A 117,652-nucleotide genomic window follows, 5' to 3' on the forward strand; every position below is an offset into this window, starting at 1 on the left:
TCAAGCGAGAGTCTCTCTCCAGCATTTCGCTGTGTCTTGTCTTTAATCAGATTCCCACCAGCTGCGGAATGTTTCTTTCGCCCGGCCAGAGGTGAGGGAGTTCTGGGGATCTCACATCAAACAGCAGAAGCAGAGATAAAAATGAGATGAGAAAACTGTTGATGCTGGAATCCAACGTAGCCAGACAGGGGACTGGAAGAACACAGCGAGCCAGGCAACATCAGGAGGTGGAGAAAGGACGATTATACCCGAAACATTGACTTTCCACCCCCTGATGCTGCCTGACTTGCTCTGTTCTTTCACACCAGTTGACAATAATGAGGCTAAAAATGCGCAATTTAGTCAAGTGTCCGGCAGGTGGCGAAAGAGTACTATTTACTGATAGCAGCTACAGCAATTTTAGATGTTTGTATTTTTAACGCGACAAAAAAAGTTCCAGAATGTGTTAACAAAACACGGACACTACCCCTCCTTTGGAGATTGCACCAGGTATATGTCAGCTTGGTGTTTAGGATGAGGTAGAGATGTGGAGAAGCAAATTACTGCAGATGCTGGAATCTGTGCTGAAGACAGCAAATTGCCGGAGAATCACAATGGGGCAGGCAGATTGGGGAGAGGTTTTACAGAGCTTTTATATTGAGAACAACAGCCTGTTCAATTCGGCCTGTCGGTGTATAGGTTTAACTGAACGGAAAAAAGGTGTCAATACTTTCAATATCAGCGCATTGCAAACGGACTCGTCTTGCAGCTTAGTGGGAAATGGCATGCAAAGTGAGACTGATTTTAATTGAGGTACCAAAATACGACCTGAAGGTGGGAAAGACACACTGACAAGCAACACGGACTGTGGGCGAGCTACATTCTGAGTTGATTTAGCTCCCCAGAACTCTTGTCTTATGTCAATTTGCTTAACTTATTCGAGCGACCGGCAGGTGGCGAAAGGTTACCATCGACTTTTTTTTAAACATTTACACAGCGTAATAAAAAGCAGAGATCTGGTCAACCTTTGCAATGTCTTGTGCACCATAAGGTGAAGTCACATGGTATGGGGGTGAGCTAGCAAGCCGGATACAGAACTGGCTTAGTCACAAGAGACAGGGTAGCAGTGGAAGGATGCTTTGTGGAATGGAGGGCTGTGACTAGTGGTATCCCACAGGAAATAGTATTTGGGACCTCTGCTGTTCCTGATCTACATAAATGATTTACAAGAAACCGTAGCTGATCTAATTAGTAAGTTTGCAAAGATTGAGTAAGAGTGGCAGATATTGAGGAGGGTTCAGAGGCTACAGCAGGATATATATCAGTTAGGCATGGTCAGAAAAATGGCAGATGGGGTTTAATCCAGACAAATGTGAGGTGGTACATTTTGGATGATCAAGTACAGTTGGAAACCAAACAGTGAATAGCAATACTCCTAAGGTTTCTGCTATGTAGAAGGTTTGGGTGTGCAGGTCCACAGCTCACTGAAGGTAGTAAAAAGGCTCAAGGCTTGCCATCATTGGAAGGGGTATGGAGTACAGTCAGTTCTGCTATAACGCCATAGTTCAGTTCATGTGCAATCCAGCGTTAAGAAAACTGGATAGTAGCAGCAACATCATTTAAACTAATGGGGCCAGAACTGCATTATAATCAACATACACTTCAAAATTTCATGCTTTAGAAGGTGTCTCCAAATTGTCAATCCAGTTAGTGAATTTGTGTTAACAGCACACATTATAGCAGAACAACTTATATAATGATAGGCATTATGCTGCAGCTTTACAGAACGGTGGCACGGTGGTTAGCACTGCTGCCTCACAGCGCCAGAGACCTGGGTTCAATTCCTGACTCAGGTGATTGACTGTATGAAGTTTGCGCATTGTTCCAGTGTCTGCGTGGGTTTCCTCTGGGTGCTCCGGTTTCCTCCCACAGTCCAAAAGATGTGCAGGTCAGGTGAATTGGCCATGCTAAATTGCCTGTAGTGTTGGGTAAATGTAGGGGAATGGGTGGGTCGGTGTTGACTTGTTGGGCCGAAGGGCCTGTTTCCACACTAAGTAATCTAATCGAACTTTAGTTAGGCCCACACTTAGAATCTTGTGTAGAGTTATGGTCATCACACTACCTCGAGGGTGTAGATACTTTGGAGAGAGTACAGAAAAGGTTTACCAGGATGTGGCCTGGTATGGGGGATTTTAGCTATGAAAAAAGATTGGCTAGACTGGATTTGTTTTCACTGGAACTCAGGAGGTTGAGAGGGGTGACCAAGAAGTTTAAGAGATTGTGAACAGCATGAATAGAGTGGAAAGTATGAGGCCTTTCCCCAGGATGGAGGGGTCAATTACTAGGGGACACAGGTACAAGGTGTGAGGTGGGGAGCGGGCTTGGAGTTTAAGAGGTGTGAGAGGCAATATTTTCCACAAAGAGTAGTGAGTGCCTGGAACATGCTGCCAGAGGTGATGGTGGAAGCAGACAAATTAGCAGCATTCAAGCAGCACCTGGACAAATGCATGAATAAGACAAGAATAGAGGAATACAGATCCTGTAAGTGAAGACAATTTTAATATGAAAGGGCAAACCGTGGAAGCACAGACTTGGAGGGCTGAAGGGCCTGTTCCTGTGCTGTATTGTTCTTTGTTTTGTATAGCAGACTCCTATCACTCACCTATAAATTATCACCTGTAAAAAGTTATTAGTTATTAGAAGGCCAAACAAAAACATAAAAATCCAGGTCAAATCAGGGGCAATTTTAAATTTCTGATTTCTTTAGGTGACTGAAACTTTCCAGCTCATTGAGACCCTGATTTGTACTGATTCATATCATACCAGTGCTACACTTTGTACAATACAAAGTGTTCCAACTTGTGATTCATTATTCCTAAGTGACTAATGATAAATTCCAGGAATTTCATTTTTGTTTGTGGTAACCTCTGCAGAAAGCCCTGGTTAAACGTTGGGACAACTTTGCCATGCCAAATTACAAACTTAGGGCAAGGAATTGGCCATTCCACTGTGGTTTGTCAGATATATACCTCAACTCTATTCACACACCTTTGATCCATATCCCTTGATACATCAACTCAAAAATCTGGTGATCTAACTTGGAAGCTTCAACTGAACCAAGACCCATAACTTTGAGAATTACATACTTCCATCATTTAGCTCAATGGTTCAACTGTAAATTAGATCCCCTTGTTTTCGATTACCCCACAATAGGGAAGGGCTTCTCCGCACACACTCACCTTACAATTAGATGAAATGCACTCCTCAAATCAGGAGGACAATGCTCATGCTGAATTAGGTGATTTAGGAAAGTCATCTCTAATGTACAGTGAAAAATGCAGAGCCTGAATGGACTTGTTTCTTCATCTTGCCCTAGCAGGTTGTGGAATGCTAGAATGGGTAGGAGATCCAGTTACATTCCAAAAGGCTGACACCATCTTGGGCAAGTATGGAGTTTGGATGAAAGATCCTGAGCCTGTCCCACTTCACACCAGGGACACTATCTGGAGAATGAACGCAGTTGGCACAGAAGTTCGGTTGCTATACGAATACCGTGACCTGGATCAATTCATGAAGGGCCACCCCAGCAAAGTTTACATGTTACCAGAACCAGTGGAAAGCACAGGAAGTGTGATTTACAGGGGCTGCCTGTACTACCAGCAACGCAAATCAAGGACCTTACTGAGATATGAAATGAAAACTGAGACCGTTTTAGTTCAAAGGGACTTACCAAATGCAGGTTTTCAAGGAATGTACCCATACTCCTGGGGTGGCTACACAGACATCGATTTTGCTGTAGATGAGATGGGGCTTTGGGTAACCTATAGTACCAACCAGGCTCAAGGAGCCATTGTAATTTCCAAATTGAATCCAAAAACCCTGCAAACCGAACAAACGTGGACAACAACTATACGCAGAAGATCAGTTGCTAATTCTTTCATGATCTGTGGAATTCTCTACACTCTAAACAGTTATTCCAATCGCCAGGCCATAATCAATTTTGCCTACAACACTAACACAAACAGCAGCAAGGTGATGAATATCCCATTTGAGAACCGCTATCGATACAACTGCATGACTGATTACAACCCAGCAGAAAAGAAAATCCTAGCATGGGACAATTTCAATATGGTCATGTATGACATTAGGCTTTCCAAATTATGAAGACCCTCAAGAATATCTTTGCAGAGGGAACTAATAACTTTTTAACAAGTGTATGTATAGATAATGGCTAGTTACAACACAAGCAATTTGAGCATTAACCTCGAGCACAGAAGACAAACTTGTGAACCATATATTAAACGATAAAAGTTTGAACAGCTGTGATCAGATTATGCTAGATTTGATTAATTCTTGGAAATCTATAAAGTGATTGTTCGATTATGCATAAATAAAACACTCATTCTTGACTAGAGTCTCACTGCAAACCAACCTGAGCATATAACAACTGAGAGCAGGATATTTGTTTAAAATGCAGCTCAATTGCATGACTGTTAAAACTTGAGTAGGGAAAGATCTGAAAGAATCAATATTTGCTGAGAAAACTCAGTCCAATCAAGTTGCTTAATTTCTTTGTGAGCGCATGTATGAAATTGAAGACTTGAATTCCCAAAATAAAAAAAATTATTTTTTTTTAAGTTAACATCTTTTATAATCTTGTTTTAGCCATCTCCAGAGCAAAAAAAATTAAACTTAATAAACCGTATTCCCAAAGCATTATAATAAACAATATTTTTCAAAAAATTAAAGTGTAGCATTTTGATAAGATACAAGGAAAACCAAGGTGGATTGAGACAGAAAATTAAGATGCATTTACATTACGGTGTTTCAAGCTGGACTGGGTATTCTTGGATTGAGCTAGGAATTAATTTAATTGCCAGAGGAAAGATACGTATAAAATTTAAAAAAGGCCGTATTTGTGTACCAAATGCATCATCATTTTCCAAGTACCAGCACTGGATTTTCTATTTACCTTTATAAAATTTAACAAATAAAGTTGGTATAAACTTTTACACATGTTCCTTTCCTTTTACATGTGACATTAATCAGCATTGTTTATGAATGCCACAAACTTTGAGCATTATGGATCAAAATGAATTGAGTTTCAATATGAACTGTCAGAATTAGAAAACCTATCTACATTAATCTCAAATGAATCTTGATTAGACTGCACTTAAGAATCTGAGCACCATATTATAGAAACGCTGAGGCAGAGAGATGATTACAAGGAAATCAAAAATGCATGGGCATACATAAATGGAAAAGAATGGACAGGTTCGGTTTCTCCTGAAAATGCTGGTGAGTAATAAAGGTTTTCAAATAAAAGGTTTTAATGGAGTGGATAGAGCGAGAGAATCTCTCTTGTAGAAAAGGACATAGTTAGAAGCCATCAATATTTATATATGGCCAAGTAGTACAAAAGGCAGTTCAGAGGTAACAGTGGGTGGGTGCGTGGAACTGATTGCTCTAGAGGGTCGAGGTGACTAGTTGATGTATTTTAAGGGGAAGCCAGATGAGTATCTGAGCCTCCAGTGAAGCATAAACACCAACATGGGCAGTAGGGCCAAATGACCTGTTATCATTGCTATGTATCCTTCGCTGGACAGCTGACTGGCAATGCAAAACACCACCAACAGCAGAGGTTTAATTCCCTTACTGGCTTAGGTTGTCAGGAAAGTCATGCCTATGCACCCTTGCCCCTCAATAAAGGAGTGGGGACTCGAGTCAAATTCAGCACCAGCTGTCTTTAATGAGAAAGTGAATGGTGACTTTACATTCCCCAAGTAATCTCACAATACAAGCAATGTGTCACTTTCACCCTCAGATTCCACATATCCATACTTCATTTGCTTCTAGGGAAAAGAAAATGCACTGAAAAAGGGTGTATGGAAAAGTGAACAAGGGAGAAATGAAGATGCAAGTCAGTGTTTTGCCATTCAAAGGAATGTTTTGATCATGTGAAATAAATTACACACAGCACATGGCAGCATTCTGAAAACACCACTAACTGAAAGCAGAGGAAAGGAAATACATTGCTATTAAAACATGATACACAAACAAAAAAATTTGAGCATTTTTTTTTATTAGTTATGTAACCAAACCAAATTAATCGTAAATAAGATCGTACATATTTAATAGTGCGTTAACCCTGTACAAATGAAAAAATTAAAGAATAATATTCCTATACCAATATGGCTGTTAACTTCTGTACAATGCCAAACGAATACACAGTACAGGTGGAATACAAATCTCAAAAAATCAGACATCACAGCTGAGTTTTCAAAGTAAGCAAATAAAACTGACTTGTCAAAACACATTACTGATGGTAAGCAGGTTTTGCAGCAGTGTAGCTTTCCCAGTGTCACCCCAGCCCTGTGACAAAAATATACATATCAATAAATCAATCTTTTAGCTCACGCTTTGTGCCAAGGTTTCAGAATACCAATAACAGCAATCGTCAATTGTTTTGTACCTTCATCAGAATCTTATTTGTATCAAACCTGGGCAAGATTTCTGTAATAAAAACAGCTGTGTTACTAGCACAGTCACTAAGTAATGATTGATCATAAGCAGATAGACAAGATATCTTACATTCACACAGTATAATACAGTACATCCTACAACTATAATACTAGCATAATCAAAAAAGGCAATATTAGACTTGTGATTAAAATGGTTTATGCATAAACACAATTGCAAATTAATAGGTTGAAAAAGGGAGCTTAACTCATTCACTGTAATCTTTACTGTAATTAAGCTCGTGAAAAAATTTAAATAACATTTTAATGAGAGGATTATTAAATTGCCTTAAAAAGTGTAAAACTGGTCAGCTTCCAGCTTGGCCATTTTTACATAATTTCAGTGATTATCTCAAGGAAAAGAAATGCCACACAAGTCAGACATTGCCTTTTCAAATTTTCAAGGTTCAAAAGTCAACATTAAATGTTCATCATAGGATTAGTTTACACATCTGGGCATTTCTGTTGCTCAAAATTATGATCCGTCTGATTCTGCATATTGCAAGATAGTTCAGCTTTCCCTTCACTACTTCACATCTCACTTCTTTGTTATAAAAGAAATTTCATGTTTTGAGCTATACCTTTCTGCTCTCATCTCACAGAGAAGAGCTCCCGTTGCACCTGAAGGATGCTTCGAACACCTACTCTGTTCTACCAGCTATTTAGGATTTTGTTTCTTCTGTTTTAACTGCCTGAGGTTTGATTGGTCCAGTTCGAACAGGTTTTGACAAGGCAGCCTGACTTGAATTGGGTTTTTCTTCCACCTTCTCGTCTCTTGTGCTTGAAATGCCTGACCCGCCGCTCTCAGTTGGTTTACCCCCAGTGCCGTCACTTTTGTGACCTTTGCTCACTGGCTGTTTGATTTGCTGCTGCTGCTGCTGCTGGTCAGAGAAGAACTTGTGTGTGGACTGAAGTACCTCAGCACGTTGCTTAGCCTTAGACATAGAAGGGGAAAACAAATGAGAGTTTTGATGCTTCTTTTGGACAGAAACTTGCAAGCACACGCTAACAAACAAGTCCAGACATGTGACAAAGAGCTGAAAAAAACACACAAAAATTGCCTCACTTTCGAGGTGCACTGTAAACCAAGGGTGTGGATAATGAATGGCCAGACAGGTACAATGGAGCAGGGTTTTGCTGCTACTCCTCCAGTGTACAGAAATAGTTGCATCAACTTCAGAATGATTAAACTTTTGTACTTGGGTAAAACTGGTCAGCATCCATTCACCAGCTAGGCCACTTTTACCTCAATTCAGCAATATTTCAAGGAAAAAGAAAAGCCACACAAATCGGACACTGGTGTGCTGGAATTCAAACTCCCTGCCCACCCCCACCACAAAACTCCGACGATAAGACTACCAGTAAAACAGTGCATTTCCAATGTGCCTACACTATAAAGCTACTAAGATACATGTGCTTATAAACTTATGTGCTTATGTTCTAATAACTGGTGGATTGATGGGTGTCAGATCTGTACTTAAAAGTGAACTCTGCAGCAAGGTGAATTTGTAATTAATTTATATTATATCCTGTTTACATTTTGAAGGTTGCACCACAATTATTGTTACATTAGAAAATTAACATAATGAAGACTTTCCAGATAAACAGTTCTCTTTCAACATCCCCAGTATGAAAGGCAATTCACATTCCCTGAACAGCTGGGAAGTCAGACCTTTAAGAATCTCTCGGTGGGTTACAAAACACCTGCTAGCATTGATGGTGAAATTTCTAAAATTAAAAAATACTGCTACTTTTAGTAAATGTTTCAGTTCAATTGGTTAACAAGAATTAACAGTAAAAAATATTGGAATATATTTCTATGCAGAATCTCAACTGTGCACAATTCAAGTTTTGGTTAAGACCACAGTTTCATTTGGTGTCAAGGTTTCTATTATAATTTATTTACTTTTTTTTCTACACAACTGCCAGTAAAGCTAACCTTCAAATCCTGTTCAGCCATCATTGCAGCTTGGACCTGGTTTCCACGGATCCCCTGTGCAGGTCCTGAAGGAACCCTTGGTGTATGCTGAGGACGAGTATGGCAGATAATACCTGTGGTCATTTGAGGTTGCATCTGATTTGCCAGGGGCATTGGAGGCCTCTGAACAGGAGCTGAAAAAGTATTTCCATGAGGTCTTACCAATGGAGGGACCAGGTTAGGTTGGGAAAGCATCTGGTGAAAACAATTAGAATGGAATTTAACTCCCCGCTTATATTTGCACTGTGTGGTGACTGCATTATAATCAGTAGTACCATTTTAACACTAAACTACATAAAATACAAAAGGTCATGGCAAAACAGGATTCTAATATCAGAATGGCTAGGATAGCACTGGGGATGCAGCAATTCTCAATGTTTCCTAGCTAATAAAAAGACAGGTGCACAGGCAGATCAATCTGAATCCTGTTCCTGATAATCACTCGGTGAGTCTTACTCTTAAGTTTTCTGTATATGGATATTTAATGATCATAGAACTGGGTTCAGAATTGGGATGGTTCCCCAAGTCATGCTTCGCCCGGCAACATTTACTGTTTGCACTCGCCATGTGAAGAATGTCCACGTGACTAAGATATCAGAGTTGCCTGCATAAGCACATACTTCAAGTCCAATAAGCTTATTCAAGAAAGGCGACACAAATACATGTTTCCAACTGGATAATCTAGAAACAAAACAGATGACTTGATTGCCTGAATATTAATTTAATTTACAAACCAGTTCCTTTCATGACAGGTATTAAAGGGATTTGATACCATTTTTGTTAATCTTAATGTGTCACAGTAAATAATTGATAATAAATACATATTCCTGGCAACAAAGATATAGCAGGTATATCAGTTGAATGATTACTGTAGTTTCTGTTAAAACTAATCAGTTTAAGCATTCTACTGGGGTGGCTGTAATGTTTCAAGACTGGAAGGAAGAGCGTTGGCTCTCAGCATGTTTCAAACAAGTTTATCCATTTGGCTATGCTCCTCTTTTGAGGGCTGCCTTCTGAAAAACTGATCATTCTTGTTTCAGATTTGTTTATGCAATTGTGCTTCCAGTGCTAGAATGACAATATCCAAAATTTCTATTCTTTGAAGTCAGTCATCAAAGCACAATTTGCTTGAAGAAAGAAAATTGCAGGTTTTAGTTTTTATGGGATAAAGCATTTTGGACATGGGGAGGAAATTCAAAAATTAAATGAAAGTCAGTCATGTTGGGGGTGGGAGGGTGGGGATGTGGAAGGGAGAGAGTAAGGAAGCAGAATGTTTCACCAATGGATGCGAGCTAAAACTGTTAAAACAACTATAGGCAAGCTGTCATCCTGTTGGCATACTGGGTGTTTTTAAAACTTTAAAAAAAAACTTCCCAATTTACAAATCTGACATTAGGATTCGCCTTTGTTGTAGGGGATAAAGGTTAAAAATGAGAAAAATACATTCTTCACAAAACATTTTGAGTCAGTCATAATGACATCCGAATCTTTGCATGTGCTTCACAGATGCTGAAGTGTTGCTATCATATGAAAACACATAACCCAAAAAGAAAAATATTACAAAGATATTAGTCAAAGGAGCTGTGGCTTGCGCTTGAAACACATACCTGTGGTGGGAATTGTGCTGGGAATGGCTGTGCAATCCGAACTCCTGCAGCAGAGGAAAACTGTTTCTGATAGACCATATTGTTTATCTTGCTGGATTGACTGTTTGGACTTGTGGAACTGGCTCTAAAAAAAAATGGCGGGGTGGTGGAATTATAAAATGCAGTGCACATTAACAAAAATACATTTGCATTTGTCTGTAGTGCTATGACAAAATGAGATATTATGTATGTCATATATGATAAAGAATATAGGTTTCCTTACACAGCATTGCTTCTTGCAAAAGTGAAGTAATAGATAAAATGCAACTTTCCAACCAGACCTTTAACAAGTTAAAATGAACTATCATAAACAGGTCTGCCACAGTGCATATTGCCAGCAATACAATTTGTCCTTGAGTGCACCTCAAATGCAAGAAAATGTCTCAAAGCACTTCACAGCAGTGGGATATGCCAAAAGGAATGTGCTCAGGTTAATTCAATAACAGCTTGGTTAAAAGATAGGAACATCAAAAAATGGAGGTGTACAGAGAGGCTGGGGCAGAGCAGCTCAGGCTGGGAACTCCAGATGTCAGCGATCAGCTGACTGAAGGCACAGGCCAACAAATGAGAAATGCAATATTTTTAAAGGACTGCAAGGATGAGGCTACAGAGGTAAGGAGGGGGGGCAAAGCCACAGTAGGTCTGAATAAGGATGATAATTATAAAAATAGAGTTGCTTGTGGGACCGGGAGTAATGCTAGATTGAACGTGGTGCAGGTTAGAGGACAGACTGAGTTCAAGTTTGTAGAGGCTAAAGGTCATCAAGGAGTACACTGGAATTTGGAGGAAATATAGCAGAGATGAGGGTTTCAGTAGCTGTTAGGCCAAAGCAGGAGCATTACGAGGTGGATGAAGGCAGTCATGGAAACAAAAGGGCTGTGGTGTCAAAAGCTTAACAGCATCAAGTAGGATGGCTACAATGAGCTGGCTAGCTGAATCTGAAACAGGCAACTCAAGATCAGGAATGGACTCCGGTGCAAGAAAATGGAGTTTGCCATGTGATCCAAATGGTGTTTGGGATGTGAATCAGTGGATTGACCAAAGAGGTCATGAAATGTGGTTGTGAAATAAAGTTGGGAGCTGTCCATGCACATGCAGAATTTTGTGGTTATTACAATTTTGTCAATGTTCCAAAATTTACCTGAATGGACTGGAGGTCGGTGTAATACTTCGTACGCTGATCGGTGGTGTACCTGGTTTTACATCTACACTACATCCATAAGGTTTTAGATCCATCTCAGCCATCTGAGAAAAACAAATATTTGACAGTTAATTAACACATCCTGTGACGGCTGCAAGCTTAATATTGACAAAAAAAAAAGCTTTATACAATTAACGTCAACTAAACTCTTGGACATTTATAAATTAAGCATACTAAGTTTGACAATTTGAATTAATTTGCTGATCAGCTCATTTCATATCTCTACCTTGCCTGCTGCAGGAATCATGCCAGCCTGTGCGCCTGTTGCAATCAAACCCCTAAAAGGTTGGTTGATCTGTGTTGGCCTACTCAAGTTGTGAGGCTGTGCCTGTGCCGGAGTGTGCTGTAGAGGTTGTAGGGATTGGGGTAAAGCAATCAAGGGTTGCCCTGCAGATCCAAAGTTCGGTAAGGAAAGCGGAGAGCCTGGAAGAGGTAAAGTCACCTTGGGGAGAAAATGAAAATGGTTAAGACTGGCAATAACAGGCTCTTTGTTGTAATGATATTTGGGGCTGTCAAAGAAATCAGTCTTCTGCTTAACTGGAATACTAACAATAAAAGTAGCAAACTCCCTTAACTCAGATACTTCTCAGCAGGAAAAATGGAAATTTAAAAAAAAGGACCAGCTCCATGGCTCCATTCAGACAGCCGACAATCGAGCATGGTGGATGGACAAAGACCTGGGACTGGCCTCCAACCAATCCTCATTACTGAGGGAAGTGCACAGGGCCCAAAATCAGAAGAAATAAATTACTAGAAAAATGACGGAAAAACCAGCCAAATCAGAGCATTTACCAAATGCGTAAGATATCAAAGAGCATGCACTTAATTTTAACATTACAAATATTGCCTCCTCTTAAGATATTCTGACATTTCAGACACAAAGACACCTGAAGCTTTTTACCTGTTGAAGAGCAGCATTGGGTGACTGTGCTGTGCTGTAGTAGTTACTTTGGCCAGGTTGTTGAACCTGTCCTGTGTAGAGGTTAGATGGCTGAGTAAGACCCGGCCTCGCCTACACAGAAACAGGTCGGTCAAGTTAACGTTAAGTACAATGGCACAAGGAATAACTACTTTAATTGGCACACGATTTTAAAATCGATTTGTTAAAAGGGAACTCTACTCTATTTAAAAACTGGAAAACTTCTGATAGGCTACTCACCACCACAATCCTGTGTCCCAGAGAAATTCAGCTTGTATTACTTTGCACATTAAAGCAACATTTGTGACTCAACAGTAGCCAGTTTACCAGTGAATGGAAGTATAAATACATTTTTGTCTGGAAATCTGACCATGTTGAGCTGTAAGAACCAAGGAAATATAGTAGTAAAAAGCACTGTTACAAGCTGAATAACTCCAATAAAGAAGCATGTACCAGGAGAAGCAGGATAAGTGCCTGGATTGGTGAATAACATATTGAAATGTGTAATTTTTGAGTAGAGTAGAGCCATAAGCGTGCACAGAAAAAAGGTGGCATTCATGCCCCCAAAAATTATATTCAGCCTAATTTACTTCATTATTCTGTACTTGTGTTAAAATAAAAAAAACATGAAAACAAAAATCACAAGTTTTTAAAAGTTCTGATTAAATTACCAGCAATGCAGAAAATGTACATGTTTTTTGCTTTTTAAAATATTTCTTGAGATGGGGTACTTACTTTCCTATGATAATGTTGAAAGGTATGGTAGCATATATTGTAGTTGCCTGCCTCGGCTTCTCCTGTTCTCAGACCCTGCACATGCCACTGATTAGAGTTCCCCTTTAAAAGCAGACCCATGCAACACTTTTGATCATAAATGCAGACTGAAAAGTTTCAATGCAAACAATATTGCCCTTATTAACCTAACTCATATGTAAATTGTACATACCTGTATCAAATGGGTATCGATAAGCTGAGAACCACCAAGGCCTGATGCCTGATTTAATGAATGCTCATAAAGGATGGGAATGGGTTGTGCGTTGGAAGTCTGTTGAAATGCTAGACCAGACTGAGCCTTAGCCAGGTCTTGGGCTTGAACAGCTGAAAAGTTATGCAAAGCTGTACCCGAGAGAACGACAGGGGAGGGCTGAGAAAGGTTGTTTTGCATGAAAGCCTGCTGAGTCCTGTAGAATGAAACAATGTAGAAAGAAATCAAAAAGATTGCTGCAGAAAGGTGAAGGAGGTTTTTAATAACACTTTCAAGTTACTTGCATATTCTCTGTTGATCAGAGGCTGCCATTAATGTTGTGAACACTTGCAACTGGACTAGTACTGGATCTCTGTCAAACCATACCCTCATCACTGAATCATTGTAGCATTGGAAGTCACTCTGCACTGGCTCTCCAAACATTTCAATGGTGCTAGCAGAAATAATTGCTTCTAGAAGTTTCCCACCACCATAATTGCTCAGCTGATATTTACATTCGCACTTTGTTGACAAAAAGGCAAATATTTGCAATTAGAGTCAGAGGCAGCACAGAAACAGACCCTTCCATCCAACTTGTCCATGCCGAACAGATATCCTAACGTAATCTAGTCCCATTTGCCAGCACTTCACCCATATCCCTCCAAACCTCTCCTATTCATATACCCATCCAGATGCCTTTTAAATGTTGTAATGTTATTAGCCTCCATCACTTCCTCTGGTAGCTCATTCCATATTTGCACCACTCTCTGCATGAAAATGTTACCCTTTAGGTCCCTTTTACATCTTTTTCCCCCCTCACTCTCAACCTATGTCCTCTGGTTCTGGACTCCAAGTGTAAATCCCTTTGATCTTCTAATCAGCCCTACTCCTCCTTTTACCACACTTTTACCACGGAGCTTAAAGACAATCCCAGGATTTCCTTTCATGTTAACTGCAAGTCCTTGCTTTTTCACCTCCTTTCTGAACCTTCACATTTCGCTTGATCTACTGCTCTTAATGACAAAACACCAGATGGTTCAAAGTCCTAATACAGCAACAGCTTTGGAAAAAAAAAAGCAAGGGAGTAGCTTTACCTAAAAGGTTGCAAGGATGTGTTGAACATTTCCTGGGCCTGAGAGACAGTTGGACCCCCTCCTAAGCTCAGCTGAGCCTGTGGTTGACCCGGAATCGGTGCATATATAGGTATTGAGATCTGTTGAACTGCAGTTGGCTGGTGCAAAAAAAAATGTAGAAAAGCACTAAGTTCAAGAAACATCACATCTTCAATAAAAATCTGCCACAGTAAAATCAAGGTTACGAAACAGTACACAATTCTAATAAATCCACAGCTTGCGTTATCCAGTCATGACAGTCTTTGGCATCTTTAGTAGTATGTGTTCTAAATAATAACCATCCTTTTGGAAAGAGGAATGGAAAGCAGCATCCCTGGCTCCAATATATGCAACAATGGAAGATTAATGCAACAGTCATCACTCTAGACTGTACCAAAATGCTGTAGTGACTTTCTTGCAGTCAAATAGACAGCTATAGGCTCTAATCTAAATATTAATAATAGATTTATGAACATATTCTTTTGCAATACTTCATTGTTTTCTTCCCTGGAAAGTCATACGAAGATGATGCAATTACTGTCCAAATTAACTGGAAGCAATCATAAACACTACTTCAGTAACTGGCCCAGGAAGATGGTGACCCACTTGTAATTTGAGAATAATAAAACAATATCTCCCAATCTTTACAACTGATTAACTTCAAACATTAAATACTTCAAACAAGGCACAAAGCTATCAAAGGGTTTAAAAAGGGGGGAAAAAAACTGGAAATTCCCTGTTTATTAAATATCAGTTTTCCTTTGATAGAAAAATCTAATCTTATGCAAGAGCATGACACCCAGCCCTCCAAAAAATTTAAAATTTTCAAGATTCTATAAATAAAATGATGTCTTACTTGTGAAGGCCCTGCCTGGAAGCCTTGCTGCTGTGCCAGAGATGGGGGAGCCAAGCGAGGATGCTGTGTACCAAACAGATGGCTGGTATCCATATAGAAGGTTGGGATCTGTGCCCCAGGTCCTATTAATCCAAACAAAAATGCTTTTCACACCTTTCATTTTTTCATAAAAAGGATTGCTGTGCACTTTCAAAATAAAACAAATTGAACTCACCCTAAAAAGGGCAGGTATGACCAAGATACACTAACTGAAGCAGTCAAGGCAAGATACCAATACTTAAATGGAAATGCTCTCAATTTTAAAAGGAGCTAAAAATGAACCTCTGCCTGCTGGCTGAAGAATGGCCACTATGTGGATGCACTAAGCTGCAACTGTCCTAGTAGAATCATTAGACTAATATTAACTGTACTAAACGATGTTTTCACTAAAGAGTCTTCACAAAATAAGCAAACATCGTAGTTTCATTTATATGTACAGCAAAAGGTTTTATTGCCTGTTAAATAGTTCTTCTTAAAGGAATACATTTTAGGTAGCAACAAAAGACAAGTTTTTGCTTGCATCAATACTGCCCATACTTGTGTACTCTTTAATAACTATCTAGGCTGTGACGATGCCAAGATAAATAATTGCTTTAAATGAGATAAGCCAAGGCTTGATGGATTCAGATTAGTTGATTAATTCCAAATTCAGATAGAACATGTACACACAACTAAAGGAACAAAACAGTGTGTAGTTAATAACCAAGAGACCATGCCAGTCATCCTTAACTGCTATTCCTATCAAAGCAAAGTAAATAATCATGGAGGAACATAGATTTTCAACAAACAAGGGCTGCTAATAGTTTGGGTAGAATTTTGAAATCAGGTTTACTCTATTAGGTCAACGCATGCTGCATTTTCTTGTGAAGTTCACAGATCATTAGTGCACTGGGTAGTATAAAGATGCGCTTTAACTGAAATTCAACAACTTGAATTGAAAAAAAAAACTTAATTGCACTAGCACCTTCAGAATAGGCTGACCAGAATTTTCATTGCATACCTGCTGCAGATTGGGAGACATACACCTGTGGACTTGGTTGTTGTGGAGGGATGAGTGATGTCACACAGCTAAGTTGTGAGAAATGGCTTGCTGGAGCCATGTTACCATTTTGCAGCTGCTGAGGTTTTACTTTACAGATGTTGGGAGGGTCAGAAGTGGTAGTTGCTTTTGTATTCAGCGAGGAGGTAGTATATGTCCCTGCTCCTAGTGACAGCAAAATAATCACATCACATATACATACAAATACATATAAATGTATATTTTAGCAGTTATCTAGATTTATTCAAGTTAAAGAAGATAGAATGCAGTTGTAAAGATAGTGTAAACTGCAAATATGATCACAACTTTGTTTCATTATAGATATCTATAACAATTGGATTCTAGGCATTTGAGACAAAAATGATTTGTGAAAATATTTCTAGGCTTAGTAAGCAAAAATTAATTATAAAAATGAATAATGCATAAAAATTCCCCATTTCAGGACAGGTAAATGACTTGACAATCTAATTACTGGGGAAACATCAACACAGTAAAACTGCTTTTTGTTTTTGGCGAATTGGATTGATAGCATGGTGAACGTCCAACAAATCAGTCTTGCAAAACCAGAGGAAACCTCAACTTTTGAATTTGCTAAGGCCGGATACGTCACATAACTTTGCACATAAACCATTTTTTAAATAAAACTAAATCAATATGAAAAGGAAAATGATCAGCATATCACAAAACGTAACATAAAGCAGTCATGAAGTACTATACAAAACAGAGCTGCTACTTATTTACCGGATAAGGATGTTGTGGGAGTGACTGAGGCCACTGGAATCAGAGGCATGGAAGCACTGGAGAAGGAACTGTAAGTGCTACTGCTACTTCCATTAGCACTGGTGATTGGTGATGCTGAAGATGTCACTGGAGAGTTTTTTTCTCCTATAGTTGGTGAATTCTCCCATGCCTTTCGCGCACATTCCATCTTTTAAAAAAAAAGAGATGTAGTGTTCATTTTTTTCTCATGTTCAAAATCATCTTTCCCCTTACTTAGGAAGCTTTAACATCACAATTTTGTATCCCAAACATTAACCCATAAATAATACAAATGAGGAGACAAAATGATTTCCATAGGCTAGAAATATAATGGTATATAGCTACTGAAATGCAAATCAACAAAATAGTGCATCTCATACCAGCTTGCAAAATAATCTGATGCTATATTCAAAAGTTCAAATGATAACCATCCTCAGTCAAAGGTCAGGAAAAAAAATTAACTACCATAGTGCTACACGGAACAGCGGCTAGTCGTCAGAAAACCCTGGGCACAAAGTTGATCTACATTGCCCTAGCCTACAAAGATAGATTCTCAAAGTATGTTAAAAATATCGTATACACTGGATTATTGCATTCCATTAAACAGTACTGTTAATGACATGCTCACAAAGTTCCAAACATAGTTTAGAATTACGAGCTTTTCAAACATTTTGCAGAGTAGAAGGATTAACGTGTCCAAATATTTTTTCCAAAATGCCCAAAATCAATCTGGGCAATTTCTAGAATGGAATATTTTAAGTCAGATTAGACAAAATGTTATTACTTATCTTTTGAATAAGATGTTTCCAATCCCTATCTCGATTTCCACAATTTAAAGGATCACCCCATTCACAATCCCTATGCTTAACCCACCTACATCATAGCTCACTGCTATTTATTTTTAGTGGAGTTGGTATTGTACAGAAGAAATGCAAAATTGTCTAAACGCAAGTTATTTGGCACATTTCCATTGTAGTTCCGACTTTACTTTGTATGTGGAGATAGAATTAGCAAGCAGGATTTACGAATCTTCTTCTAGGATTCTCTATTATTCCAGCTCTTTTAAGTTAGCACTCAAAGCCTAGCATTAGTTCCGCAAATAAGCTATGCTGTCCAAAACTGCAACCCAGTGACTGCTCATATGTACCACAGTTGGACAGGCATGGTGGCAGATTTTACAGCCATTAAATCTAGCTGGGTTTCACAATTTGATTAAAAGGATTTAAATACACAAATAAAAACAGGATAAAGCCTGAGTGCCAACACAACCAAAACCCAAACAATTCTGGCCAGCTCCTCTCTCCTGCCTGTGCAGTTACCTTTTACACAATTATAATACCATTACATCTGTGGATAAAAGAGTTCTCTTCAGGATAGCAGTCGGTGACTAGTGGAGTTCCGCAGGTGTCAGGGTCGGGACCCAACTATTCACATTACATAATAATGATATGGATGAAGGAACTGAGTACATTGTTGCTAAGTTTGCAGATAATATAAAGATAGGTGGACAAGTTGTGCTGAGGAGGTAGGGAGGCTGCAGAAGGCTACAATAGGAGAGTTAGCAAGTAGAACATAGAACATTACAGCGCAGTACAGGCCCTTCGGCCCTCTATGTTGCACCGACCTGTGAAACTAACCTGAAGCCCACCTAACCTACACTATTCCATTTTCATCTATATGTTTATCCAATTACCATTTAAATGCCCTTAATGATGGTGAGTCCACTACTGCTGCAGGCACGATGTTCCATGCCCTCACTACTCTGAGTAAAGAACCTACCTCTGACATCTGTTCTATATCTATCACCCTTCTTTTTAAAGCTATGTCCCCTTGTGCTAGCCATCACCATCCATGGAAAAAGGCTCTCACCGTCCACCCTATCTAACCCTCTGAACACCTTGTAAGTCTCTATTAAGTCACTTTTCAATTTTCTTCTCTAACAAAAACAGCCTCAAGTCCCACAGCCTTTCCTCATTAGACCTTCCCTCTATACCAGGCAACATCCTGGTAAATCTTATCTGCACCTTTTCCAATGCTTCCACATTCTTCGTATAATGCAGCGGCCAGAACTGTACACAATACTCCAAGTGTGGCCACACCAGTTTTGTACAGCTGCATCCTGACCTCATGGCTCCAAAACTCAATCCCTCGACCAATAAAAGCTAACACACTGTATGCCTCCTCTTCTTAAGAACGCTATTAACCTGGGTGGCAACTTTCGGGGATCTATGCACGTGGACAGAGATCTCTCTGCGCATCCACACTACCAAGAATCTTACCATCAGCCCAGTACTCTGTATTCATGTTACTCCTTCCAAAGTGAATCAACTCACACTTTTCTGCATTAATCTCCATTTGCCACCTCTTAGCCCAGCTCTGCAGCTTACCTATGTTCCTCTATAACCTGCAACATCCTTCCGCACTGTCCACAACTCTACCGACTTGTCATTCGCAAATTTGCTAACCCATCCTTCTACGTCCTCATCCAGGGTATTTATAAAAACAAATAGCAGTGGCTCCAAAACAGATCCTTGCAGTATACCACTAGTAAATGAACATTTCCCATCAACCACCATCCTGTCTTCTCACAACAAGCTAATTTCTGATTCAAACTGCTAATTCACCCTCTATCCCATGCCTCCATATTTTCTGCAATAGCCTACCATGGGGAACCTTATCAAACACTTTACTGAAATTCATATGCATCACATCTACCGCTTTACCCTCATCCACCTGTTTGGTCACCTTCTCAAAGAACTCAAGGTTTGTGAGGCATGACCTACCCTTCATAAAACAGCACGGACTACCCCTAATCAAATTATTCATTTCCAGATTACAAATTCTCTCTTATTATTCTTTCCAATCCTTAACTCACAACTGAAGTAAGGCTCACGAGTCTATAATTATGAGGGTTGTCTCTAATATCCTTCTTGAACAAAGGGACAACATTTGCTATCCTCCAGTCTTCAGGCACTATTCCGGTCGACAATGACAACAAAGATCAAAGCCTAAGGCTCTGCAATCTCCTCCCTAGCTTCCCGGAGAATCCTAGGATAAATCCCATTGGGCCCAGGGGACTTATCTATTTTCACACTTTCCAGCATTGCTAATCTTTTCCTTGAGAGCATCAATCCAGTCTAATCTAGTAGTCTGTACTCTTCTTGAAAACATTGTCTTTTTCTAGTGTGAATGCCGACAAAAAATTATTTAGCGCCTCTCCTCAGACTCCTCTCAACTTCACACTTAGTGGATGGTAGATGGAATACCTATAAAGGTCACCCCTCCCCTCCCCCCAAAGCCTCTGACACTCCAGGGAAAACAGCCCTAGGTAATTCAGCCTCTCCCTATAGCTCAAATCCTCCAACCCTGGCAACATACTTATAAATCTTTTCTGATCTCTTTCACGTTTCACAACATCCTTCTGAAAGGAAGGAGACCAGAATTGCACAAAATGTTCCAAAAGTGGCCTGACCAATGTCCTGTACAGCTGCAACATGACCTTCCAACTCCTATACTCAATGCTCTGACCAATAAAGGAAAGCATAACAAACGACTTCTTCATTACCCGATCTATTCTACTTTCACGTAACTATGAACCTGCACTCCAGGGTCTCTTTGTTCAGCAACACTCCCTAGGACCTTACCATTAAGTGCATAAGTCCTATTCTGATTTGCGTCTCCAAAATGCAGCACCTTGCATTTATCGAAATTAAACTCCACGTACCATTCCTTCAATTTTCAGCCCATTAGCCTATCTGATCTGTTACTCCCTCAAAAAAACTCAAGTTCATGAGATGCGATTTCCCACGCACAAAGCCTTGTTGACTATCCCTAATCAGTCCTTGCCTTTCCAAATACACGTACATCCTGTCCTTCAGGATTCCCTCAGACAATCTGCCCACCACAGACGTCAGGCCCACTCTTCTATAGTTCCCTGGCTTTTTCTTACCACTTTCTTAAATAGTGGCACCATGTTAGCCAACCTCCAGGTCTTCCGGCACCTCACCTGGGACTATCAATGATTCAAGTATCTCAGCAAGGGGCCCAGAATTCACTTATATAGCTTCCCACAGAGTTCTAGGGTACACCCAATTAGGTCCTGGGGAATATATCCACTTATATGCAATTCAAGACATCCAGCACCACCTCCTTTGTAATATGGACATTTTTCAAGATGTCACCATCTATTTCTGCATATTCTGTATCTTCCACGTTCTTCTACATAGTAAACACTGATGCAAAATACTCGTTTAGTATCTCCCCCATCTCCTGCAGCTCCACACATAGGCTGCCTTGCTGATCTTTGAGGGACACTATTTATTCTCTCCAGAGTTACCCTTTCGTCCTTAAATGTATTTATAAAATCCTTTTGGATTCTCCTTAATCTATTTGCCAAAGCTATCTTATGTCCCATTTTTGCCCTCCTGATTTCCCTCTTAAGTATTCCCCTAATTTATACTCTAAGGATTCCCTCGATCTCTCATCTGTACCTGACATATGCTTTCCTCTTTTTCTTAACCAAAACTTAATTTCTCTACTCATCCAGCTTTCCCTACACTTACCAACCATACCTTTGTCTTCATTCAGATGCAATTTCATCCAGCTAAACAAGATGATAGACATTTTCAGAAAAACTCCACACCCATCTATCTCAAGACAACTGACACTTGAAATGATGCCTGTTTCAAAGAAAGCTGAATTTCTGATGCCATATCCTCTACAAATTGCCAAAGCGAGTTTCTATAACACAATTCTACAATTCTCTTGGCTTGCCTCAGCCATAAATTTAAATCCAGGAATAGTGTAATCATTCCCTATCTCAGAACCCTCTGGAACCCCTAAACCCCATCATGAATTCTCTATTATCCTGTCACCTTGGTGTGGAATCAGTGAAAAACATATTGACAGATCCAGCAGAACCAATATTTCTGAAATATGATAGAATATTAGCATTAGGACCTTTGTTTTTCTTGTTTCATACAAATCAGATTGACTTGGGTTGAGGATGTACAATTTTTGCCCAAATTATGAGAATAGCAACTGGCTTCAGAAGGACATTCATTGAGATGGGCATACACAACAGATGCAAATTAGGGTAGGTTAAGTAAGAAGTGATGCATTCGGGAGGAAGGGTCAACATAATCTTAGTTTGAAAGATCCGAGGTACATACGTTCAAAGTAACAGTGCAAATTATTAAGGTCATTAAGAAAACATATGGGATGTTTTCTTTTGTAGGACAAAACATGGACACCAAATGAAGCAAGAAAGGAAGTCAAGATAAACCTTTACAGATTGATTAGGTGCCAGTTGGATAATTGTGTACTGTTCTGGACACCTTTAGAAGCATATAAAACCTCAGAACACACTGGAACAGTTGCCATTTCACAAATTTCGTTTGAGTCACATTTTAAAATTCATGCCTCTTGTTGTAATGACTGAAAAGGTTAGTACGTATGTATATCTTTTCTTTAAACACTTCATCTCCTTATACCTTGTTCTCATCAATCATTAAAACTTGGGACCGAAAATCATAATCCGATCTGAAATCAAGAGGATTAATTCTCACTATCTGCTGGGACACTGATAGAATGCTAATGTTATCTGGCTTTCAAAGAAAGTGATTCACAGAAGATAACAAATACAACTGCCTTCCAGAGGTGTTCCAACAAGTTGAACGCAGCTTATGAGACAAATTATTGACAACACAAATGCAACTTACAAGAGAACCTCAGTGTATAGTCATCTATCTGCATTTGCAGTTAATTTGAAAAAGAAAAACAGCTTGAGGTAATCCTAGCACTGTAGGTAAAGTACCTTTGTTTTGGATAAAGTACAATCGCCTCATATTTTTGCTCTTCAACCTTAAAGCATTTATCAGATTATTAGAAATATTAAGGATTAGCCACTATTACAAACTATGAAAGGTTTCATGGTCATGAGGTATTCAGGTAGATGGAAGGTAAAACACAGGGTAAAACAATGTATAAAATGCATTTCATCCAGCTCTCTCCCTGCACATCAAAATACCCCTGTAGGGATCAAGTACATAACTTGAGGGTGAAGTTGACAGTGCTGGGAGAGACTGGTGTCAGGCTGGAGCTCTGTTGCAGAGTCTCCCCCCTGGGGATGGGAAGGGTGTGGGACAGGGGCACCTGAAATGCAGGCAACACACACACACTCTCACTAGAACTACAAAAACTACAGTATCCGAAAATGTTTAGAAAAATCCCCAACTAATACTTACATTTAATACAATACTAAAAATATTATCCTTATTCTTGTTTACACAGGAGGATTGTGATGGTACAGAGAAATGTAGGTTTCTGATTAATTTATGACTCAAAAATTTTGGCCAATTTTATTTACACCATGTTTCAAAAATGTGCTTAGGGAGCAGGAACATTTAAGTTGTATTTAGGCTGTGTTTATTCAAATAAAAGTCTTTAATTTAAAATAAGTCTTATTCCAAAAGTAAAATAAGAGTAATTGTTACAAATGTGAATAAACATTTGGCATCATTTTGATTTAAATTTTATACACAGCCATCATATAATTAACCTGGTAAAGAGATTACTCAAATGATAGGTGCAGGTCTCAGCCTAAAATCCATTACTCCGCCAACACTCCTCAGATAGTAAGCATTTGAGAAGTGGAACTGTAATTCAAGATGCACAAGAAAATAAGAACATCCTCCGTATTGGCTCACTTACATTGCTGACCAGGGAATCCTCGATTTTGCCACTGTCATTTGAAGCAGAATCTGACAGTGAGGAAGAAGGTGCTGTGTAATCAGTCATGGATTCCTAAAATTTAAGTTTGCATGTTCAGAATTTACATTAAAATCATCATACAGTACATTTGATATCACATTAACATAAATATACAAAATACAAATGCATTTGCTCGAATCAATGTTTTACCTTATTTTATCAATTTTATGTAAATATCAAATATTCTCATTTTATTTCCCACTACATGGAAACGTGTGCCAACATATCCAAAACCAGCCACTTTAAAAACCATCTAGAATAGCAGTTCAAAATTTCCAGGGTGCAAGATGAATGGAAACTCCTCCACTATTCTGATTTGGAACTTTATTGATTTTCCTTCACGACTGCATGAATGGAAATATTGCAATTTGGGGGGATCCAGATTTCCCACATATGGTGGCCAGAGTGCAGGCATTCTTCCATCTATGTCTCTAATTCCTTTTTACTTTTGCTGCTTATTAGCGGTGAACTAGTTCCATGCACAATGGTTTGAAAAGAACTAAAATCTGTGCTTCCACAAGATGGTACAGTGCTAACAACTTAAAACGCATTTAAACTTGACATTTTTTTTCTTCTCCAGGAGTATTAGCCTCACTGGCTAACAGTGCTCTTGAAGTGGTGTTGGTGAGCTGCCTTCTCTGAGCTCTGCAGTCTATGCAGTTTGGGCACTTGAATCAAATACATCTGCAGTGCTTTCCAGAAGGCAGGGTTCATGTTATCAAAAGGAAGCTGAGCAAGTTACTGCAGTGCACCATACAAATTTATTTAAGGGTTTTCTTACTTGCTGTATTTGTAAGTCTGAACAGATCTCTTGGGACTTTAGACAAGTTTATTAAAATAAATAAGGCACAACACTAAAACCTGTATAGTGCAGTTTTGTTTGTAAAAGAATCTCATCTTAAACAAAAGGATGAATCTGTACATTTGCAGTAACTAGATCAAAGTCTGGACTACAGCTTGCCCTGGAATAACAGGTTCAAAATGACAAAGTTAGGGATTAGGATGTAGTTGTTCAATAATCGCTATCAAATGTCTTCTTGATATTTCTCTCCATTCACACATTGTTTTCCTTTCAGATATTTTCTGTGGGTTGCAGAAACTTTTGAATTAAAGTCTGCATGAAAATCAAATCTACTTTTTCATTTTAGTGGAACTAGCAAATGAAGATGCTTCAATATGAAGAGATAATGATTTATTCTGATTGGAGAAGACTCTTAAGATAAAGCAAGCCATCTAACAATGTTAACGCTCGTTATGTGCTTGAGAATTATTCCACTGTCTATCCAATTTGGGGCTGTTGTCTAGCATTTGACAATATGTGGGCTGCACGGTGGCACAGTGGTTAGCACTGCTGCCTCACAGCGCCCGAGACCCGGGTTCAATTCCCGACTCAGGCGACTGACTGTGTGAAGCTTGCACGTTCTCCCCGTGTCTGCGTGGGTTTCCTCCGGGTGCTCCGGTTTCCTCCCACAGTCCAAAGATGTGCAGGTCAGGTGAATTGGCCGTGCTAAATTGCCCGTAGTGTTAGGTAAGGGGTAAGTGTAGGGGTATGGGTGGGTTGCGCTTCGGCGGGTCGGTGTGGACTTGTTGGGTTGAAGGGCCTGTTTCCACACTGTAAGTAATCTAATCTAATCTAATGTTGGGTATCAACAACACATGTAACTGACAAGTTTTCAACAGCTCATGTGGCACAGAGGTAGTATCTCTGAACCAGGGATTCCAGGTTCAAGTCCCACCTGCTCCAGAGGTGTGTAATAACTCTGAACAGGTTGATTAGAAAAATAGGTTACATAAAGACTTAAAAATTTAAATGACAGGTTTTCAAAATACACCATTGCTTCTCACCAATTTTCTCTTCTTTACCCTTTAAGATGTTACATCTTCAGTGACGTGATATTATTTGTGAACTTTGACAGTGAATATTGCCACAAGGTAATATTACAGCACAACCTCATTGTGCCTTCAAGGAATCTACATAGTCATTTCTAATAGCTTAAAATCTGATTGAAGATTTGTAGCTCGGGTATCCGTTGTTGTGGTTCTGCTCGCCGAGCTGGAAGTTTTTGCTGCAAACGTTTCGTTCCCTGGCTAGGAACATTGATGATGTTCCCTAGCCAGGGAACGAAACGTTTGCAGCAAAAACTTCCAGCTCGGCGAGCAGAACCACAACAATTTCTAATAGCGCTCACTGTGTAGTGACAAGGTGCAGTAATCCTGTTAATAATTCCCCTTCTTAACTCAGAGTCTGGGAAGAGTCCTGTAGTCAGCATCACTGTTAAGCAGGGAATAGAGCACTGGTGGCTGGAGAGGATAAACCTAGTTGGGAACAGCTGAGCAGAGTGATCGAACAACTTTAAAAGGAGCAATATAATAAAGCTTTGTTGAAACCAGAGACTGAGCTCCTGAGGTAACATCTGGATTCAAACAACGACATGGGGCAAGAGGAAATAGGTGACTGCCTGATAAGGTCAGATGAATACTTATACTGTTTTTAATCGCTAATATAGTTTGTAAGGTCTTCATTTTGGGGCTTTTAATTTGTAAACGATAGTGCAGAAGTCTAGACAAGGCCTGACGTAATTAACATTATTCAATTTAAGAGCAAACTAAGCATTTTATTGAAAATTTTATGACATGGAAGGAGAGCTCCTCCCCCTCTATTGGGTGGTCAGAGATAGCTCCAGTACCCAGAATGTGTGCTGCACGTGTCTCCAGCCGCAGTTCCGACAAGGCTGAGTTTTTGAAATAGAGCTGCTGCTGAAGATTGTGAAGCATCCACGAGGTTGGAACTGTTCATGCTACCCATTATACAGAGGTAGTCACTCTGCAGGCTATAAATCCACCAGTAGGGAGGGAATGGATGATCAGAGTAAAAGGACTAGGCAGGCAGTGCATAAATTTCCTGAGGCCATTCCCTGCAGAACAGATGTGCTAATTTGAATACTGTTTAGGGTGGGTGGGGAGAATGGCTTCTCAGAGAAAGATAGCAACAACCAAACTTGTTGCACCAGAGAGAAAGAATAACTTTGGGAACATTGTAGTAATAGGATATCCAATCATAAAAGAATAGACAGACATTTGTGCGACTAAATGAAACTCCAGGATGCTGCCTCCCAGATACTAGGTTCAACGATGTCTTGGAGCAGCTGCAGGACATTCTGGAATGGGAGACTGAGCAATCAGTGGTTGTGGTACATTGGTACCAGTGACACATGTACAAAGAGGAATGAGGTTCTAAAAGCAGAATACAGGGAATATATAGAATGCATATTACAAAGTCAGACGTCAAAGGTAGTGATCTCGAATTGTTGCCAATGCCATGAGCTACTCAGAGGAGAAACACATATCAAATGAATACATGGCTACAGGGTTGGTGAGTGAGAGTCTTTCAGATTCCTGGTACATTGGGATCAGCACAACCGGAACACGCTTGATCAGGACCAGAAGTCATGACCTTGGAGAGCATTTGTTAGTGCAGTCAGGAAAAGGTATAAACTAAAATTGGGGGCGTGGGGGGTGGCGGGGGGAGAGGAACTTACACTGCGAGGCAGAAGACAGGGAAGCAAGGGAAAAAGAAAATGAAAGACAGCATGGAAAATAATAAAAAGGAGGGGCAGAGAATAAAGGTTAAATACCATACAGGTCCACATACAGGGCTAGATAATGTGCCAATCACCTGTTCAATCTATCTATCTATCTATCTATACAATGCTTCATGGGAGCAGTGACCAAAATATGATAAAACCCATTAAAATGGAGCGTGACTTAGTTAATTAGGAGACTAAGGTCCTGAATCTAAATAAATGAAGCTACAATGGTTTAACATGAGTTGGCTATGATAAACTGGTGAAAGCTATTTAAAGGATGATGGTGGTTACACACTGGCAAAAAGTTTCAAGTTTCCATGGATTAGGATCACCGCAACCACCTCATGGTCAACAAGGGACAGCCTACAAATGCTTGTCCAGCTACTGACAGCACATCTTATGGGAATTTAATTATTTGAATTGTTGTTCATTCCGGTCTAGCACAAAAAAAACAGGAAACATGATCTGACCATGGGAAACAGGGGTAATTAGAGATAGCATCAGATCCAAGCAGCAGGCATATAAAATGGCCAAAGATCAGAGGACTGCAAGCAGTTTAGGTTTCAAGGGAAAATGAAGGTGATTGAGAGGAGGGAAATATAGAATATAAATGCAAGCTTGCAGGAAGAGGCTTTTACACTCAGTTTGTACGTGAAAAGTAAAAGATTAGTGAAGACAAATATTGTTCCTTTACGGTCAGAAATGAGGCAGTTATAATGGGGAACAAAGATGGCAGACCAGCTAAATACATGCTTTGGTTCTGCCTTCACAAAACAGGACAGAGGGGAAAATAAAATCACAAATGTTGGGGAACTCAGGGTCTACTAAGAGGGAGGAACTGAAGGAAATCAGCGTGACAGGATTAAGTCTGAAAAATCCCCAAAGCCCAATAATCTACATCTTAAGAAACTGGCCCGAGAAATGCATTGTTGGTCATCTTTCAAGATTCTATAGACTCTGAAACAGCACCCACTAGATTGGAGAATAGCTATTGTAACCCCAATACTTAAAAGGAGGCAGAGAGAAAACTGAAAATTATGGATTGGTTAGCCTGACATTGGTAGCAAGGAACATGCTACAATCCATTACAAAAGATTTAACAGTAATACACTTGGGAAAAATTAACAGGATCAGGCAGAGTTAACCTAGATTTACAAAACAGATTTACAAATCCACTGGGATTTTGAGAAGATGTAACTAGCAGAGTTTATGAATACTATCAGCCATTATGAATACTATTTAATTGTACACTTGATAAGGTCCCACTTAAGAAACTAGCACAAACTTAATGTATGGGGGACGGGTGATAGTGTATTTAGATAGAAAACTGGTTGACAGACAGGGAACAGAGTGGGAATAAATGGAAATGAAATATCACCAAGTTTTCAGACAACACAGCTAGTTGGGAGGGTGAACTGTGAGGAAAATGAAGACATGCTTCGGTGTGATTTGGACAAATTGAATGAGTGGGAAAACGTATGCCAGATGAAGTATAATGTGGATAAATGAGGGAATACCCATATTGGTAAAACAGGAAGGCAGATAACCTGGAATGGTGATTGATTTGCAAAGGGAGAGATGCAACAAGACCTCAGTATCTTTTTACTCCAGATGCTGAAAGCGCGCAGGTGCAGGAGACAGCGAAAACAGCAAATGGATTGCTGGGCTTCATAGTGAGAGGCTTTGAGGACATGAGTGAGGATGGCTTGCTGCAATCATCCATAATCATGGAGATTATACTAAAGCACAACCACACATCATCAGAATGATTCCGGGGATGGCAGGACTGATGCTTTATAATGGATTGGTTCAGGTAAAACTGCGTTCATTAGAGTGTTTAGAAGAGCTGGAGGGGGATTTACATAGAAACCTATAAAAACTGCAATAGAATTAGACAAGGTAAATAGTAGAAAGATTATCCTGATGACCGAGGAACCCAGAATCAAGGATCATATCAAAGTATAAAGGAGTAGGCCATTTAGGACGGAGTTGAAGAGAAATTTCTTTACCAAGAGAGTGGAGAGCCTGTGGAATTCTCTGCCACAGAAAGCTGATGAGGTCACAACATTGAATGCTTTCAGGTGAGCTAGATATAGTTCTTGGGGCTAAAAACCTTCAAGTGTATGGAGTTGGATGATTAGACATGATCATATTGGATGTCAGAACAGGTTCGCAGGCCTCAGTTGCCTGCCTTAGCTCCCATTTTCTGCGATTCCTAAAGCAAATTACCTACGCCACTCCATAAGCATCTTGGGTCGAGATCGGTTAATTCAGCAGAGCCCAGACATCATACCTGTCATTTTACAGATGGCAACCATTAATCTGACACGTACCACGTCTATACATTTCTTTATATCTGAACTAGCTATGATTCTACATATTAGTGGATAATTATTAAAAGAAAATGGTCATTTAAAAATGTTAGCAACAGACAACCAGATGGCGTCTATAAAGCCAAATCCATTACTTAGGTTTGGCTGCCAAATGAAATGAAAAGGTATGCTTGGAGTTGGATAACATTAAGGCAGGTTATTAATGATCAAATTTAATTAGCCACTTTGCATAACTACCTTTGAATTTTCTTCAAATTCTGGTGGTGGAACAGAGATCATAGTCTTTGCCTCCGTGCTCAGATCAGTTACCACTTTTGGTTCCGGTGTTACTGCAGGCTCTGGGCTCCCAATATTACCAACCGGAGGCTCGTCTTTTCCTTCAACTTCTGTCTGCTGTACGTCCTTGACTTTCCTGTTTTTCATTGAGCGTTCCTTACCAATGGGGCCAGGTTTGTGTTCTTTGTTCTCCACTGGGTTCAAATCCGGAATCTAAAAATAAGTTTGAACCATAAGCGATGACATAAGAAGCTCCAAATATAATGTAACAAGTCACCCAGAAAATGACGTGCTGTAAATGCAGCTTCAGTGACCAACACGAATGACTTTCTGTCAAGTTTAACATCGGTTAACATTAAAGCCTGGATACTGTTTTTTGGCCATTGCCATCTACTGGATACGTTGATTTTTGTGCACAGTTTAATAAGTTGGGAAAAAGTAATTTTCAGCAGATTTATCTCAAGATTTGCATCACATTTTGGCTACAAACCAAACTGACTGTACAAACTTTAATTATTGGCCCAGAATTTGCTGAAATGGGTCACACTAATACACTTAATATTTTACGCCAATCTTCAACTCAAAAGTACCACTGCAAACAGTTGGTTGAAAGTGATCATAGGGCATTGGTCAACAATTGGATAAATCATGGACAAGAGTGAATTAATGTCAAATGAGGCACAGCAAAACAAATAAAAGTCTGATAAAGGACACAGTCGTAATATGAAAAACGTTTTTACGTATCTAAGAACCATTCACTATTTGTGAATGAAACACTAGTTTCAATTATTCCCTTTCTGTGCCAAAGCAGTTAGGTAACCTGGCAACAACAGGAGTGCCTGCATTAAAAAGGTGCTAGTGTTAAGTGGCAACCGTAACATTCTATGGTGTGTTAAGCAAACGATTAGTGCACAAACATATCCCTGAAACTTGTCAAAATGTTGATGGTGACCTCTTTTGAGAGGGATGGTGGAGTGATATAAATCATTCCACAAAATAGTGTACATCTTCCTGACAAATTGGACAATTTACACACCAATTACAGACAGACAGTCTGTAAATTACACACAGTCCGCCTCAAGTTCAGAAGGGAAAGGGGTAGAGGAGCAGAGCATTAGTCATTGGGGACTGCATAGATAGGAGGTTCTGTGAGAATGAGACATACTCACAGCTGACGTGTTGCCCCCAGGTGCCAGGGTTCATGATGTCTTGGATCGTGTTTTTGGGATCCTTGAGGGGAAGGGGAGCAGCCCCAAGTTGTGCTCCACGTGGGCACTAATGACATAGGTAGGAAAAGGGATGGGGATTTAAGGCAGAAATTCAGGGAACTAGGGTAGAAGCTTATAGCTAGAACAAACAGTTGTTATCTCTGGTTTGTTACCTGTGTCATGTGATAAAAAGACAAGGAATAGGGAAAAAGAGGACTTGAACACTTGGCTACAGGGATGGTGCAGGAAGGGAGGGTTTTGGATACCTGGATAATTGGGGCTTATTCTGGGATAGATGGGACCTCTACAAACAGGATGGTTTACACTTGAACCAGAGGGGTACCAAAATCCTGGATGGGGGGGAATTTGCTAATGCTCTTCGGGAGGGTTTAAACAAATTCAGCAGGGGGATGGGAACCTGATTGTAGTCTCAGTGTCCAGGAGGTTGAGAGTAGCGAGGTCAGAAATAAGGTTTCAAGGTTGCAAGAATGCACTGGCAAGCAGGAAAGTGGTTTGAAATAGGATTATGTCAACACCAAGAGCATCTGGAATGAGGTGGGTGAACTTGCATGATGGATTGGTACCTAGGACTTCGAGGTTGTGGCTATTTTGGAGACACGGGTAGAGTGGAGACAGGAATGGTTGTTGCAGGTTCTGACATTTAGATGTTTCAGTAAGAACAGAGAAGATGGTAAAAGAGGGGTGGGTGTGGCGTTATTAGTCAAAGACAGTATTACAGTGGCAAAAAGAAAGTTTGAAGTCTTGTCTCCTGAGGTAGTATGGGCTGAGGTTAGAAACAGGTACGGAGAGGTCACCCTGTTAGGAGTTTTCTATATAACTCCGAATAGTTCCAGAGATATAGAGGAAAGGATAGCAAAAATGATTCTGGGTAGGAGCGAGTGTAACAGGGTAGTTGTTATGGGGGACTTTAACATTCCAAATATTGACTGGAAATACTATAGTTCAAGTACTTTAGATAGGTCAGTTTTTGTCCAATATGTGCAGGAGGGCTTCCTGACAGTATGCAGACAGACCAATAAGGGGTTGGATTGGATTTAGTACTGGGTAATAAACCTGGCCAGATGTTAGATTTGGAGATAGGTGAGCACTTTGCTGATAGTGACCACAATTCGCTTATGTTTACTTTACCGATGGAAAGGGATAGGTATATACTGCACAGCAAGAATTATAGCTGGGAGAAAGGCAATTAATGCGAATAGGCAAGATTTATGATGTATAGGATGGGAAGGAAACTGTAGGGGATGGGCATAGTTGAAATGTGGAACTTATTCAAGGAATAGCTACTGCATGTCCTTGATAATTATATGCCTGTCAGACAGGGAGGAAGTGATTAAATGAGGGTGTAGCGGTTTACTAAACAAGTTGGATCTCTTGTCAAGAGGAAGAAAGCAGCTTACGTTAGGATGAGATGTGAAGGCTCAGTGTGCTTGAGAGTTAGAAGTTAGCCAGGAAAGACTAAAGAGAGCGCTAAGACGACCCAGGAGGGAACATGAGAAGTCTGTGGCACATAGGATCAAGGAAACCCTAAAGCTTTCTATAGTTATATCAGGAATAAAAGAATGACTAGAGCAAGATTAGGGCCAATCAAGGACAGTAGTGGGAAATGGTGTGTGGAGTCTGAGGAGATAGGAGAAGCGCTTAGTGAATATTTTCCGTCAGTATTCACACTGGGGAAAAAAAATGTTGTTGAGATCCAGGCGACAGGACGAGACAGAATTGAAGTTAATGAGGTGGTGGTGTTAGCAATTCTGGAAAGTGTGAAAATAGGTCCCCTGGGCCAGATGGGATTTCTCCCAAGATTCTCTGGGAAACCAGGGAGGAGATTGCTGAGCCTTTGGCTTTGATCTTTATGTTATCACTGTCTACAGGAATCGTGCCACAAAACTGGTGGATAGCAAATGCTGTCCCCCTTGTTCAGGAAAGGGAATAGAGACAATGCTGAGAATTACAGACCAGTGGGACGTACTTTGGTTGTGGGTAAAATGTTACAAAAGGTTCTGAGAGATAAAATTTATCATCTAGAAAGGAATAAGTTGGTTGGGGATAGTCAACAGAGTTTGGTGAAAGGTAGGTCGTGCCTCACAAATCTTATTGAGTTCTTTGAGAAGGTGACCAAACAGGTGGATGAGGGTAAAGTGGTTGATGATGTGTATATGGATTTCAGTAAGGCATTTGATAAGGATCCCCATGGTAGGCTATTCCACAAAACATGGAGACATGGGATTGAGAGTGAGTTAGGGTTTGGATCAGAAATTGGTTAGTTGAAAGAAGACAGAGAGGGTGGTCGTTGATGGGAAATGCTCATCCTGGATTTCAGTTTCTAGTGGTGTACTGCAAGAATCTGTTTTGGGGCCACTGCTGTTTGTCATTTTTTTTTAAGTGACCTGAATGAGGGAGTAGAAGAATGGGTTATTAAATTTGTGGATGACACTAAAGTTGGTGGGGTTGTAGATAGTGCCGATTGTTGCAAATTAGAAGGACAGAGATAAGCTGCAGAGCTGGGCTGAGATGTGGCAAACGGAGTTTAATGCAGAAAAGTGTAAGGTGATTCACTTTTGAAAGAGCAACAGGAATACAATGTACTGGGCTAATAGTAAGATTGTTGGTAGTGTAGATGATCAGAGAGATCTAGTTGTCCATGTACATAGATCCCTGAAAGTTGCCACCCAGATCGATAGGGTTGTTAAGAAGGCATATGGTGTGTTAGCTTTTATTGGTAGAGGGATTGGGTTTCGGAGCCATGAGGTCATGCTGCAGCTGTACAAAACTCTGGTGCGGCCACACTTGGGAGTATTGCGGATAGTTCTAGTCACCCATTATAGAAGGTGGTGGTTTGGAAAGGGTTCAGAGGAGATTTACCAGCATGTTGCCTGGTATGGACAGAAGGGCTTAAGAGAAAGGCTGAGGGACTTAAGGCGGTTTTCATTAGAGAGAAGGTTGAGAGGTGACTTAATTGAGGCACAAGAAAATCAGCGGGTTAGATATGATGGACAGTGAGAGCCTTTTTTCTCAGATGGTGATGGCTAACACGAGGGGACATAGCTTTAAATTGTGGGGGGATAGTTATAGGACAGATGTCAGAGGCAGTTTCTTTACTCAGTAGTAGGGTCATGAAGCGCTCTACCTGCAACAGTAGTAGACTTGCCAACTTTAAGGGCATTTAAATGGTCACTGGATAAACATTAGGATGAAAATGGAATTGTGTAGGTTAGACAGGTTTCAGATTGTTGCACCAACCTGTGAAACCATTGAGAGAAGGGTCTGTACCGCGCTGTATGTTCTACAGGATATATATATTAATTCACTACAATTTTCCCATCAAATTACAGCAAAGGTGGTTTACCTTTTGTGCTTTGATAGGACCTGCCCGAGGCTGTTTCTGTCTCTGTTCTTTTGGCTCTGGCAACTTATTTTCAGCAGCTTTTTCCTCTGAGGTCACTTCACACTCTGTTGCAGCTGTCGCAGTAGTGGTGATGGGAGTAGCTGTTATAGTGGTGCTGGTAGTAGTGCTACTTTTTGCTGCCAACTGATCAGAATCAATACCAAGCTCACTTCCACTCTCCTGACTGGAACCTGTTCCCTACAAGGAAGAGAATGGAGAATACAGTTGATGCAGTTATATTAAATGACTGTATTAATTAGTAATCCCAATTGACTTTCTAAGTCAGTGATGAATATGAACACTTGATTAAGCTGCAGTTATTCCAATGCTGCAAATTTAGATAAGGCAAGATCTTAAAAAGAATGAATATTAACTGAAATAAGAAATTAAAATAAGTCTAACAAAAGACAGGTAATTGGTTTATTTTCTCTCACCAAGAAAATCTGGGAAGAAATAATAGAGTAAAAATGAATCATGAAAACCCTTGGCTTTGCTAACTAACCACCTCTGGCTGACTGCAAACAAATACAACCGAGAAAACATATTTTGAAACATCTCTTTTGAAATACAAAATGTTTTGACAATGTTCCTAGGATGTTTGCACATGTTTAAGTAGAATCAAGAAAAGATAGTCATCTACGTAAGCAAGAATACTTACCTTTGAATTTGAAATTTTTCAAATCAGATGTAGAGAGTGGTATTCATGAAAATTAGTAATGATTTAATTTGGAAACTTTTCGCTCATCAAAGCAGCATTATGATTTCAATGCCAGAGAACAGAATATGCTTCAACTTTTTATGTAAAGTTCCAAGAGTAGAGTAGGGCTGCGTAATATGCCTTAAATAGTCTCAATGTGTTATTGCAGAGATAAGTGCATTTTGAAGTGAGGTATTCAGCATACAAATCAGCAAGATACCAGCACTGACCCTTGACTTCAACCAGGGTGGTATAATTGTTCTTTGGGCTTGTGGCTAAGGCAGATGAAATAGGAGAACATCCACTGGGTATCCCCCTTTCCTGCATTTTCCCTTCTGAAAAGAACACGCTCATATATGGGCACAAAGTCAGGCTTGTTAGCAATACACTGCTGACTCAAGCTCAAACAACCATAATTGGACGTTTGGTTCAAATTATTCTGCTCAGTGTACAGAATAAGTCACCATCAGAACATCTCAGTTCATTTGTTACAACTCATAGAAGCCCTGCAGTGTGGAAGCAGGCAACTTGGCCCAACAAGTCCACAGTGATCTTCTTAAGAGCAGCCCACCCAGACCTACACTCTCTACCCTATCCCTGTTATCCTAATTTTCCACATAACCTGCATATCCTTGGACACAAGGAGTAATGTAGCACTGCCAATCCACATTGCCTGCATATCTTTGGACTATGGGCAGAAATCGAAGCACTCAGAAAACAAACGCAAACTGGGGAAGAATGTGCAAACGCATGCACAGAGTCACCAGAGGGTGGAATCAAACCTGGGTCCCTAGTGCTGTGAGGCAGTGGTGCTGAGCACTGAGCCACCGGTGCTTATTACAAAGATAAAGAACATGCTATAACACTTCAGTGGAAGAATGTGCTTGACCTAAACAGACCAATCTACTGTATCCAACTTTCTTAACACATCTTTTCTGGGCCTTTCTGCCCCAGCACATTCTATGCTGCAAACATTCATATTGGATAGATGACATCCTGCTTAATTCTTGCCTATTCATTTGGAAATTAATCAAAAATCTGCCAATGAAATTGCTGAGGCGCAGCAATCACTGTAGCTGTAAGTTGCTGAATAGTTTATTCGTAGTTCATGAAAAGTATTGCACTTCAACTATGTTCATCCCATTATTTGCACATGCAAAAATATACAATGCGCTTAAAACCTATTTGAAGTAACTTTATTTATGTGGGAAGGCATTTGGAAATAAAATAGCAAAAGCTACCACAACAAAATCATCAGATTCTAGAGAATTCATTTCTTTGGCCTTCTGCACTGTGAAGCTCAAGGAATAGTATCTTTCAATTATGCATCTTACTACCCTCCACTCTCAATGGGTTTAACAATTAGTTATAACCAGATAATAACATTATACATCTGATTTACATCTCCTCTATCTCATCATTTAAACCCTATAACAGACCTTCTCTTTTGTCCTTTTTTCTACATAACTCTTAAAATCATTACATCGCTAACATTTTCCAGTTTTGACAAAATACCACTGACCAGAAACATTAATTAATATGCTCATTTCAGACATTGCCTGACCAGCATTGCCAGTATTATTGTGGCAAAAATGAGGTATACTCGTTCAGAAATAATGTACATCAACTTGTCAGAGTTAGGACTGCTGAAGCAGCACACGATAAATTTTTAAAATCCAACACATTACTATGCAAATAATTACACTTGCCTCAGGTGTTGGCGAAGATCCAAATGAGGCCAAGGGCTTATTCCATGCACTGACAGGTGGAGGCTGTGGAGGACTAATCGGTCCCACTAGAAGAAAAACAAAAAATGAGAAAAGGCATTTTCAGAACTTTTCTTCATTTGGAAATGCAAGACAGATTTGCAATTGGCTTTGCCTCAAGCTGCAGTACCCTTCCCAAGCAACCAGCTCCACCCAAGAATTTATTCCACTTGTAGCAGTCAAATAGTAGAAAATCCTTGGCACACAAACACTAACTCGAAGAAGTGCACCAGAGCCTTCGGAAATCAAGAAATTTTAGTATTTACAGAAACTAACTTTAACTTTTGAACTAATTTCCAGTATTAACCACAACTGAGAGAAACTTTTAACATTTTCATCCAAGTAATGGCTTTAAAAAAATTTGTACAAGATCTGATAACAGTTGAGCACAGAACAAAGTCTTGAAAGTGTATAGTGAACTTTTTTTTAAGCTAGCAATCATATGGGATAACAAAATGCAGCAAGTATACAGATGTTTAAAAAAACAATGATAAATTTGGCAATACAAAAACTGACACAGATAATGTGGCAGCAGCTGTGGCTCAGAGATCAGTTGACAACTTGGTGGGCAGATCCACACCTTAGAAACAGTGAGGATATAGAATGATATCAAGATAATCCCTTAGCAGAGTGGATATGAACTTACCCACTGTAAGCTCAAGTAAATTGGGATGAATTATATCCATTGCTTAGTAAGCCATTAATGAAAGGTATAACATTTAAGAGCAAACAAAGCAAAATGGGCAAGGTTAAGACAAATTATCTTAAAAATGCTTTGCCAGAGCACAGCATTTTCTAACAAAACCAAAGGTGGAAGCAAAACCCTCAAGTACATTTTAAAATGAAAAATGGACAAATATTACAAATTAAAAAGAATATGGAGAACAGGCAAGAGAATAAGATTATACCAACAGCTCTTTGAAATAACTAACACAAATGGTACATACAAAACATATACATAAAACAGGAAGGAAGCAAGATAACGAACAGTTTAAAGAAAACCTAATTCATACTAACATTTTGTGGTGACTTCCGCAATGACAGTGGATGAATTCATCTTGTTGTCCCACAGCTCTGCTTCCAATGTGTCATGCATTTGTGGAGGAGTCACTGCTTTATTCTCTGCATTATTTCCTGATGCACAGTTCCCACCCTGCACCTTGGACTGTTCTTGAACTGTAATGGCAGTCTCAGTTGGAGATGCTGTCGGAGCAGGAACTTCAATTACTGCTGGATCTGGAGCTGGAACTGCAGCTGAAGTCAGAGTACCAGCCTGTTGTTGAGATTGAACTTGTGATGGGACTGAAGTTGGTGTCTGCACTTGAGCCTGTTGGGCTGCCTGTTGCTGCTTCTTTGCAAATCGCGGAGGCAGTTTAGAATTCTGGCCTCTCCCCTTCTCATTCACATTCTTTTTGTTCCAATTCTGTATGAACAACCAAATGATTATAAAAATCTCTTCAACTGCACAGTGCACAAATTCTTAAAACATCAGAATGTAGCACAGAGAACTTCAATTCACAGATCTAAATCTCAAAACAAAATTTAAAAAAATAAATCATGGCAAAAGCCAATTCATCAGATCAATGTTTCAGAATTTATATTTGAGCATAGACAATTTTTGATTTAATATTCTATACATGACATGGTAGTACTTAAGTTCCTATTACATGCTAAATAATGCATTATGGAACACGTGGGGGGGGGGGAACTATGGCATTATATTACTTAATACTGAGCTTGGAACTGTAAATTAAGTGTATTACAACACTACAATGGTTATACCAATTTTAGTTTCCATTCGATTTCATTCTGATTCAGAAACATCACAACTATACCCTGCAAAATCCAGCAAACCAGTCTACAGAAATTTTAATATTATTGCATCAGGGCAAGGCATTAGTTACTTCTGAATACAATTTATAAAGACCTCTAAACATTGATACAAGGTTGAATATTTGTCAGTCACCTGTACAACTTGCTCTTCTTTCTTTCTACGTTCCTCATCTTGGAGACGTTTCTGTTGTTTCTTTGACACAACTTCAGTAAATCCGTCATCGGTTGTGCTGCACTGAGAATCTTCAACTGTTGTCACCTCTGGGTGATCATCGATGATCACCACACCTACAATGACACACTGAATTGTCAAACATAAACCACCTTGATTTCCAACATTATAGAACGTAAATGTGAAACAATGATAGCTCCACAAAACAAAAGGGCAAGAATTTGTCATGCAACAGGAGAACAAAATATTTTACATAGAAAAATCAGGGAGGTTCACTTGCACCGAAAACTGAAAGAAGAGAATCCAAATTGTGCTATAAAGCAGTTAAACTAAAGACAGGAAGAGTGAGTAACCTCACAGACATCTATACCATTCTAAACCAGTCATAGCATGGAATAGTTACTGTGGCAACTTACAGAACATAGAACAGCACAGCACACAACAGGCCCTTCAGCCCACGGTGTTGTGCCGACCATTGATCCTCCTGTAAGGTAAACCTAATGTACGAACCCTCAAATTTCTGTGACCATATGCATGTCCAGGAGTCTCTTAAATATCCCCAATCAGCTCGCTTCCACAACTGCTGCTGGCAATGCATTCCATGTTCTCAGATCTCTCTGCGTAAAAAGCCCGCCTCTGACATCCCCTCTATACTTTCCGCCAAACAGCTTAAAACTATGACCCCTCGTGTTAACAATTTCTGCCCTGGGAAAAAGTCTCTGGCTATCAACTCTATCTATGCCTCTCATTATCTTGTATACTTCAATTTGGTCCCCTCTCTTCCTTTTTTCTAATGAAAAAATCCGAGCTCAGTCAACTTCTCTTCGTAAGATAAGCCCTCCAGTCCAGGCAGCATCCTGGTAAAACACCTCTGAACCCTCTACAAAGCATCCACATCTTTCCTATAATAGGGCAACCGGAACTGGACACAGTATTCCAAGTGCGATCTAACCAAAGTTTTATAGAGCTGCAACAAGATTTCACGGTTCTTAAACTCAATCCCCCTGTTAATGAAAGCCAAAACACCACATGCTTTCTTAACAACCCTGTCCACTTGGGTGGCAATTTTAAGGAATCGATGTGCCTGCACACCAAGATCCCACTGTTCCTCCACACTGCCAAGAATCCTGTCTTTAATCCTGTACTGAAAATGTGTTGCTGGTTAAAGCACAGCAGGTTAGGCAGCATCCAAGGAACAGGAAATTCGACGTTTCGGGCCAGAGCCCTTCATCAGGAATTGTCCTGAGCTGGGGTAGGGCTGATTGCAGGGAATGTAGGTAGTGACGCATGGCTGCAAGGGTGGAGCGGAGGATCCGGAGGGAGGTCTGTTGCTGGAGGTTTCGGATTTGTTGTAGGTACAGGTTGTCCTGGTTGGGTCCAAATTTTGTTGGTTGGAATGTAGTCCGGAGTCCGTGTGGGATCAGTCGGTTCCGTAGGCAGGTGCTGAGGAAGGAGATGTGGCTGTGGTAACGAGTCTGTTTGAGAACGTGGCTGAAGAGCTTCTGTGCAGAGGAGATGACCTGGGGAGTGCAGTGAGAGAGAGACTCACTGAAATCCTTGTAGAGGGAGGAAGAGAGCTTCTTCAAGGAAGGCATCCTTTCAAGAGGATTCGCAGTAGGTTAATCCTGTACTCAACTTTCAAGTTCGACCTTCCAAAATGCATCACTTCGCATTTATCCAGGTTGAACTCCATCTGCCACCTCTCAGCCCATCTCTGCTTCCTGTCAATGTCACGCTGCAGCCCACAACAGTCCTCTATACTGTCAATGACATCTCCAACCTTTGTGTCGCCTGCAAACTTGCTAACCCATCCTTCAATCTCCTCATCCAAGTCATTAATAAAAATTGCAGAGTAGACGCCCAAGAACAGAGCCCTGTGGAACACCACTCACCACTGACTTCCAGGCAGAATGCTTTCCTTCCACTGCCACTCGCGGTCTTCTGTCAATCAGCCAATTCTGTATCCAGACAGCTCAATTTCCCTGTACCCCATTCCTCCTGACCTTCTGAATGAGCCTACCATGGGGAATCTTATCAAATGCATTTCTGAAGTCCATATACACCACATCCACTGCTCGACCCTCATCAACTTGTCTAGCAATATCCTCAAAGAACTCAATACGATTTGAGAGGCATGACCTGCCCCTCACAAAGCAGAGCTGACTGCATTTAATCAAGCCATGCTCTTCCAGATGGTCATAAATCCTATCCCTCAGAATCCTTTCCATCACCTTGCAGACGACAGACGTGAGACTGACTGGAATGTAATTGCCGGGGATTTCCCGATTTCCTTTCTTGAAGAGAGGAATTACGTTTGCTTCCCTCCAGTCCTCAGGTATGATTCCGGTAGAGAGCGAGGACGCAAAGATCTTTGCAAGCGGCGAAGCAATCACATTTCTTGCTTCCCAAAGCAGCCAAGGACAAATCTGGTCTGGCCCTGGCGACTTGTCAATCTTAATGTATGTCAAAATTTTCGGCACATCAGCTTCCTCAATCTCTGTCCGTTCCAGCATGCTTAGCTGCTCCCCAATGGTTTCGTTCACTACAAGGTCCTTTTCTTTAGTAAAGACAGAAGCAAAAAACTCATTTAGGGCTTCCCCTACCTCCTCAGACTCTATACACAAGTTCCCTATGCTATTCCCTACTCTTTCTTTGATCATTCTCTTATTCCTCACGTGTAAAATGCCTTTAGATTCTCCCTAATCCTCCCTGCCAAGCCTTTTTCGTGCCCCATCCTGGCTCTCCTCAGACTATTTTTGAGCTCCTTCCTCGCCTGCCTGTAATCCTTTAGAGCTGAGCAAGACCCTTGCTTCCTCCACCTTACGTAAGCTGCCTTCTTTCTTTTGATGAGATGCTCCTCCGCTCTCGTCATCCAAGGTTCCTTTATCTTACCCCTTCTTGCCTGTCTAAGAGGAACGCTTTATGCATCACTCGCAACAACTGTTCCTTAAACACAGTCTCCACATGTCTACAGTGTTTTTTCCATGGAGCAATTATGGATAGGTTACTCCCCAGTGGAAAAATCACTTGTCTTAAATTGATATTTTTCCCTCATGCTAAAAATTCAGCAATCTGATAAAGCATAAACCCACAGCCCGCTCACATGAACGGATCTCTAACATGCCTTCCCACTTTGGGTACTTCATAGCAATCATCTCGAAAGTAGGACACAAGATAACTCATTACATCTGGAAGCTGATAAGTTGATTAATAAGCCCACTGCGATGAAAATTAGATGAAATTTCAAAATTTAAGAGGTTAATCATAAATAAGTTTTTAATTCAAAACTGAATTACACTTCAATTGTTGAGGCATGATCTAGAGTAATGCCAATGTTAATACTCACTAGCATAGTTATTCAGATCAAACTGCGACAGAGCATCAGGCTTCTCTTTTGGTTTCTTTGTTGATTTGGATTCTTCTCGTTTCTTGCCAGTTGCGTCTTTTGTAGACCTTGGAGCTGAGCCAGTGTTACTACATTCCCCTGGATGATGAGCCATGTTACTGCTGGTGGGATCAATACCAATCATTGCTGTTCTCTCTTCAAAAGGCCTACATTGCACAAACCATAAACAAACAAGAAACTAACCACCATCCCCTAAAGACATACAGTGCATTACATGCCCAATCAGGTAATACAATGGGGAAATAGGTCATGCTGAAAAAAACACCAGGTATAAAAACAACTCTACATTGCAATTATCTGAAGGTGAAGATGCACCCATTAATTCTTAAGCTTTTGCAACTATCCCAGAAGTTCTAACTGTTCAAAGTTAAGCCCTTATGACATTGCTTTATAAATGTCCCATTTTTGATTTGACATAAACTACATTTGAACATAAATCCTTTTGCTCATCTTTTGTACGTCCTCCCTCTCCCTTCTTGACACCATCCATTATCTTGTTTTCAATTACCTAGACTTCATACCAAAATATCTACTAATACCCACTGCCTTCTCAAAATGCATCTCTTGTAGTTATCCTTTCCAACAGTTCTTTCTATGACTAACTTTCTAAAATAAAAAGTGTCTGTTGCGTTTCTTCAACCCAGCATACATAGAATAGTACAGCCCAGGATCAGGCCTTTTGGCCCAATATATCTATGCTGACCATAATACTAATCTAAACAAAATCCCATCTGCCTGCACTTGGTCCATAGCCCTCTATTCTTGGCCTGTTCATATATCAGTCTATATGCCTGTTAAACATTGCTATCATATCTGCTTTTACCACCTCCCCTTGCAGCATGTTCCAGGCATCAATAACCCTGTGTTTAAAAAAAAAACTGCTGCACACCTCCTTTACATTTTTCCCTCACCCTGGGAAAGAGACTAACTATCCACGCCCCTCATGATTTTGTATACTTCTATCACATTGCCCCTCAGCCTCTCACGCTCGAGTGAAAAAAATCCAAGCTTGTCCAACCTCTCAGTGTAAATAATACTCCAATCCAGGAAACACCTTGGTAAATTTTTTCTCCACCCTTTTCAAAGCCTCCAAATCATTCCTGTAGTGCAGCAACCAGAAACTGCACACAATACTTGAAATATCACCTGAAAGTCTTATACAGTTGAAGGATGACCTGTCAATCTTTAGATTCAATATCTTGAGATCAATTAGGGCAAACATGTCATATGCCTTCTTAACCACCTTATTCACGTGCATTGCCACGTCCAGTGAGCTATGGACTTACACACCCCAAGATCCCTCTGTATATCAATGGCCATAAGTGTCCTGCCATTTGCTTTTCTCCTGCATTTGACTTCCCAAAATGCATCACCTTACTTGTCCGGATTAAACTCCATTGGCCCATTTCTCCACCCAATTTACCCTGATCTATATCCTGCTGCATCCTTTGATATGCTTGCTCACTTCGACAACTCCACCAACATTTTGCATTGTATTATCTGCAAACTTACTAACTAGACCAATATTTACACCATATTACATAGACACAAGCATTTATATTACAAACAGGTCTCAGCACTGACCTTTGCAGGTTAGAGACCTCCAGTCAGAAAAACACTCCTCACAACTAGCCTCTGTCTTCCAAGCCAATTTCATATCCAACTTGCCAACTCACCATGGATTCCATCTGGTTTGATCTTCCAGACCAGCCATGGCAAATGTTTTAGTAAAATCCATGTAGACAGCATCCAATGCCTTACCTTCAAATTATCTTCGTTACTTCCCAAAAAATAAATCAAGTTTGAGACAAGACCTCCCCTGCATAAAGTGATGTGATTATTCCTAATAAGTGTATTCTCTTCAAAAATGTGAGTAAATCCGGTCTCTAAAAATCTTCTAATAATTTCCATACTGGTGATGTATGGCTCAGCGGCCTATAATTTCCTGTACTATCCTCAAAGGTAAACAGTGGCTATTCTCCAGTTTTCTGGGATCTTGCCTGTAGCAAAAAAGGCTACAAAGATCTGTGTCAAGGCCTCAGCAATCTCCTTACTTTTCTTCAGTCTTATTCTTTTTCATAGCTACCTTAAAAATTACAAAATTATGATCACCATTCCCAAAATGCTCCCCCACTGAAACCTCACTCTCCTGTACAAGGCCTAATGCAGCCATTCCCTAGGTGGACTATCTACATATTGTTTCAAGAATCCCTCCTGAATGCAACTAACAAATTCTGTCCCATCTCAGCCCCTCAACCTTTTTGTGAACTTGGGGTTAAGCAGAACACTCAGATGTCAGCACTAATCATCCCCACAAGTTAGATTCACAGCAATTTCAGTACTCTACCGAAACAGTGCACCCCAACATTTAATGCTCAGTTTTCATTTGGCACACGACCCAAGTTTTACAAGTGCAGTCGACTTCCATGTTGTTATCAGGGGAAAAACAAAGGCAAACATGGGCAAAGGCAAAAGATGGGCAAGAGTCACCTACAGGCAATAATCAAAACCCAATTAAGGTTCTTTCTAGGAAAATTGCTCCTAGTGGCCACCTCAATCGTGTATTTACAAACATGATATCCAAAATTGATTATCAAGTTTCCCACATCCAAAAAAGTGGGTAAAATTCTTCACAAAATGTAACAAATGCCACACAAAGAAAACATTAAAGTTGCAGTGGTCATAATATAAACTGGAAGTACAACTGTGACAATATTGCTCCTACATGAAGGGAAGCATTTACCGGATGAACATACTGAATGTTATTTAATGCGTACTTTTTATTAAAAGTGAAATTTTGAGCTCAAGGGTACATCTGTTGATGAAGAGGAACACTTTCTACATTTGGTCAAGATATCAGTAACAAAAGACTTTTATTTGATATACTAAGCAGAGAAAAGTTCTTTCTATCGCACTCTGACATGCCTTTAATACAAATTCACAAACATTCCACTTCAGCTCAACGAACACTACCTCAGGCAATCTCTCTATTGAAATACGCTTTGCAACCACACACTACTGGTTCCCCTGGCCATGCTCCCATTTTTGATGCCCATAAGCTTAAGCTCAATGAAATGTCTGTTTGCTTTATCCTGATACTGAGTCATGGACACCCATCAGATTTTTGCTTGGCCAGTTTTTTTTGATAATGCCTAAAACGTTACCGATGTTTCAGGGTCTGTGCAACACGGCAGCTTTCGATGCCAATACACTTTAACTGGGTAATAAATACATATATCTGCTTCACAGAGAGCTAACACAGTTTGCAATACTCTATTATTTGTGGAATTAAACCAGGGAAGAATAGCATTTGGACAGAGAATTTGGGTGATACACAAGTCAACTCATGTAGCATATGCAATTCTAGAAACCGAAAGAAATTAAAGGCACATGATAAAAATGAGCACCTCAGTAAGAATGGGGAGAAATGGTGGATAGTCTCTGTGTACCAATATTATGACAAAAAAAGTCGCACAATACTTACTGTTCTAACTTTGATAAGCTAAAAAGGAAGAAACAAAAATCAGCCTGTTACCAACTTTCACTAGTTGAAACATCAACAATATTTTTGTTAGACAGGAAGTTAATTTAGGCAGGTTACTGTTAATCAGTAAGTATCTTAAAATACACTGGTAGTTAGGTTTCAAGTGAAATGTTAATTGTGTCAAGTTTCAGAAGTCACTTAAAATCATGTTTTGATAAACAAATGGCTTGAATAAATTGTCCAAAAGTTAGAGTTTTTTTTACCTACCCCCTTCTACCAGGCTTTGACGACATTCCACTGCGCCTTTCATTTTTGCTCCCAGAGTAGTTTCTGTTCGGTTTGTTTGCTCCACTATTGCTTCTACGATTCTGCCGGTCGGTGCACGGACGTTGGCTGGAAAAACTTCTCTTTGCAGCATCCCGCTTGGGAAGGAGATTATTTTCTCCAGACTTGGTTGTAGCCTGCAAGTTGACATCCATCACTTTCTTTTCATCTCTTTCACGCCTCTCATTGAAGTCACTGCTTTCAGAAGCAGTCTCCCATTCTTCATTAGCCTGATCTGAAGAGTTCTGATTAGATAAATCTGGTGACTTGCTCCCAGCCACATCCAAGGAATGTGTGTGCTCCTGCACAGTACTGCTGGAGGTTGCATTTGTCACAACAGTTGTGGTGGTTTCATTTACTTTAGCTGCAGCTTCTCGCTCTTTCAAACGCCTGAATCTCGGTGGTTTGTCTTGTCTTGGTGGGCGTGTAGGTCTTTGCTTACGAAGACGTTCTCTGCTATGGTCAAATTTACGGTCCGGTTTAACATGTCTTCTCTCAAAAGGAGGAGTTTCAAAATGATCGACCTTTTTCACATCATCATCTCTTCTGGAATTCTCTAACTTTGGAGGCCATATTGAATTAGAAGGCCCTGGCTTCCTCAATGGTGCAGATCTTGAGCCACCACGGCCTCCAGCACCTCTATTGCCTCCTCTAAACATTCCTCCCCTTCCACGCCTTGAAGGTTCCCCTCTTGGAAGAAAACCAGGTTTTGGCTTTGAGTCATCCTCTCTTAAAGGGGGCTTTTCTGATGATCTATTGTCAACCTTAAAGTTACTTTCAGATTTAAAGGACTTTTGAATTGGTTTACTCTCTGGCCGACCTTCTTTCTTCAGACGTTTCCCTTTACTTGGATTTTCTTTGTCAGAAATTGTATCGCTTGCACTTTCATGAGCTTCAGTATCAGAATCTGTTTCAGAGCCATGTTGTCTGCGACGTTTAGGAACCTCTTCGAAGTCAGAGCTTTCACTGCGTGTTTCACTTTCTTCTCTTTGCCGAAATGAAGGAGCACTCGTCACGTGTTCTAACCTTGGCCTTGGCTCCCTGTAACGAGGATACTCTCTGCTGCGACCTCTTCCCCCACGACCACGGCCGTTATAAGATCCTCTAAAGCTGCGGCCTCGAGAATAAAATTCTCCACGGCCTCTTCCCCTGTAACCTTGGTCAGGAATCCAGTCACGTTGCTCCCTAACCTCTTTGCGATAATTACGTGGGGGCAAACCAGAATCTCGCCTGATAGGAAACCGGTTATCAATACGCTGCCTTTCGGAGAGATGATTCTTAACATGTGGCTTCTCGTGCTTCTCATCCTTTGGTACTGGAACCGAAGTAGCTTGATTGCTTACAGTTTTACTAACTGGCGGAACAGGAGGAAGTGTCTCACTTTTATCTATTAATGGTTTTATGTCCTGACATGCCTTTTTAACAACTGGCACAGAACTCTCTGGAAGAGACTTTTCAGGTTCCGCTTTGCTGCTGCTCTTATTAATTGCCTGAGAAGGTTCTCTCTTTTCAGTTTTTGGAGCTTTATTACCTTTGATTGGAATGGAATGACGATCTTCTTTTTCCTTTCTTTGTTCACGTTCTTCTTTCATGTCTCTTAGTACAGGCTTTTTAATTGGGCCACAACGTCGCACTGGTCTTATGTAACCTTCATCTCTCCTAGAAGCTGGTCTAGGACCCCAACGTGTGTCATGCCTGGATTCCCTTCTAAACTGCTTTTCATTCTTTACTCCATCAAATGCTTTACTTTCTTTTTTTGATTTTTCTTCTGGTTTGTCTTGCTGATCTTTTGATTCATTCGTTCGGTTTTGTATTTTGACTGCCACTGGGAGAGAATCACTCTTCTCGACTTCCAACTTCAATGAGTGATTTGACCCATGAGATAAACTTCTCTTTAAGACTGTTCGAGGTTCTGCTTGTGGTACAGGTTCTTCCTGTGCACCCCGGGCCACAGCCAAATCCACAGGTTCCAGCTTTACAGTATCAGCCACTTTGTCAGACTGAACAGGTTGAATATCTTCCAATGATTTGTTTGCAAACTTCCCCTTTTCTTCATCAGTCTTGTCCCTAAAGAGTTCTTGATTCAGTAAATTCAAGTGTGGAGACAGTTGTCTTTTCTCTGTGGAATAAGGTGTCTTTCTCTCTTGTTCCACCGTCATCTCAGGCCTAAAGATATAATAAAATGATTGAAGTTGCATGGGGTTTAGAAATGCCAAAATGTCTGAACTGCAGAACATATTCATGTAACCCACTGTTAAATCAACAATTATATTTGTGTCACTGAGAGGCATTACTGCTATTTCTTAATCAGCACCAGCTTGAGTTCCATACAAAGACTTCCTGCTACATCATACATGTTGGGCGTGTCATCCCCATCTCAGCACAAAAGCCTGAACAGCATTGGCAAGCTATCTCACTATGACAGGATGTAATGCCTGAATCCTTCTTACCTTCATCCAGAATCCAAAAATTATTTAACACATGATAGTGAATAATTACAAGCAGATAACCAGATGGATTTTTACCTCTCCCACCCCACATATCCTAGCCAAAGAGCACTAGATCAAATTATAACCAGATTGATGAAAAGGATGATAAGATTAGAAAATTCACTCAGACCAAAAATTAATTCATATTTGTAAAATCAGTGGTTTTTGAAACAAGTAAAACCTTTATGGCAAATCATAGCACGAAACTTACCTGGGATCTTTGGATTCTTCCATTACAATTGGAGGGGTAGTAGCTTGCTGTGGCTCTGTATGAGGATAAGATTCTGAGCTCCACACTAGTCGAGGTTCAGTGGACTGAATGGTATGATCTCTAGCTGGCCGTGACAGATGGTCAAATGATTCAGACCCTGAACCGGAACTGTCCATCTGGTCTCTTCTCATTAATTTTGGTGCCATCATACCTGCCAGACACAATATAGAAAGGAAGTGTTAAATGTGTATCGGCTGACTGTTAGAATCCTAAGAATTAGAATACAGATTTTATTCAACAAAAGATTCATATTAGAATCTGAAAAGCATCAAGATAATCATAGGAAAACTAACTAACGGAAAATGTGATGTTGAAGTGCTGATGCACAACTGTGCTGATGCTTAAAGCAATAGCGATCCTCAGCTCTGAAAAAAAACTATTCTCTTGAAAAAGTAAGTTTGTGAATGATTAATTCTCAGTTTTATGCAATTTTTTTCTGTTACTGGCCTTAATTAAAAAAGAAAAAAAAACCTGAAATGGCTAAAAGTTAGTTCCATTTCCCCTATCTAAGCTGCTTTTGCTGAGAGCTGGAACAATGGATAAACGACCTCTTTTTGTGCTGTAAACATCCCAATTCTCTTTGGTTAGTATTAAGCGATTAGAAGTGAACACCTAAAATAATAGCTGTGCATTTGTTAAGATTAACATTCAACTCCAAAGATACTCTTGCTGAGCTTCACCTCAGAGCACTTGGAGAAAACAAAAAAGTGACACAAAAAAAACTGCTACCTATAAATTACTAACCAGGGTGTATTTGTGTCATGTCCATTGATGGCCTTCCAGACATCATTCGTGGATCCATGTACGACTGCATCATAATCCAACGTGGATCAAATCCCATAGAAGCTAAATGTTGGTGATGAGGTGGGGCTAATGGAGTCTGGTACAAGGGCCTGTGCTGTGGAGGTGGCACAGGAGCTCCAGAAGGCTGAGGCTGAGCTTGAGATTGGAGTTGGGCTGGAGTTTGAGACTGTGTTTGTTGCTGATGAACACCTGATGGTTGCTGTTGCCATTGTTGTTGCTTCATCATCTGTTCCTAAAAAAGAAGCAAACTTAATTAAGACACTTTAATGCAACTACGGTTATAATATGTTAATAGTAATTTAGTTGCAACAGACACTTATAAAAATACATATTGACCTCATGTTGTGTAATACCAGCACTTCCACGTTATTTTCATTTTGGTGGTGCTATTAAAATTTAAGGGCAGGCGAGAATTTGCCATTTCATAAAATTAGGTATCCTTATTAGTCAACTTGAAATGCTTACTTCAAACTTGCCTATTTCAAGGTGTACAATTTTATGACTCAGACAGGCATAAAATAGTTACCGAAGCATAAACAAACATATAGAAAGGAGGGGCAAATTACTGCAGATGCTGGCATCTTTACTGAGAACGAAAAATGCTGGGGATTACAAAATGTCAGGCAGCATTCATAGAAAGGAAGCAAGCTAACGCTGAGTCCAGATGACTCTTTATCACAGCCAAAGTGAAGTGTGGAGGGGGCAGCATTTATGCTGGGTTGGGGTGGAGGTCAGGGCTATCTTCAGATTACAATCATCTGAATGTGAGAATTCTAAGAAGAATCTAAGATTGTTTGCTGTATCACAACTCCATAACACTGGACTCCTTTGGCTGTGGGCATGATCTTAACCTCCACAATGAGCTGATGAAGCAACGGCGCTATAAAAGCTAGTGCTTCCAAATAAACCTGTTGCATTATCACCTGGTGTTGATTTTTAACTTTATCCACCCCAGTCTAACACCAGCACCACCAAGTCATGAATGTGAGAATGGCAGAACAATGGTGTATCTAATTGTCAGGCTGGAGTAGGGGGAAAAGGAGACGACATGGTGACAGTGACAGAGAATGTAACAAACAAAGCTAAAAGGAATGAGTTACAACTGCAGGATTCAAAGTCAAACTGAGACTTACTTGTCAGACATCATTTCCACTTCTGGATCACAATGGCAACAGAGTAACTAATGCATGACACTAGTAAGCCCTTGATTTAACAACGTTAAAAAAAATTAAAACAATGTTGCCTGCTGTGTGATCCACCTTTTTACTACTTCAGCAATCTTTTAATCCATCAGACTTTATGATGATGATAAAGGCTCTTCATTCCATTACATCTGCGATACTATTCAATGAGATCACTGTTGATTTTGTGAACAACTCCACTTTCCTGCCTTTTCTCCAGAATCCTTACCTGATTAAAAAAGACCATCTCAGCCTTGCCTCTCCAGTAAAGAATTCCCCCGATTTAATACTCAGGTAGTTTTGCCTGCCTAGAGATTATGCCCTCTGGTCCTAAACTGTCCCACAAGCAGAAACAAATGTTCAGCATCTGCCCTGTCAAACCTCCAAAGACTATCACGTTTCATGTTCTTCTAAACACCAATAAGTACAGACTCAATCTACTCAATCTCTCCTCAAAGGAAAAATCCTTTAATACCAAAGGTCAATCAAGTGAAGCCACTCTGGACTGCCTCTAATGCCTTTCCCTAGGTAGAGGGACCAAAACTATTCACAGTGATCTAGGCATTGCCTCACTAGTTTTTGTATAGTTTCAAAAGACTTCTCGATTTCAAACTCCATTCCCTTAGAAATAAATTGTCAACATCCCATTTGCCTTCCCTATTACTTGCTGAACTTCTACTCTTATTTGTGATTCATGGATGAGTACCCCCAAATCCATCTGTCTCAGAGCATTCTTTCTTGATTGACTGAAATAATATTCCTTCCCTCTATTCTTTCTGCCAAAGTGCACATTGTCACCTTTCCCCAAATTATATTCCAGCTGCTAAGTTTCTATCCACTAACTTAACCTGTCTGTATCCCACTGTAAACTCTGTCATTCTCATCACTTGCTTCCATGAACTTTTGTATCATCCACAAACAGAGACAATACATTCACTTTCCTCTCCAGGTCGCTCATACATATTGGAACTAAATGTGGCCACAGCAATGACCTGATGGCATTGCACTCCACTGGTTATGGGTCATCTTGAAAGCGCCCCTCTTATTCTCATTTTGCCTTCTGTTAGCCAATCCTCTATACATGCTTACGCCATGGGCTCTAAGTAGCCTCATTTGGGGTACCTTAAACACCTGAAAATCCAAACATATTACACCTATGGGTTTCTTTTTCTCTCTCCAGGTTCTCACCTCCAGGAAAGGATTCCAACAAATTTGTCAGGCATGATTTCACTTTCATGCAGCCTGCTGACCTTACGTGTGCATTTCTAAATGCCCTGCCAATGCATCCTTTATATCATGGACACTAACATTTTCACAGACTTTAGCTAACTAGCATATTTCCTTGACTCCTTCAATTTTTGAATAAAGGTAATACTCTGTTATAGTTGCCTTATCCTACAGGACTTTTCTAGGACCTAAACTTTCTTGGAAGATTACAGTGCATCCCCTTTCATAGTGACTATATATTTTTACTGTTAGCTTGTCATTTGTTCCTTGACTTTTTCATAATTTTAGAATGGTATTAGTGTGCTCAGCTATGAAAAATGAAAATTTTATTCAACTTCATTGCCATTTCCTGGCTCCCCATTACTATTTCCTAAGCCTCAAGGTTCACTTTGCCCTCTCTTTTCATTTTTATATATTTAAGTAAGTTCTGTCTATTTATATCTTATTTGCTAGCTCATCCTGAAAGTTAACTTTTCACTAAAGTTTTGGTCATCTTTTATTGGTTTAAAACTCTCAAAACGGAATTGGTAAGCCAGAGAATTTTCTTTCAATTTGATACAATCCTCAATTTCACTATTATCCGTGGTTACTTCTTTCCATGCTTGTTCATCAACAGGCTGATCTGCTAAACTCTTTGTCAGTCCACTTCATCCGTTCTGCCTTTTAATCCTTTATAATTACCCTTAATTTAAGCTTAGCACAGATGCTAACAACTCTTGTTTCTCTCTCACTGAATTCTAAATTTTACCATGCCATAGTCACGGTTTCCCCTGGGATCTTCTACACTCAAATCATGAGTTAAATCAACATTTTACTAGATCTAGAAGAGCTTGACCCTAGTTGGATCAGAGTTGACCCACAACATATTTTTCTCCCAAAATGCCAATTCACTTCTTACCTGTTGACGTTGGAATCGAGGTGGTAATGACTTCTGAAACTGCTTTGAATAACCTGTGGGAACAGCAGGTCGTGTTTGGGACCCCAAATCACCATCAGTATCATTTGATGTTGGAATAATCTCCTTCTCATGTAAAGCACTGTCCAGTTGATCAATAGGTGGAGAAATATCATCTGCCAACATAGCAATGCAATGTTGATGTTTAGTTTGTGCAATGTAGGATCAATACTAGGCCTCAATATGAAAACTAACCATATTCACGTGGACAGACAAGTTCAGAATATTAACTTAGACTAGAAAAAAATAAAACTTGACCCAGTGGATGGCGATTAGAACACCACACTCTGTTCCGGGAGGCTGCAGAAAAGCAAGCAATTAGATGCCTTCCCAATTTCGAATACATAGTAATCTTATATAATAGAATGTCAAGAGAAGATAAAACCCTCCATAGAAAGTGAACAGAATTATTGTGGTGCTTAAATTAAATTCTGAAGTGCCTAATTACAAAAGGTGTTGGCACTACTAAATATTGTACCACGGAGTTAACTCAGCTCTGATCCAACAATCACTTGAACGTGTAATATTTTTAAGACTGAATCATGCAAAGCACCTCAGAAATATTATCAAACAAATAGTGACACCAAATCAGACAGATATTAGAACTTAAAAAAGGAGACCTCTACGTTTAAATTAGTTTTATCTCCCTCATTAGGGAAAACATCCATGCAGCATCCACCGCATCAAGTTTATACTTCAGTAAGATCATCTCTCATTCTTTCAAACTCTAACAGATAAAGGTTTAACCTACTCAAATCTTTGTTCATATGCTCAGGAAATGAGTCAAGCAAACCTTCTGTGAACTGCTCTAAAGCAATTATGCTTTGAAATAAGGAGGATAAAGCTGCAGTATTCAGTAGTGCCTTGTACAAGTATAAAAAAAACCTCTTCTGATTTATTTCCTTTGCAATAAATTCGCATCAATTTCTGCACCTGCATAAAGAGGCCTTTCTGTACTTCAGAGTTCTGTGATCTCTGAAAGAGTATAATGCTTTCTATTTTAAAAAAAGAATGAACCAAATGTCTAATTAAAAAGCTAGATTTTAACAAATGTCTTATAAAAAAAGATAGGTAAGGAGGCAGAGGTGTTTAGCAAGGGAATTAGGGATGAGGCAGCTGAAAGCATTGTGGAGCAACAATGCTGAGGATTTAAAATGAGGGTGAGCAAGAGGCCCAAAACTGGCAAGAAATGACAATGATTCATTATTATGCAAGTGAAGAATAGAAGTCCAGAAATTAACTCCAACAAACCTAGAAAATGAACAGAAGAGATAAAATAAAGCATCATGTAGCATGATTGCACAAAAACATACAATAAATAAGCTAAACTTTCCAGTTAGAGGATTTCTAGTCAGAAAGTATGTTAACAAGCATTGACTCATATATTGGGATAGAGTACAATCCAGACCTATACTCAATACGTTTTCAAGCAGGAGCGAAGCAAACCTGAAGCTTTTAATGCACCATGACCATCATTCTTGGATGGCCAATGCACATTTTCACACCATCCTACATATAAACAGATGACTAAATAAAGCCCAATGTAGATGGGTGCATGAGTAAGAAACAAAACATAGAGAAGATATGATGATTAAATTCCAGTTACATTTTTATGTAATAGTGATTTGATTAGATTAGATTAGATAACTTACAGTGTGGAAACAGGCCCTTCGGCCTAATAAGTCCACACCGACTCGCCGAAGCGTAACCCACCCAGACCGATTCTCCACATTTACCCCTTCACCTAATGCTACGGGCAATTTAGCATGGCCAATTCACCTAACCTGCACATTTTTGGATTGTGGGAGGAAACCGGTGCACCCGGAGGAAACCCATGCAGACACGGGGAGAATGTGTAAACTCCACACAGAGAGTCACCTGAGGCGGGAATTGAACCCGGGTCTCTGGCGATGCGAGGTAGCAGTGCTAACCACTGTGCCACCGTGATACTTAATGGCATCTCAAAAGAACCTAAAATATGCCAGATTATGAGATTTCTCTTCACAAATCCATAAACCGTCACAGTCTCTTCAATACACAATACAACAGGTATATCAACTATTGAGAATTAATTCCACATCAATAATATTTGACTGCACCAAATGCATAATCCAAACAAAAATGAAAACATTCAAGGCCAAAAAATGCATGAAACAAAACAAATCTTTGTACTCATCATTCTTGATCATATTTATACATGGATCCACAAACTGATGAGGTCCACCCCAGATTCATCCATTAACAGGTTCCAACAGATCGTGCAGTACTTCTGAGTCCATCAGGTTATATAGGGGATTCCCATCTGTTATCATCTGCAGTTTTATAGGTCTGGATTGCACTCGATCCCAATATTTGAGTCAATGCTTGTTAACATACTTTCTGACCAGAAATCCTCCAACTGGAAAGTTTAGCTTATTTATTGTATGTGCCCTGATTTCCCATGGGATGACAAGGATAAGATGCACATGCAGAAACAAATTAGTTCTCAGAATGCAAGACTATCTTATCTTTTGTCTTTTAAGTTTCAATTAATTTAAAACTTTTGAATTTGCATTACTGTTAAGCTTTAGGATGCACAGGAGTAGCAAGTTGATGATACATCAGCAGTGAACTAAAATTAAACACCGCATGAAGTTAGAATCTAAACACTGTGGATAATAATTTAGCTTTCCTTAAAATTACTTTCCATGAATTAAAGTATCTACATCAGGGGTTTAACATTGCTCTTACCTGTTTTTTTCAAATCCTCCTCCTGGTCTCTGAAGTCATCAGATTCACTCGGAGGTTCCTCCTGCCTCTGCTCAGTCTCCCTTTCCATTTGGTTCTCTTCTTCCTTTTCCCATTCCTCATCTTGCTCTTGTGCCTGCTCTAGTTCTTGTGCATTTTCCTTTTCTATTTTCTCCTCTTGTCCTTGTTGCTCCTCCTGCACTTTGTTTTCATGCTCTTTCTCACGGTCCTTCTCCTTTGGCTGTTCTGTCATTTTTTCCTGTTCTTGCTCTTTCTCCTGTTGTTTCTCAGTTTCTTTCCATTTCTGATTTTCATTTTCACTTTCTTTCTTTTTAACTTTATCATTCTCATTGTCCTTTGTATTTTCCTTCTCAATGTCCTTGGTACCTTCTCTTTCAATTCTTTTAATCTTATCCTTCTCCTTTGCATTTTCCTTTCGGTCTTTTGAAAGAGTTCCATATTTTTCATCAAGTTTCTTCAGTTTTGCTGCACAGGCTGCCAAACGTTGCTCCTCCATTCGTCGCTCCTCTTCCTCACGTCGCTTTCTAGCTCTTTCAACTGCTGCAGAAACTTCAGACATTGACGGTTTCCTCCTTTGTCTCCAAGCTTCATCACCATCGCTTGGTAATAAAGGTTTGGTCGGAGTATACTTTGCAGGTCCAATCTGACGAGCTGGAGGTGGCGGGTGCTGTGATTTAATTGAAGAGCATAATGAAGGGGTTTTTAGCCAAATTCCTAAAACTGACTTGATACTAAAAGATCTCATTATGCTAAATATAGATATGATACAACATTAACTTAATTTTAATACTAAACGCGTTACTTTTTTTGTTTTCAAAATACCTGGGGAGCTGGTTTCTGATTGACAGGCGTATTCCCTAGTCCACGCAATTCACGTACCACAGCTTGCACTGCTGTCCGTCCTGCTTCCTAAAGTGTAAACAAATATCAGCCTTTAATCTAAATTTTTACACCCAAAGATCATAACAATTTAACTTGTCAATGATCCAAATACGTAGACATAGGTGAACAGAACCATAAGTCAGGTGTTTTATCAGAACTGAGGTGACATTTAGGACCAAAATTAGAATACTTTTATTAGAAATTAAACAATTACAAACGAGACCATGCATGTCAGTTACATAGTTTTGCCCAAACTTTCCATTTATCTGAAAGGAAAAATTAGGAATATACACTCATTCACCAAAATCTTTTAGTCTTATCTTCAGTATTAGAGAGTAAATAATAGAATATTATTTACAATCTAAATTCAGGGCACCTTTGGGAGCCTGTATTCAAAACAGGCATATGAATTATTTTTGATTCAGAATAGCACACTTATTAAATTTTCATACTGAAAGATATATTTATGATAAAGAGTGATGTGAAATTTCAAACAGAAATGTACAGAATAACCCAAGTAACAAAGTCAAAACTTTGAGGTTAATTTTATAAGTACAGACACTATTAACTAACAGTACTGGAGTTTAACATTTAACATGATCTTCAAAAAAATGTTTTATGCCATTAAAAGAGTGGGAAGAGGAGGGAACACACCTAAAGAAAAAAGAATGCACAAGTCAAGGACACGTGGCTGCTACTTCAATAAATGTTATGAAGTGGAATGGTACAAAACTCTGAAAGGCACTGTGCAAATCCAAGTTTTTCTTTCCAATGTGGATATTATTATTTATATATCAAAGATGTCACATTGTCATGAGATCTAAATTGAAAATCTACCTGACGATCAGTCTGGAGGCTTCTGATGGAAGCGATCTTGGTTGGTGACAGTGAGGCTGCCTGCATCGTTGGACTCTCATTTGAAGAAATTTTATTTCCAGGACACTCATTGATTTCTTTCTGGTCATTAGAACTCTCTGGAGTTTTTGCTCCAAGCTGTTCAGCTCTGCTGACTTGTTCATCCCTGTCATCACTGAAAAGAAATTAAAACAGTGAACATCAGCACTCTCAAAAACATGAGATCACAACATACTAAATCACGGATTAGTTGTTATGCCCTTCCATTCCCCCCCAACTGTGCATCTGTTGTAATTTCAGAAATTGGTAACAGCATTTTGATTTTCAGCTAAGATAAATTTTGAACAAGTAACTCCAAAGCAGCTCAGCTACATCATTCTGCATGGAAAAATAGCAGGAGAAAACATTTCCAAATTAAAATGCTGAACTGAAAGTTAGCCAATTTCAGTGGATAAATGAAGTTGCCTTATATGCCACATCTACAGTATACCGTATCCCATTTGCAGGAGATATGACAGAGTAATGGAACGTCAAGAGCCCTCAGCATCAACTTCAGGCCCATGAAGACAGGTCAAACATGGGCAATAAAACCCAAATAGCACCCACCAATGTTCTAATTTTATTAATGATGTTTTGAGTGAGTGATACACCTTGTTAAGTACCAACTGCTCGAACTGAACTCTCAACTCTAACAATAAAAATGGTTTCATTTTATGAAACCTGCTCAGTCAGAGAGACAGGGAAGGAAGCAAACAAATAAGGAAACAAACAAGCAGATATGTATGTATACAAGTAGAATTGTCGCAAGAAATCTTGAACAATTAACTAACAGGCAGATCTACACCATATCCTGCAGTGGGACTGAATTCCTGCTCCTGTTGCCCAAGCTATTGCTTTTCAGATCAGAAGAACATCAGCAAACGTAGCCAAATTTGAACTTTAAACAAAGGTTAGAATTTTAGATTTTAATGGCTGCATTTTAGATATATTGGAAAGGTGGAATAACTTCTTTAAAATGTTGTAATTCTTATTACAAGGCAAGTCAATATCTAGCAAACAAATTTGCAGCTTTAGAAATTACACAACAATTAGAAATTAAACCATACCAGGTTTCATCATCTTTCTGCGTGGACGTTCCCTCATCCTCATCACTAAAATTTAGTTTCTCTGTATAGTCCACCTCAGACTGTGCTCCTGAAATGCAAGAAACATTGAACTGAATGATTTCATTCAAGCCTCAGCTGAAAATTGAATTGCAACATTTTTCCATGTTACCTGCCCAGCCATCATCATTTTCTGTGTCCAGATTATCAAGTTCCTTCAATTCACTTGCACTAATAATGGAGGGTCGCTCATGAAGGTCTTGACACCACTGAGATTGCTGTTGTCTTAAGGAACTACTTTGGTTCCTAATCAATTTTGGAAAAGATGGAGAAAAAAAATGTTAGAATATCCAGACTGAGGAACAACATCTGATGAGGAAGACTATGTTTAGGTATCCTACAATAACTTAAATCAATAAGATACAATGCAAATGAAAACTCATAATTGCAAAGGTTAGCTGGGTATGGAAGAGAGAAAAGCTGTAGAAATGTTTCAAATACTAAAAACAACAGTAAAATTAAAGATCTGTCAAGAATCCTACATAAAGGGTTGTATGGTTATTCAGCTGCATGCAACCTGGAAATTAAACAATTACCATTTCTAAGGGCTAGACCAACATAGGAGTCACACAAGGAGATCCTGTGAATCTCCCATCATAGTGCACTCTGAAGGAATTGCCCAGAAAATCAAACTTTCCATTGGGAGGTTATACTATGCTCAGATCCCTCTGAATGTTTCCATTTAAATCAGAAACTTTGGATAGTTCTGATGAAATTACGTAAAATAGGGAAAAGTAATCTATTAGATACATGGTGCACCTCCTTAGTAACTATTATATAGCTCCTTTACTTATATCTCCAAAGACACCTCCCCCAGAACACTTGTAGTACTCCAAACCCTGAACTGACACTTCACACCTGCAATCTTTAAAATTTTCAAAATATGGCAGGTGACTGATGGAAAAAAAAAGGACAGTCTAACTTTCTCTGAAAGCTCTTATGGTGCACAAAGCTGTCAGAATGAAAGGACAGCTCTGCATTTCTGAAGAAACCATGAGCAGAATCCTACCTCAAAATTGCAGAGCTCCCTTCTTTCAAATAAAGAGTCAGAATGGCACCTGCATGAGACCACCCTTGCTCATGAAAACCCAGACCAATGCTTCCTGCCCTCCGTTCTATTTGTTTTTAGCTCAGTTGTGCACAATAAGGCAATATAGATGGGTTTGCATTAAATTAACTGACTTCAAATTTTTTTTCCAAAAGCTGAAAACCTACATCAACCCATGAAAGTATCAAGTTATTTTGTAAACAATGTGAGAGACCTGAGCAAACAGCAGTATACATCACTTCAGCATAGCTAATCACATAGCTTACATACTTGATATTTGGTGCAGGATATGATAGACGATGTGGTATTTGCATTTTAGAGGAGTGAGACATCTAAAAGTAGAGAGAAAAAAAAATTAATCCACTATTTTAATTTATAAATTAGATTAGACAAATTATTTTCTTTACAAATTCCATTTCCCTTCCTTTCATAAATTCACTAGTTCAGATGCACTTCAGTAACACGCACAGGTTTAAGTGTAAACTTCAAAAATGAGTTGCATTTACCCAGTGCCTCGAAAATTTGGCAAAATATGCCACGGTATTTAACAGAAAGTTAATCAGACCTAACCCAACCTCAAAAAGTTCACATGAGGCTAAATGGGGAGTAGTGGTGGAGTTGTTTGCGTGCGCACACGGTATGCAGAATCCCAAGGCTGAGCTGACGTTTAAGGATATGGGGTACCGTTAGGTGTCATTCAAGGCAAATTATTAAGAGATTCCCCTTTTGTATTAGAGATTCAGCATCATCTCAAGGTAGATAATTGACTGAATAATACGCTAACTTGGTAGACATTTATTAACAGTAATTTGATCATAGCCACTCCGCAGAGGATGATTTCTTCAGATAACTGATCAAACCATTCTGCCTTATCAGCTGCCCATTAGTTATATTCATTTTCCAAATATCATTTTAAGAATAAGCCTACTTCAGCATCAATGCTCCCTTTGAGACAGAAATGCTAGCTTCTAGAGGAGCAATGCCACATATTCAGGTAGATGTCCAAAGTGATGTCATGTCCATTTTTGAAAAGGTTGTTAATCCTCATATCCTGAGTAAAATTCATCCTTGAAATATTAAAATAATGCTCATTTTTCTTACTGCTTTTTGTACACCACCAGAAAGGAGGCTGTGGGGATGGGGTACGCATGAAGAAGGTGGGGACAAGAGATGACAAGTTGATATAGGTCAACAGCTAACATATTGATAAAGAAGACTGCCACAGAGAAAGTGCTAGCTAGTTATGATGACTGACAGTTAATTGTAAAAGCAGGTAGGATCGATGCGACACAAGGTAGATAGGATGGACAGTTCAAATTACTGGCAGATTATGTCAAATAGCACATCCTTTTAGCCATTCACAACAAGGGACCAACTGTACCCAAATACAGAAAGTGCTGGAGAAATCGGTGGACAGAAAGACTCAATGTGGAGTCCAGTGACTGTTCTGGTTTTCAAGGGTCATCGGACTTGAAATCTCCACAAATGCTCCCAGACCTACTGAGTTTCTCCAGCAATTTGTTTTTGCTTTCTGGTTTCCAGCATCCTTTGTTTTACAGAACCTATACCCAACCAGCCCACACAAAATACAAAAGTATCTAATACTCGATGTTATTTCACAATTAAACAACATTTGTAACATAAACCCGATTGTGCAATAGCTTATAGTGACAGCCAAATTAGGATTATCAGTTGGGCTCATAGTATGGAGCACTTGATTGCACTAACAACTATATACATGGGTATTGTTCTCAACAGAAAGAACACCTTAGTTCTCCACCTATTTTAAAATAGGTTTCAGTCATCCTCAGGATCGTCTGTTAAGCTAATCAAACATTTACATGGTGTGAAATTTAACAATTTGGCAGTCATAACTTTTCAGCAATACTCAAGGTCTGTACTATCAAACAACTAAAAAAGACCAATACTTACATAAGGTGGCATTAGTCCTCTAAATTGTGGTGCAGGTGGAATAATCAGCTGCCCATTTATCTTAGTGAGTGGTAATGATGCCTTTTCCCGTCCATCCCGTTTGTCAAGAGCTTTGTCACCCAGTTCTGATGTACCAGTCCCTCCATCTTCTAAATTACAAGGCTTGCCATCCTGATCCAGACATCCAGGCATTATGGGAAGAGATTTCCCTCCATCTCGCCAACTATTAACATCTGTAGAGTGCAATAAAGATTAACACATTTATATATTAAAGAGTTTCCTGCTGGGTCACTCAGAAGCAGCATATGATCCCCACTGGATAGGCCATCCAAAACATAAACATTACCTGCCTACTGCTTTTCAGGTTCAAAATGTATATTGGCATATATCTGGATTCATTTGAAAAATCAATTTAGATTCTCTCTCTCCCTAATATTTAATTACCCTAACTGTTCTGATGGCTTCATCCAAATGATTAAATTCAAATATTTTTGTTACTCAGGTCTTTCCAAAGCCATCTCATTTAAGGTTATGCAGGCTGTTCAATGAGATGAAGATTAAATGTTACTGCCCCAGAGCAAAACCCCAATTCATGGCATGCCCGGGTTAGGGAGCATTAAGTTTTTGTTAAAGGTTGATAAGTCTGGAAATCCAAAATGGAATAAACCCACAACTCCACTGGTCTAAACATCTAAACAAAGCTTATTATACGCATTGACTCAGATGTTTACAGCACAGGTGGCAGTGATTTGGCACACCATGTCTGTCTGATCAAAGACCTGACAGTCATAATCCCATTTGGCAGCTTTTGGCCTACAACCCTGGAGTCTATGGTAATGTTTCAAGGTCAAAGGCCATTGCAGTATCTAATTTGAACTGGTCAACACTTTTTAACATCAATGTGTCACGGGAGCTAGATTAGCACCTCCCTTTTTAAAACAATGCTCTTGTATATTGGTTTTTAAATGTACATACTTTTAAATATCCTTCAGTTCTGCTCTTCAAGAGCAGATGAAACAGTCCTGCATGGTATACATTAGTGACCCCTGTTAAAATCCAAAAATCTGCACCTACATTATTGTTCAGTCATCTTACACGATGACACGTTTTGCTTTTATTGTCATCACAATTCTACATGTGCTGCCAAGGTGCTCTTTCACAAAACCAATCTCCTCTTCTTCAGTGAGAACATTCACAATTCAAGTGATAAGACCACTTCTTCCTCTTGCTATTCAATAGATTTCATAACTGGCGATAATGCTTTAGTGAAAGCCTGCATCACGAAAATTTTAACCAATTAAATTTTTCAATGTCGTTTGTCCTGAAGCACATCAATTCATGTATTCACACTAAATGGTCTGCTCCTTCCACCAGTCTGTCTCTGCCCAAAGAGAACATTATTTTACTCAATATAAATTATACGAGACATAAGAAATAGACGGAGATGATTATCATTTGGCCTCTCCAGTCTGGTCCACCACTCAATAAGATCATGACTGAATTTTACCTCCATTTTCTCACCTTAACCCATGTCTAGATTCTTTTCAAACCAAAAGACTAATTAGTCTTAATCATGACTACACTCATTGAAATTCACTACCATCAAGTACAAAGAGTTGCAATGATGTAAATATACCGTATCTCAGATCCAAATATCCAACCCATTAGGACAAGACCATGGCAGCTAGTTCAGGTGAAACAGTTTTGCAGCATCTAAACTGTGGAGTCCCATTTCTGAACTGTGTGTATTTCAATACAATGACACCTCTTTATCTCAAGCACCAGACAACATTCTACTCTAGTTGCCAGGCTTTGCGTCATTCATAAACTGCAAATTTATGCAGCTGCATTAAAGCTCATAAGGAAAGCATTTGGCCCAATATTGCTTCTTGTGAGACCTCACTCCAATCATCATTGAGTTTGAAAAATGCACTATTCGGGTGAGATAAAGTAATCTCGGAGGATCCCTGCATGGAGTACAAACATCAACATATACCAGTTTAGCAGAATGACTTGTTTTGTGGTATAATTTCCATGTAACTCTACACAAAATAATTGCTACTTCACATGTTAATGTGTGTTCAAGATTAGGCGACCTGGTGGCATTCTGACAAACTCCAATTCAAAAAAATCTTTATTGGGTACACGATATGGCCTTGCAAGTTACTATGAAAGTATGCTTACTCAGTCTCAAATCTCAACAAATTTTAATGCAAATGAACATTTCCTTGGTCTTTACCAGGTTAAGTCAAAGTTCTTGCAGGGTCTGGTGCAAAGCTCTTTTTCTTGACCCTTGGACAAATGCCCTGCTTCACTAACTTTTCTCATGCAACAATTCCTCTGCATTTAATTGCACATTAGTTACTCTCATGACATGTTACCCTACCCAGTTGTGACAAGCACTCATTTCCTAACTGATGCTCTTTCCCAACGATACAGCCCTCATCGTGTCTTAAGGTGTCTAAGCACCGGTCATAAAGATAAAACTTAAAATATGGTGCTGTTCGTATTAGTAAATGGAGCAAAGAGGTGAAGGGCAAATGGAGGTCAAAACCTTTCATTGAGCACCAGGCCTTAAATTTGCATTTTACCTCACATCTGATGTCACAAAGATGCCCTTATAAACAGAGGAAAAGGTCAGGAGCATAGCAACAGACTATTCATAAAGAAAATTACCTTTCAATGCACATAGCTTTAGGTACAAGCAGTTGTTTTGATTATTTTCTTCCATCACTATCAATAGTAGAAAGGTACTTTTCTCTCATTACCAAAATAATGGATTTCAGCCACATTATCAACGCTGAACAATGTCCACTGGCATCAAAACCCTTTCCCATGCTTTTCTTTTGAAACTTTAACCTAGGCCATTCAGGAGAAAATCTAGCAGGTGTTTTGCTACACAGAGCTGATGAAATTTAAAACTCTGCCATATTGCTGTGGACAACAAATTTTCCAGATACAAGTCAAAAACTTTCATTAGAATACAAGACAACGAAGAGTCTGTTTCCATGCTGTACATCTCTATGACTCTATGAATAGCCAATACAGTCTCTTCAGCCTACTCTACCATTCAGTATGATCATGATTGATGATCTAATTCACTCCAGTTTCTGAACAACTCCCTGTACCTTGACTCTCAAGATCAAAGATCAGTCACAACTTTGGTCATACTTAATGATGGAGCATCCACACCCATTTGGGTAAAGCATTCCAAAAATTCACAATCCTGAGTTAAGACATTTTTCACCTAAACGTAATTGATCAACGTGTTTTGAAAAGATTTGTAGCTCAGGTTGAGGTTCTGGATGTAGATTTTCTCACTGAACTGGAAGGTTCATTTTCAGATGTTTTGTCACCATACTAAGCAACCATCAGACCACAAGACATAGGAGTGGAAGGAAGGCAGGCCATTCAGCCCAGAGTCTGCTCCACCATTTAATCTTGGCTGATAGACATTTCAACTCCACTTACCCGCACTCTCCCCATAACCCTTAATTCCTTGCAAGATCAAGAATTCATCAATCTCTGCCTTGAAGACATTAAATATCCTAGCCTCTGCTGCCCACCACTCTGCAGTTGAAGGAATGTCTTTTCTGTTCTAATTTCACCCCCTCTAATTCTAAGGCTGTGCCCATGGGTCCTAGTCTCCCTGCCCAATAGAAACAACTTCCCAGTATCCACCCTTGCTAAGCCATGCATTATCTTCTAAGTTTCTATTAGATCTCTCCTCAAACTTCTAAACACAAATGAATACAATCCCAGAATCCTCAGCCTAACACTCCAGAAATCAGCCGTGTGAATCTGGACACACTCCAGCGCCAGTATGCCCTTCTTGAAATGTGGGGCCCAAAATTGGTCTTAGTATTCCGAGCTTTATAAAGTCTCAGAAGCGCATCACTGCTTTTATATTCCAACCCCCTTAAGATAAATGACAACATTACATTCTCTTTCTTAATCATGGACCCAACCTGCAAGTTAATCTTTACAGAATCCTGGGCTAGCACTCCCAGATCCCTTTGTGCTTTAGCTTTATGAATTTTCTCACCATTTTTGAAAAAATAATACAGGCACGGACTATTTTCTAAGTGCAAGACCTTGCATTTGCTCATGTTGAATTTCAGCCATTTCGTGGACCATTCTCCTACACTGTCTAAAACTTTCTGCCAACCTTTCTGCCATCAGTGAGCCTCTGGATGAGACACTGGTGGTATGGCCCCATTTCTATTTATGTGTTTGGATTCCTTGGGTTGATGATGTCATTTCCTGTGGTGATGCCATTTCCTGTTCTTCATCTCAGGGCATAGTTAGAATGCCTTGCTTCTAGAAATTCTCATGCGTGTCTGATTGGCTTCTGCTAGGATAGATGTGTCATCCCAGTCGAAGTGGTATCCCTCATTACCTGTATGTAAGGATACTAGTGAGAGTGGGTTTTTTTTTGTGGCTAGTTGATGTTTATGTATCTTGGTGGCTAGTTTTCTGCCTGTTTGTCCAATTTAATGTTTGTCACAGTTCTTGCAAAGTATTTTGGAAATAACATTAGTTTTGCTCGTTTTCTGTACAGGGTCTTTCAAGTTCATTAGCTGCTTTTCTTTGTGTTGGTGGGGTTGTACACTACCATGATGTCAAGGGGTCTGAGTAGCCTGGCAGTCATTTCTGAGATATCTTCGATTTTAGGGAGAGTGGCTAGGGTTTCTGATTGCATTTTGCCTGCTTGTTGGGGGTTTGTTGCTGAGAAATCAGCAGACTGTGTTCATTGGGTACCCATTCTCTTTGAATACACTGTATAGGTGATTTTCCTCTGCTCTTCGTTGCTCCTCCGTGCTGCAGTGTGTGGTGGCTCATTGAGATAATGTTATAATGCAGCTTCATTCGTGGGTGTTGGGAAAATTGCCTCTGTAGTTGAGTATTTGGTCAGTATGTATTGTTTCCTGTAGATGCTGGTTTGAAGTTTCCCATTGGCTGTTCGCTCTACTGCAACATCTGGAATGGCAGCTTGTTGTGGTTTTCCTCCCCTTTGGTGAATTTTATGCCAGTAAGGTCTTGAAGGTTTCCTCTAATTTGTTTTGTTTAGTAACGATAAAGGCGTCCTCCATGAAACGGACCCAAAGTTTGCGTTGGATGGTTGGCAGAGCTGTTTGTTCGAGGCTCTGCAACACTGTCTCTGCTAAGAACCCTGATATCGGAGATCCCATAGGTGTTCTGTTGGTTTGTCTGTAGGTCTTGTCGTTGACAATACATCCACCCAAGGACAAGCCAGAGACACGCACAAGAATTCCTAGAAGCACAGCATTCCAACCGGAACTCTATCAACAAACAGACTGACTTGGATCCCATGTATCACCCCCTGAGAAAAGAACAGAAAATGACTTCACCAGCCCAAGGAAACCTAAACGCAAATAGAAACCAGTGTTTCATCCAGAAGTTCACAGACGTTACCTAGTATGGCAATGAAACTCTGAAAATGAATCCCTAAACGATCAACCTCTTCTTCAGAGATTGTGGATGTGTTCTCCAGCCAGGAGAAATGACCTTTCAGTGCCTATCCTTTCAAACCTCTTACGAATCTCATATTAGAATAAGATTACATCGTTCTTCCAAGCTCAAAGGAATGAGCTCAATTTACACTTCCTCTCATCTTAGGAAACTGTCTTATCCTAGGAGCCAAATAATCCACTGTACTGCTTCTAAAGTTTCCTTTCTTAGTGTGGTCAGTGCTCCAAACATAATCTCATGAAATCCCTATATAGTTGTAGCCAGACCCCATGCAATAAATTATTTACATAAGAACTAGGAGCAGGAGTATGCCATCCAGCACTCGAGCCTGCTCTGCCATTCATAAGATCACGACTGATCTTTTCATGGACTCAGATCTACTCACCCTTGCTCTCACCGTATTCCTTAATTCCTCTATTGTTCAAAAACATGCCTACCTTAGCTTTAAAACGTTTACTGAAGTAGTGTCAACTACTTCACTATAGGCAAGGAATTCCATAGATTAACAACTCTCTGGGTGAAGTTCTTTCTCAATTCAGTCCTAAATCTGCTCCCTCTAATCTTGAGGCTATGCCCTGTTGTCCTAATTTCACCCACCACTGGAAACATCCTCTCTACTTCTACATTATCTATTCCCTTCATAATTTTATATGTTCCTACAAGATCCTGCTTCCCCCCCGACCAATTCTTCTGAATTCCAATGAATATAATCCCAATCTACTCAGTCTCTCCTCATAAGCCAATCCCCTCAACTCCAGAATCAACCTAGTGAACCTTGGGCAACATTACCTAGGAATATGGATCAAATACAAGTAAATATTGTTACACAAAGATTTGATGAGCTAGCTCAATGTGAAGGTAGATTGGTGAACCTCAATGGCATTTTTCTATTTGTTCTCACAATGACACTGTCCTTTAATTTTGGTCCAATACCAGTAATGAGAATTTAAGTTTCAACAGTTTAATATATTCAGCCACTAGCAATAGCTATCAAAAGTTATAACCGCTCCATATTAATATCTAGGACATGAGATAATGCTACTACAATTGTCTGAAAGGAACCAGGATGATGGAAAGTTGCAAATGAATGACTCAAGAAATGGTAATGTAGCCTAAAAAAATGTAAACGGAACACCTACTTGGTGGACGCAAGTTAGGTCCAGGTCCAAAAGCCTCTTCTGGCAATTCCTTTTGATCTCCGGCTGCCTGCAGGCTAGGGAACTCATGCTGGAAGTGACTGTTTAAACACTGGATTCCTGAATTGAAACAGATTAAAAGTAACTGAATAAATATCCCTGATCATATATTTCTACATTTATTTCCGCTGAATTTGAATCCAAATTCAGAAGGCAAGTACAATAGAAGTCATGCGCTGAGGTCAAAGGATTTGTAAATTAGTAAAATCTGTAAGATTTCCAGTCCAGAATGCTTGAGACCAAAGTATCCCTGCGTTATGGAATGAGAATGCCTAACTACGTGACAGAACCAGAACACACCACAGATACAGACATTGACAATGAAACAAACTGATTATGAACTGCTTGGATGAGTAAAAGTGGTCAAGGAGGGAAGTGGGTAAAACCAGGAGCAAAAAAAAATGTTCCACTAACATCAGGACCTGAAAAGATGTAATTTTAATTTCTTCCAATGACAAATATTGAAAGTCTGACATAAAAGAATCAACTATTAAATTGCTGACAATTCTGATCAGATTAAGTAAGCACTGTCAACACAGTATATGAAAAGTTCCATGCACCTGATAATACGTCATTGGCAGCATGCAAAATAATCAGACCTGCAAAGGATGGAAACTTAATTTCCAGAGAAGACAACATAATAGAAATGTAATTAGAGGTCTTTGCTGGAGATATTGCTTGCTGTGCAAGAGTATGAATGGAACTAAAAAAGAGCAGTCTCCTTTAGGTGTAATGGCAGTCACTGAGGATGTCATAAGGTGTTCTTCATGCTGTTAACAAGGCGGAATCTGGAGTCAAGATTTTAAAAAGAAACCTCGAGTTGGATAGCAACACACTTTTATTTGCACTAGTATACTGCTTATCATGATTGCTTTACAGTCAATGAAAGTACTTTTGAAATGTAGTCCCTGTTGTAAAGTAGTTAATCCTCCAGCCAATTTGCACGTAAGCTCCCATAAATAGCAACATGTTGACCGGCAATGTATTTTGCAATTGATCCAAGAGATAACTATTGGCGTAGATTCACCATGGAACTCCCTCAGTATTAGACCAGACCAAACTTCTGCACTCAAATCACAGTAGTGGTAGATTAGATTACTTACAGTGTGGAAACAGGCCCTTCGACCCAACAAGTCCACACCGACCCGCCGAAGCGCAACCCACCCATACGCCTACATTTACCCCTTACCTAACACTACAGGCAATTTAGCATGGCCAATTCACCTGACCCACACATCTTTGGACTGTGGGAGGAAACCGGAGCACCCCGAGGAAACCCACGCAGACACGGGGAGAACGTGCAAGCTCCACACAGTCAGTCGCCCGAGTCGGGAATTGAACCCGGGTCTCAGGCGCTGAGAGACAGCAGTGCTAACCACTGTGCCACCATGCCGCCCACCTTGAATTCAAAACCTTATCACTCAGAAGTGAGTGCACTGAGGCATGGTAAGTATCAGCTGAACTTAGAGTGAGACAAGCTGAAAAGGGCAGAGGGTCCAAAAGTAAGAGTAGAATTATAATAGTTATTAAAGAGTGAAACAAAGATTTATTGGTCAGTTTTGACTGCAAGACAGTTATAGCTTATATTACATGCATGTATATTTTATATGCATTCAATTACAGCTGAAAATGTGTTGCTGGTTAAAGCACAGCAGGTTATGCAGCATCCAAGGAACAGGAAATTCGACGTTTCGGGCATAAGCCCTTCATCAGGAATGAGGAGTGTGTGCCAGGCAGGCTAAGATAAAAGGTAGGGTGGAGGGACTTGGGGGAGGGGCGATGGAGATGTGATAGGTGGAAGGAGGTCAATTAGTTAAGACTGAATTTGAAGCAATCATCAGTTTAAAAACAAACCCAAAATTGCAGGTGGCATGAATTAGTTGACAAGATCTGTAGAAGAACAATGCCATCCTTTTCAGAAACAGGAGAATGATGTGGGACAGTAGATCACAAAGCCAAAACATTTGTGTCTTTGGCCTGTTGCAATGTTCCAATGAAGTATAGCACAAGCACAAGGAACAATATCTCATTTTCTACTTAGGCACTCGTACAGCCTTCAGGTATCAATACTGAATTGAACGATCTCAGAAACTATCCGAATATGCTTGTTCTCCATTTATTGTATATCCTTTTCTTCTCAGCCATGCCGAGCAACACATTTTCAGCTCTGATCTCCAGTCCTCACTTTCTCTTCCATGTTGTGTTTGTGTCTTATTTACTTTGTATTTAGTAGAAATGACCAATCTCTCCCTTTCACACCTTAATTTACACCATTTTTACATTTTTCCTTTCTCCATGATAAACAAAATCTTTACAGTGGGCCTCTACACTACCTGACCTCTTACTCATCTGCCTCTGTCAAAAACATAAAAGGGAATCTATTTTCCAACATCATTCAGTTGCAAAGTCATACCCAGACTTGAAACCTTCACTCTTTCTCTCTCCACAGATGTGCCAGACTTTAACTTCCTCAACATCCTGTGTTTGGGTAACAAAAAGGTATTAAGAGATTGGTACTTTACAAGGGTGGTTTCAAGGAAGTGAAAAGTTTGCATTTTTATTCTTGTGCAACAGGCCAATTAATGTTCTACTTCCGTCACCATTTCATACATTGAACCTGTTTCGCAACGACAAATAAAAGAAACTTAAGTAGCATAATCTGAAGGAGGGTTAATGTAGTGATCCAGGTAGGATGGCCTAATTGACAGTGAAGATCAGACACCCTCCACTGCAGTGTCAGGGATGCAAAAGGGAAAAAAAAATTAGAAAAGTTGATACCACTTGTTACTGTGCATGCCAGTGATTGTCTGAAGAATGATTCTGATAAAAAGTGGATCGATTAGTTGGATGGGACTGGAGAAAAAGATTGCCCCTCTGAAAGCTCAACACAAATACTCATTCATCAATCTCCTAATATTACTCAAAAAGCATATACATTACACCAACAAATATAACTTCCGAGAACCAAAGTCAGATCTTGGCTCGTTTGAGTTTGTAGATGCTTACCATCTCCTTGGCCAGTGTGTTTGTTATTAGTCTGGGCCCAGGATTTCACAACTGGAGTTGGTACCTCCTGGGTGCTTGGGGCCGGGGATTCTGAACTGGGTTGCTGGGATTCTTGTACTTGGGCTTCAGCAGTACTGTTACTGAAATCACAATTTCCATTATTAGTTCCTTTATAAGAACACACAGTTCCATTCTTTTCTACCAAAAGACATTTAGCAGCAAGTATACTAATTTGGGCCACTCCAATAATTATTTCTTTAACTGTCTTATTTAAAACCACCTTTTAGCGCAAGAAGTTTGAAAACTTCAATGCTATCCATCATAAATGAAAACCTGTCAATCACATAATTATCATAGAGTCATAGAGATATACAGCATGAAAACAGACCCTTCGGCCCAACCCGTCCATGCCGACCAGATATCCCAACCCAATCTAGTCTCACCTGTAGGCACCCGGCCCATATCCCCCCCAAACCTTTCTTATTCCTATACCCATCCAAATGCATCTTAAAAGTCGCAATTGTACCAGCCTCCACCACATCCTCTGGCAGTTCATTCCATACACGTACCACCTTCTGCGTGAAAAGGTTGCCCCTTAGGTCCCTTTTAGATCTTTCCCCTCTCACCCTAAACCTATGCCCTCTAGTTCTGAACTCCCCAACCTCAGGGAAAAGACCTTGTCTATTTATCCTATCCATGCCCTCAATTTTGTAAACCTTTATAATGTCACCTCTCAGCCTCCGATGCTCCAGGGAAAACAGCCCCAGTCTGTTGAGCCTCTCCCTGTAGCTCAGATCCTCCAACCCTGGCAACATCCTTGTAAATCTTTTCTGAACCCTTTCAAGTTTCACAACATTTTTCCACTAGGAAGGAGACCAGAAGTGCACCCAATATTCCAACAGTGGCCTAACCAATGTCCTATACAGCCACAACATGACCTCCCAACTCCTGTACTCAATACCCTGACCAATAAAGGAAAGCATACCAAATGCCTTCTTCACTATCCTATCTACGTGCGACTCCATTTTCAAGGAACTATTAACCTGCACTCCAAGGTCTCTTTGTTCAGCAACACTCCCTCGGACCTTACCATTAAGTGTATACGTCCTGCTAAGATTTGCTTTCCCAAAATGTAGAACCTCGCATTTATCTGAATCCATCTGCCACTTCTCAGCCCATTGGCCCATCTGATCCAGATCCTGTTGTAATCTAAGGTAACCCTCTTCGCTGTCCACTACACCTCCAATTTTGGTATTATCTGCAAACTTACTAACTGCACCTCTTGTGCTCACATCCAAATCATTTAGGTAAATGACAAAAAGTAGAGGGCCCAGCACCGATCCTTGTGGCACTCCACTGATCACAGGCCTCCTGTCTGAAAAACAACCCTCCACCATCACTCTTTATCTTCTACCTTTGAGCCAGTACTGTATCCAAGTGGCTAGTCCTCCCTGTATTCCATGAGATCTAACCTTGCTAATCAGTCTCCCATGGGGAACCCTGTCGAACGCCTTACTGAAGTCCATATAGATCACATCTACTGCTCTGCCCTCATCCATCTTCTTTGTTACTTCTTCAAAAAACTCAATCAAGTTTGTGAGACATGATTTCCCATGCACAAAGCCATGTTGACTATCCCTAATCAGTCCTTGCCTTTCCAAATACATGTACATCCTGTCCCTCAGGATTCCCTCCAACAACTTGCCCACCATCGAGGTCAGGCTCACCGGTCTATAGTTCCCTGGCGTGTCTTTACTGCCCTTCTTAAACAGTGGCACCACGTTTGCCAACCTCCAGTCTTCCGGCACCTCACCTGTGACTATCGATGATACAAATATCACAGCAAGAGGCCCAGCAATCACTTCTCTAGCTTCCCATAATGTTCTCAGAAATGAGATAACAAGATAACAATTCTTTAAATAAAATCGAGAGTTTCAAATTTCTCATATGACATGCTGTAATATCAGGAATTTGAAGAATACATAGCACTTTGTAAAATTCAACCTTTTTAAAAGAAAGACATTTTCCTCAGGGAAAGAAAATAATTGACCTCTGTAATATATCCTCTGGAGATGACAATGTCCTAGCCTCAAAAGGATGCTACACCAATTAGTGCTCTTGACAAAACTACCATATTCATAACATAAACAAAGTTAATGTTTTTATTAACTAAAAAGAGTGTACTTTGCAAGCTGCAATTAGATGTACACTCATTTTGACTAATTGCACTCAGTGTGCACAATGATTTATGAAGACATCTTTATTGCAGACCTACCTTTCCTCTTGTTGTTCAGACTTGGTGACCCATCCTGACCCATCCTTTGGTATAATATTCACATTAGGATCATTTCCCTTGTTCTCCGCTTTGAGGCTTGGAAGATTTGCAGGTGGTGGTATGCGCCGCGAGCTGGCCACTTTGCCCAGGCTCTGTAATCCATGTCGTGCTGCAACTGAGGACAATAACCAAATATTAAGAGCCAAAAGATGTAGGACTTGTATTTTGCAGGACAGATTTCCTTGACAATTGCGGCCATCTTTCTAATGTAACAGGACTTCCTTCTCAATTTCTCAGCATCACAAATAACTTAACATGGGTGCAGTCTTTTATCAAGAATTTGCCGTCACTGTCTGCATAAAAGGATAGACCAGATCTAAAAGTTAAAGTTCTAAATTAGAGGAAGGACAATTTTGATGGTATTAGGCAAGAACTTTCAAAAGTTGACTGTGGCTTATAAAATCGTGAGGGCATAGATCAAGTGAATAGCTACAGTCCTGTCCCCAGGGTTTGGGGGGGTGGGGGTCCAAAACTACTGGGCATGGATTTAAGGTGAGAGGGAGAGATATAAAAGGGATCTACGGGTAAACTTTTTCCACGCAGAGCATGGCACGTGTATGGAATGAAGTGCCAAAGGAAGTGGTGGTGCCTGGTACAAGTACAACATTTAAAAGGCATCTGGATGGGTATATGAAGAGAGTCATAGAGATGTACAGCATGGAAACAGACCCTTCGGTCCAACCTGTCCAGGAAGGCTTTAGAGAGATGTGGGCCAAATGCTGGCAAGAGGGACTAGATAGCTTAAAGAAATCTGGTCAGCATGAAGGAGTTGGACCAAGGGGTTTGTTTCCATGTCGTACAGTTCTAGGACTCAGTCTTAAAAATGTTGGTTGTTGCTTTTTTTTAAAATTGCTAATATGTGCACATTGTTCTTGCCTTGCAACAACTTAGTTATTTCTTATATTCATATCAGAATAGAAGTAACATATTAGTCCAGTGTTTTCAGGTACTTGGCCAATCCCCAAACGTATGTTACAACAACAAAATCATGCCACTGCTGCAATATACTAATTCCAGAAATGTGAAGAATTCCCATCACAATGCGTACACTCTCTAATTCTGGTGTGGCACCAAGAAAACAGCTATTCTGGAAGAGAAAAGTGACACGTGTACATGTGGTGTGCACGCAAGAGAGAAAAATAACAACGTAATCTAGATCTTCAGCACCAAGGAGGTAAGAAAGTAGTTCCGACTGTCCACTCAATATTCCAAGAAAATGCCAAGGTCAAGGGGTGCAACAATATTGATGGTCATAATGATGAAATAACTTACTCAAGCTAAAATACACTCACCTGAATTTTTCTGAGTCTCTATTGATTTCCCCTTGTACGTGTTAAACAGGTTAAGTGTTGCATACTTGGTTTTCCCATCCTTTACCTTTGTGCTCTGGCCTGACCTCTCTGACATTTCAATGGAAATTCATCTAGTCTGGCACAGCTCGGATCACCCTCAAAATCAGCCACCTCCTGCAAGGAAGCAATGCCAGAAATGATAAGCCAATTCCTTTCTCTCACTTAATAAGAAATTATACTTGGTAAAAACAAGGACTGCAGATGCTGGAAACCGTGGTCTAGATTACAGTTGTGCTGGAAAAGCACAGCAGGTCAGGCAGCAACCGAGGAGCAGGAAAATCGACGTTTCAGGCAAAAGCACTTCATCAGGAATAGAGGAGAAATTATACTTGCCAAGCCAACTACAAATTAGAAAGATTATTTCAGTCAACACGGGTTGCCTCAACTCTGGCATTGTGAAGTATACTAAATAAGGTAATCTAAGGAAAATGTTAATTATAGGACTGCGATTTGGAAATGACTGTATAAAATCAAATTGTAAATAAATTCTCTGCAAAATAAAAAGCAATTGATTTGTTGATGACAATGTTGAATTGAGTTAAAAAGTAATCTAGATGTAAAGGCATGGAGATACAAGAATCGTTTGGGGATGAAATGGGTGTGGGGGGGGGAAATCATTACCAAACTCAAAACTTTCACAAAATCTTGAATGTCAACAGAATAAATTAAGTAATATGGAACCAGCCAGATAATTCAAGGAACATTCCCTTCGCTCATCAAACAGTTTTGTATTTTTGAAAATCTTTTCTCTGCTTCATACTCATTTGTGGGCAGTGGTGGTTAAATGAGAAGGCTCTTCATCATTTGTTGGTACCCCATATACATTATGAACAAACTTAAAGTCTTCACTTCCATTGAAACTTTTTTCACTCTTATTTTAAACACCACAAAAATGCAGATATACTTACAAATACATGATACATGGAGAAAAACAGTCAATCCTGAAGTTTGACAGGTGATTCATACAGTTCAATAACAAGGCATTTCTAAGACTTAAAGTTGTACTTGTTTTGATACGTCAAGAACACGCAGCACATTTGACAATAATTGAGGGATACTGCAACAATGTTGGTTCGGTGGCATCAATTTAGTAGTTTAGTACTCATATCAGGTTGCTCAACACAGGATGAATCACAGCCACATCCAACTCTGTCCTCACTAAACAGTACCACTGTTTCACTGGGAGTAAATATGAGCTCAGCTGCAGCATCTCCAGTGCTGCAACTGTGATAACACAAGCATGTTCACACATGGCAGATTCTTGTTCCTAGACACTGCCAAATGCATGATTCATTGCCTAGAGGGAATGATTTCCTGGTGCTGATGGTGAGGTGGGGTTTGGGGTGGAAGGTGTTTCATTTGGAATGAAGGATGCCAGGAGAGCAATTAGGGGTGGAATGAGGGGAGTGAATAACTCATTACCAAAGCCAAAACAACTGTAAAAAACCTTGAATGTCAACAGAATAAATTAAGTCATATGGAACCAGCCAAGGAACACTCCCTTCTCCACTAATCAAGCAGTTTCATATTTCTGAAAATCTTTCCTGCTCTGCTTCATATTCATTTATGGGCATTGGTGGTTAAATGAGAAGGCTTTTCATTATCATTTGTTGGTACCCTTTCACATTATGAACAAAAATTAAGATCAGCTGTGGACAACAGGCATGCAACTCTCTCAATAAGTCAGAGTATTGAGTATGGGGTTGGGAATATTGTGCGCAATTCTGGTCTCCTTCTTATCGGAAGGATGTTGTGAAACTTGAAAGGGTGCAGAAAAGATTTACAAGGATGTTGCCAGGGTTGGAGGATTTGAGTTATAGGGAGAGGTTGAATAGGCTGGGACTGTTTTCCCTGGAGCGGAGGCTGAGGGGTGACCTTAGAGGTTTTAAAATCATGAGGGGCATGGATAGGGTCAATAGGTTTAGTGTGAGATGGGCGAGTTATAAAAGGGACCCAAGGACAACTTTTTCATGTGGAGTGTGGCACATGTATGGAATGAGCTGCCAAAGTGGAGGTGGCTAGCACAACTGCAGCATTTAAAAGGCATCTGGATGGGTATATGAATAGGAAGGGTTTAAGAGGGATATGGGCCAAATGCTAGCAAATGGGATTAGGTTAGGTTAGGATATCTGGGCGCCATGGACGAGTTGGACTGAAGGGTCTGTTTCCATACTGTATATCTCTATGACTCTAAATGATTTGTTAGAAGAAATACTTAATAATAGCTTCAAGCTACATACATGTGCTTAATCCAAAATAAGCATCGGGACCAGAAGAGACTGAAGCAAATTGGCCTATATTAAAATGTCATGTATATTAAATACATGCAGGCCAATTTGGTGTCATAAAAGACATCAGAAGTGGCTGTCCTTTGATTCCACCATAACATTTAGTCAGGATCTCATGCTCCTCTCTTCAAGTAAGTGACCAGGCAGTATGTCAAGCTGAAGAGTTTAGCTTCAAGTACACCACAATTCGGCTGCTGAATACTACAGTGGAAACTCGATTATCTGAACTTGATGGGTGGGCATTATTTTGTTCGGATAATCGACTATTCAGAAAGTCGATTAAATGCCTTTCCTCTGGGGCTCAGAGTTTTAAAAGTCTGCTCCTCGTTGAGGAGACTGCAGCAGCACAGTGCATGAGACCCCGACCCCAACCCCGGCCCCGACCCCCCCCACTCCGGTCCAACCCCACCCTCGCTCCCTAAACCCCTTCCCACCGCTGCTCCCGAGTGAGTGAGTGAGGTCAGTCATTTGGAGGATTGGCTGACTTACAGAAATCAGAGATAGGAATAAAAGACATTTTGTTTTAGGATGACATTACAAACTATAAATGGAATGCAATGCAATTCAAATCAGTAGTAAAAGTATACTACACAAAGTAACCAAGAGACGGAGTTGTGATTTCCCCAGCATCCACTGACAGGGTAGCAAGTTAACACAATTACGAAGAACCTGAAGAGAGTATGAGAATTTAACAGCTTCAAAAATTGTTGAAATTTGTTTAAATTGCAAATTTTTTAAGTGGTGAGAATGCAGAAAGCTGTAATAAAGAGAATCTAAGTGCTCTTGCACACGGGTCACTAAAGTTTAGCATGCTGACAGAATAATCAGGAAAGCAAATCAGAAATTGGCCTTTATTGCAAAACAGTTGGGAAAATTAAATATAATTGTAGAGAGCATTTTTAAAATTGTGTCTGGAGTACCTTGCACTTTTGATCTTAAGGAGGAATAAATTAACCAATAGAAGTTCAGAGAAGATTCACCAAGCTTGATTCTTGGAAGGAATGCACCATACAATGAGAAAAGGTTGAACAGGTGGGCTTACGCTCTTTTGAGTTTAGAAGAGTCAAAGATGAGCTTATTATGCATAAGATCCTGGGGGGGCTTGACTGTACTTTCTTTGGAAGAATCTAAAACTAACTGGAGGGGAGAACACTTTAAATTCAGAAGTATCCTATTCAAGATGGAGGTAAGATTATTAAGAATAGTAAGGCTGGGTAATTGAGCAAATTCGAGACTGAACAAGATTGTTTGTTGACCACCAAAGAGTTAAGGGTGAAATGGGGCAGGAAGGAAAGTGAAGCTCAGCCAGTCCACATAGCTATGATCTTACTGAATAGCAGAGCAAGTTTGGTGCAATGAATGGCCTCCCTTTGCTTCTCATTTCTAATGTAGCCTTTGAAGGCTGTAATCAATTTGAGGTCCTGAAAGAGGTACATCCTGTTAATGAGGTGTAACTGGGTTTTTATGATGTAAGTCATAAGTACAACTGAATAGCCTCTGTTGTCCGAGAACATTTTTGTAATGCCAATTTTAGGCTGAAAACAGAAAAGCTCAATATGTTATGAAAAACATGCACGGTAGCATCTTATAATCTTGTCTGAAAATCTTCTTGATCTGACAACGAATTCAATTTAACTTTAACTTTTAACTTCAGAAAAAATGAAATAGACAGCCCAGTATTTTTAGAGCATTTTGCAGACGATTTGGAAGTCAGTTACAAGCATCTTAGTTTTCCCAGTGTCCATAAAATCTGGCCAATTTTTTTTTACAGGATTTTGGCAATGGGTGTGATGCAGCTGCTTACGATCTAAATAAAAAAAAATCTAGGCTTATATGCAACTCTGCATAAAGGGGGAAAATCTATTTCTGCTCCTAATTTAGATGATCATAATCAATGGTAATATTTAACGTATCCAAACATTTTGGACATTTGCATGTTGAGAAAATATCTTGAGATATAGCTGAAATAAAATTTACGTGATATTTGATAATTACCTTTAACCTACGAGAAAAGTATTTCTTTTCTATCTCTCGCTGAAGGTCGCAAGTCTTAATCACAATCTGTAAATGACAATTAGAGTATTTTTTTTCCCATACCATATCTATATTCAGACCCACCAATACAAGCTATTCCAAAGCTTGGCTACTTGCATTCCTATGATCGTGTTATATTTGCTTTCTATGTGGCTAAAGTCCATAACCAGTCCAGTGAAGCGACATATGTACAGGTAACAATTTACCCAGTAAAAATAAGCCAGCCAGCAAGGAATTATCATTCAGAATATCGGAATCAAAACAGCTTGGTTTTGCTTGGAAAGGATTATATCTTTAGTAATGCACCCAGTTACTGCTGACAGTATTTTGCTTGTGACAAAATAATCTAACTCTGCTTCAGAATCTTTTAGTTACTAATGACAAAAGACATTAAAAGTCTGCTGAAAAAAAATTTCCAGTACCTGATGGAAAATATCACAGTCCACCACCTTACAAATTATTCATGTTCTCAAAACAAACTTGCATAGCAACATTCATGATTCAACAGTCCACTGAAAGACATGCATATTAATTTGGGTTCTATGGACAACTAACAACCTCTGTCATCTGTCAGTATTTCAAGGTTAATGTTGTGACAATTTAGTTTGTTTTTAAGTATGATTTATTTTCCTCCCTTGATGTACCTATTCATAACTGAAGAGAGCAGAACATTTAACCCCGCAGATTTGTTTTGCCCTCACATGAAGTTATGGCTGATGTATGACCTAACTTCATATACCCACTCTTGAACCATCTTCTTCACTCTTTGGGTAATACAAATTCATGAGCTTTTTAAAAAAAAATTAATAACTGATCAGCATCAATTGCCATTTACGGAACACTATTAAACTTTCAGCACCTGTTCATATAGAGGTGTTTGACCTCTTTCTGAAAAGGCTCTATTCTTAATTTTTTGGACTACGTGGAGTTAAGCACTGGGGGGCCACCACCGAAGTTACTTTCTACCCATCAGTTCCGCTGAAATATCAATCAAAACACTCGAGCTTCAGGGGTTTGGGAAGTACCACCCTAGTTCAAATATCACAAAAAGAGTTTAGCAAAAACAGTTGAAATATTTATCATGTTTCAATTTTAAATGTGGTAACGAAAATATATTGTAAAGTTTCTTGCAAAAAGGCTTTCCAGCATTGAAGTGCAACACCATATATTAAGCAAGGCTTATATTGAAAGAAATTTAATTCCATTTCAGAATGTCTTAGCATATCTACAATGAAGAGGGGTTAGAGCATCATTTAAATGATTAGGACATGGGTCTGTAACCTGGGACTCTTCAGCAAGTCATTTGCAGTTCAACTTTTTCTAGTTAAATCACTTAACACTTATTTAATTTGAAAATATGACACAAATAAGAATTGAGTTTTAATCATGCTGATAAAATGTGAATCCTGATGCTCTATGCTGTGGTCACAAATTATTTTAAAGAATTTTTTTTTTAAAAAATGAACTTGTTTCAGCACTTTTGCCAGAGCATGGTATTGATAATGCTTTTAGTTTGAGGACAGGTAACATAATGGTAACCATTGTATTTCAATGCTATGATCATAAATTATTCTGACTGAATGAGAGGCTTTTGTAAATACGAGAACTAATAATGAAAAAAATTATTCTTTTAAAAGATAACTTTACTGACAATTATATTAAAAGGACAAAACAGATTATTATTTTAACTTTTCTTGTGGTTCTGCTCGCCGAGCTGGAAGTTTTTGCTGCAAACGTTTCGTTCCCTGGCTAGGGAACATCATCAGTGCTGTTGGAGCCTCATGTGAAGCGCTGCTTTGATGTTTCTTCCGGTATTTATATTGGTTTGTTCTTGCCGCTTCCGGGTGTCAGTTTCAGCTGCAGTGATTTGTACGTGGGGTCCAGGTCAATGCGTCTGTTGATGGAGTTTGGGGATGAATGCCATGCTTCTAGGAATTCTCTGGCTGTTCTCTGTCTGGCTTGTCCTATGATAGTGGTGTTTTCCCAGTCAAATTCATGTTGCTGGTTGTCTGAGTGTATGGCTACTAGAGATAGCTGGTCGTGTCGTTTTGTGGCTAGCTGATGTTCATGGATGCGGATTGTTAGCTGTCTTCCTGTTTGTCCTATATAGTGTTTTGTGCAGTCCTTGCATGGTATTTTGTAAACTACGTTAGTTTGGCTCATGCTGGGTATTGGGTCCTTTGTTCTAGTGAGTTGTTGTCTGAGCGTGGATGTTGGCTTGTGTGCTGTTATGAGTCCTAAGGGTCGCAGTAGTCTGGCTTCAGTTCTGAGACGCTCCTGACGTATGGTAGAGTGGCTAGTCCTTTTGGTTGTGGCATGTCCTCGTTCCTCGGTCTATCTCTTAGGCATCTGGTGATAAAGTTGCGTGGGTATCCGTTTTTGGCGAATACCTTGTATAGATGTTCCTCTTCCTCTTTTTGCAGTTCTGGTGTACTGCAGTGTGTTGTGGCCCTTTTGAATAGTGTCCTGATGCAGCTTCGTTTGTGTGTGTTGGGGTGGTTACTTGTTAGTAGAGAGAACACCCAACGGAGAATTCACCACAAGGGTACACAGGAAACCAACACACACAGACCAAGTCAAAAAATATGAAAGTAACCACCCTAACACACACAAACGAAGCTGCATCAGGACACTATTCAAAAGGGCCACAACACACTGCAGTACACCAGAACTGCGAAAAGAGGAAGAGGAACATCTATACAAGGTATTCGCCAAAAACGGATACCCACGCAACTTTATCACCAGATGCCTAAGAGATAGACCGAGGAACGAGGACATGCCACAACCAAAAGGACTAGCCACTCTACCATACGTCAGGAGCGTCTCAGAACTGACAGCCAGACTACTGCGACCCTTAGGACTCATAACAGCACACAAGCCAACATCCACGCTCAGACAACAACTCACTAGAACAAAGGACCCAATACCCAGCATGAGCCAAACTAACGTAGTTTACAAAATACCATGCAAGGACTGCACAAAACACTACATAGGACAAACAGGAAGACAGCTAACAATCCGCATCCATGAACATCAGCTAGCCACAAAAACGACACGACCAGCTATCTCTAGTAGCCATACACTCAGACAACCAGCAACATGAATTTGACTGGGAAAACACCACTATCATAGGACAAGCCAGACAGAGAACAGCCAGAGAATTCCTAGAAGCATGGCATTCATCCCCAAACTCCATCAACAGACACATTGACCTGGACACCATATACAAACCACTACAGCTGAAACTGACACCCGGAAATGGCAAGAACATCCATCAACAGACACATCGATCTGGACCCCACATACAAATCACTGCAGCTGAAACTGACACCCGGAAGCGGCAAGAACAAACCAATATAAATACCGGAAGAAACATCAAAGCAGCGCTTCACACGAGGCTCCAACTGCACTGATGATGTTCCCTAGCCAGGGAACGAAACGTTTGCAGCAAAAACTTCCAGCTCGGCGAGCAGAACCACAACAACAGATACCCGAGCTACAAATCTTCAATCAGATTTTAACTTTTCTATTGATACATAAATTGAAGTGTGTAACTTGCCAATCATCCTGTACATGGTTTGGAAATGCCAAATTTTTGTATTAAAATGAAAACTTTGAGAGACATGCTGAGAAAAATTCTTCAGGCTACAAAAGGTCACTGATCCCCAGACTAGGATTTGAAACCAAAAGGTTAAGATTTCAATACACCTTTGAATCATTGCTAGCTGAATTAGATGGTAGTTAATTTTGCCCATTTCCACTTTAACAGAAAACCATCCTGAAAGTGGAATTCTGTTTAATTTTATGCCCGTGCGTTGATCTCAAGCACTTTGCAAGGTAGACTCTTGCAATTTTAATGTTTCATGTCATCAGCAACTGCAAAATGATGGACTGTTTTAGGTTGTTGAGCTTTCTGCTTATATAATTAAAGCTAAGGTAGTTGTTTAACAAAAAAATATTAAGGGATATGGTGGGAGCACGGGTAAGTGGATCTGAGCCCACTAGCCATGACCTTATTCAGTGGCAGAGCAGGCGCAAAGGACCAGATTGCCTACTCCTGCTCCTGGTTCTTATATTTCAAATAGTTCTAATTAATGGAAGTTCACAAAGTTGTTTAGATAAATGAAATGATTTTAACAACAATGTTTCATTGCGCACAACAAATACCTTTGAGACTTTTATTGCATTTAAAAACACAGCAGGAAAATATTTTATACTTAACTTATCTGAAGTGAACTTCAATAACTACATACGTGAACTTTCTAATTTGCCGAATAGAACTTTTTCTGGTCAAATCACTTAACATTGTCTAACCTTTTCAAATTAAGTAAGAGTTGTGTTTTTATCATGCTGATAAAATGAGAATTACTGTTGGGCTATGGGATTGGCAACAATCTAATTAGAAATACGCAGGCGATGTTTGTAAAAATATAATTTATGGAAAGAACTTCATACTGTATATAATTTTATAAAACCTGTTCTATAATTAATATAAGTCATTTTCTAGAATCACAGATCATCTAGTGACTTAGATGTCATGCTTGAATTAAGTAACAGCTGATGTGTAATATATAGCTGATGTGGAAATTCAAGTTTTGGGAATACAGCTAAAGGAAGGCATTTTTAATTGCTTTCAGTTTGTGAGAACTAACTACTTCTACAAAAAGGAAGAGACAAAATTATGATGATTGGAATGTTTATCCACAAATAAGTGATTTTAAAAAAAAGCACTAAGGATGGGTTTGAGTTCTATGCCTCATCACCTGGATTTTTACAAAGTAACTTAATTTTCATGTAGTTATTAACACATGCAGAGTCACAGCACGTACTGTGAGTTAGAAGGAAAAACACAGCTATTGGCTCAAGTTCTGGAGTCCCAATTGTTGAAAATTGTCACATGGTGCAGTGCATTGGGTACATGATGTGAAGAGATAGAGATAAATAATTTTGAGAGACATTCTTACCTCTCACCCTCATCACTTAGACTTATAGTACTTGGTACCTGGCCAGACATGGGTCAAATACACATATGAAACCAGATAGGGAGCATGGAGAAACAGCAAGGATTAAAAAAAGTAAGGGGCAAGAGGTGTCAGATTCCAAACTGATTCTTATTATTGAACAGTTGAGTTGAACAAAGTCAAATGTACAACAAAAAAGCAACAAACATATATAACTACTTTCAAATAGGTGCAAAAGATAATTAATGAGGCAGAACATTCAGGTGAGGGGGGGGGGAAAAGAGTGGGGCCAGAGGGGGAGTGGGCAGAGGAAGGTGGGCGGGGGGGTGGTGTGTGCAGAGGAAGGCGGGGTGGGGGGCAGGATCAGACAAGGGCAGAGGAAGGTGGGGAGTGCCAGACAATGGGTTGGGGTGCCAGAGGAGGAGGTGAGCGCTAGAGGAGGGCAGAGAATTGGAGGGGGGGGTGCCAGAGAAGGGCAGAGGATTGGGGTTGGGGGGGTGGGGCGGGGTTGTGTGTGGGTCCGCCAGAGGAAGGGCAGAGAAGTGGAGGTGGGGGGCACACAGCAAAAAAGACAGACACCTGGCATTTATATAGCACATTTGGGGCCATCCTGTGGCAGTTTAAATTCATCGTCCTCTCTCCTGAGTTCAATGCCCTTAATCTCAAGATCTCTCCCTCCATATAATTTCAGACATTTTTTTCATGCCACACTTTTCATGCTATAATTTCATGTCTGTTAATATCAAACTCAGACAGAATGATTTCTTTTTACCCTCTTCTCATTCTTCATCCCAACACCTCTCTGTTAAAATCCCTCAAATGGGTGACTTAAAATTCTTTTCTTTTCTTTTTCCAGCTGTATTGTTTTTACCTCCCTCACCACCTGCAGCACAGTATTCATTAGAACATTGCTGCAGCTACTGATCTACTCAATCAGGCTTCATACCCTCACCATAGTCATTTCCCACATATTCTCATTTCTAGTTCCCACAGGCCGAAGGAATATCAACTTCAAGTCCATAGTCACCAATGGCCGACTCTCACCGTCAGGTTTGGCTGGACAACACGGAACACCATTGGGCCCTGCTATTGTTTATTCTCATGAATAAGGTGGAATGCAAAGAGAACCTTTATTTGCATGATTTGGAGATGCCGGTGATGGACTGGGGTGCACAAAGTTAAAAATCACACAACACCAGATTATAGACCAACAGGTTTAATTGGAAGCACGCTAGCTTTCGGAGCACTGCTCCTTCATCAGGTGGTTGTGGCGCTCCAACAGCTAGTGTGCTTCCTATGAAACCTGTTGGACTATAACCTGGTCTGTGTGATTTTAAAACTTTATTTGCATGATCCCTAACTTCATGCATATCTCTAAATTCTGTTTTACCTGTCTGAGCTCTGAGCTCACATCATTATCTAGGTTCTTGCTGCTTTCAATCTATTCTCACTAAAGTGATCATGCAGCTTTCGCTCCTGCCCTTAATTAAATGTTTGTGTGTTCTCTCTTCTTAAATGCTGCCTCTCATCCCTGCAATTCCACTGAGACCTCTCCTAACAAAAAAAAAGCTTGATCCCTCTCTCACTGCAAACTAATCATCATTTCCACAACCTCCCTTTTAAGTTCTTTGAATGTTTTGTTACCCTGGGCCAATGGGCTGAGAAGTGGCAGATAGAGTTTTATTTAGATAAATGTGAGGTGCTGCATTTTAGGAAAGCAAATCTTAGCAGGACTTTTACACTTAATGGTAAGGTCCTCGAGAGTGTTGCTGAACAAAGAGACCTTGGAATGCAGGTCCAAAGCTCCTTGAAAGTGCAGTCGCAGGTAGATAGGATAGTGAAGAAGGTGTTTGGTATGCTTTCCTTTATTGGTCAGAGTATTGAGTACAGGAGTTGGGGGGGGGGGGGGGGGGGGGGGGGTCATATTGCAGCTGTACCGGACATTGGTTAGACCACTGTTGGAATATTGCATGCAATTCTGGTCTTCTTCCTATCGGAAAGATGTTGTGAAACTTGAAAGGGTTCAGATAAGATTTAAAGGATGTTGCCAGGGCTGTTTTCCCTGGAGCGTCAGAGGTTGAGGGATGACCTTATAGAGGTTTATAAAATCATGAGGGAAATGGATAGGATAATTAGATGAAGTCTTTTCCCTGGGGTGGGGGGAGTCCAGAACTAGAGGGCATAGGTTTAGGGTGAGAGGGGAAAGATATAAAAGAGACCTAAGAGGCATCTTTTTCACTCAGAGGGTGGAACATGTACAGAATGAGCTGCCAAAGGAAGTCGTGAAAGCTAATACAATTGCAACATTTAAAAAGGCTTCTGGATGGGTATATGAATAGGAAGGATTTGGACGGATATGTGCCAAGTGCTGGCAAGTAGGACTAGATTGGGTTAACTGGTTGGCATGGATGAGCTGGACCGAAGGGTCTGTTTCCGTGCTGTACATTTTTATGACTCTGAAAATGGGGTCCCCTTCCCCAAAAACGTTATTATATCATTCCACACATAGTTTTCTAAGGTCATAATCTGAAACCTACGACTTCTCAAATTTCTCACAATCTTGAACACAGATTGAACTGTATAGGCCTACTCACAATTTTACCTCTTCAATCCACAACTACAGAAACTCCTACAATTTTCACTGCTACTGAAGATCCCAAAAATCTATTTCTGGCTGTTGCAACTTCTGTGTTTATCACTTGCAATCCAAAACTAGCCCAAGTGTGGAATACGATGTCATCTCACCAGCACCTTACCTGACCACTAAACTGACTCTTACTTTTCATTTTGTTTGTCGGGGAGAATAGAGGTTCTGTCCAAAACCTTAGGAATTAACATCATTGTTTTAAATGCCATCACAAACCTCTCCCAGGCCAACTAATCATAACTGAGTTGCGCTTCTAGCTGCAGGAAGCATCTTTCACTTCAGTGAGACTACCAATTTCTGTTTCTGCTGCAGCTCTCCTGTTATGGAAACCTTCATTCGTAACTCGTTATCTATTCCAAAACTGTCTGAGATACCATTCACCTTCCAGCCTACATAAGCGAAACAGAGTATTGGATAAGCTGGGTTCATATTAACTTGTACCAAATTCTATTTCCCCAGTTCACAAATTAGTCATCAAAAAGTCTGATAAAATTCTCATTATTGCTTTTGAATCCGCTCATGGGCTCATTATCTCCATGTCTATGATCTACTCCAGTCCTACAAGACTTTAAAAATCTCTGTGCTCCACCAAATCTGGCATCTTGGGGATCCAAAATTTTAAACTGTGTTCACAAAGCACCTTTTGAAATCCTTTGAAGTGTTATAGGTGCTTTATGAACACAATTATTAAAGTTATTAAGCATAATATTCAAATATCTCAAAACTAGAACAGCACCATAAAAAGGGACATAGTGAACCAAATGCTTCCTTCTATGCTAGATCATTCTTTGGAAAAGATTGGTGGAATTCTGGAACATTCCCTTTAAAGTTATGGACCATGCATGAATTGCACTTTTAGACAATGAGAAATAAAATTTTGTAAGGCAAGAATATCATAGATGTGGAACAATGGAGTAACAGGTACAGATTATCAAGGTCAAATTAAATGGCTGAAAAGACTTAACGGACTGGATAGCTTACGCTTACTCCTACAGTCAAACTAAGTACAGTTGGTATGGTACATGATCATCCGAAAGGGCCACAGAAGAAAGTGACTGCTAAGAATCATGCCAGAGTATCAAAGGTGAAGCATTAGCATTGATGGAGAGTTAGCTTTCGGCCGAGGTTAAAGTAAATGGATATTTTTCTAATTCGGAAAATAAAGCCAGGACAACGTGAAGAGATATCTGGAAAATGCTAATTAATGGAAACAGTCTTGAAAATGAGTAAAAGAGATTATCAATAGGTATATGTAATCTTTAACAGAAATTTACGTATAGAAATTAAACAGATTTTGAATTTGTACATTCGACCTCAAATGTAAGAAAATGGCAATGAATACGTTGGCTCGGTTATGGTTTTTTGGGGATGTTGGGATTGACTGTAACCCAAGAACCTAAAGAAACTAAAAAACTGTTTACAGGAGGTATGGGCAAGAGATCTAACCTAAGTTACACTGCCTTTTCAAAGGGAATCAAATAAAGTCTCGAAAAGGAAAGTGTTTACAGAGCTGTAATTCTTGCAAAGAACCATCCAGGTACAATGGGCCAAAAGGTATCCTTCAGCATCATCTTATATTTGAAGTGTTTAAAATTATAATATTTCTTCAGCCAGCAAAAGGTGTTACTCAAAATTTGTTGAAGAAAGCAGCAGAGGTTATGAATTTCTTCAAGAGTAATTGTTAAGATACAGATACCAGAACAACGATATTAACATTAAAATTAAATTCTCAATAGTGAATATTAAACACTGCTTGACAAGGACCAGAAGAAATGGAATTACTGTTGATAAACGAGCCACTCAACCAGGAAAACATCATAATGGTGTGAGATTCTATACTCATCAGATGATTATTTACATAATTTTCAGCAATAGTGACCGAACAGCAATCAGAAGGAAATCCTGGGCTATTCCAGGATTTTTATTTAGACCAACCTTTTTTTTTAAAAGAATATATAGATACAGACGTTTGACTAGAGGTTGAACCTTTCTTTAAAAAGGGATAAGAAATCACATCCATTGTGGTGATAAAAATATATGAAGCAATGGAAACTAAAATTCTGAAGGTAAGATATTGTTTCAGTGCTGTCAAAGCACCGAAAGTTTAAAAATATTTTGTGTTGAAAACAAAAGCCCATAATCCAAAAGTATTTACACAAGCATGCTTTTGCACTTCGGATTCGGAGCATATTGCGAAGTACGGCACAATCATGCTACGGAATATTTTAAAACGGTGGTGACTGGAACAATTAATAGCAACCACTGGTGTAAAACTGGATGTAAATACTGGCTGTGCTTTGCCCCGGTTTTGTTGGGTTTTTTTTAAAAAAAAGGAAGTTGTATCCGCTTACTCATGCAGTTGGACAGCGCATCTTGCTCATCCAACGCTCACCGAACTTAACAACCATATTTGCACGCTGCACCCTTCTGAGAAGGCCCAAGATCACCGCGCTTCCTCTTCCGTAATTATACCTCCCCCCCCCCCCCCGGGGGAGGGGGAAACAAAGGCATCCTCAAAACGACGGGGAATGTTAGAAAAAAAAACTGAGCGGCTCGCGAAGTAGAAACCAAATTCCAGCTATGGATTATAAAAGTCACTGCTAAAAAAAAATCAATCCCAAACTCTGCTGCATTGCTGCAGTCTTGCGGATTTGGCGGGGGGGGGGGGGGGAATGAAGAGAGAAGGAACCAGATAGGAAAGAAAGGGAGGGAAGGAAGGAGGGGGGGAAGGGAGGAAGGAGGGAGGGAGGGGGAAGGAAGGAGGGAGGGAGGGGGAAGGAGGGAAGGAGGGAGGGGGGCGGAAGGAGGGAGGGAGGGGGGGGGAGGGAGGGAGGGAAGGGAGGGAGGGAAGGGAGGGGGGGGAGGGAGGGAGGGAGGGGGGGGGAGGGAGGGAGGGAGGGAGGGGGGGGAGGGAAGGGAGGGGGGGGAGGGAAGGGAAGGGAGGGGAAGGAAGGGAGGGGAGGGGAGGGGAGGGAAGGAAGGAGGAAATCCTTCTCCCTCCTTTCCTCGCTTCACCCCCCCCCCACCTCACATACAGATGATGTAACCTGAAATGCCCTTTCGGATTCACCAGCCAGATGGCTCCCTCCCCCCCCCCCCCTCCTTGTGGGAGGCTGAAAACGGACGCGCAACAGAGAGAAAAAAAACACACACACGGGCTGGGGAACAAAGGCACAAGGATCCCCGGCGGAAGGCGAAGCAAGGCCTCGGCGCGGAGTTGGGAGGGATCGGCTCGGATGGAGAGGCCGCACAGACAAGGCAGAGCTGCAGTGCGGCAGCCTCCGGGGCCTTCTGTTACACTCCCCGCCAGCCCCGGGCCCACAGAGTTACCCAGGGTAGACATTAGGGTAAAACAAGGAAGGGGGGGGGGAGGGGAGGCGGGGGGAAGAAGAATCGCCGTGAAAGAGCCGGCTCGTCAGGCCCGAGGCCCGGCCCGACTTGCCCCACTTACCACTCGGCGTGCCCCCTGGGTCGTCCCGCTTTGCTGGGTTTCTCTCCGTCGAACAAGCAGAGCGCTGCGTAAAGAAAATGTGTCGGCGAAGAAGCCGGATGTGGCTCGGGCCGGTGTTCAGGAGGGCCGGACTCCGCGATGAAGAAGCTGTCACTCAGTCGCCGGCTGCCTCCCCCTCTTCCTCCAGCCGCCCAATCAGACGCGACTGCGACTCGCCCCAGAGAGCCGTCCGCCAGGGGACAGCGCGTTTACGTCAGCTCGCTCTGCGTCCGTCCGCCCAGGCCTTGGGTGGGGGGTGGAGGGGAAATGCGTATGACGTCGATGCGCCGCGCCCCCATCCCAACCCACGCACGCCAGTCGGGACTAAACGTCAACGCGCTCTGACCTCATTGCGCAACCCTTTCCTCCCCACCCCCCCTCAAATCCAACCCACGCTAGCCGGAAGTACAAGTCAGCGCGCTCTGCAGTCCCAGCAAGGGAACGGTGTGTGACGTCAAAGCCCATCCCCCACCCCCACCGCTCCAACACTGGTCGGAAGTAGAACGTCAGCCCGCTGGGTCAACACCGCAGCATTCTAGTGACGTCAACGCGCACGGCTCTCGATGAGGTCATCGGGTTCCTGTTACTGCCCCTGCAGGTGAGAGGGAGGAAGTTTCAAAGTCAGCTCTGATGAGTGATACCATGCTCTCTCCCAATCAACGTTTGTTTCCGCAGAAAATTACAATAATTTGCTTCAATCACTTCCTTTCTTTAATAGTGCTTTGTTAACCACACTTTGTTAAAGCTTTTGGCCTTGTGCTCAACTGATCAATCACAAGAGTATGAAGGAGCAACAATTTTTTTTCTTTTTTTATAGATCTCCTTTTTTTTAATTAACCCCCACACTACCGCCTCACTGCGGTAGTGCTCATTTTTTCCCCAGCACCCATGGTGCGTGTGCAGGTGCGAGACGCAGTGAGAGACACAAAGTGCACAAATCTTTATTTAATTTCCACCACCAGGAAGAAAGGAAACACCCGAGTGAACTGTGACAAGCAGTGCCCTTCACATCAAAGGGCAATGCTGCGTGATCAAACAGTGAAGGGGAGGGCAGGGACTAAATCAAAATAGAGTTGGAGGGGGAAATAATGCACTCCACTCCCTGCGGCGCCCACCTCTCTCTGAACAACTCCAGGGTGTTAGGAGCAACAATATACACTGCTTGAAAGAGAGTGCTGATTGGTTTGCAAGTGGATTATCACTTGTTAATTGACCTTTATTGTTGGGACCCTTTTTTGAAGAGAGGACCTATTATCAAAAGAAAAAAAAACTACAGATGCCGAAAATCTGAAATAAAAAGAGAAAGTGGTAGACATGGTCAGCAGGTCGGTGCAGAATCTTTTCAAAGAGTTAAATTTTGGAAATATTTCATTAGAAAGTACTTTCTAAGAAGTGAACAAGGAACAACAGTAGACAACTCGGCCTTTTGAGACTGCTCTACCATTCAATAAGATCATGGCTGATCTGATTTTAATCTCAGCTCTACATTTCTGCATATCCTCAATAATCCTTCATCCCCTTGGTAATCAAGAATCTAACTACTCCTGCCTTAAAATATTTAAAGATTTTGCATCCATTGCCTTTTGAGGAAGGGAATTCCAAAGCCTCTCAATCTTCAGAGAAAAACTGTTTCCTCATCCCTGTTTGAAATGCTTGCCCCCTTATTTTTAACCTACTACCCCAATGCTAGATTCTCCCACAAGTGTAAACACTGTTTGAATATCCACCCTGTAAAGTCTATCTTATACGTTTCAGTTGTCACCTCTGACTCTTCCGAACACCAAAGAATACAAACCCAGCTTGTCCAGCCTTTCTTCACAAGGCAATCTGTTCATGCCAGATAATAGTTTAGATCAGAGTGGTGCTGGAAAAGCACAGCAGGTCAGCAGCATCCGATGAGCAGGAAAATCAACGGTTCGGGCAAAAGCCCTTCATCAGGAATAGAGATTTAAATTCAGATCTCCAGCATCTGCAGTCCTCAATTTAGCTAATTCCAGATAATAGTCTAGTAAACCTTCTTTGAATTTCTTTCAATGCGTTAATATCTTTCCATGAGTATAGTGACCAATACTGTACACAGTATTCCACATGTGGTCTCACCATTATCCTTTATAACTGAAGCATAACCTCTCTATTCTTGTATTCAATCACCTCACAATCAACCGTAACATGGCATTAGCTTTCCAAATCACTGTTTTTTCTTAAAAATGCTATCACTCCTTCCACTAACCAGAAAGGCAACACAACAGTTACACATTGTTTTCGGTCCCATACCGACTGCTGTTGCTGACATCTTTATGTTATACCACAGAGGTGGCTGCAGAACAACCATTCTCACTTGAGATGGAAATGAATAGTATCAGTGTGGACTCAGTGGGCTGAATGACTGACTGATTGCAGACTGTTGGGAGCCTATAATTCTATCAAGAATTTGCAGCCTTGAAATCTACATTGCTTTCTGTGCATGTGGCAATTAGTTCATGTACTCATTACATTTATACAGAATCAGGCAGGAATTGATCAACCAGTCTCAACAAACCTGTTCCATCTAAATACAAGTAAATTCTGGACATCACTACCACCAGCAATGTCAATTCAAGAAGGACAAAAAACTCTGGGAAATTCCCCTAGAACACCAAATATGAACTCCAGACGACTTTGGAAATTCAGTCCCCAGAACCACTCATAATTTAGATCCATTCTGATGACTTATACATGGCAGAGTGCTGTGAAATCACTAAAGTGACTGTTAGCAGGGGACGCCCTGACGCTGCCAAACTTAAATATCACTGAGAGCACTTTGGCCCTGCCAAACTTAGGTAGTGTCACCAAGGTATGCCCGAACTCTCCAAAACTAATTTAGTATTACCAGGCAGTACTGTGAGTTTACTAAACTGTAACCCTTAAAGATTAGCAACGCCACCTATGTATGGAACCAAAAATGATGAGGGAGATACAAAATGTGTATTTTGCATTAGTGTTTACTGTGGAGAAGGATATGGAAGATAGAGAACTTGGGGAAATAAATACCAAAGTCTTGAAAAATAGCCATATTACAGAGGAGGAGGTTCTGCTTAGTTCACTGTTGGAATACTGCATGCATCCCTGCTACAGGAAGGACGTTGTGAAACTTGAAAGGATTCAGAAAAATTTACAAGCATGTTGCCAGAGTTGGAGGGTTTGAGCTATAGGGGGAGTCTTAATGGACTGAGACTATTTTCCCTGGAGTGTTAAAGGCTGAGAGGTGACCTTATAGAGGTTTATAAAATCATGAGGGGCATGAATAGGGTAAATGGACAAGCTATTTTCCTCAGTATTGGGGAGTCCAAAACTGGAAGGTATAGGTTTAAGGTGAGAGGGGAAAGATTTAAAAGGGACCTAAGGGGCACCTTTTCATGCAAAGGGTGGTACATGTATGGAATGAGCTGCCAACATTTAAAAACATCTGGATGGGTATATGAATAGGAAGAGTTTAAAGTGATATGGGCCAAATGCTGACAAATGGGACTAGATTTATTTAGGATAACTGGTAGGCATGGAAAATTTGGACCAAAGGATCTGTTTCTGTGCTGTATATCTCTATGACTCTATAATCCAACAACTTCTTTTGAAGGTTTATTCTCCATGAAATACCATTTTCAGAGGCTAATCTAGTTCTATATATTTCTAGCTTATATGCCCACTACCCTTTGACCTATTTTGTTCAAATATCCTATGAACTGACTCTACTTTCATATTTTCTAGATTCCTCCAAGAGCCTTCTTTTCTAAAGTAAACACCACAGCTCTTTTCTTGTATTTCAAGGTGCATTTCAAAGGTGACATAGCAGGCTACATTTGAAATTTATCCAGAATCACTACATCATTAATTTGCCAAGTATTTGCTGACAATCTAAAAAGTACTTGACAACACCATTCCTTCTAATTTCCCTACACTGTGCATCATTTGTTGCACTTTGAACTTCCTTTATTCTGTTGTGCAGCCAGATGTACCGATTTTTGTGTGTGGTTGTTAGTCTCCTGCAGGTAAGTTTTGAATTGGTACCATCATGCACGCTAGAAGGAACATTACAGCCTTTCCCCACATAATTACTCCATCCACTTAGCCGTAGGTTCCAGCTTCAGTTCTTCTGTCTAGCTGGTCCAAACTGCAGTAGGACTGAGGTCTCTACATTGGGATTGGAAATGAGAGTTATTAAGAAAGCACATGAATGGGAGAATATGGTAGAAGATGGGTGGAGTATTTCAACAGTATAATCAAATACAAATGCTAAAACTCATTTGTTTAATTGTTTCTATTTGTAAGTTCATCCACTTTACTAACACCTTCCACACCGACATGAACAGTTCATCCACTTTACTCACACCTTCCACCCCGACCTCAAATTTACCTGGACCGTCTCAGACTCCTCCCTCCCCTTCCTAGACCTCTCCATTTCTATCTCGGGCAACCGACTCAACACGGACATTTACTATAAACCGACTGACTCCCACAGCTACCTAGATTACACCTCCTTCCACCCTGCCCCCTGTAAAAATGCCATCCCATATTCCCAATTCCTTCGCTTTCACCGCATCTGCTCCCAGGAGGACCAATTCCAATACCGAACAACCCAGATAGCCTCCTCCTTCAAAGACCGCAATTTCCCCTCAGATGTGGTTGACGATGCTCTCCACCGCATCTCCTCCACTTCCTGCTCCTCCATCCTTGAACCCCGCCCCTCCAATCACTACCAGGACAGAACCCCACTGGTCCTCACCTACCACCCCACCAACCTCCAGATACATCGTATCATCCTTCGTCATTTCTGCCACCTACAAACAGATCTCACCACCAGGGATATATTTCCCTCCCCTCCCCTATCAGCGTTCCGGAAAGACCATTCCCTCCGTGACTCCCTCGTCAGGTCCACACACCCCCATCAGCCCAACCTCCACTCCCGGGACCTTCCCCTGCAACCGCAAGAAATGCAAAACTTGCGCCCACACCTCCACCCATACTTCCCTCCAAGGCCCCAAGGGTCCTACCATGTCCATCACAAATTCACCTGCACCTCCACACACATCATTTACTGCATCCGCTGCACCTGATGTGACCTCCTCTACATTGGGGAGACAAGCCACCTACTTGCAGAACGTTTCAGAGAACACCTCTGGGACACCCGCACCAACCAATCCAACCGCCCCGTGGCTGAACACTTTAACTCCCCCTCCCACTCCGCCAAGGACATGCAGGTCCTTGGCCTCCTCCATCGCCAGACCATGGCAACATGACACCTGGAGGAAGAACACCTCATCTTCCGCCTAGGAACCCTCCAACCACAAGGGATGAATGCAGATTTCTCCAGCTTTCTCATTTCCCCTCCCCCACCTTATCTCAATCCCAACCCTCGGACTCAGCACCGCCTTCTTGACCTGCAATCTTCTTCCTGACCTCTCCGCCCCCACTCTCTCTCTGGCCTATCGCCCTCACCTTAACCTCCTTCCACCTATCGCATTCCCAACACCCCTCCTCCCTACCTTTTATCTTAGCCTGCTTGGCAAACCCTCCTCATTCCTGAAGAAGGGCTTATGCCCGAAACGTCGATTCTCTTGCTCCTTGGATGCTGCCTGACCTGCTGTGCTTTTCCAGCAATACACTTTTCAGCTCTGATCTCCAGCATCTGCAGTCCTCACTTTCTCCACATATAAAAATGTATCAATATGATTACACATAATTTATGGTATTGTCATTTATGATTCCACATTAATGTTAGTTGAGAAAACTTAAACGTTACTGGTATTCAAATACCAACAGTAAAATTAGCATTCGATCTATGTCAGCTTTCCAACTTGTCTTCCATATGTTGTGAGAGATTGTCACTCCTCAGGTACTGTCTGTCTCTCCTTCAAATCTGCTGTTGTGTCCTTCAAATCTTCCCTCAACAAAATGCTAACCCTTGTTCCTTGCAAACTTCTGCTTCATCTGCAGTCCTTTCTTTCCTCTTCAATGACTTTGAACATGCTGTCAGTTCTTAAATCAGTGCACATCTTTCTTGGAACTCTGCATTTGCGTCCTGCCAATCAGTTATGATCCTCTCACCTGGTTCTAATGAAAACTACAAATGCCAGCCCATGTTCTGTACCAGACAACTAATCCCTCCTCATCCTTCAATGTCTGTCTGACCACACCATTCTCTTCTGTCATTTCTCCAGTTTGTAGGAGTGTAGTCACCTGCTTTCACTCCATTCCTGATGAAGGGCTCTGGCCCAAAACGTCGAATTTCCTGTTCCTTGGATGCTGCCTGACCTGCTGTGCTTTAACCAGCAACACATTTTCAGCTCTGATCTCCAGCATCTGCAGACCTCACTTTTTACTTCACTCCATTGTAGACAGGATTTCTGTTCCCCACTTTCACACAGCTTTGATGCCCCCAAGACTCTATTGTTTTTCTATTCCTCAGGTATCCCCACTCCATTTAAAGTGTGTTTTAATACTGTGTTTTCATAGTGTTTGTCGATTAGGAACGTTGCTCATGTAGAGCAGTTTCAATTTTCATTCCATCACAGTGCCTGTGCACACTCTTTCCTTTTTATAAACAAACACTTGCTCTGCTCACCACCTCCCCACTCCCTCATTCTTCCTCCAACTCTCTCACTTTCCTTTGTTGGCTCCTCCACCTGTCACTTTTCTCCTTCTTGTTTACTGCAGGCCTCCCTGATGCTCCCACTTACTGCATCTCCTGACATACCGTCTCATCAAACCTGTCCCAAATACTCACTGCACCCCAGTCAGTGGTAAGAGGGAGGGAGTGTCCAAGGGTTCAAGTGGCACAGAGAGTGACAGGAAATGGGTACGAAAGAGAAGGATTATGGGAAATAGTGAGTAGGCTGGGAGGGAGAGGGAGGTAACAAGTGGAAGGGTCAGGGAAGGATATGGTGAACTGCAGGCAGTGAGCAAGAGGTAAGTAGAAAGAATTAGTAAGGAGATTTTTGGGTCAGTTCAGCTGATGGAAACAAATAGGTTTTAATGTAAAAATCAGGAATGTACAAGTCAGGAATGTAACCCACTTTATTATGGGTTTCCTTACAGGATTTCTAGTTTAGCACGACTCTTTTGAGAGCGCATTAGGAGAGCAAAGCAAGGAAGAGCTGTATGTGTTGCCGCTTGACAACATCATCCAAAAAAATACAGCATCAGGTTTAACATACTGTACACAATGAAGACAACCATCTCCAGTGCCACCTTTCTCAACTCCTCCACTCTCTTTGAAATTATCAGACTGTTTGTTCCACGTCCAGCTCTGTGTAAGCACAATGGCCTCTCAATTATTCAAAGGATTGAAGCTTTTCAATCATAGAATCCCTACAGTGCGGAAGGAGGCCATTTGGCCCATGAATCTGCACCAACACTCAGAAGAGCATCCCACCCAGACACAGGACCCCCATTATATCCCTTAACTCACATCTACCATGGCTAATCCACCTAGCTGACTCATCCCTGAACATGATAGACAACTTCGGCATGGCCAATCTACCTAACCTGCACTTCTTTGGACTATGGGACGAAACTGGAACATCTGGAGAAAACCCACACAGATACAAGAGAACATGCAAACTCCACGTAGACAGTTGCCTAAGGCTGGAATCAAACTTGAGTCCCTGGCGCTGTGAGGCAGCAGCTAACCACTGAGCCGCCATGCCATCCCCTTCAATGATTCTGATGACAACTTTCTGCAATTGGATGAGTATTTGGTTAAAATTTGGTCCATTATCTTCCCGCCCCACCACAAACTCAATTTCCTAACTTCCAGCTCCATCACTCTTCTGGTAATGGTGTGAAGCTGAACCAAATTATTTGCAGCCTTGGTGTTATATTTGAACGAAGATGAGCTATCAACCACATATCAAACTTCAGACTGCCACGGCATACTCTCCATCTTCACCCTGTCCTCCCTTCATCTGCTGCTAGAACCCTCAACCATGTCTTTCCTACCTCTACACTTGATCATTCCTACGCTTTTCGGAGTGGCTCCCATATTCTGCCCTCTGTGAACTTTTCCAAGGTTCTGCTGTCAGTATATTAACTCCTTAAAAATCCTGTTCATCCATCACACCTCACCATTCTGACATAACATGGCTCCCAGTTAATCAACATCTTGATTTTTAAATTCCTCAACGAGCATTGCCTCCGTAATTCTGTCAACTCCTCCAGCCCCCAATCCCATAAAAATACCTGCGCTCTATTTATATTGAATTCTAATCATAGAAGGCCTACAGTATGGAAGCAGGCCATTCATCCCATCAAATCCACATCAACCCTCCAAAAAGCATTGCAACCAGACCCACCCCTCTCCCCTACAACCCTGCATTTCCCTGGGTAATCCACTTTGCCTGCCCATCTCTAGACATTTTGGCATGGCTAGTCCACCTAACCTGCATACTGTTGGACTTTGAAAGGAAACTGGAGCACCCAGATGAAAACCTGTATAGACACAGGAAAACATCTAACCTCCACACAAACAGGTGTTCCATGGTAGGAGCAAACCCAGGTCCCTGGTGCTGTGAGACAGTACTGCTAGCTACTGTGCTGCCCTAGACTCTTGAACCCTCCCCAATCACTGCACCATTGGTGACCATGCTCTGGAATTCTCTGCCTCAATCTTTCTGCCTACTTCTTTTAAAATCCTGTTTGAGAATTACATTGTTGACCACAGCCCTAACATCCATCTGCTTGCGTGGCTCAATGTCAAATTTTCTTTGACTGCATTCTTGCCAAGTGCTCTGAAATGTTGAACTCATTAACGACACCATTGTACCTTGGAATTTTGTTGTACACGTGAACGATGTCAAAACACTCTGTACTTAGTATTTTGCAACAATCAGTATGAAGCAAGTAACCATAACTCCTTGCCAACCTTCATGCTTAAACCTGCTGTAATCCAGTTGGAAGGCAGGTAGATACTGCATTAGAACTGAAATGCTTTAAAAACAAAAGAGTAAACAGTAAAAACTGTGAACTATGAAATGTATGTGCCTGCAATATCTTGTCTATACAGTTGAAGGCCACTCTTTGTCTGTAATTTTTTTTCTCAATGGAGAGCAATAAGGAAGTCAGGATGCAAATGAAAAACTGGCATAATATTTATGTCATTGTAAAATCCTTTTCAAAATAACACCAGTTAGGTAAGACTACTTATCATAAAACCTAATCTGCTTGAAAAGATTATAGCATTGTAGCTGTCACATTACTATGCCGCTCAGAGAGCAAGTTCCAGAATTATATTCCAAATGTGTGTTATTTTCATTCAATGCTCCTCTTTTTAATATTAACACATCAAAACATTAATTTCTAAGCACTGAAAATTCCTACTTGAATGTCGACAATATGAGAAGCATGCTTCAAATAATTGATTCCAAATAAAAGTACTGTAAAAATGTACCTGTTTGTAAAATGGTAATAGCTTCTTTGCTGAGCACCTACACAGACAGATAATAGCATTGACCTGCTCTCAGAATGTCACATTTCAGGAAATAAAAGTATAAATTATAGTCTTATGATGCAGTTGGTCAAATCATCAATGGATTGTCTGGAAAGGAGGGATATGATGATTTGGGTATGTTTCTCCTTCATCAGAAGCATAGAAGCTAGGAACACAGAAAATAGGTGCCGGAGTTGGCAAACTCCTTCATCTGAAACTTTTGTACCAAGATAATATCCTAGTGGAGCTGCCAGCTCTCTACAATTATCCTGGCATCTCCAGAAGTCAAACATTAATCTCTTGAACTCTTCTGTTAGTACTGTCGGAGAGAAAACAATATTAAAAGTTTTTCTAAAGGTTTTTTCACTTTCTTCAAGCATTTTTATTTATTGTTAGTTGTAAGTACTGAAAAAATCATCGAGAAGAGAAGAAAAAAGGCTGTTTTAACTTGTGAGGCAGTTTGGGGTGGAAAGTTGGATGATACAACCTCCAGAACTGCATCCAACCAGAGTTGGTAACAAAACACTAATTTCATTTTTGCAAATACATTATTTCCTTTCTTTAAACAAAAATATATTACTTTCAAGTTCAAACTGTGTATAGTCTTGCAAAGCCTCAAGCAATTTACAATTGCACATCCTAAATTAGGCTGACGTATTTGTTTCAGTGATACAAGTACCCAAAGCAACTCTTTAAATTAGGCAAAACTGAGGACTGCAGATGCTGGAGATTAGAGTCGAGAGTGTTATGCTGGAAAAGCACAGCAGGTCAGGCAGCATCCGAGGAGCAGGAAAATCGACGTTTCGGGCAAAAGCTCTTCATCAGGAATGAGGTTGGGAGCAGCACCACATTCTCAACTCTTTCAATTAGGCAACAACTACTTAAGGGCCTTGTATTGTACACTGCTACTATTTTGAAGGAAATAGAGAACTGGGAATAAACTAAGTGCTGAAAACTGGTGAACAGCATATATTGGAAGGGCTAGCAATGCTTAAAGTGGATTATTCACATAACCTGGGTGATGTCTTCCAAGGAAGAAGTGTTATTTTGGACTCAAAACTTCACTTTGTTTTAAGCTACACATTTGCTGCCAGAACTGCTGAGTTTCCACAGCACATTTTTTTTATTGATTAAGCACTATTCAGTAGGCAACAGATATTCTAAACTACAGAAAAGTTTCTCATGTTTAATTTTTAAAACAACTGAAAAATATCTCCTGTCACAATTATATTTAACCCGTCCCTTAACTGGATACTTTATATCTCAGAAGTTGGGAAATAAGGCAAGGCAGGTGACTGAGGTGTCAGTGGGGGAGCATTTTGGGGCCAGTGACCATAATTCTATTGGTTTTAAAATAGTGATGGAAAAGGATAGACCAGATCTAAAGTTGAAGTTCTAAATTGGAGAAAGGCCAATTTTGACGGTATTAGGCAAGAACTTTCAAAAGCTGATCGAGCGCAGATGTTCGCAGGTGAAGGGACAGTTGGAAAATGGAAGCCTTCAGAAATGAGATATCGAGAGTCCAGAGAAAGTATATTCCTGTTAGGGTGAAAGGGAAGGCTGGTAGATATAGGGAATGCTAGATGACTAAAGAAATTGAGGGTTTTAAGAAAAAGAAGGAAGCATATGTCAGGTATTGACAGGATAGATCGAGCGAATCCTTAGAAGGGTATAAAGACAGTAGGAGTACACTGGAGAGTAATGAGGAGGGCAAAAAGGGGACATGAGTTAGCTTTGGCAAATCGAATTAAGGAGAATCCAAAGGGTTTTACAAATACATTAAGGACAAAAAGGGTAACTAGGGAGAGAATAGAGCCCCTCAAAAATCAGCAAGGTGGCCTTTGTGTGGAGCTGCAGGAGATGGGGCAGATACTAAACGAGTATTTTGCATCAGTGTTTACTGTGGAAAAGGACATGTAAGATATAAAATGTAGAGAAATAAATGGTGACATCTCGAAAAATGTCCTTATTACAGAGGAGGAAGTGTTGGATGTCTTTAAACGCATAAAAGTGGATAAACCCCCAGGACCTGATCAGGTGTACCTAGAACTCTGTGGGAAGATAGAGAAGTGATTACTGGGCCTCTTACTGAGATATTTGTATCATCGATAGTCACAGGTGAGGTACCGGAAGACTGGAGGTTGGCTAACATGGTGCCACTTTTTAAGAAAGGAGCTAAGGACAAGCCAAGGAAATATAGATCAGTGGGCCTGATATCAGTGTTGGGCAAGTTTTTGGAAGGAATCCTGAGGGACAGGATGTACATGTATTTGGGAAGGCAGGGACAGATTAGGGATAGTCAACATGGCTTTGTGTGTGGGAAATCATGTCTCACAAACTTAGGACGGCACGGTGGCACAGTGGTTAGCACTGCTGCCTCACAGCGCCAGGGACCTGGGTTCAATTCCCGCCTCAGGCGACTGACTGTGTGGAGTTTGCACATTCTCCCCGTGTCTGCGTGGGTTTCCTCCGGGTGCTCCGGTTTCCTCCCACAGTCACAAAGATGTGTGGGTCAGGTGAATTGGCCATGCTAAATTGCCCGTAGTGTTAGGTAAGGGGTAAATGTAGGGGTATGGGTGGGTTGCGCTTCGGCGGGTCGGTGTGGACTTGTTGGGCCGGAGGGCCTGTTTCCATACTGTAAGTAATCTAATCTAATCTAAACTTGATTGAGTTTTTTTGAAGAAGTAACAAACAGGATTGATGTGTGCAAAGTGGTAGATGTGATCTATATGGACTTCAGTAAGGCGTTCAACAAGGTTCCCAGTTGGAGACTGGTTAGCAAGGTTAGATCTCACAGAATACAGGGAGAACTAGCCATGTGGATTCAGAACTGGCTCAAAGGTAGAAGACAGAGGTGGTGGTGGAGGGTTGCTTTTCAGACTGGAAGCCAGAGACCAGTGGAGTGCCACAAGGATCGGTGCTGCGTCCACTACTTTTCATCATTTATATAAATGATTTGAATGTGAGCATAAGAGGTACAGTGAATAAGTTTGCAGATGACACTAAAATTGGAGGTGTAGTGGACAGCGAAGAGGGTTACCTCATATTATAACAGGATCTTGATCAGATGGGCCAATGGGCTGAGAAGTGGCACATGGAGTTTAATTTAGATAAATGTTAGGTGCTGCATTTTGGGAAAGCAAATCTTAGCAGGACTTATACACTTAATGGTAATGCTGAACGAAGACACCTTGGAGTGCAGGTTCATAGCTCCTTGAAAGTGGAGTCGCAATTAGATAGGATAGTGAAGAAGGCATTTGGTATGCTTTCCTTCATTGGTCAGAGTATTGAGTACAGGAGTTGGGAGGTCATGTTGCAGCTATACAGGACATTCGTTAGGCCACTGTTGGAATATTGCATGCAATTCTGGCCTCCTTTCTATCGGAAAGATGTTGTGAAACTTGAAAGGGTTCAGAATAGATTTGCAAGAATGTTGTCAGGGTTGGAGGATTTGAGCTACAAGGAGAGGTTTAATAGGTCGGGGCTGTTTTCCCTGGAGTGTCAGAGGCTGAGGGGTGACATTATAGAGGTTTATAAAATAACAAGGGGCATGGATAGGATAAATAGACAAAGTCTTTTCCCGGTTGGGGAGGTCCAGAACTAGAGGGCATAGGTTTAGGGTGAGGGGGGAAAGATATAAAACAGACCTAAGAGACAACTTTTTCACTCAGAGGTTGGTAAGTATATGGAATGAGCTGCCAGAGGAAGTGGTGCAGTCTGGTACAACTGCAACATTTAAAAGGCATGTGGATGGGTATATGAATAGGGTGGGTTTGGAGGGATACGGGTCAGATACTGGCAGGTGGGACTAGATTGGGTTGGGATATCTGGTCGGCATGGACGAGTTGGACCGAAGGGTCTGCTTCTGTGCTGTATATCTCTATGACTGTATAACTCAACGATATTCCCCATATCTACTGGCTTGCTTCATTTTCCCTTTCCAAGTCAGATAATGTCTCATCCCAGACTGATTTTCATGGTGAAGATTATTCTGGAGATTCCTCCCTTTCATAAAAGTTAGACAAATTTTCTGGCCTTGCTTAAATCTTCACAAATATGGTCTCTTCAACCTGAGTGCAAGCTCCTACTCCTATTATGCATGGTGAGTAACAAAGACAACATTTTGTCCACTTCAGGTGCGGGGCTGACTGCCTATTTCTCTCTGCTCTCTTGTTTTCTCTCTCTCTTTCTGTCTCTCCCCAGGTATGATAATAGACAATAGACAATAGGTACAGGAGTAGGCCATTCTGCCCTTCGAGCCTGCACCACTATTCAATATGATCATGGCTGATCATCCTTAATCAGTATCCTGTTCCTGCCTTATCTCCATAACCCTTGATTCCACTATCTTTGAGAGCTCTATCCAACTCTTTCTTAAATGAATCCAGAGACTGGGCCTCCACTGCCCTCTGGGGCAGAGCATTCCACACAGCCACCACTCTCTGGGTGAAGAAGTTTCTCATCATCTCTGTCCTAAATGGTCTACCCCGTATTGTTAAGCTGTGTCCTTTGGTTCGGTACTCACCCATCTGCAGAAACATGTTTCCTGCCTCCAGAGTGTCCAATCCTTTAATAATCTTATATCTCTCAATCAAATCCCCTCTCAGTCTTCTAAACTCAAGGGTATACAAGCCCAGTCGCTCCAGTCTTTCAGCGTTAGGTAGTCCCGCCATTCCAGGAATTGACCTTGTGAGCCTACGCTGCACACCCTCAATAGCCAGAATGTCTTTCCTCAAAGTTGGAGACCAGAACTGCACATAGTACTCCAGGTGTGGTCTTACCAGGGCTCTGTACAGCTGTAGAATAAGCTCTTTGCTTCTATACTCAATCCGTCTTGTTATGAAGGCCAGTGTGCTATTAGCCTTCTTCACTACCTGCTGTACCTGCATACTTGCTGTCATTGACTGGTGTACAAGTTCACCCAAATCTCTCTGTACTGCCCCTTTACCTAAATTGATTCCATTTAGGTAGTAATCTGCCTTCCTGTTCTTGCCACCAAAGGGGATAACCATACATTTATCAAAATTAAACTGCATCTGCCATGCATCTGACCACTCACCTAACCTGTCCAGGTCACCCTGTAATCTCCTAACATCCTCCTCACATTTCACCCTGCCACCCAGCTTAGTATCATCAGCAAATTTGCTAATGTTAATACTAATACCATCTTCAATATCATAAATATATATTGTAAAAAGCTGTGGTCCCAGCACTGATCCCTGCGGTACCCCACTGGTCACTGTCTGCCATTCCAAAATGCAGCATTTATCACTACTCTTTGTTTCCTGTCAGCCAACCAACTTTCAATCCAAGTTAGTACTTTGCCCCCAATACCATGCACTGTAATTTTGCTCACTAACCTCCTATGTGGGACTTTATCAAAAGCTTTCTGAAAGTGCAGGTACACTACATCTAGTGGATCTCCCTCGTCCATTCTCAAAAAGTTCTAGAAGATTAGTCAAGCATGATTTCCCCTTCATAAATCCATGTTGGCTCTGACCTATCCTGTTACTACTATCCAGATATGTCGTAATTTCATCCTTTACAATAGACTCCAGCATCTTTCCCACCACTGAGGTCAGACTAACTGGTCTAAAATTTCCTGCTTTCTCTCTCCCAGCTTTCTTAAAAAGTGATACAACATCAGCCACCCTCCAATCCGCAGGAACTGATCCCGAATCTATTGAACTCTGGAAAATAATCATCAACGCATCCACGATTTCTCAAACCATCTCCTTCAGTACCCTGGGATGTAGACCACCAGGCCCCAGGGACTTATCAACCTTCAGACCTAACAGTCTCTCCAACACCAATTCCTGGCAAATATAGATTCCCTTAAGTTCAGGTCCTTCAGCCACTGTTACCTCAGGGAGATTACTTGTATCTTCCCCAGTAAACACAGATCTGAAATACCAATTCAATTCTTCTGCCATTCCTTTGTTCCCTGTAATATATTCCCCTGTTTCTGTCTTCAAGGGCACAATTTTAATCTTAACCATTTTTTTGCCATTCACATACCTAAAAAAGCTTTTACTATCCTCCTTTTATATTTTTGGCCAGTTTACCTTCGTACCTCATTTTTCTCTGTGTATTTCCTTCTTAGTAATCCTCTGTTGTTCTTTAAAAGTTTCCCAGTCCTCTGTTTTCCCACTTATCTTTGCTATGTTATACTTTTTCTCTTTTAACTTTATATGTTTCTTAATTTCCCTCGTCAGCCACGGCTACCCATGCCTCCTCCTGGGATCTTTCTTCCCTTTTGGAATGAACTGATCCTGCAACTTCTGCATTATGCACAGAAATATCTGCCATTGTTCCTCCACTGTCATCCCTGCTAAGGTATTGCACCATTGAACTTTGGCCAGCTCCTCCCTTATAGCTCCATAGTTCCCTTTATTCAACAGAAATATTGTCACTTCTGATTGTACCCTCTCCCTCTCAAATTGCAGATTGAAGCTTATTGTATTATGGTCACTACTTCCCAATGGCTCCTTCACTTCGAAGTCCCTGATCAATTCTGGTTTGTTGCACAATACCAGATCCAGAATTGCCTTCTCTCTGGTCGGCTCCAGCCCCAGCTGCTCTAAGAATCCATCTCTGAGGCACTCCACAAAGTCTCTTTCTTGAGGTCCAATACCACCCTGATTCTCCCAGTCTACCTGCATGTTGAAATCCCCCATAACAACTGTAGTAACATCTTTGTGACAGGCCAATTTCAGCTCCTGATTCAACTTACATCCGACATCCCGAATACTGTTTGGGAGCCTGTAGATAACTCCAAAGGGGGTGTCTTCACCCTTAGAATTTCTCAGCTCTATCCACACTGACTCGACATCCCCTGATTCTAGGTCCCCCTGTGCAAGGGACTGAATATCATCCCTTACCAACAAGGCCACCCCACTCCCTCTGCCCATCAGTCTGTCCTTTCAATAGCATGTGTAGCTTGAATATTCATTTCCCAGGCCCTGTCCACTTGAAGCCACGTCTCAGTTATCCCCACAATATCATATCTGCCAATTTCCAAAAGAGCCTCAAGCTCATCCATCTTATTTCTAATGCTTCGTGCATTCATATATAGTATTTTTAATTTGTTACTGCCCTCACTCTTCCCATCAACTCCTATTTCACTCAACCTTACAGCATGATCCCTTTTTGAGTTTTCTGCCTCATTGATACCATTGTCTTTCTTAACTTCCCTTGTTCTAACTTTCCCTTCAATTTCCTTCTTAAACATCTAGTTTGTCCCCTCCCCCCTGCTACTTAGTTTAAATGTAGCTGTGTTGCAGTAGCAAACCTGCCTGCCAGAATGCTGGTCCCTAACCTATTAAGGTGCAAACTGTCTCTCTTGTATAATTTATGCTTACCACAAAACATACCCCAGTGATCTAAGAATTTAAACCCTTGCTTCCTGCACCAGTTCCCCAGCCACACATTCAAGTCCATTATCTCCCTATTTCTGGCCTCACCAGCCCGAGGAACTGGAAGCAAACCGGAGATAACCACCCTGGACGTCCTGCTTTTCAGCCTTCTTCCTAGTTCTCCGAAGTCCTGCTGTAGTATGTTCCTCCTCTTCTTCCCGACATCATTTGTGCCGACATGTACCACCACCTCTGGCTCTTCACCCTCGTCCTTGAGGATTTCCTGCACTCTGTCTGTGATGTCTTTAACCCTGGCACCAGGAAGGCAACACACCATCCTTAAGTCCCACCTGCTGCCACAAAAACCCTGTTCGGTTCCTCTCACTTTGGAGTCCCCTATCACCACAGCTCTGTGTGATGTCTGACTCCTCGGCTCTGCCTCCATGCCAACTTTTGATTGACAGACCTGGCCCCCTCGCGGACTGGCAGTGTCGCCTGTCTCTACTGTTTCCAAAAGATTCAACTTGTTCTTGCCAGGTACTTCCCCAGGGGTTTCTTGCACCTGTCTCCTCTCTGCCTTCCTCATCGTCTGCTCTCTTCTAGTATGGTCGGTGTAATAACCTCACTGAAGGTCTTGTCCAGAAAGATTTTGTTCTCTCGGATGAGCCTAAGGTCCTCAAGTTCTTTCATCAGTGCTGCAATATGCTCTGTCAGCAACTGAACGTGCACACACTTTCCACAGTTATATGAGCCAGAGACACCAGAGTCGTTGACCTCCCACATCAAGCACGTAGCACACTGAACCAGCTTGGTAGTCATGTCTTCACCCTCTTCAACTGTGGCGTAATCACTTCACTCAACCTCCTTGTCAAAGACTCCTGAGCTAAAGCCTCACTCTTCAATCCACAGGAACTTCCTTGGACCCTCTCTTTTGGGCAAGTCTGTGGACTTTTAATTTAGGCTAGAGGAGGAGGGTGGGAGGGAGGCCCTACTTAGTAGGACCTGGGGTCTAGAACACACCCACTCATATATCAATCATTCACCTTCCCGACTGGCTTTCAGCTAGTGGCATGTAGCTATTAGCTGAATAATGTTATGTTTACTTGACAGGATCAACAGAGTCTTGGTTTAATGACTCATTTGAAAGATGATACTTCAACCATGTGGTGGTTACTCATGCTGCATTGGACTATCAGTCCAGACCATATGTTTTGGATCGAGACTTGAACCCATAACGTTTTGACACAAAGACAAGAGTGTTTACACCTGAGCCATGGCTGACAGTTAAGAACGCACTACCTTTGAATTGAGGCTAAGACTTCTACTTTCTTATTCATATGATTTTGACTCAGACAGTGAAAATGAATGACTAAACTTGTGATGATACCAATAAGGAACACCATTACTTGTGACACCTGCTGGTGCCTTTCACGATCACTGGATATTTCAAAATACTTCACAGTCAATAAAATACTTTTGAACTGCAGTCACTGGTGCAATGTCGAAAACATTACAAAATCCACAAACACCCCAAGCGTACTTCAGCCAAGATGCAATAAATCACACGCAAAACCAGGTGGCGATAAAGATATCTGCCGTTAGTTGTAATCTTCATCCAACGTTCATTGACACAAACCTCCCAGCTGGATTTGCTGATATTGTACTGTCAACATGCCTGTCCAGGCTGAGACCAGCTAATACAGTACAGGCTATTACTGAGCTTGGGAGCCCCATGGTTCAGTTCCACATAATACATCCTGTCATTAAATAAAGTCATTATGGGCATTGGGAAATCTCAACAAACATTTGTCATTGATTATTGATTTGATCATTGATCTCTTGGACATTAAGTTCCATTAGAGTTTTCATAAATAACCCTCTGGAACAACTTTTAACTTCTTTGGTCAACATCTGTTTGGCAACTTGTCAAATTATGCCTTGGAAAGTAATTTGATTATTGGGACTGTTGGCATCACTGATGTACTTTTTAAATAAATCTGTCACAAAATATCATTGTCGGTTTTTTTCTGAATAATTTCATGTGAATTATTTCATACCGATTGCCCTAACGCTTCAGTTCAGCAGTGGAGGTGGAAGGCATGTCTCCAACCATGTTTAAAACATGTCCCCTTACCTTTTTATACTGAATCTCAGCTCCAGCGTGGATTCGGGGACAAGAAGACTCACAAACGATACATTCGGAAGTGTCCTAATGGAGAAACATCATTTCAACTGAACCACATATTAATTTTCGTCACAAATTGAAATAGAAAAGAGGACTAATTTTGTGAATCTTCGCTGTGTTACCTTCAACGCAAGCATATCCTACCTTAAATAAGATGACCATAAAAGCATAATATTTCGGTGTGGTCTCACCAAAGCCTTTTCAATTGCAGCAAAGATTTTTATTCCTGTACAGTTCCAACAGATTTGAAATAAACGCCAACATACCACTTGCTTTCATAATTGCTTGCTATATCTGAATATTAACCTTTTACATTTCTTGGACCAGTACAACCAAATCTTCATGAACATCAAAATAAGTTTCATATCATTTAACGAATATTCAGCTTTTCTATTCTTGCTACCAAAAATGAATAATTTCACAGTCATTAGTCAAGGTATTGAATACACCAGCAAGGAAGTTATGATGGAGCTGTGTGTAATATTAGTTAGATTATATCTGGAGTACTGTGTGCAGTTCTGGTGCCATATTAGGAAGGATGTGGTTGCACTCAAGAGGATGTAGAAGAGATTGACCAGAATGTTGCTTGGGCTGGAGCGATTCAGCTGTGAAGAGAACCAAAATGGATGGGATTGTCTTCCTTAGAGCAGAGAAGGCTGAGGAGGGAGCTGATTGATGTTCACAAAATTCTGAGGGGCAAGATGGATGAAATAACTCCACAAAGGCCAGTATCCCATCACCATATTTATATTATATAGTTACACATGGAGAGTTCTTGACACTGATACAACTAGCCCAGAGCCGACCGTGAGATTGAGCTAAACTCCTGTCACTCCTGTTCATATCTGTTAGCCAGGGCTCCCTGATGGGACCAGGTTTACAGCCCCAATCAAGGAACTCATATTCTACGAGGTTCACCCGGCTGACCTCAGTACAACCACTGCATGCCACCCCCTCTGAGTCCAAGGACATAGGCCAGTTCTTTTTTCATTGTCGATCCTCCTGGGGCGTTTTAGCACTGGGTCAGGTTCCACCAACTCTGCTTTGGATGCGGGCAGTGTGTAACATGTAGTGGCTCACCTCTTGCACCTGGAATGTCTCAAATGAAATTCATTCTCTTCTTCAGGTGGCAATGGTGTTAAGGCAGTAACATCCACCATGGCCATCTCAGATTCTGAGGTATCTTCATTACTTGGTGAGGCAGAGCTATGGGTTCTTGAACAATCAGAAAGACTATCAAGGAGCCAGGCACATTTTGCTCCCACACCTGTTTGCAGTTTCCATATAGTCATATACAAAACTCTGAATAATTGGGTGTGTGTGGAGGGGGAGGAGGGTGGGGTGGGGTGGTGGTGGTGGTGGTGGTGGAAATTACACCCTCCACAACCACCTGATGAAGGAGCAGCGCTCCGATGGGGGAGGGGAGGGAAATGTATCATCCGTCGTCATTTCTGCCACCTCCAAACGGACCCCACCACCAGGAATATATTTCCCTCCCCTCCCCTATAAGCGTTCCAAAAAGACCACTCCCTCCGTGACTCCCTCATCAGGTCCACACCCCCCACCAACCCAACCTCCACTCCCGGCACCTTCCCCTGCAACCTCAAGAAATGCAAAACTTGCGCCCACACCTTACTTCCCTCCAAGGCCCCAAGGGATCCTTCCATGTCCGTCACAAATTCACCTGCACCCCACGCACATCATTTACTGCATCTGCTGCACCCGATGTGGCCTCCTCTACATTGGAGAGACAGGCTGCCTACTTGCAGAACGTTTCAGAGAACACCTCTGGGACACCCGCACCAACCAACCCAACCGCCCCATGGCTGAACACTTTAACTCCCCCTCCCACTCCGGCAAGGACATGCAGGTCCTTGGCCTCCTCCATCGCCAGACCATGGCAACATGACACCTGGAGGAAGAACGCCTCATCTCCCACCTAGGAACCCTCCAAACACAAGGGATGAATGCAGATTTCTCCAGCTTTCTCATTTCCCCTCCCCCACCTTATCTCAGTCCCAACCCTTGGACTCAGCACCACCTTCTTGACCTGCAATCTTCTTCCCGACCTCTCCGCCCCCACTCTCTCTCTGGCCTATTGCCCTCACCTTAACCTCCTTCCACCTATCGCATTCCCAACACCCCTCCTCCCTACCTTTTATCTTAGCCTGCTTGGCACACCCTCCTCATTCCTGAAGAAGGGCTTATGCCCGAAACGTCGATTCTCCTGCTCCTTGGATGCTGCCTGACCTGCTGTGCTTTTCTAGCAACACATTTTCAGTGCACACCTCAGTCCAACACTAGCATCTCTAAATCAGGACATTTCAAAGCATTTTATAGCGAATGTAATCGAATAAAACACCACAAAATCCACAAACATCTTAGTGATCGAGCCAAATAGCAACATATCACACTTGAGACCAGTTAGTGAGACAGACATCTTCAGTTACTAATAATATTGTCTTCACCTATCACTCAGGCACAAATTATCAAGCTGGATTTGCTGGAAATTGGAGTGTTGCTATGTCTATTCAGATCAGTTAACATAGCACAACAGCACAGTCTAGGGACTGAGACTGGAAGTTTCTTTGATCAACCTCCACACAATACAGAAATCATCAAGTCAAATCACTGGGGGTGGGGAGAGAAGTCTCAACAAATCTTGGTGATTGATTAGTGACTTGGTCATTTATCTCATGGAGATCAAGCCCATCAGAGTGCTTCATAAATTGTCCTTTGGAATAATTTTAACTACACTATTAAGCCTCCACTTGAAAATTTCTTAATCATTATAATAGAAATCAGTTTGACTACTGGGCAAGCTAAACACTTTTTATCCACATCTGCCTCAAAATGTCATTGTCAAATCTTTCCCAAAATTTTAAATGAATTACTTCATAAAATTCAAATGTATAGCCTACAATGGCACTGTGCAGAATGGTCCCTGCTTGCAGTACTGCTTTCTTTCTCATGGTGGTGCACTGCATTACCTTACCAGGCAAGCCATTGCACGAATCCTCGGAATATAGAATCCATACAGTGGGGGAAGCGGCCCATTTGGCCCACTGAGTCCATACAGACCCTCCAAAGAGCACCCAAACCAAAACCCCCTACCCTATTATTTAATCCTGCATTTCCCATGGCGAACCCACCTATCCTGCACATCTCTAGACAAGAAGGGCAATTTGGCATGGCTAAACCACCTAATCTGCACGCTTTTGAACTGTGAAGGAAACCCACGCAGACGTGGGGAAAATGTGTGAACTCCACACAAACAGTCACCCGAGGCTGCTGCGAGGCAACACTGCTAACCTTTGGAATATAGCAACAAGAATGCACCAACTAACCTTTAAGCATGTTGCATCATTTAATTTAATCACTGTGGATTTGAACTTCAACCTCATTCACCTGCCTTTGCTCTGAATCTCTTGATATCCGAAAAGGTATGACTTACCCACTGTCAGTTATGTAACAGGAGAAGGCTATTTGCTCCTTTGAAAGTAAACCACTATTTAGCAAGATCATGGCTGGTCGACCTCAACTTCTAATTTCTGCCTTGAATATGCTTCCATAGATTGCTGCTGCAAAGAATCCTGAAAATTCGGAACCGATTTGAACTTAGAAATATCTCCTAAACTCAGTGCAAAGCGACTAACCTCTTTGTCGAAATTTGGGACCCAATGTTCCATATTCACCAGTTAAAGGGAAACATTTTGGTGGCTCAGTGGTTAGCACTGCTGCCTCACAGCACCAGAGTCCCAGGTTTGATTCCAACTTTGGGTGACTGTGTGGAGTTTGCACATTCTCCCCGTGTCTATGGGGGTTTTCTCTGGGTACTCTGGTTTTCTCCCACAGTCCAAAAAGATGTGCAGTTCAGGTAAATTGGCATGCTAAAATTGAAGAAGGGCTCATGCCCGAAACGTCGATTCTCCTGCTCTTTGGATGCTGCTTGACCTGCTGCGCTTTTCCAGCAACACATTTTCAGCTCATGCTAAAATTGCCCATAGTGTTAGGTGCATTAGTCAGAGGGAAATGGGACTGGTTGGGTTACTCTTCATAGGGTCAGTGTGGATGCGTTGGGCCACACAGTAAGTAATTTAATCTACTTTCCTCAGCATGACACCTATCAAGTCCCTTTCAGAGTATTAACATATCGATTAGATTACCTCAATAAACGTCAGGGAATATCGGCCTCAGAGGGCAATCCTTTCATTTCAGAAATCTGTCTAGTTAACCATTATGCACTTCCTAGACAGCACAAAACTACACACTATACTTCAGTGTGGCCTGTACAATTATGGTAAGATTTATTTATTCTTATACTCAAAATCCTTTTGTAACAAAAGCTAATGTAATATTTGCCTTCCTCATTGTATTTGATTCAGTAGTGGCTCACTGACCTCTGAGTTTGAATGTTATTGGTTTAAGGTAACCTCCAGAATTCTGACCACATAGAACTGAAGTACCAAACTAGGTTATGTTGAGGGAACGCTACATGGCCAGAAGCACCGTCTTTTGCATGCTAAGTGAAACAGAAACCTTATCTGCCCTGTCATGATTTTTATGTCTTTTACAGTCCCAAAGCAAAGTTAAAAATCACACATCAGGTTACAAGCCAGCAGGTTTATTTGGAAGCACTAGCTTTCAGAGTGCTGTTCCTTCATCAGGTGATTGTCAGGAAGGTTTAACTAGATACATGTCCCTCTTTTATGAACTGCTGGAGAAACTGGTTAAAAAAAAAGTGGCATTTAAGGGGACATTTCAGAAAAAAACAATAGGCCCATTTCAACAAGAAAGAAGAGGATCGGCAATCCATGGTTAACTATTAAGAGAAAGATAATATCAGACTCAAAGGTAAGGCACATGATTGTACCAAGATGGGTGGCAGCACAGAAGATTGAACAAAATCTAAAAAACAGCAAAGAATAATTAAAAGATTAAATGTTTTATTTATTAAGATTAAAAACGGGAAAGCTAACAGGAATGTGGGGGGGGGGGGGTGCAAGGGGCTAAGAGATAAATGGGTAGGGGGTTGGGCTGGAGGGATGGTAGCTAGGAATGCGATAGGTGGATAAAGTTTGGGAGTGATGATGATAGGGTCGGAGTGAAGGGTGGAGTGGATAGATGGGAAGGAAGATGGACAGATAGGACAGTTCAAGAGGGCAGAGGGTTTGATTTGGGATTAGATGGTGGGAAGATAAATGAGGAAATTGGAGAAATCGACAAGATTTCATGTGATTGAAGGGTCCCAAGTCGGAAGATGAGGTGTTCTTCCTCCAAGCATCGGGAGGTTAGGATTCGATGGTGGAGGAGGTCCAGGACTTGCACGTCCTTGGCGGAGTGGGAGAGGGAATTGAAGTGATTGGTGTGGTGAGGTTGTTTAGTGCTCGTGTCCCAGAGATGTTTTCTGAAATGTTCTGCAATTCCTGGGAGCAGATGTGGCAGAGGGGGAGGAATTGTGATTAAGGAAGGGGGTGTGGGAGGAGCTATAGTTTAGGTAGCTGTGAGAGTGGGTTTGAAGTAGATGCCTCTGTTGAGTCAGTTGCTGGAAATGGAGATGGAGAGGTACAGGAAGGGGAGGAAGGTGTCTGAGATGGTCCAGGTGAACTTTAGGTCCTCTCCATCTCCATTTCTGGCAACAGACTCAACACAGACATCTAAGTCAAACCCATCGACTCCCACAGCTACCCTGACCACACGCTATCCCTTACTCCCAATTCCTCCATCTCCGTCACATCTGTTCCCAGGACAACCAATTCCACTCCAGAACATTCCAGATGGCCTCTTACTTCAAGGGCCACAATTTCACCTCCCACATGGTCAACAATGGCCTCCAGTGCATCTCCTCCACTTCCTGCACCTCTGCCCTCGAACCCTCCTGGTCCTCACCTTCCACCTCACCAACCTCCAGATTCAATGAATCACCCTCTGCCAATTCCACCACTTACAGTCAGACCCCACCACCAGAGATATATTTCCCTCCCCAACCCTTTCAGCATTCTGCAAAGACCATTCCCTCTGCAACTCCCTTGTTAGGTCCACGCCACCCACCAATCCACCTTCCACTCCCGGCACCTTGCCTTGCTACCACAGGAGGTGTAAGTCCTGTGCCCACACCACCTCCCTCACCTCTATCCAAGGCCCCACATCTGGCAGAGATTTTCCTGCATCTCCAAACACCTCATCTACTGTGTCCATTGCTCTTGATGTGGTCTCCTCTACACTGGGGAGACAAGACACCAACTTGCAGAATGTTTCAGAGAATATCTCTGGGACACACGCACTAAACAACCCCAACGCCCTGTGGCCAATCACTGCTAATCACCAGCGAAGTGGTCCTGAGATTATTGTTGGAGCTGCAAGCTGATAAGTACCTGGGTTCTGATGGACCTCAAACAAGGGTCTTAACAGAAGTGGCTAGTGTGATAGTTGATATATTGGTCTGAATTTTCTGTAGTTTCTTAGATTCGGAGAAGGTCCCACTAAATTGGAAGCAGCATATTTCAATATCTTTTGAGGCAGAGATGGAGTAAACAGATCAGCCACAATCTTATTGAATGACCGAGAGGGTTCAAGGGGCTGAGTAACGCATTCCCCTTCTAATTTATACGTTCATATTGTGGCAATGATGTCAGTTAGTCTCGTAAACAGTGTCCCGACTTTGTTAGAAATATAAGTGATTCATATGGTTTCCCAGACTCTAGGGCAACGTTGAAATTACAAGCTAGTCAATTTACATTTCTGTATGGATACAGGCCATGCCACTCATCATACTGTAGAGACAGTGATTCAAGGTGGAAACTTGAAGAGAAGGTTCTTTTGTTTAATTTATCTGAAATTGGGTGACTGTGTTCATTGGGTACCCATTCTTTTTGAATACACTGTATAGGTGATTTTCCTCTGCTCTGCATAGTTCCGCTGTGCAGCAGGGTGTGGTGGCTCATTGAAATAATGTTCTGATGCAGCTTTGTTTGTGGATGTTGGGATGATTGCTCACAGTCTGCCGAATTCTCAGCAACAAACCCAAACAAGCAGACAAAACGCGTCCAGAAACCCTAGCCACTCTCACCTACATCAAAGACATCTCAGAAATGACTGCCAGACTACTCAGAACCCTTTGCATCGTGGTAGCCCACAAACCCACCAACACACTAAAACAGCAGTAATGAGCTTGAGAGACCCTATACAGACAACAAACAAAACTAGTGTCATTTACAAAATACTGTGCAAGAACTGTAACAAACACTACATTGGACAAACAGGCAGAAAACTAACTACCAGGATACATGAATATCAACTAGCCACAAAACGACATGACTGTCTCTCACTAGTATCCTGACATACAGATAAGGAAAGACACCACTTTGACTGGGAAAACACATCCATCCTAGGACAAGCCAAACAGAGACACGCATGAGAATTCCCAGAAGCATGGCATTCCAACCAGAACACCATCAACAAACACATTGACTTGGACCCCATTTACCACCCCTGAGAAAAAGAACAGGAAATTACATCACCATAGGAAATGACATCAGCACAGCCAAGGAAACCCAAACATATAAACAGAAATCAGGATACACCAGCAGTGCTTCGTCCAGAGGCTCGCTGAAGATGTTACCTCTTTTGGTGATGAAACGTCTAAAAATGTACCTTCCAGCTTAGCGAGCAATCCTACATCCAGAATCTCAACCTGAGCTACAAATCTTCTCAAAAGGTGTTTTGATTCTTTTTGATGTAGAATAAAATCTGGTTTTGTTTTAAAATGTGAAATCTTGTGCAGTTCTGCTGGTTAATTATTGGATGTTTGGATTTCTTCTTTAAACATTAAAGAATCGTAACTACACAGATTAATAAAATATTATTTTTGAGTAAAACTCACTTTAAATTGAATGAAACACCATAGTGAAGGCAATAGGAAATGGGGTTGGAACGTTATGACTTTCAATCACATCGAATTCAGCCCAATAAAATACCACAACCCTCTAACGTCATCACTGGTTTCAAAGTAGACAGGCTCCCGGT

General features: G+C 40.9%; 2 protein-coding genes across 12 annotated transcripts in view; one reads left to right on the forward strand and one right to left on the reverse strand.

Moving 5' to 3' along the window:
* Positions 1–4,991, forward strand: part of myoc (myocilin) — a 7,030-nt gene extending 2,039 nt beyond the window's left edge. For 3 of the 4 annotated variants that reach the window (XM_060830149.1, XM_060830152.1, XM_060830151.1), the window contains one exon: positions 3,356–4,991. In XM_060830149.1, coding sequence (XP_060686132.1) covers positions 3,356–4,143 — 788 coding nt within the window. In that variant the 3' untranslated portion in view covers positions 4,144–4,991. The remainder of the gene's footprint in view (positions 1–3,355) is intronic. The other variant, XM_060830150.1, reaches the window with a different exon arrangement.
* Positions 4,992–6,050: 1,059 nt separating this feature from the next.
* Positions 6,051–90,709, reverse strand: prrc2c (proline-rich coiled-coil 2C). 8 transcript variants are annotated; one of them, XM_060830144.1, is made up of 36 exons: positions 90,589–90,709; positions 75,148–75,321; positions 73,796–73,970; positions 71,521–71,660; positions 68,458–68,574; positions 61,826–62,058; positions 60,164–60,225; positions 58,958–59,091; positions 58,789–58,876; positions 57,665–57,857; positions 56,768–56,854; positions 55,928–56,612; positions 53,141–53,313; positions 49,775–50,066; positions 48,971–49,181; positions 46,214–48,436; positions 45,947–45,964; positions 42,403–42,560; positions 39,018–39,172; positions 38,069–38,474; positions 36,995–37,080; positions 34,550–34,786; positions 29,939–30,190; positions 23,722–23,814; positions 16,993–17,179; positions 16,213–16,416; positions 15,174–15,295; positions 14,300–14,436; positions 13,188–13,422; positions 12,977–13,078; positions 12,224–12,334; positions 11,549–11,764; positions 11,263–11,366; positions 10,083–10,206; positions 8,437–8,670; positions 6,051–7,432 (listed from the first exon to the last, which is right to left on the reverse strand). In XM_060830144.1, the coding sequence occupies exons 2-36, from the start codon at positions 75,260–75,262 to the stop codon at positions 7,160–7,162; spliced, it is 8,382 nt and encodes a 2,793-aa protein (XP_060686127.1). In that variant the 5' UTR covers positions 75,263–75,321; positions 90,589–90,709; the 3' UTR covers positions 6,051–7,159. The 8 variants fall into 8 exon arrangements, with proteins under 8 accessions (XP_060686127.1, XP_060686126.1, XP_060686123.1 ...); XM_060830143.1 differs by having other exon boundaries at positions 42,403–42,563; XM_060830140.1 differs by having other exon boundaries at positions 42,403–42,608.
* Positions 90,710–117,652: the final 26,943 nt, after the last annotated feature.

Source organism: Hemiscyllium ocellatum, chromosome 9, assembly GCF_020745735.1.
Source record: "Hemiscyllium ocellatum isolate sHemOce1 chromosome 9, sHemOce1.pat.X.cur, whole genome shotgun sequence".
Lineage (NCBI taxonomy): Eukaryota > Metazoa > Chordata > Chondrichthyes > Orectolobiformes > Hemiscylliidae > Hemiscyllium > Hemiscyllium ocellatum.

What these genes read in the sequence shown, in the direction of transcription:
- prrc2c (XM_060830140.1), bottom strand. Translation starts at nt 75,262, where the DNA reads ATGTCAGAGAGGTCAGGCCAGAGCACAAAGGTAAAGGATGGGAAAACC. An exon ending in TCGATACCCATTTGATACAG is followed by an intron (nt 13,079 to 13,187) that starts GTATGTACAATT and finishes CTGCTTTTAAAG; the next exon opens with GGGAACTCTAATCAGTGGCA. An exon ending in TTCAACATTATCATAGGAAA is followed by an intron (nt 12,335 to 12,976) that starts GTAAGTACCCCA and finishes GTTTCTGTGTAG; the next exon opens with GCGAGGCCGGGTCTTACTCA.